Raw genomic sequence first — 144,179 nt, forward strand, 5'->3', positions numbered from 1 at the left:
CACTTGTCTTAGCATCCCAAGAATTAGCTTTGTAGGAGCCTGCAAGGACTTACTGACTTTCATGGACTCCTTGTCATTAAAGACACCCACACCCACACATGAAGTCCTCACTACCCTGACGACAACAGTAGCAGTCCTCTTCAATACTCCACCAGTGGTTCCAGACCCTTCGGTTTTTGAGTATCCTGAGTCTTCTGTTCCAGCTGTTGTTCCTGATTCCTCAGTTCCAGCTGTTGTTCCTGAGCTTCCAGCTCCAGCTGTTCCTGAGTTTCCAGATGTTCCTGACCCTGATTCTTCAGCCCCAGCTATTCCTGTGTTTTCAGATCCATCTGCTCATGTTTTTCCAGGTTCTTCAGTTCCTGAGTATCTTGTGAATCCAGTTCCCCTTGTTCCCGAAAAACTTTGGGTTCCAGTTTTTCTGTTCCAGATTTGGTTCCAGTTTCCTTTACAGGAAGAAGACCTTGTCTCACTGAAAGACAAGTATGCATACCACAACTATTGGCCCATGGGACTTATGCCCGGGCCCACCCACTTGATGAATTAGTTTGCCCAGCTGAGGTCCAGATCATGAAGCCACGTGAGTCAGGTCGTGACTCAAAAACACTTGTACCAGGCTGATCATTGATTTGTTCCTGTTGCTGATGAAAACTGAACCAGAAGATCAAACCTCAAATTATGTATTGTCTTGTGCATTGTTTGATGTAACACTTGCTTATTTTTTTGCATAATCGTGCATGTTTTATATTTACCAATAGTTAAGCATGTTGTATACCAAGTTTTTATCTATTTAGTCACAAGTTAGTTATCTTTGAGTATTGCATGCCTTAATGCTACATTCTTTGCTATTTCAGTTAGTTAGTAGTGGAAATATAAATTTCCAAGCAGGGAGTGTTCTGGACCTCGCATAGCTCTATGTAACCCTAACTAGAGAGCATGTATCAGTATGTAACCCTAACTAGAGAGCATGTATCAGTATGTTAGAATATCTGGCAGTTATTGGATTAAATGCTAGGTATGTTGATGGATCAGTGGGAGGAGTTTCAAAAGGTCATTGGTCATTGGGAGACTTCCTGGACACAAGCCAGATTGGAATCCTTTGTTCATCCAGTCTCATGTCTCCTAGCCACACGGCTTGGAGATCCTTTGCCAACATGTGATGCTTATCACAAGAAGAGGGGAAAATCCAATATCAATTTACCTATAGGAATGAACAGATATGACAAGGCCAGATGCATCTACAGCGTAGTAAGTCTCTGCTTAGGATTCCTGGACAATAAAATATTTGTTATAAAATCATTTCTATCGAGTTAACTGTCTGTTTTAGATTGAACTCAAAGCAATGTGTTCTGTCTGGAACAGAACAAACGGACATGAAGCAACTATAGTAAATAACTACGTTCTTTCTGAAATAGTACTGGTCCCAATTTATTATTCTGTCTATTAAAGAACTTTGGGAGATGAAGTGACAGAAGTAGGTGCCGGGTGTGTTGGTGGAGAAGACTAAAGGTGAACTTGATCAAGTATAGATATGAATTCAAGCTCATACCATGGTTAACATGGGGTTAAATGTTACCCATGTCTCAGGTACCGTTTTGGCTGATTATCAACTGGTGGCATTATTTAAGGTACCCATCTGTTAATTAAAAAGAACTTAACAAGTAGTTCTGTCTGGTTGTTGTGATCTGCTTGAACAGAATTTTGCCAAGGATGCTATAATTCAACAGAACAAAGCTGGAAAGGATCTTGGAGATCTTCTAATCCAACCCCCTGCCTCAGATAAGTGGTGGCCCAATCTCTTCTTTAAAACCTTCAGTGAAGTCAATTATTTCACCAAATATTTTAAATTGTTTGACTTTGTGCTAGATTTTGTAAGCCTCTCCGAATATGTTGGAGTGGATGGACAACCCGAGCCCCCCAAAAGGAGGGGGGACTCTATACTATGATCCCTATCTCCCTTGGCTTTTCTGTTTGTGTGTGTGCGCAGGGGTGTCTGGGTGGTGGTGGCTAGAACCAGAGAGTTATCAATACTGTTTTATGCAAGGAGTGATGTGTGTAGCCTTTTTTAAAATAAAAAATACTGCACTCTTTTCTTAAAAGATCCTCTCTACATCAATCCATTTCCAAACTTCTGTTTTGGGGGTAGGTTGCCAAAAGGACTCATCTACAAATTTTCCTAGAAGTGGATTATCTGTTTAGTTTCCAGTTGAGTTTTATGTACAATACTTCACAACAGAAGGAATATTATATGTAGCCATTATAACCTTTGAGGTCAGTGAGCACTATGAATACATATTCAGCTCCAACACAATCCTTTCCTGACCTATGTAGTTTTATTGTCCTGTTGTTTTGTTTCTCTTCCCAATAAATGAATTGTTACATCAAACTGTTCCTGTTTTTTACTGTGGAGGCTGTTCAAAGATCATAATAAAAGATATTTGATGACCAAAAAATTCATACACAAACAAAATGGAAGACAAAGACATCTTTAAATTTAAAGAAAAATGGAAGATAATATGCTGGTTTGCCTGGGGACCAAACAGGGGAGTTCCACACTAGAGGTGGTTGCAGGATTGACAGTAGACTTCATCTTCCCCCCTTGCTTTCTGCTCTCCACCCATCCTTCTTTTTGGTTATCATATTGATGTATTATCATTGTGTTCCTTTTTCAATGTTTATTTTGTAGTTCTATTATTTTACTTCTGTTTATACTCCTTTCACTTTTTTCCTTATTATTATTGTAAACTGCCTAGAGTATCTACAGGGCAAGATAGGCAGTAAATAAATTTAACAAATAATAAATAAATCTAAAACAAAAGCATTTTTCCAACATTTATCCCCATAATAATGTTTAAAGCCAACCTTTTTAGAGTCATATTTTTAAATCTGACCAATTTTGAATAGCATACTTATTTATTCATTTGTTTATGTAACAGCCAGCTCATTTATGTAACTCTGGGTAGCTTATACACACACACACACACACACACACACACACACACACACAATCAAAACTAACCAAACTCATAAAAGACCAACAACTCATAAAAGACCAACATAACCTGTGGAAGGGTGCAGTCAATCTCACTAACAGTATCACCCTTTTGCAGGCTTTATGCCAACATCCCTAGGCAGAGAATAAAGCTATATTCTCAGCTGTTTCTGCAAGGCCAGTAAAGGATGAAGGTGTTAGAAAGCACAAACTTTAAGAGATTCAATAAAAAAAAACTTTATTTGAAACAAACTAAAATACAAACAGGAATATTACAATAGCAATAATTAACAGATTAATCAGAATTGAATTAATCTCTATTGAAATACAGACCAAATATTCTCTTCAAATGAAACCAGTCTGTGGTTAGTTACCAAGTTCCTTTAAATCCAAATGGTTTTTTTCTTAATTTATTTTTGTCCAAGTCAGAAGGTGGAATGAAAGAATTCACTTTTTTTTGCAAGGTGTACAGAGTAGATTTCCTATTCAATTCATTGCCACAATGTCAGTCTTACTATTTACAACATTGTGGCAAAAATTGTTGGATGTTTCACTGTTTCAAATTCAGAGTTTCCTAGTGGTCTCCTGATTCAAACAAAAGATTGTTGCTTTATTTTTCCCTACAATTTTTTTTCATCTCCCTTCCCTGTTTTTTTGTGTCTTTCTCTAAATTTGATCTCTTTCCTTATTTTTCTTTTAAGTCTCCCTCCAAACCACTTTTCAGTTTGATTGTGACAAAACTCTGAATCTAGCTATTTTTAACTCTGAAATATCCTAATAAACTTTGTTTAGGTAGTTTGTGGCTTATGAACACCACTGGGACCAGAATTTCCATTACTAAGCAAGGCAATTTTTGAGTAAATCATGTGCGGTTTGCAATCATTTTTGCCATGATTGTTAAGCAAATCACTGATTTTGGCTTCCTGCTTATCAGAAGCCAACTTGGAAGGTCCTAAATGGCAATCATATGACCCTAGGAGACTGCAATCATCATAAATACATGTGCCTGAATTTTAGGTGACTGTGAGGATCTTGCAGTGATTCTAAGTGCAGGGAGCAATCACATCAGTTTTTTCAGTGCTGTTATAACTCTGAATAATTTCTAAATAAATGGTTGAAAATCGACGACTAAGTCCACCCTCAGAGCCCAAAATCCCGTCTTCTGTTTCAGGCTGTTATTTTAAATGCAAATCTCAGAATAATGTGCAGAACCAAAAAAACAGGTATATATTTATCCTAGCAAATCCATATATTGCTTTGGTATTTTTAACTTGACTTAAAAATACTATTTAAATCATTTATTTTATAATTTAAAAAATTAAAACTAATGGTGAGATATTGCAAGAAAGGAATTCCATTCATGCCGGTGTTATCTATTCCAAATATTTAGTAAAATAGAGTTTTAGTAATAGGATAACACACTGAAGAATATTTCTTCAGAACTGAAATACCAGGGTCCCAACCTAAGAATTTTCACACTCACAACTGTCTATGATGTAGAAATTCAGTAGCTATTTCTAAATTGAATCTAGAATGGAATCAGTGCTATTGCCCTCAAAAGCATCTTAAAAATATTTAAACACATACTTTTATGCATGTACATCAACTTTATGAAGCATTTTGAGGTTGATGTTTAGAAAAGGGTTCAAAAAACTGTTGTCTACTTGCCCAGTAAACAAACCTAAACAGCAGCAAATAACACTTAGACCTTGACTTTATTTCTATTTATTCCATTCTCCTTAAGTCTACTTGTAATTATAATTTTTTGTCGATAAAATGATAAGAGTATCCCAAGTATTTGATGTGTCCAGAAACATGTTATTATTGGAAAGCAATCTATAGTCACTGAGTAATTCTGGTGTTGGTAGCCACGGTGATCAAGGGATTTATGCAAGAAATTTCTGAAGGGACAACAGTTCAGTGTTGATTTGGTGGTTTATCTGACATTAATGTAGGGTGCACTTCTGAAAACAAAGTTTTATAATGTAGTATCAAATGTCTGTATTTTCCCTAATATTTTTTTTTATAAGATAAGCCAAGAATTGTAAAATAACTTATGGATCAGTGTATTTAGGAGATACTTTATTACCATATATTAAGCTTTACAAGTTTTACTAAAGCTCATTAAAAGCACTACAAAATTATTACTTTACATAGAAGAAATTAATTGTATAACATAAAACATAGACAAAGGGGAATGGGGAATGAAAGAGAGAAAGTCAAGACATAATCTACAAAAGGGTGCACTAATACTGATTAAAACTAGGCGATAATTTCTTTGGAATGAGGGGAAGACAAGTATGTTTTTAAGTTAGAATTTCATTGCTTTTAAGAGTATGATGTAGATCAAAAGTGCAACACCAATACACAGGTTTGTTGTATATAGGCACAACCTAACGAAGAAAAACAGCTGATATTATGCATAACATAAGCTAACTTACAATAAGGCAGCACATAGTTTGTATTGCAACCTTGGCACTTACGTGATTGGATAATATTTGGCATAGCAGTGAAATGATACACAGAAATTTTTTGTTGTGGCTGTTCCCACATTTTTCTTTTTATATAAAAAGTACGCTATCCCTTTGAACCTTGACTTTTTAAAGTAGGTTTTCTGATTGTTAACATTATCCTTGTAATAGTAATAATAATCATGTACTTTAAAAAAAAAGCAATAGAAATCATTTAGAAACAAGACCATATGAAATTTTCAGAAATAATTAAATTACTACGGAACTAATAAATGGGCAGAGCAAAGCTTCTAGTGCTTTACAGACAATATGGTTCTAAAATTATATTTATTTATGTATGTTACTTGATTTTACTTTGCAATCAAAAAGTACTTTTTAAAGCTCTTTAAAAGTTGTGCTAGTTGTTAAACTTAAAATTGTACAAATTACTTAATAATCTTTTCTAGAAGATCTGTATTATATAAATTTGGGATTTTTTTTTTAAATCTAGCTCATTTGAATCACTTGAAACCAACTCACCTACAGTCACGCACCTACAAAACATTCCATGCATTTTTTTCCCATTAAATTTGACTGAAACAGTTATTTCATCAAAAATCTGAACGTACTCCTGAGGCAGAATTTTCATTTAAAAAAAAAAATCCAACAACACTACTCTGTCATTTGCGGTATACAGTTATGCAATATATGTTATGTGCATTGGATAACAATTTAAAATTACCTTCTTTAAAGTATTTTATAATGTTATAAATGGAACTTATTGTATGTTAACTACACATCATATATTGGCATTTATTCGCCTGTACATGTATATTTCCTGCCCCCACTTAAACTATTACAAAACACCAAACATTGGTGCTTACATTACTAAAAAATCTTCAGGTTAAAAAAAATCCCTAATACTAGGGTTTGGTTTTTTTACACTTTAAAACAAAATTTAAAGTATCTTTTCTCTTGTAAGGATAATTTCTTTCTACATTTGAATTAAAATAAATTTTAAATTTTATCAGGTGAACAAAGACATTTAAAGTGAATTTGCAAAATAGAAAGAGCTTTTTCTTTCAGAGTGCAATCATCAGGGATATTTAATGTCAGTGGACTGTTCCCAATGAAACAGAAGGAAACAGCAGCCAATCAATATGTGACACGGTATAGAAATGTTAGCTAAAGTAAAAGTTAATAGTATTTACTTCTAAAACATTATTTATACTATTTTTAAAATTAACCATTCAGTAACAATTTCAATGGAATTATTTGCATAGAACAGGGTTATGCTTTTTTAAAAAAAAGACTTCTGAATAAGCATTGCAACACAAGATAAGGCACATGTTTTTTTATGTAATATATGAAATTCAGAAATAGTTTTTAGGAGGTGTATACTCCTACAAGATGCCTATTTTACCCTGTTCTACCTGAAGAATGCAAAAAAGCAGCTGAACATAAAATCAAAAATCTTAATCTCTTACAAGCAGCCTTACCTGAAGCCCTAAAAAAGCAAAATTATATTTAGTAGAAATAGAAAGCTAAAGTAATATCCTTCGCTTTCAAACAAACTACAGCAACAAAAGAACAGCCATAAAGTACGGACTATTGGTTTTCATAATGAGTATCTTCTCCTTTCCTACAAGTGCCTTTTGAAGATAATGAAGCTACATTGTGAGGCACTTAGGCTAACTGTAAAGAAGTAATGCAATGACATTTCTTGTACAAAACCTAAAACTGCATTTCATTTTTTTTATCTTTCTATTAAAGTGCTAGAACCTGAAGTGTAAAATAAAAGAAACAGAAAATCATAGGCAAGTACGCAATTAAACTATATGCTTTACTTGCTCTTCTGACTAGAACACCAGGTTCAAAAAAGCTTGAAGTAATGTATGAAATTTTTATGCTATTCCAAATAAGATTCTCAGACTATCCATTTTATTTTTAAAACAATAAAACCATTTGCCTTATCTTATGCTCTAAATGTGATGCAGCAATTATATTACAATGGTGCATACTCTCACTGACATTTTCACACTTTTAAGGCTATAATAATAGCTCCGACTTCCACATATAAACATTTAAGTTTTGAATGACATATTCTATATGCATGCATATTAAGTGCAATATCTGATTTTCATTCTCCACTTAGAGCCTTGATCAAATTCTTTGCAGGACTTTGTTATTGAACTATACAAAACCATTGGATGCTAAATCTGAGAATGATCTGGATTCTGTTGAATGATGAAGTGGCTGAAGATGTGTTCCAGGTTGAGAGCTAACAACATCTAATTGCTGTAGATATTCAGCATGCAAGGTTTCTTCAGCAAAAATATTCTGAAACTAGAAAACAAATAAAATTTTATTAAACAGAAATTATCCCATCCATCTTAATCTACAACTAGACAAAATATGTACATCTAGAAAAATAATTTTATTGCTTAAACAGAAAGAATTGGATTTAACTAATTATCCCCAGGTTGCATTGAAACCAATATGAATTTATTCATTATGAAAAGTTAAGTTTACCCAATTTCAAAATAGTTAATTTAGGAGTAATTAATTCTCTCTTGTCCCACTTTTCTATAGAACAATGCTTTTGTCTCATCTTCAGACCACTGTGGTGGCAGCCCACAGTTATATTTAGTGACATCTTAATGATGATGATGCTGTCTGGTCACTGGAACATTGCAGTGTGAACCTCAAGAGAGACTAGACTGGTCTCTGGCTCTGATGACAAAATAGACTTGCTGTTATATTCAGGTACAATGGCCCCTCTGCAGGCTGTTACACTGGCCTGTAGGGGGAAAAACAGCTACCTGTCCTAAACAGAGGAAAAGATCACTCACTGGTTACATCTCAGTTTAGTTTGTTATAGATTTTTTCTCAGGGCATGACAAATACATTTCAGAATTTTATTATTTACTGTTAGAGGCAGTGCCATTTGGAGTACTTCCATATCATTTTGACTATTTCATGTGCTATTTCTGAATCCTAATGGGTATCACTTGCTATTAACCATGCTATTTTCTTGGACTATGCCAAGATGTTAAATGAGTGAATATCTTACCTGATTGATTAACTGAATGTAGTATAGGGAAGAGTTAACAGGCACATCAATAGAGCCTTCTCTTTTATGCCTCCTAATTGGGTGCCTTTCTTTTCAAGCATTTCAGAAAGTAAATTTGAAGCACATTTTCAAAGCAATTTGAAATACTTAAATATGTACATTTTAAAAAAATCATTATCGTTTCAGACTAACCCCTAATCAAACAACCAGAAGCAGAACAAATCAAATGAAATCTCCAAGTACATTTTTTAAAGGATTATTTGTTAATTTTGTACAATACTATCCCCTTTAAGATTTAGAATGGTGGACTTCCGGTGGTGATTGCCACACTGATGGCGGCTTTCTTTAGCTATCCGACCTGGGAATGCGTTAAAGCCGGCAGAGACAGCACTCATCAGCTGTTCCGCGGCTTGAACCTGTCATCCCGGAAGAAGGTGAGCTTTTCCACATAGAGGTCAAGTTCCCCTAGTTCTTCATTAATTTCTTTTTTTTTTGGAAGACGAAGGGGGAGAACTCCCTTGGAGTCTGGATTGTCTCCACATCCCAGGATGCCTTTGTTCTTTGGAATGAAGCCAGACACTGCTTCCACATCTGCTGTTTAAAGTGATATCTGAGTAATTATAAGCAGACGGAGCTGACCAGGAGGATTAAGATTGTGAGAGTTTGGGACTTTAACTCAAAATAATTAAAGCATCTTCTCCTCTTATTACTTTAACAAAAGGAGAAAGGGAAAAAAATGGCGGAGGAATGCCATTTCTTTGCCTGAAAAGACATTGCTAAGAAAAACTTTCACTTTCATCCGGCAAAAAAGTTTAAACAATGTAACAGAGTTTGTTTATTTAAAGAGTAAGCTTCTTTTTTCTCATTTGGGGGGGATTTGGTTTTTTTAAAAACTATCCCCTCCTTTTATTCTTTTTTTAAAAAGTTTAAAAATGGCTTTGAAACGCCCTGGAATTTCTTCTCTTCCTAAAGGCTCAATTTCTTCTCTGGTAATTCAGACTGTGCAGGAATCTAAACCAAAATCTCCCCCACCCTCTCCTCCACCACCGGCACTCACAGTTAAAGATTTACAGGATGCTTTGTAAAAAACAGCACAACAGATTAGACGTGAGATGGCAGAGCTTTTTGAGGAGAAAAATAGGGAGATGAGAGAAGATATACTGCTGGCTCTTCAGGGCTAGCAGCCCATGTAGAACGACTTGATGAGCGTGTGGACAATGTGGTGGAAAGTGTTGAAGGATTAGAAGACAGAGTTGGAAGAGTTGAAAATAATGTTGATACAGCACAGAATGAAATTATTATGTCACAATATAGAGATATGGAATATGCTTTGCGAATAAGAGGGTTGAAGGAGAATTTGCAAGAGAATCTGAAAGAAGAAATTGCAGCAGAATTAGCCTCCATTTTGGGATGTGAATCTGAAGAAATGTTGAAAGAGATAGAAAAAATCTTCAGGGTTAACTCATGGATTGCCAAACAGAGAAATTTACCAAGAGATGTGGAGATTTATTTTTCTAGAAAATCACTTCGTAATGAAATTATACAAGTCTTTTATAATCAGAGATTTCAAACTGCAGCTCAAGATGTTATAATTTTAAAAGAAATACCTCCAAAAATTCTTAGAAAAAGAAAGGACTTTGCTTTTTTGGCTGAGGTGCTTAAAAAACAACAGATTCAGTTTAGATGGGAGGTACCTGTTGGAATAGTAGTGAATTATGTTAGGACACGTTATAGACTTAACACAATTTTAAAAGCAAGAGATTTCTATGTGTCAGTTCTGAAGGCAGGTGCACCTCCATCTCCATGATCTAAAAGAATTAAAGGGAAGCTTGAAGTACAGCTGGCTGAAGGTGCAATGTCATTAGTAGGAGGAGAATTGCAGTTGAATCCATGCAACAGTGTTTGGAGACAAGAGATGATCCAAGAAACAGAGAATGACTCGTGCAGCTCACAGACATAAAGAAAAAGAGCAGCAAATATTGGATGATGGATCTACAATACATTTGTCTACCTCAGAGCCAGTGGGAGGGACAAGACAAAGAGATCTTCGACTGCAGATTTGCATGCAGTGTTCCGGAGCCTTCAGGCCATTAAAGATGACAAAGTTTCTGACATGGAATGTTAATGGTTTGAATTCACCACAGAAAAGAACTTCACTATTTGAAACAACATAAGAATGATGTAGTAGGTTTGCAAGAGACTCATATTGCTTCCAAGGATCAAAAGTATTTGATTAACCCCAGGTTGGGATCACATTTTATAGCTTCTGCTCCGCAGAAAAAAGGAGTAGTAGTTATTTATGTGAGAAAAGATTTATCACTGAAATTAACTGACTCTGATCCGCAAGGAAGGTATCTTTTTATTGATTTATTATTAAATGGCAAGAGATGTCTTATCATTGGATTATATGTCCCTAATCAACAACAAAAACAGTTTTATAAATTGATACATCAGAAACTAATTCAATTTGATTATAAATCTGTTATTTTGATGGGTGATTGGAATGGTGTTTTAGATTCCAGCAAAGACAAGAAGGGTTCTTTTAAATCTTCTAATCATGCTAAATTACCCAAAGCTTTTTTTGATTTGAAGGATGATTTGGATCTTAGAGACATCTGGCGAGCATGAAATATTGAAGAAAGAGACTTCACTTTTTTTTCAGATAGGCATCAATTGTATTCTAGAATTGATTTTTTCTTAATTACTAATGATCTTTTTTCTAGGGTGAAGAATGCTAAGATACTCCCTAGAATATTGTCAGACCATAGTCCTGTATGAATGGAAATATCTACTGAAGATGGGAATAGAAGGACTTGGAGACTGAATGAAAATCTATTTAGATATGAATTTACAGAAATGTAGAGAATATTTGAAGGAATTTTTTCTTTGAATATGCATAAGGGTACTTCGATGCCAATGGTTTGGGATGCGAGTAAAGCATATATGAGGGTTTTTTTGATTCATATGAATAATGCATACAGGCGTAAACAAATGCAGGAATGTAAAGAGCTGTAAGAAGAGATTAAACTTAAAGAAAAGGCTCTTATTTTAAATCCATTGGATAATAGCTTAAAGGTTTCTATAACTATGCTTAGGGAGCAATTTAATGTTAATGGCTGATCAGATTGCAATTAATTTGTGGTACATGAAACATAATACATTTTGTAATGCAAATAAACCTGGTAGGTGGTTGGCTTATCAATTACGAAAGAAACATAAGTCTAGGATTATAGAGAAAATAAATTATAAAGGTAAAGAAGTATATCAACAAAATTTGATTAAAAGGAGTTTTTTTAGATTTTTATTCAAAGTTATATGCCAGTGAGAGTTTACAAGTTTTAGATATAGAAAAGTATTTACAAGTGGCACATTTTCCTAGACTCACAAATGATCAACGAGATGGGATGAATTGTTTAGTTACTTCTGAGGAGATCATTTGGGCAATTGAAGGTTGGTAAGGCTCCGGGTACAGATGGATTAACAGCAATTTATTACAAAATGTTATCGGAAGAAATGATAGAACCATTGAAGGAACTTTTTAACAGTATTTTGTTGGGAGCAGAGGTATCTCCATCTTGGAGAAGGGTTTTATAACGTTGATCCTAAAGGAGGATCAAGATTTGACTCAGCCTAAAAATTATAGACCAATATCTCTTTTGAATATAGATTATAAGATTTTTTTCAAAAATATTGGTAAATAGATTAATGCAAGTTTTGAGGCAATTGGTTCATAGTGATCAATTTGGATTTATAACTGGAAGATATATGAAACATAATGTAAGACAAATTGTAAACTTAATAGAGTATTTGGATAAGAACAATCAAATTCCTGCGGCTTTGATATTTTTGGATGCTGAAAAAGCTTCTGATCAGTTGGATTGACAATTTTTATTGAAAGTTGTAGAGAAAATGAATTTTGGGGAAAAAAATTTGTGTGCTTTTAAGCTATATATCAACAACAATCAGCACAAATTATAATCAATGGGGGATTAACAGAAGCATTTAAAATTGAAAAGGGAACAAGACAGGGATGTCCTTTATCTCCATTGTTATTTGTTTTAACAATGGAGATTTTATTTATTAAAATTAGAGAATCTTCTATAATAAAGGGAATAAAAATAAATAAGAATGATTATAGGTTGAGAGCTTTCGCAGATGATTTGGCTGCGACATTATCTCAACCGACAGAGTCGGTAAGAGATTTGGTGGAAATTATAACCCAGTATAAGAAGGTTTCTGGGTTTAAAGTAAATAAAAATAAGACTAAAATATTAACGAAAAATATGTCTATGAAAGAAAAGGAGATTTTAGTTAAACTAATAGGTTATGAAATAGTGAGAAAGGTTAAATATTTGGGAGTATATATTACAGCTTCTAATGTTAAATTGTATAAGAATAACTATGAGACATTATGGGTAAAACTGCAAAAGGATTTAAATGATTGGAAAAAATTACAGTTATCTTTACTGGGGAGAATCTTGGCAGTCAAAATGAATATTCTTCCAAAGTTTCTCTTTTTTGTTTCAAATGATACCTATTTTGAAAAAAGATGCTAATTTGGAGGAATGGCAGAAAGGGATTAACAAGTTTATTTGGGCAGGTAAAAAACCAAGAGTTAAGTTTAAGATTATACAAGATGCACAGGAAAGAGGAGGACTCAAGGTGCCTAATTTAAAATTGTATTATGATGCGGCGTCTTTAACATTGATTAGTGATTGGCTCAACTTAACAAACAAAAATATTCTTTCTCTTGAAGGATGGGATTTATTATATGGATGGCACGCATATTTAATTTATAATAAAAAAGTAGATCAGGCTTTTAAATCTCACATTTTAAAAAATGTTTTATTACGTGTTTGGAAGAAGTATTATTATAGGTTAAATTATAAAATTCCAATTCGGGGGATTCCTGGACACGTGATAGAGGGGGTAACTAGAGGAGTGAATTTGGATAGGATTTCTTATAAGGAATTACTTGATTTGGTAGAGAAGGATTGGCTATTAAAATCTTTAGCTGACTTGAAGCAAGAAAATATTGTACACTCTTGGTTTCAGTATAATCAATTGTTAGTTAGGTGGAGTTTAGATCAAAAGGTTGGCATTACTTTAGAGTGAGCAAATTTGATAAAACAGATTAAAGATCAAACTTTGAATTTATAATGTCTTAATAGAATTGGATTCTGAAACAGAATTAGTTAAAGATTGTATGGTAAAATGGGCACAAAATATTCAAGAGCCGATTCTATTGGATCCGTGGGAGACAATTTGGGTTAGAAATGTAAAATTTACTGAAGCTCAAAATTTGAGAGAAAATTTTTATAAAATGTTTTATAGGTGGCATTTGGATCCCCAAAAGTTGTCTTGTATGTATCCTAACTTACAGCCCAAATGTTTGAGATATGGGAGTTTGCATGCAACTTATTTTCATATTTGGTGGACTAGTAGAAATGTAAAAGCTTTTTGGATTAAAATTTGGTGGATCATTCAGAATATTTTTAAAAGAAAGATAAAGTTTACTCCTCAATTATTTTTGTTGGGTATTATTGTAGATTTTGATGTTAAGGAAACTAATTTGATGTTGAATTTAACAACAGCAGCAAGGCTGTTGGTAGGGCAATATTGGAAGAAGGATTGTTTGCCAACTATAGAAGAAGGGATGCTTAAAGTGTCAAATTTAGCAGAAATGGCTAAGATTTCTGCTTATTTGAAGGATTATTCACAAGAAAGATACATTTCGGTCTGGAGAAGATGGATAGATTATATTCAGAATAAATATGGGACTAAAAAGTTCCATTTATTTTATGAATAAATTATTGAATATTATTATTGTTATTATTATTATTAATAGTTTAGTGTAGTGGAATTTTTATTATATTGTATTGTTTATAAATTGGGATTTTAATTTGATTATATGATAAAGTTTATTTGTAAATTGTTTATTCTGTGTTAAAAGAGAGTTAAAGTGCATTATATTTGTTTATCTACATAGTTGGTTAATGTTAGTTAGATTATGATTATTATATTTGTTACCCTGTATTCAGCTCTGGGAAGTAGGGGAGGGGTGGGGGTGGGTTTGGGGTATATTTTGTAATTTTTGTAAAACTTTTCAATAAAAAAAAAGATTTAGAATGGTTAGGATTTTCAGAAATCTGACAGGATTGCTGACCTATTACTCCCACGTAGTCAGGAATCAGAAGAGAACCTTGATTGTTCAGGAGTCCTAGTTTGAATATATTTTATCCCTGTTAGTTTCTGGCCAAATAATAGAAGAAGAATATTCAAAAGATAAACTCGAATTCTCTATATTTTGGCTTACTATAGCAGTGAATACACGTACATGTCAAAAATTCTACAAGACTGTTTTAAAAGTATTAGTTCCATACCTTGTTTGATGGCTGTTGTTCCAATAATACAGGATCATACTGCATTTGATCTGAGCCGTTTGACTGGGTTTCAGACACACACTGATACATTGACAAAGCACCAGCATAGCATGTCTCCGAAGCTTCTGTAACTTGCTGAGAGTTCTGCTCACAAGACTGACTTTCAGGGACTTGAAAACAGTTGAGAAAATCTAAATCAGAAGAACTTGAAAAAGTAGATAGATTAAAGTTTTCAGTGAAAAAGTCTACCTCTGTAAAATCTGTGAATTGGGACATCGTGCTGGTAGGTTGCTTGTATGGAGTATATTCCTCTCTACAGGCATATGATGCTGTACTATCTTCAGATTTGTAAGGAAACTCCTGAGTTATTTCTTGTATGTCAGAAAAATTAAATGGTTGCATCTGCTGTTGTGAAGTGTTAAGACTTGTGCTGCTGAGAGAGTTCCAGTTTGTGAACATACCATTGACCTGCATGTGCTTCATCTTCTGGCACAGTTGCTGTTGCTGTGGCAGCTGCTGTTCCATCACTGTTGATACCTGCTGTTGATTTATTTGCTGCTGCATTAAACAAGCAGAATTCTGAAATATGGGCTCCTGCTGCTGGCAACTTGAATACAAGACATCTGTCTTATTTAAAGACTCCTGAACATAGGTCAAGATTTCATCAGTTACGTCAAAGTCTCTAATGTCATCCACACCAGCAAAATCATTCTTAAAAAACTCCTCGTCCTGCTGAAAACTAAAGTCTATATCATCAAAGTCAGCCTCAAGCATATTCATGATATTGAACAATTCACTATTTTTGTTATCCTGAAAAAGCCCTACATTTTCTTCGGGAACCATCAAGTTACTATCTTGAGGACAGTCAGTCAGCTCCTGTTTGAGGATGCTATTATTCCCTACTGATAAAAGAGCATCCTGCCAATTTCTGGCCATCATGCTGCTCAGTTCACCTCTACTATCTGCAAAAAAGTCCCTCTCAAGAGAGATTTTATTTGAAGCAGGTGGGCAAAGATAAACTGATTCATCCTGCTGTAACATTGCTCCTAAAAGTGAATTGGGATCAACAGATTCTTTACACAGTACAGCCTTGGAAGCAATTCCTTTTCCAACACCACTTCTAATCTTTGTCTGAGATGAATCCATTATACCAGGCTGAGGAAATGCTACTTCATACAACACAGCCTCACCTGTAGCAAACATGAAAGGCAGTTTCATATTGCGTTTTCGTAAATGCTCTGCTCCCTCTTCATCTCTGAATTGTAAAACACAAAGAGAAGAAAATTAATTGAATTTCAATTTGAAATATGCAGTGAAATATGCATAGAAATAATCTAATAGAAAATCTAGATTAATAGAATATAATCTATTATTTTTAGATTATTAAAATGAATTTTAACTATGTCTACATTGTATAGGAGCTTACAGAATTTTATGCAGAAGCTACAAATATGAATACATAAGAAATGTAAACTAGTAAAAATAACACTAGCAGGATAGGGGAGATGCATCATTAAATTGATCACTGTATAATTCTTTGCAATCATACAAGAATTGTATTCCCAAAGCAAGTTTATTTGCTTTTTTATTTTATAAATCAAGCTTACAATGTTTGGGGTTTTTTGTTTACTTGTTTGTTCTACATGATGATTCCTCTTCCTCCAATACTATCACAGAGATTTTTTAAAAAATCTATATAAGTGGATTAATATTCAAAAAGGGGAAATGACTGAGCATATTTATAATTTGTGCATATCCTGTTTTCTATTTTTACTATTTTATCAACATTTATTGTGGATGCTTCTATTAATATTTTTATTAAGTTTTATTCCAACCTCTTTATTATACAAAGGATTCCTTTAATGATTCATTCTAAAACATTTGGATTCTATGAGGCGTTTTTGTTTCAAATCTAAAAACATAAAATAGTAGTGGGGATTTTTTTGAAACAAACAGCCACAAATCATTATTTCATTTACTTAAAAGAGTATAAAAAAGATTGCAACCATAAGGAGTTATGTGAATAATAATAATAATAATAATAATGAAGATGCAGTGAAATTAGTATATCAGGAAGGCTTACTGACTACTGGAGAGACCAAACTGGCCTACAAGAAAGACCAAATGAAGAACAGAATAGAGGCATGGGAAGACAAAGCACTATATGGCCAGTATGTTAAAAAAAATACCGTAAATGCCGGCGTATAAGACGACTTCCGCGAGCGCTGAAATCGGCGCCAAAGACGGGGGTCGTCTTATACGCCAAGTCGTCTTATACGCCGGAAATACTGGTAGTTTCCGGCGTATAAGACGACGTTCTAGGAATGCGGCCCGGCTATAAAGACGGGGGTCGTCTTATACGCCAGGTCGCCTAATACGCCAGCATATACGGTTGCTGGGAAAGCAGATAATAATAAGACCTGGCAATGGCTAAGAGAAGGAAAATTGAAGAAAGAGACCGAGGGACTAATTCTGGCTACACAAGACCAAGCCTTAAGGACAAACGCATATAAAGTCAAAATTGAAAAGACAGCAACAGACAGTAAGTGCCACCTATGCAAAGAAGCTGAAGAAACAGTGGACCACCTGGTAAGCTGTTGCAAGAAGACTGACTACAAGCAGCGGCATGACAAAGTAGCAACAATGGTGCATTGGAAGAGCTGCAAAAAATATCATTTGCCTGTAAGTGAAAACCGGTGGGATCATAAAATAGAGAAAGTCATAGAAAATGATAAAATTAAACTGCTCTGGGACTTCAGAATTCAAACAGACAAGCACCTGCAACATAACTCCCCAGACCTAACAATTGTCGATAAGAAAGACAAAAAAGTCTGGATAGTGGACATGGCAGTGCCTGGAGACAGCAGAATAGACGAGAAAGAACTGGAGAAGATAACAAAATACAAAGACCTACAAATAGAAATAGAAAGACTGTGGCAAAAGCAAGCACGGGTAGTACCAATAGTCATAGGCTCCTTGGGTGCAATCCCAAAACAACTGGAGCACCACTTGAACACCATTGGCATTGACAAATTCGCTATTAGTCAATTGCAAAAGGCGACCTTACTAGGAACTGCTTCCATCCTGCGACGATATCTGTAATACCATCAAACATCCACATCTGCCTATCCCAGGTCCTGGGTAAGGAATCAATAGGTAGACAAAATGCCAAATCCAGTCTGAACATCTGGCTGACTGTGCGATGATCCATAATAATAATAATAATAATAAAGTTGGAAGGGACCTTGGAGGTCATCGAGTCCAACCCCCTGCTCAGGCAGGAAACCTTATACCATTTCAGACAAATGGCTGTCCACCCTCTTCTTAAAAACCTCCAGTGTTGGTGCATTCACAGCTTCTGGAGGCAGGTTGTTCCACTGATTAATTGTTCTAACTGTCAGGCAGTTTCTCCTTAGTTCTAGGTTGCTTCTCTCTTTGATTAGTTTCCACCTGTTGCTTCTTGTCTTGTCTTCAGGTGCTTTGGAGAATAGTTTGACTCCCTCTTCTTTGTGGCAACCCCAGATGTTAGAGTAAACTACCATGAATCAAGTTTAATAACCTTAAGGAGTTCACTTTCCTCAAAATATCACGGATCATTTAACATACTTTCTTCCATGACATACATTGTCGAATGACACAACTTACCTTGGGGTTCAGATATCATTGTAATACTAGTTATTTTATTTTTACCTTTTGTTAAGGACAACTGTAATTTGTAAATAGTAATTAATTAGTATTTATTTATTTTTTGTTATATAGCAAAGTTTATTCCAGTAAGATTGGTAACACTGACTCACATATAGCATTCCACCCCCCCACTCTGCAGTCCCCATAAAATTTTAAGCTCATATAATTAAAATTTAAAGGCGATACTATGATTTTTCAGCAGTACATATTTCAGATTATTTACTTTAAAACAAACCATATAAATTATATGAATTATAAACATTTTGGACTCTTCATCACCAAATACATCTTTTTGAAATAATAAGGAAAAGAAGTCAGCCCTGATATATTTTACTATATGCTGCTTTATTGATTTAGGAGTTGGTAGTTATAAACTTCTTTGGAGGCTACTTACGTAAGAGGTCTCTGTGTGGCAATGATATAATCTGGTCTTCCATTTTTATAAACTAGGCGAGCATTTGCTTGAACCCAGGCCCATCGATTTTCCTTGGTAAGAAGTCTAAACACTGTCATACCACTCTCTCCAGTTTTTATCACTAAAAATAAATACAGAAATATTTCAATTAATTTAATTAAATTTAACATTCAGATTTATTAGTATATTTTCATCAAATTCTTAAGCAGCTGAAATAAACCATAACTTGATGAAAACAAAGTAGTTGAAGCTCTTAACACTCTTAAAATATCCTAATAATTACCTACAACAGTTCTGGAACCCAACAGATCAACTAATGTAGATTGATTATCAATATTGTCCACCACTTATTAGAGGAGCAATATTTAAATAGGGTAAAGATGTATTTTACTTGCTGTTCTGTATTGGTGAAACAGAGAGCTGCTTCTCAGAACAAATATAACACCATGACACTACTTGCACTAAGGAAAAGGAAATAACATCTCTGATAAAACATTTTTAGTAGAAGTTCTATCAATCAACATAAAATGTTGATTTAAAAATATTTAAATAGAGCAAAATACAGCAAAACATTCTAAATTTTGCCTTTGGAAAAATGCTTTGAAATAATATTCTAGCTGAAAATCTTTCTAATAGCAGAAAGAAAGAGTGGGATGTGACCAGAACATGTAGGTTCAAGCAAAATGTAGGTTCAATAAAAATAATTCACATGGGCATATTAAAATATTGCTTCGTCCAATATAAATGTATATTTAGTTAAAAAAAGGAGAGGTCTAAAGGAAAGTTAGAAAATAAAATAAAATAAAATAAATGTATGTTAGGATATACTTAGAAACTTATTCTGGCACTTATTTCTCTCCTCATCAAGACTTCATCAAGATATATCTCTTACTTCTGACATGGTTCTCAGCACAATAAAGCATATCGGCTGCATGGATAAACTGGTATCCTGTTCCTCTCATGCAAAGTTCTGCCTCAGTGTAACCTAGCACAAGTCTTCCCCTGCAAGATATATTTGACACAATTTTTTTATCAGTCACTCAGAGAAAAAAAAATACTAACCACATCCTCAGTATCAGTATTCAATAGATCAATTGGAAAGATCAGCTACAAACAAGAACATTACTACAACTGTTCTTCACAACAGCACAAGTGGAAATGTCAGAGCATCTGTTTAAATAATGGGAAAAAGTAAAATGGTCTGTCTGTCTGCAGTTGCTATCTCAAGATATCAGTCCTTGAACTGTACAGAATTAGCAGGGGTTGTTCTGACCAGGATTTATGACTTCTCTGAACCTTGGGGGGAAAAGAAAAAATTGTTCTGGGGCAGGTCACCTTCTAAGCAGAGATTAAGACAACTGTTTTACTTACTCCCAGAAGCGGAACAGCTTCTTGGTGGGAGGATGTTACAAATAATGCTGTCCTCCCTTTTAGTAATGCTCAAGAGGCAATTCTAAAAGGGACGCACCTTTCAGAATCCCCAAGAAAAGCTTTAAGAATATAACTATCCTACTTTTGTGATTGATGTTGAAATTGTCTGGAAGTACTTTCTGGAGAAAAGTAAGGTGAATATTAAATAAATAAACAAACAAAATAGTAATGTGAAGCAGAAAACTGAATTTAACATAATTTAGAGGATTTTGTTAACGGTTGTTAGAAAAATAACCTATCTAAATACAGCTACCTTCCTAAATATATGGCTAAAATCTATTCTTTGAAAAGTATCAGTGAATTATGATTAGTCTTAGCAATTATTCTTTTAAATTATAGCATACACGCACAACAATATTCATTATTTTTTTTTAACTTACTTTGCATCACATCCGGTTGGTGTGAAGTCCAGCTTATGTTTGGTTCTGAAAATAAAATTCTTTGTACGAATTTCAAGAATGGAAGGTGGCTGAAGTGGAGTAGCCACTGCAAACAAAGCCAGCTGAGGTGATATAACAGTTCCATCTTTCCCTTTCTTGTTCTGACCATGGAGAAACTTTAATCTCCCTTGAAAATTCATAGCCTTTAGAAGAAAGAACAAAGCTATAATCATATTTTTAGTTTTAATCCATATTTAACTCTTCACAAAAGGCAACTAGAGTTAAAAAGAACATGAAAGAAAAATATGGAATTCACTTATTACAGGAAGTTCTGGACTTAACAGTCATCTGTTTAATCACGAAGTCACAATGGTGCTGAAAAAAGTGGCTTATAACTGTTTTTCACACTTACGACCACTGCAGAGTTATTATGGTCATGTGATCAAAATTTGGACGCTTGACAACTGGCGTATTATTTATGATGGCTGTACTGTCCTGAGGTCATGTGATCACCATTTGTAACCTTCCCAGCCATAAGCAAAGTCAATGGAGGAAGCCAGAGTCATTTAATAACTGCATGATTCACTTAACAATTGTGATTTGCTTAACGATATTTCTGTGGTCACATGATCAAAATTCAATCGCTTGGCAACTGGCATATATTTATTACAGTTTCAGTATTCCAGGGTGACGTGGTCACTTTTACGACCTTCTGACAAGGGAAATACAGAACTACCATGTTATTAATTTAATAACTGTTGTAATTCATTTAACAACTATTTTAAGAAAGGTTGTAAAATGGAGCAAAACTCACTTAACAACTGTCTTGTTTACCAATGGAAATTTTGGGCTCAGTTGTGGTCGTTAAATCCAGGACTATTTGTATCAATGTTAACATTTCTTGATACACTATTATTACTCAAAATTAAAATACTTTGTGATATTTTCTGACTGCAGGTCAAATACAAAAACTCAAGCAACCTGTTTGCTGAAATCTTTATTCAAGATAAGCAGGGTTTTCTTTTCTTTTCTTTTCAATGTTATGGTATAAAGCAGTGTTTCAAACGCAGTTTAAAATCTGACCATTTTCTTTTCTATTATATCAAGACAGAAATGATAGTAAAGACAGAGAAAGGACTTGGGTCCTTCAAACTCATGGAGTTACTTTTCAGTCATGTGACATTTAAAGGTTTGCCTCAGAATAATAACTAAGGAACTTTTATGGTTATCCCAAGCTTTCTTTTTCATTACGTGTGGCAATGAAATAGCCTTAAAAAATCCAAGATTATTAGGCATATGTGCAAGGGCTCCGAGGTGAACAAGTAGAAACATGTTTAACTACTGGAAGCTATTCAGTTGACAAAGGACTGCACTCCAATCTCCTACTGTGATCATTATGCATATTGAAGAAATGGCATTATTTGAAGGAGAGACATAAGCACACCATCTTTTTTTACTGGAACTCTGGTCTTCCTCATATTCTTATAGAATGTGTTATGATATCCATAAAATAAAGGGCTTCTTGTGAACTGCTAAGGGATATGTTTTAAGATAGATACCATGTAATTATCCTAAAGCCAAAAATTTAGATCCAGTGTGGTCTAGTGTTCAAGCACCAGGATAAACCAGGAAAGTGTAGTTCCAATCCTACTTTAGGCATGAAAGCCGGCTGGATGACTTTGGGACAATCACTCTCTCTCAGCCCAACCCACCTCATAGGGTTGTTGTTGTGGGGAAAATAGGAGGAGAAAGGAGTGTTATGTATGTTCATTACCTTAATTTACTTACAAAAGTAGTAAATTCAGGGTAGGAAATTAACAGTAATTAAAACTATTTTGATTTAAGAAAATTCATTCTTGCCTGCTTAATAAGTGGGATATTGCTACGTCTAAACATTTTACTATGGAAAAATATAAAGTTTAATTTATGAGTTAATGTAATGGTATTGTCTGTCTTCTGTTTATTCTTTTCCAGATATTGAAGATTCATTGCAATGTGTGCATTCTAGAACTTAGTAATGTTTTAGTAACCTTTGTAATGTTTTGGCTATTTTCCTTTGCTTTGCTATTCATTGCTTTGCTATGTAGAAGTGAATCTGATTAATTATTGCTCTTATTTCCTGGTAATACAGGCCAAATTAATAATGCAAAAGATCAAGGGAATCCTTCTTGCATTCAGAATGCATGTATATTTGATTTATATTATTTCCTACGCTATTTGGAAATATATTTTCAGAATTCTTTCAAAAATCTTCTTGCAAATTTTCTGTAGATTGCCTGCCCTCATCAGTTCCATTTACTTTTCTGGGAATAAGGGAAAATTGATAGAACAAGAACTTTTATGAGTTCTAATACCTCTCTATAATGGAATGTTTTTTTCAATTTCAAACCCTTATCAACATAACATTTCTGCTAGTAGAATGCCACAACTGCAGATTTCTTATGAAACACATCAAATTATACTTTACCCAAACTGCAGCATAATAACGTGAGGCATAATAACACCTACCAAATTTAGCTACTTTTAATCAGTATGGGATAAATTTTCACTTATTGTTTGTGGTCAACACAATCTTATTGCTTAATTAGCACAATATTACGTATTGTTTTTGTGGCAACAGGGTTTTATATGCATGGGATAAGGAAGGTGTGGTGCAGAGGATATAAGCCAAAGATTTGCCATAGAGCATAGCCATCATGAGAAATTAAATCATTCATTTAAATCACATATTTCTGTACCCACCAAAAATCCAGATGAATTATCCAAGAGACAGCGTAACCTACAAATGAAATTTCGCTCCATGAAGGACGAATTCTCTGGAGGTAGCTGTTCAGGGTTGTAATATGTTGCTGATTGTTGAAAGCCATTATCTCCTATAGGGGAAAATATAACCTTAGATCCTCTTTGAAGAAGATCTGAATTACAGAACTTGCAGTTTAAGGGAATCTTTGCCTAACCAGTCTTTGAATAGCATGCTAACGGATGAAATAGGGATGAAGCAAACAAAAAGGGATAAAACAACAAAAAGTGAGTGAAGAACAATTAAGTGAAATATTAATACTGTTGCATTCAATTAATTTATTATTATTTAACTGTGACATTTTATTTCTGTAACATGCATAGCTGTTACTAGTGATAATATTTCAAACTTCAGAAAATGAGATTAAGTTTTATGTGGCAAGGTATGTATTTTTAGACTTTTTTCCCTCAGATTTTCTTTCCTGAAAACACATGAAATCTTTTGTTCATAACAGAAAATTTCTATTGTTTTCCCACAGTTGGTTGTTTCTGTTTTCAACATTACTTACTTTTAAATATACAAACCAATCAATCAATCTATCTATCTATCTATCTATCTATCTATCTATCTATCTATCTATCTATCTATCTATCTACCTACCTACCTACCTACCTGCCTACCTGCCTACTTACCTACCCATCTCACATTAATCATATGGAAAATCAATTCTAATTTATAATTATTGTCTGAATAAATTAAATTTAATGTATCAAATATTTATCAGCAAAGTAAACTATATATTCTATACAATTGACATGTATTTAAAAAAATAAATGGTAGCTATTTCTTCTATTCATTCCAGATTATGCTTCTTCTTAAAGGGATTGCAATTTTTTAAATTTTCCTTTAAAAACTGACAGATGCATAAAATTAAGGGCATTGTTATATAGATGTAGTCCTCTAATGTAAAGTAGCAAATGCATTATGAAGTACTTCTTCAGTTATCTGCAAATTTTAAACTGATTATCTTTCATTGAAGCATATGTAATTACTTGCAACTATTAGATCCTCACCTTGCATTATCTGTCCAGAATCTGTGGACTGTAAAGGATTAAGAGCCCAGTGAATCTGACGCTGGAATTCTGGTCTATCTTCTGTGTGAATTAATTCAAATACACACTGGTGTATAATGTCAGACTACATCAAAGAAATAGTAATAAAAATATTTCAGGCATTTTATTCATCAAATCTGATTACTAGAATAAGTGCTACAGTTTATCTCAGTGTAACTGAAAAATTATTTGCATAAAAACCTACTGAATAAGTTAAAGATTTTTAAAAAATCATTTTGGAACAATACTACTAGCGAAGAAAGGGTAGACTAAGCATAGGATAGACTAAACATCTAGAATCTAGAAATATGGAGTCCTTGGTGCCTTCTCAGCTTGGTTGTTTTTTTGCAGACATTTCATTGTATGCAAGAAAACAACCAATCTCTGTAGCCAAAACAACCAAGCTCAAAGAACCCCAAGGATACCACAGTTCAAATATGAACTCCAGATATTCTCTTCAATTGATAACTAGAAGTATGTGGAACAGAAAGAAGTCTGGAATGTGTCTCTTTAGAACTAATGTGAACATGGGAAATGTATCTATTGCTAGCCCATTCATCTACAGAATGTGGATGAATCTGTAGTCTGAATAATCTAAATAAAGTTACATTTATTTGGTAGTTTAAGAACTTTAATATATATTTAAGCCACCATGTTGCCTTTTTAATAACATTTAATTATTAAGGACTCTTATATTCATTTGAATGCTTGTTATCTATGCAAGCAGTAGATAACCTTAGGGAGAGACATATACTGAGGACAAACCTTAACTTACTATGCTCTAAGAAGTTAACAGCTCTGGAAAAAAAACAGTTTGAATAGAGAGAAAAAATTAATAGTTTTCTTTAAATGAGACTTACAAGAACTTCCTAGATTGTTTATACACTGCACTATTCCTTCAATGAACCAAGAAAATAATATTTAAAAAGTTGCATTTCACTAAATAATGATAATATAGTAATAATATGGGTTTTTTTTAAAAAAATCTAGAATTAAAGTGCATACCTGCTGGAAGCCCAAATAATCCTGGATTGTAGAAGACACATAAAATATGTGGGCATCTGATGTGACCACTACCACAAAGCCATTTAATGCCTGAAGACAACAACAACATGGTTTAAAAAACAAAACAAAAAAACATTGGTTTTAAAAGGATTTTAAATAAGTCAAATAATTTACTAGTACACAAAATAGCCATAGTGTGATATACTAATCTTAACAACATTTTGTGAACACACCCACTGAATTTTTTATACACATACACACACACACACACACACACACAGAGAGAGAGAGAGAGAGAGAGAGAGAGAGAGAGAGAGAGAGAGAGAGAGAGAGAGAGAGATTGATTGATTGATTAAAAATACAGTTATAAGAACTGGTAATAAACATTTTAAACCCTAACATTAAGATTGGAATTCATATGAAAATCTAATAAATACTAAAATATTTCCACAAAGCAGTAGAATTTTCTTTCCAGTTCAAACCTTTTACTTTAAAGTAACACTTTAGAAAGCACACTGGTTTTTATGAATAGTTTTTTAAGGGACCTAGGGGATGAAATAGAAAAAATAATCTGAAAAGAAAAACTTTATGTTTTGAGAGGCATTTTTTAACACTGATACAAGAGTTAAATATAAAGGCAAAACCTGATAGGCAACCAGAAGGATTCAAATAGAGACTAATTTTTTAGCCACTGACATACAGTGGCTAAACTGCACTAAAGCAAGATTTTTCAATCATAGATTTTCAGAAAACCAGTGTGCTAGTTCATATATAAAACTTAACAGTGGGTGGATTCATACATTGCACAAAATAAGAATGTCCCTTAGTTTGAGCTATTAGGGAAAGAACTGTGATTTGTTGCCAGAAGAATTGCAACCAAGCTATTATCTAACATTTGTTTAATTGCCAGGCAAAATTTATTTATTTATAAATCATTTACTACTATAATCTGGGCTGGGAAAGAGAATGCTGTCCTGTTAAACCAGTGGAGAAATGATGGATGATTCCCAAAGGTACTTTTCCAAAAGGCAACTGGACTTTCTTGAGGTTTTTTCCCCCTTTGAAAACATTTTGCTTCTCATACAAGAAGTTTCTTCTGTTCTAAAGAACTGAAGAAGTTTCTTGAAAGAGAAGTGAAATGATTTCAAAGAAAAAAAAAGTGCAGTTGCTTTTTGGAAAAGCACATTGGACAACCAAGACCTGTGAAGAATCTCCACAATGGGTGATTCTATAACTCTACCTCAAATAGCAAGCAATTATGTTAAGAGATTAGCAACAGAGAAGTCCATGAAACTTGTGAAGTGAGTCCTTTTACTGAAGTAGGAAAACAAAAGAAAAAGGCAAGAAAAAGCAATAACAAAAAAAGAAGAAAACCTCCAAGGACACTCCAAAAAATATATTAATAAAATAACTGGGCAGACCTAAGGCATTTTACAATAAAAAAGTTTCTTTGTACCTTGCTATAAGGAATTCCTTTGAAATATTTAAAGTAATGATGATAATTACCTGCAGCAAAAGTTCACCTTCTAGCATATGCATTCTCCCTCTGGTCTGCATGGTGCTGTTGCTGTCCTGCATGCTATTTCTTTCAGGCTTTGCTGGACTCCTTGATTTCAATGCAACTGTAGGGGGGGAAAAATAAAATAAGTCAAATAATAAGTATTTGACTTAATATCTGTTTGGTGTATTCACAGATGCAAAATAGGATTATTCCATAGTTGAATAAAATGTTCAAAAATATGATAAGTTACTTCGCAAAAATTAATTAACTGTACCCAATCAACAATAGTTCTGACAATAATGTTTATAAAATGCATAATTTACCACAATGTATAGACAATATGAAATATAAAAGAAAATAAAAGCAATACAGCAATACAAAATTCTATCTAATTGTTCACCATAGGAAAACAATTATATTGGTGGAAAATGCACAAATTTTTCTCCTACCTCTATTCTGGTTTGCCAGCAAATGGTGGTATTCTGGTTCTGGGTGTGCAAGAAATACTAAGCAAACCCTCCGGCTTTGCTTTATCCTCCCCTTTATACCATCAGCCAATAGAGAAACAACTGCCCAACACAGTAATATTGCAATTGGCAGACTGCTTTCACTGATGGGTTTAGGCATCCTCCCTCTTCTCCATTTTGAAAAGAAAAAAAAAGTAAGTTCTCGATGATTGGATATCTACAAAGGCAGCCAAGCCTATCAAGCAGCAGTCCTTGAAATATTGTCAGCTATATTTTTAAGAAAGTTGTTATGTCTGTTTCAAAGACAGTCCCCAATTGTTTTTTCTAAGTACAGTGAAGCAGCTGTGCATCATCGCTAGGGGCAGCCTTCAAACAGCCTTGCACTTCTTCCAAATAGCGTATCTACTATGAAGTTTTGAGAAAACCTGGTTTTGTAGTATCTTTTGTAAAGCTTATTTTTTCAAATGTCTTGCATAGCCTTATTGAAAAAGATTAAACTGTTCCTTTGCTTCACCCAAACAATCCATCTCAAGCTATTAAATCTGTCCTATCGGCTCAAGTGCAGGTTTAAAGGCAACACTACCAATGATTGATCCCAAAGCTGATTTCATATATTTAACATCTCTGTTGGTCACTCTAACATAATATCTATTTTGGCCTGTTGTAATGATGCTACTAACAATATAATTTTGTCAGCTGTGTAATATTTGTCATTGCAGTATAATTACAATAATGATCTTGCAGCAGCACTTTCATTTTTATTACATTTTACAATAGAATTCAGCTTTTAATTATTGAACACATATAGTGTTAGAATTACAACGGTAGTAAAAAGTAAATTTCAGTTAGGATGAAAGACAATGTATATAAAATACATACTGAAAAAGTCACAGAACACTGAATGCAGTTTTTCTTATTAAGCAGCAGCTACAAATTATTCTCATCTAGGTTTGCAAAAAAAAAGTTAACTTTTTGACAGCTGTAAGTAATAAAAGGTGTGATTCCTAAAAGCTACAAGTCCTGTTATTTTTGTTATGGAAACTTAGCAGCATCTTGGCACATGGCAGCAATAGGGTAGCCTTGCCTGGGCCAGGAAATTAAGCTGGTCAGGTATGGTTAATACTTAAAGATCTCCAAAGAATATCAGAGCTAAAGGACTTACTGGAAATTAGAAAACCATTCTGAAAAAATGCAATGACAACCACTTCTGCAGTAGCAGAAAAAAAGTACATTGTTTTCTGAACTTTAATTTCTGAACTTTAAATACGATTTGCACTGTTTAGCTGCTTTTTCTCATATAGTTAGAGAGCTTCCTGCACTCTGTTCTGCAAGATCATGAGTAATATAAGTTAGTAATCAAAATACAATTGTTTTATTTGGTTTACTATGTAACTAATTAAGTTCCTTTTTCAGGATGAAAAAAATGAAACTCCTTCACTCTTTTGAATCAATTTTTTTATGGGCAAGTGAATAGATATGATGCAAAAATAAGCAACTATATCACTAATTAATATTAGTTTATGGTTTTATGTATATATTTTGTAAAATACAATAAAATTATTATAAACTAAAACAATTATTTCATGAAAACTGTTCCCAGACTGGTCAGATCAACATATGCTTAGAGAAAGAGAAACTGTTATGAGAGACACTGAACTTTTTCTTAATTATCAGGATGTACAAAACCTTTATCTTGCAGTCAGGAATGAGACAAGTCAGAAACTTGTAATATCATAGTCGGATGCTAAATTTCCAAACAATGACATCCTTGATTATCAAGATTATAAGGCCATGTTGACCGGATAGCTTATAGCAATAAAAATATAAAAACAACAAAACAAACAGAAAACAGATCAGAGACATGTTTACACTATAACTGAATAGAAAAAAAGCTACTACAGATAGTCCATAATGTTATGACGGGGCCAGAATTTCCATTGCTAAGCAAGACAGTTATAACCTTTTATAACCTATTTTTACCATGGTTGTTAAGCATATCACTGCAGTTATTAAGTGAATCATGCAGCTGTTAAGCAAATCTGGCTTTACCCATTGACTTTGTTTGTGGGAAGCATGGTTGGAAAGGTAGTAAATGGTGATCACATGATCATGGGATGCTGCAACCATCGTAAATATATGCTAATTGCTAAGCATGGGGATGCTGTGACAGTCTAAGTAAGTTTAAATCACCTTTTCCAGTGCCATTGCAATTTCAAATGGTTGAAAAATGAATGATTATAATTTGAAGACTATCTGTACCAGCTTGATACCCTTACCCAAGTAGTAAAGCAATGAGATATTTAACTACTTTTTACATAATGTGAGGATAGGAGCAATATGAGTCTCTGGAAGGCTGCTATGAAGATCTGAGTTTTACTAAAAATTACTGATCAAACCTGTCAATCTCTCTGCCCTTATTGCTCCATTTCTTTTTCACAAGCAGAGGTGAGCATTGATCTTCATTCTCCTTTAAGAAGCAAAAGTATGTATTTTTGAAGAGAGAATTCCAAAAATATGAGACTTAAAAGTTTGATTAAAGAGAAAACTGATAACCAATATCAAAGTGAGTTTGTTATAAAGAAATAGAAAGTCAGGAGAGGCCTGACAGCAAGAAGATGAACCTGGCCTAGCTCTAATGAATCAGCTTCCAAACATTTCTGCCCAACCCCATTTCTGTCGAATCTGCATCTAATTTTAACTAACTTAGACTGACTTGTGTAAATTTTTTAATAATGCTGACAGACATTTAAACAATAGCATTTTCAGAAAAATATGGAAGGGTTGCCTTTACTCTCAAAATATATCTAGCCTTATTTTAATGAGTTTTAGGTTGCCACAAAAACAGTTGATTAAAGACTGTAAATCTCTAAAAGAAAGCAAGCTAACTTTTTTTTTTAAAAAAAAACTTATTGGGAAAGATTTTAGATGCCCAGCTTTTCTTTAGTCCCTGAAAATGTTTCTCACATTCATCTTAGCCCAAAGAAATATAGCATTCTAGAAAGCTAATAAATATTATGTAGAAAACTTGGTATAACCAAGCAGGTTTTGTATTTGCTCCTAAGTATTGTGTATCAAGACATATTAGTCTTGTAAGATACAGATGAAAATTGGCACCATAGGAAAAAGTTCAACACTGTTATAATTGCAAGTGGATCTCAAATAATTATTAATCTTAAGAGAAAATAATGCTCATTTCCTCCATCCCATCATAAAATGAATAAAAATCCTGGCCAGGCCTATGTTAAGAACTGTAAAATTCCCTTTCATGCGCATTTAAGAACAAACATTTCTTAATCAAAAGTGTGTTGTAAATACACATTAACAGATTGATGATACCACATTTCTTAGCCTCTTAGTGGCTTCAGGTAAATAATGAAGAGGAAAGAAGGGAGTGCAAAACCCTGTGGAATCCCACAAAGAAGTGGCAGAGGACAGGATCTCTTCTCCCCAACCACCATTAACTCATATGAAGCTGAAAAAAGGAGGAGAACCAGTAAAACAAAGTTCACCTACCTTTAAGAACTGATTCCCCATCCATTTCCTACAGCTGGTCTGAAGGACACTGAACGGTACTGACAGCCAATGAGAAGTCAAGATGAACAAGAATGGATGCACACACTCTAACCCACCACCATCAGAAATCATTAAAAAAAAGATCAAAAACATTTCCATTCCAGGCCTAAATTCTAACTGAAATAATCTGCTTCATCCAGAGATCACTGAAGCCGCTGCCTAACTACATTCTCAATCAGCTTTCCCCACAAGGGAAGGTTAAATGCTAGGCAAAGAAAGTTCAGTATGGTAAGATTCAGAAATAGTTTCTTGACGAGTGGGATGCAGCAATGGAGGAACAAATCTCTCACTCAGGGACGAATTCATCATTGCCAGAACCTAACCACAAAACACCTTTCGGGCAACTATTATTCCAAATAGATAGCAAAGATCCAAAAAACATGTGGGCAACCTACAGGCCTAATGATCCTGTCCACGTCTTCAGGTTCAACATGTTCAAACCGATACCATTTAAAACAGCAATGCCCTGGGTATCTAAGACTTGTAGCAAGGCCAACATTCAACAGAGAACAAATCTGAGTGATTTTGTCTGAGAAATGCTGAGCAAACAGTTCTGCATGGCCTTGTAGAAGGATTTCTCGGTCCCACAATCCCATCAAGAAGGCATATGTAACCAGAACAAGATTGCAGGATAGCTATTGGTTGATACAGTAACAGCGAAGAACTCATCCAATTTGCAAGACACCAAGCTGGCAGGAATAGCCAACACTTCAAAAGATAGGCTTAAGATACAAGAAGGATCTTAACAGACTTGAACAGTGTGCCCTATCTATCGAAATGAAAGCCAATGGTGAGAAAAGCAAGGTTCTATATTTAGGCAACAAAAACCAATGCACAGATATAGAATAGATGGTATCTGGCTCAATTAGAGAAGGATCTCGGATTCCTAGTGGACAATCATATGAGCCAACAGTGTGCTGCAGCTGCCCAAAAAGCTAACACAGTCCTAGGCTGCATTAACAGAGGCATAAAATCATGTGATCATGTGAAGTGTCAGTACCATTTTTAAAATGCCCTTAGAACCAGATTTGGTCACCATAATATAAAAAAGATGCTGAGATTCTAGAAACAATGCAGAGAAGACAACAAAGATGATAAGGGGATCAGAGGCTAAAACATATGAAGAATGGTTGCAGGAACTGGATATATCTAATTTAATAAAGAGAAGGGCTAGGAGTGACAAGATAGCAGTGTTCCAATATCTAAAGGGCTGCAACAAAGAAAGTGGGTCAACTATTGGCCAAAGCACCTGAAGGAAGGACACCAAGCAAAGGATGGAAGCTAATCAAGGAGAAAAGCAACCTAGAACTAAAGGGGAAATTTCGTGACAGTTAGAACAATTAATCAGGAGGGTGACTTGCATCCAGAGGTTGTGGGTACTCCATCACTGGAGATTTGTAAGAAGAGATTGGACAACCATTTGTCTGATATGATATAGGGTTTTCTGCTTGAGCAAGGAGTTGGATTAGAAGAACAACTCTGTTATTGTATTAAAGTATTGTCTTCGCTGCCCTTACAGTCAGAAGGTAGGCTTGTTAATAGAAGATCTAATCCATGTTCACTCAAATTTGTTCTTCATCAAGTGACGTTCTCCTTTAAGTCTTAATTCTTTAATTCTTTCTTGCTTCGTTGATATAAAATTGATTATATAAATAATCCCCTCAAATGATATGAAACTGAATAAGACTGAACAATTTTGTAGTATACATTCACTTTAACACAAAAAAAGAGTGGCAGCAATTCTAAAATACATTTCAAGTAAAAGCTACTTTACAATGGTGACTCTTAAATATGTTCTTTCTAAAAGGAAGGTCACATGTAACATTTTGAATGCAAAATGTACATCTGAAAAGGATTTCTGTCTAAAAGGGGAAAACTAGTGAAACTCTGTATATGGATCACTAGTCCAACAACCTCTAATTCGGGAATGCTTAATAAAACAATTATCATAAAAGCACACTAGTTATATATGATCTTAAAAGATCATGGGAATTATTGCATTGTAATCCACATTCTTTAAGCAGAATGATTTCTTCTTTCTAATAGCAATCCTTTCAGTCTTTAGCAAAAGATTTTTTTAATTCAAAAACCTCTGCAATGAATGGAATGTGACTCAAGGGAAAAGTTACTCCAAAATTCAATAGGCTCAGCTCTTCGGAAGGGAAGGAGAATGTTTGGTTTCATCCTACTTGACTACTGTACATTTGAAAAATATTCAGAAGACGCAAGTGATAAAAAAAATGTAATAGCCATCCTGCAGAATGGTACAAAATACAGAGATTATATTATGTCTGTATGAAAGATCTACACTGATCGCTTATTGATTATCAGGCATATGTAGTGCATTCAATCAGGGGTCCTTAATTATAAAGCAAAATAAAATCATGAGAATCTGGACAGACTTGAACACTGGGCACTATCTAACAAAATAAAATTCAATGGTGAAAAAAGCAAGGTTCTACTTTCAGGCAAGAAAAACCAAATGCACAGATATAGTATAGGGGGGTACCTTGCTCAAAAGTAGTAACTGTGAGAGGGACCTCGGAGTCCTAGTGGACAATCTCCTAAATATGAGCCAGCAGTGTGCTGCAGCTGCCAAAAAGGCCAACACAGTGCTAGGCTGCATTAACAGAGGGATAGAATCAAGATCACATGAAGTATTAATACTACTTTACAATGTCTTTGTAAGACCATACTTGGAATACTGCATCCAGTTTTGGTCACCACGATGTAAAAAAGATGTTGAGACTCTAGCAAGAGTACAGAGAAGAGCAACAAAGATGATTAAGGGACTGGAGGCTAAAACATATGAGGATCGGTTGCTGGAATTGGGTATGTCTAGTTTAACAAAGAGAAGGATGAGGGGGGACATGATAGCAGTGTTCTAATATCTCAGGGGCTGCCACAAAGAAGAGGGAGTCAACTTATTCTCCAAAGCGCCTGAAGACAGGACAAGAAGCAATGGGTGGAAACTAAGCAAGGAGAGAAGCAACCTAGAACTAAGGAGAAACTTCCTGACAGTTAGAACAGTGGAACAAATAGAACCAGTGGAATAACCTGTCTCCAGAAGCGGTGAATGCTCCAACACTGGAAGTTTTTAAGAAGAGACTGGATAAACATTTGTCCATGAGCCGAGGTGGCGCAGCAGTTAGAGTGCAGTACTGCAGGCCACTTTAGCTGACTGTGTTCAGTAGGTCAGCGGTTCAAATCTCACCGGCTCAAGGTTGACTCAGCCTTCCATCCTTCCGGGGTAGGTAAAATGAGGACCCAGATTGTTGGGGGCAATGTAAATATATATATATATACATTGCTTACTGGTGTACACCGCTTAGAGAGTGCTTGTACTTAAAGTGGTATATAAGTCACATAAATAAATAAATAAATAATGGTATAGGGTTTCCTGCCTGAGCAGGGGGTTGGACTAGATGACCTCTAAGGTCCCTTCCAATTTTTATTATTATTCTGGATCATCGCACAGTCAGCCAGATTTCAGACTGGATTTGGCATTTTGTCTACCTATTGAGTCCTTACCCAGGACCTGGGATAGGCAGATGTGGATGTTTGATGGTATTACAGATATCGTCGCAGGATGGAAGCAGTTCCTAGTAAGGCAGCCTTTTGCAATTGACTAATAGCGAATTTGTCAATGCCAATGGTGTTCAAGTGGTGCTCCAGTTGTTTTGGGATTGCACCCAAGGCACCTATGACTATTGGTACTACCCTTGCTTGCTTTTGCCACAGTCTTTCTATTTCTATTTGTAGGTCTTTGTATTTTGTGATCTTCTCCAGTTCTTTCTCGTCTATTCTGCTGTCTCCAGGCACTGCCACGTCCACTATCCAGACTTTTTTGTCTTTCTTATCGACAACTGTTAAGTCTGGGGTGTTATGTTGCAGGTGCTTGTCTGTTGAATTATTATTATTATTATTATTAATAATAATAATAATAATAATGAAGATGCAGAAGTCCATATGTCTATAAATACATTCTCCTCCATATATTCTTTTTATACTACTTATGTCTTATTAGTTCTACTTCTCTACAGTTCTATAAATTTAACAGAATAACAGAGTTAGAAGGGACCTAGGAGGCCTTCTAGTTCAATTTCTTTCTGCCTTTAACATTATCTTATACTATGTCAAATCTGATTTACCATGTTCAATGTTTTTAATTTTTGTTATTCAATAAAAATATTTTTTTAAAAAACAGTATCTTATACTATATTGTGTGTGTTTAAACTCTTGGCAAATGCTTGAACTAGTCACTGCAGGTTTTTTGGTAAGATTTCCAAAGTGCTTTCCATTGCCTATCTCTTAGGGCTGAGAAACAATGTCTGGCCAAATATCACTCAGGTGGCTTTGTCCCTAAGGCGGAACTAGAACTCACACACTTTACCTTATTTTTATTTTAGTTCTACATTTTCTATTAATTGTTATATTAACTCTATCTTCCCTATCTCCCAATGTTATGGCAGCATCTAGCAGTTAGTTAGTGCTTCTTTATCAAGTATAATTTTTCACAATATTTGTAGCAAGATATACTAAGAGGAAAGGATGGAGCTATAAGAATTCTGGCAACTATTTTCTAATTTCCAAAAACTTTATTCCTAAAGGAACAGAGGACTTTTTCTTATTCGTTTTATGACATGGACTTCAACTCCCAGAATTCCTGAGCCAGCCATTCTGGCTCAGGAATTCTGGGAATTGAAGTGCACAAGTTATATAGGGCCATAATTCCCCACTTCTGCCTTATAATCACCTTTCTAGGAAATAGCAGGTCTCTTCAATGACAAGAAAGGAGCTTCTAAAACGCTATCTAATATACAGTATCCTGAATACTTATCAATACTCATCACTCTGGAACCATAAGATCAATCCTCCCTTTGAAGCCTGGAAAGTAGAGCAGCCTTTCTGGAGGAACTGGAACAATGGAGTGTCTAACAGCAGCTAACTTTAGATGGTTGTCTCTCTCCACCAGCTATGGTGGCGAAACTTTTAGAGACCAAGTGCCCAAACTACAACCCAAAACCCACTTATTTATCACTGGGTGCCAGGTGGGTGTGTCCCACTGGATGGGCATGGCTGTGGTGGTCATGGCAGATTGGATGGGTATGGCCAAGATGGACGTGATCACCTCAATGTTGCTCGTGGAGAGGGACGCCTGTGGGCTGGGCAGGGTTGGGGGAGGTCCAGGGGGTCTCTGGCAGGTGGAGTGATGGGCAGGATGCTCGTCCTGCGGGGTGAGGCAAGGCAAGATGAGGCAGGGTGGGGGTGCCATTGTCACAGGGGCAGGGGCTGGGGCAGCTGCTGCCTGACACCATCGGCCCCTGCACACAGAGGCCAGTGAGTGCCTGGGTGCTGGGATGCATCCAGCCATGTGGCACCTTGGCGAGTTAGCGGGCGGCTGGTTGAAGAGGGATGGTTGCCATCTCCAAAGCATAGTGCGCGTGCCCACAGAGAGGGCTCTGAGTGCCACCTCTGGCACGTGTGCCCTAGGTTCACCATCACTGAGATATGGTATCATCTGGATAATTGCCTGAGCCAACTAATATGTATTGTCTGGCACTGACCTCCTGATTTTGTACTGGTGTAAAGCAGTTCAACAATGATCCACAAGAGTTGATCACTAAAGTCTGTGTCTAAGAAGTCAAAGCAGAATTACCTCCTGTGTAGAGGGAATAAAAAGTTGCCAAAATAATGTCATATTCTTGGCCTGTGCTTGAAACTAAAAGTAGTTCCTATTCAAAGAATATCAGATTCTCCTAAGCATGATTAAGGGGAAAAAAGGGATGGGGCTAAAAGAATTCTGTCAATGAACTATTTCTCAACATAAAACTCGTTTGTTTAATTGATTAATAAATTAACTCACTCCAGAAGTTCTACGCATCTGTATTCCAACATACATTATATTCTCTTTTACAGTCTTTATTTAATGTTAGCTAACAAATATTGCAAATAAAAATTGTCAGACTGCCTGGGAAATTTAGATAAAGAGGGAATAATCAGCTGCTGACAAAATGTTCCTATAGAATTGATAGTAAAAAAAAAATGTGGCCTGTTCTTTTTATAGTACTATATCACAGGGGCATGTCGGGTTTCATAAGGAGTTTTCTTTTAATTTTCTTCCAAAACAGAGATCAGGAGAATATTAAATTGAACTAAATTTAAAGTTATCCAAAATGTTGCAAATGTGATGTGATATAAATATAAGGCTGGTATATTAACTGAAATTTGATTTGAAAATGTGTTGTGAGAAAAAAACAGCCACTTTTGTTTAGGCGTCTATGGCTAAAATCCTTTGCCTTAATATTGATTTAACTTGATCTAGCCCTAAAGCTATGTAGTATTAATAGCCCGCATTATATTAAATATATTTTTTCTAGTCTTTTCTGTCTCTTCCTTCCTGCTAATGTTCAAGACACCTCATCAGTGTTCTAGTCTAGGCATTTCTTGCTGCCAGCATGGGGAGCTTGTTTTCAGTCCAGCCAATGCAGTCCTCCTGTGGGTCTAACTCTATGTTGCTAGGGCTGTCAGTGGACCTTTTTCAGAAGGATTTCAGTCAATATCTGTCAAAATGTTTTACTACAGTCAAGTTACATCATTATGCTACAGGGTTAGCTATTCTTCCCTCCCCCACCTGATAAGCTCACTCTCTGAGGCCACCAGTTTATAAAATGATTCTTCAGGGCCAGGACAGGCACAGTAATCTTTGTTGTGCAATTCTGGTTCCATAACACAGCTGAATGACCTTTAAGTCAATTGAAGACTTGTCTAGACATTTGTGTCAGAAGCATCTACCAAGGCGCTTCCAGGTTGAAAGAATTAGCCAATGACATCATCATTTCCCAGGGGACACCTTTCATGTCCCTGTTATTTTCCCATTGAAGTGTTATCTATTTATTTACTTGCATTTGCATGCTTTCAAACTGCTAGGTTGATAGGAGCTCATTCCATCATATGGCTCATGCTTTTGGGTTTTGAACTGCCAAGCTGTTCTCAATGGTCTTATAACCATTTGAGTCACCTCAGCCATTACAATCTGCAGGAAAACCTCTACTCCAGATTATGAGTTTTTAGAAGTTATATTTCACTCCTATTCTCTCAGCATTTAGAAACCTTGAAATACAGATAGTCCTCATGACAATAACTGAGTCCAAAATTTATGTTGCCAAGTAAGACAATTAAGTGAGCTTTGCCCCATTTTATAACATTTCTTGCCATAAGTGAATCACTACAGTTGTTAAATTACAAAGGCAATTTGGAAATAAACCTCTGTTTGGTTATCAATGACAGACACTCGCAGATAAAGAACTTCTATTATACACATTAGAAAACTACATTACATTACTTTTCGACATAATCACCATTTAAATTGAGTCACTTGTCATAATATCTTACAAGGTTTGAAATTCCTTAATAGTCGCTTGGCGCCAATCTGGGCTATAGGGGGGTGATCAAAAACATCCCAATGGAACTGCTTCAAAAGATCTTGGGTGCATCTAGCACAGGGGTTTTCAACCTTTTCACCCATTGTACCACTTTTAGGATATGGCAATATCCGAGTACCACTAGTTGCTAGCAAGATGTCAAAAACTTGATGACCAAAAAAAAAAAAAAAAGGAAAAAAGTGATAAAGTACAGGTAGTGCTCGACTTATAACAGTTCGCTTAATGACTGTTCAAAGTTACAATGGCACTGAAAAAAGTGCCCCCCAAGCCACAGCCAAGCGAGACACCTGCCTGCCCACCCAGCGGCGCTCTTCTTCCTGATCGAGGTTTTCATTGTTGTGAGCATTTCTGTTGGGGATTGGCAGCGGAGGTGGGGTGCGGGATGTTTGGTTTTTATTTCACCCAACTGCTGGGTGATTGCAGCAGGTTTTGGACACTTCACATGATCCTGTGACACTGTGACCGTCATAAATATGAATCAGTTGCCAAGCATCTGAATGTAAATCACAAGACCCTGGAGATGCTGCAACATTCCAGCTGATCAGCACTTCTTCTGGGCTCAGCAGAAGTGCCAGGATCAGCGCCAAGCTGCAGCTGGAGCCTGGCGCTGATCTTGGTGCTTCCACTGAGCCCTGACAGTCCCAAAGGAAGCGTCAATCATCTGGAAACGGCACTGATCCTGATGCTTCCGCTGAGCCCTGACAGCCCTGCAGCTCCAGCCATCTCTCACTCAGGCTTGTGCGGTGGTGCCACCGGTTCAGCTCATTCTCCTCCCCTGCTACTTTTCTAGGATGGTCGCATACCACCTGCCAGGTGCCAATGTACCACAGGTAGTACCCGTATCACTGGTTGAAAAGCCCTGGTCTAGCAGTATGCGGGCGAACATTACTGTTAACCAACATCACACCAGAAGTGATGCCATAGAAAATCCCACCAAATGTGAAGATGCCAAAGGAATACTGCTAGTGAAGTTCATGGAGCGTGGTTCAATTATCAGTTCAGACGTCTATTGTAAAACGTTACAAAAACTCAGACGAACCACTTATAACAAGTGTCGGGGCATGCTGATTTCCGGTGTGGTGTTAGTTCACAATAATGCTTACCTGCACACTGCTAGAAGCACCCAAGAACTTTTGAATAGTTCCACTTTGGGATTTTTTTTTTGAAATTTTGCATATCTTTATCTTGCATGTGATCAGGATATTGAGTTTTGTTTGGTGTTTATTTCACCGAACAACCTACATGTAGTGTTCTAGTGTAAAAAAATAATGTAGCTCTCTTAGTTCTATTATTTTTAATTAATATTAAAACTAGGGAAGTTGTGTCAGCATTTCATTTAACAACCAAGCTTCTTACAAAAAAGTATTATATTATTACATTACAGATCTTAGAAGTGTGTCACATCTAATGAAAAGAAACATAATAAAAAGTATGAGTGCTTATGCTTTCTAACTCCCAGTAATTTTGAGAACTTTTTTATACCTCATAAAAAGTAATTAATGCCTCTCATTCTCAGTCTAGAAACAGTTACAAAACCATTCTTAACTCTTGACAGACACTCATAGATACAGAACTTTTATTTTACACCAGTGATGGCAAACCTTTTAGAGACCGAGTGCCAAAGTTTTCAAATAAGTTATTAATTATTCAAATTATTATTCAAATCATACCAATATCTGGCAGTAAGTAGTACTCTTTAGCAGCTGTAAACAGATGAGCTTATTTTGTATAGTTTGTGGCTATGGTGGCATGCCCTTGCCAACTACTAATATTAACTATAAGTAATAATTAGCTATATTAACAAATCATCACATAAAGTGAAATGTGCTACTTAGATTATTATAAAAGGGGAAGTATTTAAAAAGGAAAATATGTGAAATGAAACATGATACTCATTCTGCAATGTTCAATACAAAGATTCCTGAATAACCATATTTTTCCCATCTTTATTTTTGTTTAATACATCAACTGAACTAACAGGATAAGACAAGTTTATCCTCTGTTTTTAATACATTTTATAAGCCTATCCTTTGCTGTAGGAAATCTGATATAATTAGGCATCAAATTAAAATGTAACTGCACAGTTCACAAAAAGTATGTTTCTATTTGCTTAATATTTTAAATCCAAATGATATATCTCAAAAGCCCCATATAATTTGATGAAAAAGCTATAAGAAACTGGCATTTGTACACTATTATTTATTGCAAAGCATTATGGAATCATGACAAAGCAATCTATATTTCTGATCCTATTCCTACCTTTCACATGCAAATTTGTCTTGATCACTGCAGAGCAAAATCTCAATTTCAGACAGATTTTTCAAATAAAATATGCAATCTAGAAGCCCAATTCAAAATACTATTATATTAGTGAGAAGAGAAGTAGCTTTTACCACTGTTACAGTACTGAGATTATAATAGCACACCAAATTATGGTAGTATCACAAATCCAAGTTTATAAAATTGCACTCCAATTTTATAAGTACTGCAAACTTTATTGATAGAGACAAAGGAAATACCCTGCCCATTGTTCAAGTTCAGTGGAATATCTCAAGATTGTAGCTTACAATTTTTCCTGTTATAATATAATGAAAAATTACTACATTACTATTGAATTGGCCATGAAGCAACACTGAATTTTTCAGTGCATCATTAAAATATTTTTGTTAAATATTAAACAGTCATAATCAAAAGCCCACATGGATTTGTAGATTAGACAGCATCACTACCAAATGGATTCCTAACTGGCTAACCAACCATACTGAACTTTAGTCCTCAGTGCAACTGCATCTACCCAGAGGGAAGTATGCAGTGGGATACCCCAAGATTATATCTTCGACCTAGTCTCTTCAATACCTTCATCAATAATTTAGTGGAGAAGTTATATGGGGAATTCATCAAATTTGCTGACAAAAGCAAGCTGGCAGGAATAGCCAACAAACCCCAGAAGATAGTTTAAGATACAGAAGGATCTTGACAGACTTGAACACTGAGTACTAACAAAATGAAATTCAATGGTGACAAAAGTTCTACTTTTAGGCAATAAAAACCAAATGCACAGGTACAGTATAGGTAGTACCTGGCTCAATAGTAATTACTGCAAGAGGGATCTTGGAGTCCTAGTGGACAATCACTTTAATATGAACTAGCAATGTGCTAGTTCATTCAGCTGCCAAAAAAGCCAACACAGTGCTAGGCTGCATTAACAGAGGGATATAATCAAGATTATGTGAAGTGTTAATACCAATTTATAATCCCTTGGTAAGACCACACTTGGTATATTGCATCCAGTTTTAATTGCCACAATATAAAAAAATTGTTGAGAGAAGAGTAACAAAGATGATTAGGGACTGGAGATCAGTTGCACAAATTGGGTATGTCTACGTTAATAAAAAGGACTGGGGTGACACAACAGCAGTATTCAATATTTGAGGGGCTGCCACAAGGAAGAGGGGGACAATTTATTCTCCAAAGTAACAGAAGACAGGACAAGATGCAATGGACAGAAACTAATCAAGTAGGGAAGCAACCTAGAATGAAGGACAAATTTCTTGACAGTTAGAACAACTAATCAGTGGAACAACTTGCCTCCAGAGTTGTGGATTCTCCAATGCTGGAACCATTTATCTGAAATGGTACACGCTTTCCTCCCTGAGAAGGGGGTTGGACTACAAGATATCCAAGGTCCCTTCCAACTCTTTTATTCTATTATTTTATTAGAATAGCACAGAAAATCATCTGAAAATTTCCCTTCCAGATTAACTTCGTTTCTTTGTAATTTCTCCTTCGCTAGGCTTGTATTTTTCTGAGGTCTCTTTCATATTGAACAAACATTTCCTAAGTTCAATTTCTTCCAATTGATGCCAGTTCTACATCCTACAATTATTACAATATCCTCTGGAAGTCCCAACATAGCAATATGAAAGAAATCACAATCTTCTCTCAGCTATTTTTCTTACTTCCCTCCCACTTTTCATCCAAAGGCAAAAATCATTTCACATAGCATACCATTTCTTACATTAATCTATAGTGCTGCTTTTTTCATCTTTTAAGAAGGTTCCAAATTAGTTATTTAACTTGTATTTTGTAAGATTTGTTTGAATAAAATTCTGTTCCAAAAATATTTTAAATTAACTTCTACTATCTTGTATCTTCTAAGGGTATTTCCTTTTCTACACTAAGCATTTCCAATTAATAGTTGCTTGCTTTCTTTTTGTTTTACCAGGAAACATGCTAGTTTGTGTATGATCTGCTTATGGAACTAAACTAGGATTACATCAAAAAGGTGCTTCTGAAGCCCATATTTTCTTAAATTCCCTCAGGCGTTCATCTCCCAGAATGCCTGTTTTTTGAAGAAAGAGAAATATTTTGCAAATATTTTTAAAAATATGGGTCAAGTATTGTACCGTCGTAAATCTATTTTTCCTATGAATCTTAATGTATAGTCTATATTAATTTTTAGTTTTTTCCCAAATAGCAGAATATTGAAAAATATATAAAAGGTATCAAGATTCCATCTATCCTTCTGTCCATAAGTATAATAAGTTTCTGAAAATTGAAATGAATACAGTAGGACCAATAGGATCAGAAGTTTTTGAAAGTAAGATCAGGTTTGAAAACTGGCCAGATAAGGCAATGAATGACAGAGAAAAATGTATCTCCTGATGTATTCTTACAGGTAGGGCAGCTGGGTAATAACTTAGTATGCAGGTGAAAGCACTTTCAAATGGTTCTTTTTCTTCTTCTCTCTAGTCACATAACCCAAAAATGGAATGTATAAGACACATTACATACCTCCAAGTGCACACAAAGCTGCACAGATGTTTCATGAGGTAAGAGCACAAATAAATCCCCCAATGTGTAGATATTTTAGTTTGTTATACAACCCAAAGTAGGTATGTTTTTCATGGTCATTGTTGGTGAAAAAAGTGAAAAGAAGAATTCCAGAAACCAAGTTCAGCATGTCCTGTTTGGTTTAGCTTAAACATTGTGTATACAAAAGTAGAAAGAGAGATATAGAGTGAAAATGTAGGATGACCAGGTTGAGCCCAAGGGAGGGGTCAAGCACATCATTAGTCTCTGTCCTTTCATGCCCACAAGAAATCTATGTCTAGCTACCTTGAATATTATCTATCACCAATTTGCTTTGACTGTTAACAGTTTAGATTCTTATAGAGAATGTTTGAAGGCAATAAGCCTATGTTCATTTGAACCGCTCTGGCTCCTGATTCCTTATGCTTGACATAAAATTCAACATTACAGAATATCAGAGAATAGAGCATGCAAACTTGCTTCCTTCAATTGGAATAAAGCAGACCTTGCATTTTACTGCCCATGGGCCACATGGGGCCCTTTGGCTCTCCTTGTCTGGCCGGAAGGTCAGTGATATCAGTGGCGGGTGTCAGCAACATGGGAGAGGGGTATAAGTAAAGAATGGAGTGTTAGGAGGGGATAGGGTGGCATTGGTGGGAGGTACGGCAGCGGCATGGGTAGTGGCAGCGCTCCACAATAGTCTCAGTTCCTCATGTGGCCCTTTGGGAAAATTAATTGCTCACCCCTTGAATAAGTAGTGAAATAATACTTGAATGTCAAGAATAACAAATATTTCAACATTGCCATGTGACCACTTTAAAAACAAATATTGCTTAAAGTGTACTGTTTTATAAAGTATTCTCACAATAAGCCTGTTCTGGTCCTGGATTAACCAACTTCCTAACTAGATTGTTTAAATCTAGAAAAAGGCAAGCGTTTTCTTTGGGGAAGAAAAATCTATTGTTTCAGATAAAGCTTGGGTTTCCTTTTAAATGTGATCATATGATTGCAGGTTTATATTTTAACTTTCCTCAGGAATTCACACACCCCTCATTTGTATCCTGTTATTCATTTAGCATTTCCCTTTTACTTCAACAAACTGTTAACAAAAACCTATCAACTAAATCCACAAGCAAAAGATAACATTTTTACATTTACAAGACATTTTATAGTTCAACACTAATACTTATGTGTTAGAACTTGCTTCATTTGTAACACTGTATTTTTCCATTTTTCTACTAATTATGCTCTCTTTCATGCAACTCTATGATTAACTGTACTAATGAAGGCAACAAGCAAGAGAGGCATGTATATCATTGCCAGTTGACCAGAGCTTCCTAACTTTACTGGTTATTGCTTCCATAAAAAACTATTACTATACTGCAGGCTACATAAGCCTGGCATGCTACAAACAGATGAAGTCATATCTACATGGGGTGGAGATGTATTCAGAAGATGAACAGGCAACAATACATCATATACTTGTAGCTTTGTTCTGAAATCATCTTAAAGGTATTTCTAAATCTTTGTCCATTGCACTGAAGACTTTATATAGGAATGCAAAGTACATGTTGCTTAAGCAATTAATATAAGGCTATGCCTTGGGTCTAGACTACAGTATTTCTAGAACAGACTCACTGATATCAGTGATTCAAATAGAACTAGAGACATCCACTATTTTAATATGTTTTTTATTATTATTACTTCTGTTCAATCATGTCCAATTCTCAAAGACTGCCTGAAAAAGTTCCTGCAATTTTCTTGGCAAATTTTTTTTAGAAATGGTTTGCCATTGCCTCCTTCCTAGGGTGAAAGAAAATGATTGACCCAAGATCATTCAGTTGGCTTTGTGCATAAAATGGGACTAGTCTTCCAGTTTCTAGTATGATGTCTTAACCACTACATCAAATTGGTTTTCCTAACAACAATAGGAGCCGTGATGGTACAATGGTTAAAATGCAGTATTGCAGGCAAACTCTGCCGACTGTCAGGAGTTCAATCAGTTGACTCAGACTTCCATCCTTTTGAGGTCGGTAAAATGAGGACTCAGATTATTAGGGACAATATGCTGACTCTGTAAACCAGGGCTTTTCAACCTTTTCACCCATTGTACCACTTTTAGGATATGGCAATATCCGAGTACCACCAGTCGCCTAGCAAGGTGTCAAAAACTTGATGACCAAAAAAAAAAAAAAAAAGGAAAAAAGTGATAAAGTACAGGTAGTGCTCGACTTACAACAGTTCGCTTAATGACTGTTCAAAGTTACAATGGCACTGAAAAATGTGCCCCCCAAGCCACAGCCGAGCGAGACACCTGCCTGCCCACCCAGTGGCACTCTTCTTCCTGTTCAAGGTTTTCATTGTTGTGAGCATTTCTGTTGGGGATTGGCAGCAGAGGTGGGGTGGGAGGTGTTTGGTTTTTATTCCACCATCTGCTGGGTGATTGCAGCAGGTTTTGGACACTTCACATGATCCTGTGACACTGTGACCATCATAAATATGAATCAGTTGCCAAGCATCTGAATGTAAATCACAAGACCCTGGAGATGCTGCAACATTCCAGTTGACTGGCACTTCTTCTGGGCTCAGAAGTGCCAGGATCAGCGCCAAGCTGCAGCTGGAGCCTGGCGCTGATCCTGGTGCTTCCTCTGAGCCTTGACAGTCCCGAAGAAGCGCCGATCAGCTGAAAAGCGGCACTGATCCTGATGCTTTTGCTGAGCCCTGACAGCCCTTCAACTCCAGCCATCTCTCGCTCAGGCTTGTGCGGAGGTGCCACTGGTTCAGCTCATTCCCCTCCCCCGCTACTTTTCTAGGATGGTCACTTACTACCTGCCAGGTGCCAATTTACACAGGTGGTACCTGTACCACTGGTTGAAAAGCCCTGCTGTGAACTACTTAGAGAGTGCTATAAAGCACTATGAAGCGATATATAAGTCTAAATGCTATTGCTAGTATTATTGCTATATCCGTACACCTCTATATTCTCCCCCACATGCACACACATATACAAAACCCCTGGTATATGAGAACAGATATCCGAAATCCATACTTGGTGTCCTTATTAGCAACCCTTCCATTTATTTTACCATATTGTTTCAGGATGAAGGGATTGTACAATGTAGCTGAAATACAGTAGAATAAATCCTAATTTTTGTCTTCAATTTATAAGTACATCCAGACAGGTATATCCGTTTCTTCTTTGCTTCATAGACTCACAGAACAGGCTAGTAAATAGGCTTACTAAGAAAAGAAAAAGTGCAAACAGGCAAAAATAGACTCAATATGAAAAAGCACTAAGGCTTTATCTGCACAACCTCACCATTCTGCTGGTATCTAACTGTATTTTAAGGTTGAAAAGCCTACTTATGGGCTGGTTGGCACATTTTCAAGCACTCTTGAGACAAAAAGAAAAATGGGAATAGAGGACTTTGCCTGGGGCCCAGGTGGAGGCATTCTACGTGGCCAATAAATACTATACTGATCTGGCCATTGAGTAATCAACTATTCTGCTGGCATTTTAACTCACTCGGAATCTGCTCAAGGGAAGAAAAACAGCACTTTAGCATAAGAATAGCTAAGAATGATACATGTAGCCAGGGAGGAAGCATCATGTAGATATATAGAAACAAAAAAAGAGTATCTTGGGCATTTATATGCAGTGATGAGGTAAAAATACTGTATACCAATTTATAATGCCTTGGTAAGACATTCTTGGAATACTGCATCCAGTTTTGGTCATCACAATGTAAAAACATGTTGAGACTCTAGAAAAAATGCAGAGAAGAGCAACAAAGATCATTAGAGAACTGGAGGCTAAAACATATAAGGAACAGTTGCTGGAATTGGGTATGTCTAGTTTAATGAAGAGAAGGACGGGGGGGGGGGGACATGATAGCAGTGTTCCAATATCTCAGGGGCCGCCACAAAGAAGAGGGAGTCAAGCTATTCTCCAAGGCGCCTGAAGGCAGGACAAGAAGCAACAGATGGAAACTAATCAAGGAGAGAAGCAACCTAGAACTAAGAAGAAATTTCCTGACAGTTAGAACAATTAATCAGTGCAACAACTTGCCTTCCAAAGTTGTGAATGCTCCAACACGGGAAGTTTTTAGGAAGAGACTGGACAACCATTTGTCTGAAATGGTATAGGGTTTCCTGCCGTGGTCCGTTGGCCCTTGGCAGCGGTATGCAACTGTCTTAGACAAGTGTAGGCAGGGAAGGGGAATGAGTTGAAGCAGTGGCAACACTGCACAAGCCTGACGAAGAAAAAGCTGGAGCTGCAGTGCTATTGGGGCTTGGCAGAAGACTTAGTATCGGCGTGCATGGCTAAAAACTGATCTGTGCTTCTGCAGGGCTGAGGGGCTCAGCAGAAGCCCTAGGATTGGCATCGGTTTCCAGCTGATCGGCACTTCCGGAAGCAACACGTAGCTGGAGGTGCACCAAAGAGAAAAGGAGGAGGAGGAGGCAGAGAGGATATAAAAGAAGGTGATTTAGCGAGAGAGGGAATAAAAAGACAATAGGGGAAAGAGAGGGGGACAGAGAAAGAGAGGCGGAGAAGTGCAGCCTTGAGGAGAAGAATCAGCTGGAGTGCACTGAAGAGAAAAGGAAGATGGAGAAAGGGAGGAGAAGATATAAAAAAAGGTGGTATTGGCAGGAGAGAGAAAAAAAGACAACAGGAAAAGAGAAGGGGACAAAGAAGAGGCTGTGGAAGAAGAGCCCAGCAGGCAGGGAGGAAAAAGAGAGAGGAGAGGGAGAGAGGAAAAAGGGCCGACTAGCTACCTGAGCACCAAGACAGTGATGCATATTAATAAATATGGATAAATTTGTCATACATTTGTCAGTGAAAAGGGAAAGTGATTCAGCAAAGCAATCACCACCGAAGAAATTAAAACCGGTACTTTTTCCCTTTTTAAACAGTTTGTATTCTATATTAGAGTATAGAATAAAATACAAAAATATAAAAGCAAATAGCAGGACATAGTGGAGAGGAAAAAGGGCAGGAAAATGAGGGGGAAAAGGGAAAAAGAAAAGAAAATTGACTTCCAACTTCCTCTGTTGCAATAGAAGAGGCGTTGTCTTACCTGAACGCCTTTTCTCAGTACGGAGATGGAGAATCCACCAATGGGTTTTCTCTGTCTGCCTGCTCTTGAGACCAAGTAGCCAAACTTGACACACCCCCTCTTGCTAGGAGATCCAGTCTTGACAAGGGTGAAAGTGGCTGATGCAAGGACTAGGTATTGGCTCTCAAATCCCTAATAACGGCCTAATTGACCTAAGGGTGGGTGTGGATTCTCCATCTCCGTACTGAGAAAAGGTGTTCAGGTAAGACAATGCTCCTTCTCCAGTACAGGAGATGGAGAATCCACCAATGGAACATACCAAAGCCTCACTGTCCCTATGCGTGGGAAACAGATAAGTCTGGATCTATGTCCCCGGAGACCACTGCTGAAGGACCCTCCGACCAAAGGAGGCGTCCGCGGAAGCAAAGCGGTCAATCCTATAATGGTGTATGAATGTGGAGGGCGAGGGCCATGTCGCAGCCCTGCAAATCTCCTCGATGGATGCCTGAGTGGCTCATGCCGCAGATGTCGCAGCGCTGCGAGTGGAATGGGCTGTGATATGACTTGGAGTCGGCAGGGAAGAAGAAAGACTGGTACGCCTCTGCAATACAGGTCCTGATCCACCTGCCTATAGTGCCAGCGGACACCTTCTGTCCCAGAGAAGCTGGATGGAAGGAAATAAAGAAGGCCTCAGATCTGCGAAGAGGCTCCATACGTTTGATGTAACACTGCAGGGCCCTGCGGACGTCCAGAGTGTGCCACTGCCGCTCCAAGTCATGAGAAGGATTGGGACAAAAATTTGGTAAAATGATTTCCTGTGCCCTATTGAAAAGTGAGTTAACCTTGGGCATGAAAGCAGGATCCAACCGAAGGACCACCCGGTCTCGGTGGAAGATGCAAAGGTCATTCCTGACCGAGAGAGCAGCCAGTTTGGAGATACGCCTGGCTGACGTGATGGCGACTAAAAATGCGACCTTAAGGGACAAGGCCCGCAATGATATAGCAGCAATGGGCTCGAAGGGTGGCTTTGTTAAAGCGCAAAGCACACGAGGCAGCTCCCAAGAGGGGTAACTATGCACCACGGGAGGCCTGGTGTTGCATGCACCCTTGATGAAGGCTCGTATTTTAGGATGGAGAGCTAAAGGAACTGAATTTGCACAAGTGAGTAACGTGGATAGGGCTGCCTACGAATGGTCGCAGGAGCCAGGCCTCTGTCCAGACCGTCCAGAAGATAATCTACGATCTGGGGAATGGTTAATTTGTAGACATCCAGTTGTCGCCTTCTGCACCAATGGCAAAAATTCTTCCAAGAAGAATCATAAATGCGATTGGTCACCGGGTGACGAGAGGCCTGAATCATAGTGATTACCCTGATGAGAATAACTCCTGTGTCATGATGCTGCACTCAAGTGCCAAACGGTCAATTGCAACCACTGAGGGTCCGGGTGTTGGAGGACCCCTTGGTGCAAGGACACGCGATGCGGAGGAATCTTCCACGGGGGAGACCGGGAGAGATTCATCAGATCGACAAACCAGGGCCTCTGTGGCCAGTACGGGGCCACGAGAATCATTTCCGCCTGTTCCTGGAGCAGTTTGCGGATGGTTGCTGGAATGAGCGGGAGGGGAGGGAAGGCATAAAGGAACCCTGTGGCCACGGAGTCTGCAGGGCGTCCATCCCCTCCGCCCCTGGAAGGTAATAACGGGAGAAGTACCTGGGGAGTTGGGCATTGTTTGACGATGCAAACAGGTCGAGGATCGGATGGCCGAACCTGCGGGAGATCTCAGAAAAGAGATACGGATGCAATCCCCATTCTGAGGGGTCTACTGTAGAGCAACTCAGAAAGTCTGCCTGCTGGTTCTTGACCCCCAAGATGTGTTTGGCCCTGAGAGAGGCTAGGTTGGACTCTGCTCAGGAGCCATGCCTCAGACATAAGGGACTTGGACCTGGTGCCCCCCTGCCGGTTCATGTGGGTCTTGGACGCCACGTTGTTCATGAGGATCAATACATGGCGGTCCCTGATCCAGTGTCAGAATTGGCAAAGAGCCAAATGGATGGCCCTGGGCTCCAGCCAATTGATGTTGTGTCTCAGGTCTGCACGGGATCAATGGCCCTGCGCAAACTGAGACTGTAGATGGGCACCCCAACTGAATAGACTGGCGTCCGTCGTAATGGTGACGTGGTCCGGCTCCTTGAAAGGTGATCCCTTGGACATCGCTTGTCGTAGAAATCTGAGGGTGTGGACTGGGAGCCTGATCTGGCGGTTGGATGCGCTGGCATTCGCCCGTTGGAATGGCAGGAGGAACCATTGAAGCTCCCACAAGTGGAGTCTGGCCCAGGGAACTATGGCTATGCAGAAGACCATCTTTCCCAGAAGCTGGGAGAATAAGACCAGTGGAACGATGCGGTCATTGTATACCCAACGAGCCAGGTCCCTGATGCTGACCAACCGCTCCTGGGAGAGATAGACCATGCAGTTTGTGGTGTCTATGATGGCTCCCAGGTGCAGAAGCCTGGATGAGGGAACTGTTTGGCTTTTTTGGAAGTTGACCGAGAACCCGTGCTGTCGGAGGACCTGAATAGTTAGTTGCAGGTCTGACTGAGTTGCCCTGGATCAAGATGTCATCCAGGTAACACTGGACGCATACCGGATGCGTAAGTGGGCGGCCAGTACAGCTAGGATCTTGGTGAACACCCTGGGAGCTGAGGAGAGGCCAAAAGGAAGGGCCTTGTACTGGAAATGACTGCCCTTGTAAGAGAACCTGAGGAACCGCCGGTGAGCTGGATGGATGGGGATGTGGAGATACGCTTCTGTGAGGTCTATTGACGCCAGGAAGTCTCCTTGTCTGATGCCTCCCAGGATGGACTGGAGTGATTGCATCTTGAATTTCTTGTATGTGATGTAATAGTTCAGACCCTTGAGGTCCGGGAATTGCTCTCCATCCTCCTGAGGTCTTGGGAACCATAAAAAGGAAAGAGTAGAATCCCTCTCCCATGTGATCCGGCGGTACCAGTTCTATGGCCTGAATCTCTAGAAGATGTTGAATGGCCTCCTGCATAAGTCTCTGTTTGAGTGGATTCCGGGAAATGGGACAAGAGATGAAGCGGTCTGGGGGACTGGCTAGGAACTCCAGGGACAGACCAAGCTGGATGGTTTGTAGGATCCAGGCGTCCGTGGATGTGAGTTCCCACTGATGGAAGAAGTGGGCCAGCCTTCCCCCAATGGGAAGTGCAGTGTAAGAGTCACTTGGACCTCCTATAGGGGCGACCTGCCCCTCAAAATGGCCTCTTAGATTGGTTCTGTTGTCAAGGCCAAAAAGCCGGCCTGTCATACGGATGGTCATATGGCCTGTCCTGCCTGGGTGTGTATGAGCGGGAGGGCTGAGTGGCAATTGAACTTGCTGCTGGCTGAAAGGACTGCCATATGGACATATGGAGTGGGACGTTTGTCGGACTGTTTATTCAAGTGAGCCATGACCTTCCACTTGTCCTTGTTTTCCACAAGGTACGGGGCCAGGGCCTCCCCAAAAAGATTATTGCCCAGATATGGAGCAGTTGCCAGACGCCATTTTGCTTTGGCGTCAGCCTGACAGTGTTTCAGCCACAGCATACTTCTGGCTGTAATGTTGGCTGCAAGGGACCTAGATGCAAAGGTGGTCGACTGAAGCATTGCGTCTGCAGCATACTCAGTGCCGCCACCATTTTGCTTAGGTTCTGGTGAGTCCAAATGTCCTCATCAGGGACTCTGGCCTGAAGTTGATGAAGCCATAATAGGGTGGTCCGCACAAAAAAGGACACACAAGTGGCCGTTTTAATTGCCTATGCTGCAGATTGATGGGTCTTCTGGAAAGTTTGGTCCCATTTTCTGTCATCCATTTTAAGCGCCTCCGACATGTGCCCAGCAACTGCACTCTGGGATACCAGAGGGGTCCAGGCTTCGTCTACCTTGGGGACTTCCAGGGCCTCAGTGAGATCTATGGAGGTGCTAAAAATCTTTTTATCAGTCCCCCTTATAGAAAGAAAGGAGGAAGGAGAGGCCCATTGTTTTTTTTTATCCCTTTAAGAAAAATAGAGGGACATGGAACGTGATGTTGTGCTGCCACCGTTTCGAAAAATATCGGATTTGGACTGGAATCTGATGTTGTCTGTGGCAGAGGAAACTGATCGGACCCTATGTTTGCCGTTTATGTGGCCTTGCGAAGTACGGGAAGAAACAGAGTTGGATTGAACAGGCCTCCCGATGGGGAGGGCTCAGGGGGAAGTTCCTCCTCCTCTGATAGATTAAATTTTGGCTGCTCCTCACCCTGCAGGATGAGTATCCGCTCATGGAGGATTGTGCAGGAGATGTGGGTTCCTGAAGTATAGGAAACCCCGTAGGAGGCACATAAAGTGGCATGCCCGATGTAGAAGCCCCCTGCCCGGATGGATGGAAGGACCGTTCTGCTAGAGAGCAGTCCACAACCCTGGATAGCAAGGCCTCAAGGCGGCCATCAGAGAAAATGTCTGGTCCCCTGAGCCCTGCGGCCATTGGTGGGAAGGTGGCCTCTGGAGCTGAACCCGAGATGGTTGCTGTGTGTTGTGCCAATTCAGAAGGGGAACTAAGTGTGGCGGGTGAACCTGTGAGAGACCACACGCCCTGGGCCGAGGTTGAAAGACCTAAAGGAAGGTCAAATTCAGGGGCCACCATTTGATCTCTCTCTAATCCGGCCTATCTCTGTGCTCTGGAGAACTCCTTCTCCAGAGCCTGGCGCCTACGGCTGGCTTGCTTTTCTGCCAACTTGGAAGGCTTCTTGAGAGTGGCTTGGAAGGCTTCTTGAGAGTGGCCTTGGCCTTGGATTTGAGCTTGCCTGCCACCTTCTGTTCAGAGGATTTCTGCTGGCCATAACTGGAGGATGGGGAGGCAGTGCTCATGGGTTGAGGCATTGTGGAGTCCTCCATCCTGGTTGAGCAGTCTCAGGGAAACTGAGGTGAAGCTCGGGCAGGCAAGCAGTTGGTGGAAGCAAAATTGGAACAAGTAACAAGACTGCTTCTCTGACCACCTAACCAGACAAAATTCTCTCTGGGCTTTGGTCACAGCAATTGAGTCAGATGCCAAAGGCACGGTTGGGACCCGTTCTGGGCTCCGTCCGGAGGCCTTAGGTGGCCAGTCAAGATGCACCAGATGGCCCAATGAAAGGCGCAGAGGGCCTGAGATGAGGCCTGACAGAGGCAATGTGAATTCAAAATGGCAGCTCCAAAACAAGATGGTGGTCTGAGAAATTAGGCCTAGTCAGTTAATTATTGGCTGTAAATAATGATACAATTGATGAGGCCTAATGGCAGTTGCTGTGCAGGGCTAGAATGTCTCTCAGCTGTGCTGAAAATTAATGGCCTGGAGTTCTGATGGAAATGTCCTGTAACGTGCTGAGGCCTTCAGTTAATAATTTGGCTGATAACAATGCAAGGCCGACCGTGTGGCACGCCAAAAATGACAGCTGCAGCAAATTCTGGTAAGGCTTCCTGAGATCGATTAGGGGACTGCTGTGAAAGCCCCTGTCTCAAAAAGCAGGACTCCAATTAAATTCGCTTAGAAAAACTGATTGCAAAGGCAAAGGAAAACCTCCGTTTGAATTTTGGGCTCGTCAGCCGTCCAAAATTGTGGCCGCGACTTTCGGGCCATTGGAAACGGCCTCCAGAGGCTTGGAAAGGTAAGATTTAATCTGTGGGGATAAGCTGACTGCAGTGCAAAACGTTGTGCAAGGAAAGCAGGGCTCTAGTTAAATCTTGTCAGAAACTGATTGCAAAAGCAAAGGAAAATCTCCGTTTGAGTTCTGGGCTCATCAGACGTCCAAAATGGCGGCCGCGACTTTGGGGCCGTTGGAAAACAGCCTCCAGAGGCTTGGAAAGCAATATTTAAGCTGTGGGGGTGAGCTGACTGCAGCGCAAAGTGCTGTGCAGGGGAATTAACGGTGGAGCCAAGTTGAAGGGATTCCCCCCCCCCGAGCCCTGGGGATAGATAGGGAATTACTCTCCCCCACCTTCACCCTACAAGCCTCAAATCAGCCGATTTGAGGCAGAGCTGATCCCAGCGTTCCTGAGGGAAATTGGTTGGAAGATCTTTTAAGGTGTAATCCTAATTGGGGGGAGTACAAATACCTGAATCAATGCAAGGAGAATTCAACAATGGATCTCTGATCTGCTAACTGAATTGCAAAAACCTGAGAGCTAAACCTGACGTGTCTTCAAGAGCTGAGACCACGTCAAGACTGGATCTCCTAGCAAGAGAGGGCATGTCAAGTTTGGCTACTTGGTCTCAAGAGCAGGCAGACAGCGAAAACCCACTGGTGGATTCTCCATCTCCTGTACTGGAGAATGAAGCATTAACATCGAATCTCAACTTTTTACTTTTTTGTAATAATGTAAACTAGCCATTTCTATAATAACAAATAAAAATTAAACTTGATTACAGCCGCAAGACTGTTAGTAGGACAATACTGGAAGAAGGAATCTTTGCCTACTTTGCAGGAATGGTTTCTTAAAGTGTCTTATTTGGCGGAAATGGCAAAGATTTCGGCTTTTTTAAAAGAACAATCGCAAGAGAAATTTTTTGCTGTTTGGGATAAATGGATAAAGTTTATACAATTTAAATTGGATATAAAAAAATATTATTTAGCTTTTTTATAACTTTTATTTTTATATACATACATATATCTTAGTTATATTCTCTTTTTTCATATAACTTTTTTATTTTTTTTAATTAAGCCTATATTCTGCTCTGGGAAGCTCCGGGGGGGGGAGGGAGTGGGTGTTTTGGGGGGGTTAGGGAAAGGGTTGTTTTGTTTTGTTTTGTTTTGTTTCTTGTCTATGTTGTTGTTGTATTATTATTCTTCTGTTTTTTTGTTAAAATTTATAAAAATTTTCAATAAAAAAAATAAAAAAAGCAAATAAATTAATCAGTAAAACCCAAAATCCCCCCCTTTTTTTTAGTCATCAAGTTTTTGACACCTTGCTAAGTGGTGGTACTTCTATTCTGCTCTGCTCTGCTCTGCTCTGCTAGAGAAAGGTCCTTGGTATGAAATCATCCTAAGCACTGAGAAGAAATGAACAAGATGGGGAAAACTCTGTATTTTACAACTACCCAACATTCCTGTACTATAAAGCATATTCTACTGAATTAAATTTTACAGAATTACCAAAAATCAAACACTCTCACAAACACTAAAATTAATTTAGCATGTAACTTTTGCCTTGGACTTGTTTTCAAGAAACTATCTATTCTAACAAATTCCACTGGTAACACAACTCACAAGATCAAAATTTAACAAAGCTATAAATTCATTTATGTGGCTGTGTTTTTTGAGAGGTATTCATACTTACTTTCCTAAACATTTTGTAAAATTATGCACTGAGACTGTTCTCCTGGAAATGGGAAATGCAGAGGTGGAAAAGGACCAGAAACATCTTTTCCAGCCCAAACCTGCAGTGGATCTTGAAAAGGGGTCTCAAATCTAATCAGGTAATGAATTATTATTTCAGATTCTGAACACTGTTTCTACAGGGGTTATTGTGTTCTACTGTAACCGTTCTAATGGCCTATTATTACTAGATATTTAATTGATTGATAATTAGAGACAATATACAAATTGTGTAATCTCTTACACAATTTCATAGCACATTGATACAAAGTACAATTGCAATTGTACAAAGTACAATTACAAACATTATACACACAACTGTCAGAGTTTTCATTTACTTTCTAACTCTCAGAAAGAAAGATGTTCTTTTTAAAAATATATGCATATACATAAGGAAAATAAATGACATGAGATAGTAAGATGCTAGAAGCAGATCAACAAATTGCCAAAAGCTTATTAATATTGCTTAAAAGGTCAGCAACTTTTAAAAGGAGCACAACTTTAATTTTTTAAAAAAATTCACAGCCAAATTCTTTTCAATTTCAGCTTTAAAAAAGAGGACAACTTAAAGAGAATACTAACATTATGGTCAGTCAGGAAAACAAATTCAAATTTCTTACCATCAAAGAAACTTTTGGCTCTCAGGTAACTCACGCTCAGTCTAAGCACAGACAGTTTATCCAATTTGGCAATAACATCCTGAGGGAATGGCAGAAGACTAGCCAGACGATCCAGCTCAGCATTCAATCGATCTCTATGCCTTTTTGATGGATTTGACTTCGCTCCTTCAGGAGGGGAAGGTTTTACTCTGCCATAATAATAGGACATAGTGAGATTAAATTTTAAAACATACGTGTTTTCACCCACCACTCAAAAGTATCCCCAAATAATATATATATTTTCTTAGCGGTCCTATGAATTTCAGTGAAATATGTATGTCCCAAACATATTTTTGTTTCCAAAGATATCTCTTCCATTAAAATGAAAGCTGTTAAAAAGCGATGAAGCAGAGGGGGAGCAGGGGAAGAGTTTGAGGATATTCTGATCATACTACTGGTTTTAAAATGATAATATCTTGCAACTGTCTTATCAATAGATATCATGTATAATTATCAAAGAAACGTTATATTTAAGTTTTCTATTTTATTATTTTTTTAAAAAAATGGTATACATTATTATTACTGACAGTGATTGAGTATAACAGTGGTTCTCAAGCTTTTTAATGCTGCGATCCCCAACTGGTCGTAAGTTGAGGACTAAACAACCGGTCGTAAGTCGAGGACTACTCAACCGGTCGTAAGTTGAGGACTTTCCCTGCCCGGGAATGCCGCGCATGCGGGGTGCCACCCCCTGCGCCGGCCGAGGCGTAGCTGGCAAGCAACAGAGACGGCGCAGGCTGACCACCGGCTGGGCCACCAGCTGGCCCAGCCCAAGGGAGGTAAGGCACCCACCGGGCCCCATGCGCGCCAGCAACCCTCCCTGCACCTGCCGGCCTCCCACCTCCCACCCCTGGCCCTCTTTTACTTATATTTTTAGTAGTTGCTCAGCAGGGAGGGGTGGAAACTTCCAGACAGCTTGCCTTCACTGCAGACAACTTGCAGCACCGTTTGCAGAATGGGACTTTTGGCAGGCTCAGCAGGGCAGAGACAGCCTGGACAATTCCTATTGGCTTTTGAAAGCCAATAGAATTAGATTCTATTCAAGAGAGTCTATTCTATTGGCTTTCAAAATCCAATAGAATAAAAGGAAGTAGCACAGCTAAGGAAAAGGGGGGAAATGGTGGATTGCGTTGTTTGGTGACCCCCGTGAAATGGTCATTCGACCCCAAATGGGGTCCTGACCCACAGGTTGAGAACCACTGGACTATAATCAACTATGCTGACCCAGTGCAGTTAGATAAATTTATGTTTTTGAATTGCCAGCTAGACAGTGACTGGTCCAAAGTTACCTAGCTGACTGAGCCTAAAAAATGACTACAACCTGGGGTTCTCTCTTCCTAATCCAGCATCTTACCCACTATAACTTACCAGATCCCAAATAGTATATATATATTTATAAAATTGATATTTTATACTTCCAGAAATTTTCAGGATAGTTTATATACTCATATACACTATAAAACCTACACACCATAAAAACAAATGGTCATATACAATAGATATAAAAAACCTAATAGAGGTCTGTTAAAATGCCAAAGTTCTGAGATGTAAAAAAAATCAGACCAAGATAAATCACTTCAGAATTTCTCCACCTTTAATATAAAAGATAAATTATACAATTGAAAAACAAACTAAAATATTTTAGGACAAAAAAATAACAATAAAAAATGTACAACAACATGACTGTATAAGTGTGCACATCCTCTTATAAGTAGAGATGTGGCTGTGTTCAGAATTAATCAATCACATTCAAAGTGATGTTAAATAGTAGTCGGTATACACCTGCAATCAATTAAAGTGACTTTGATCAAGCCGATATAAAGTTCAGCTGTACTAGTTGGAGTTTTCTAACATTTACTCAGTGGCCTCTAACAGTAAAAGCCATGGTCTGCAAAGAGTTTTCAAAGCTTCAATGGGATCTCATTATTGGAAGGCATCAGTCAGGAGAAGGGTTCAAAAAAATCTCCAAGGTATTGGATACACCAGTGATAGCAAACCTTTTAGAGACCAAGTGCCCAAACTGCAACCCAAAACCCACTTATTTATTGCGAAGTGCCCGGGCTGCATCAGCACTGTGGTGCCCTAAGGGGGGCAGGGGGTGTAGCCCAATGGGTGGGCGTGGCTGCAATGGTCATGGCAGACTGGGTGAGCATGGCTGGGGCCAGGGTGGTGGGTGCCAGTCCCTCGCCATCTCTGGGGCACCCCCGGGGAGGCCAACACCACAATCGCTTGCTCGTTTCCAAACACCACGTGCTCACTACTCTGGCAAACTCTGCTGGGGCAACGGTGCGCGTGCCCACAGAGAGGGCTCTGAGTGCCCTCTGGCACGTGTGCCATAGGTTCGTCACCACTGGTCCGATATACTATGGAACACAGTGAAAATTGTCATCAACAAGTGGAGAAATTATGACACAGCAATGACATTACCAAAGAAAGGGATGTTCCTCCAAAACTGATAAAAAAGAAAAAAAGAAGAAGAAAACTGATCCGAGAGGCTACCAAGAGGCTTATAGCAACATCAAAAGAGCTGCAAGAATTTCTGGAAAGTATTGCCTGTTTACTACATATCATGACAATCTCCCATATTCATTATATGTCATGGCTGTGTAGTAGGGTGGCAAAGGGAAGCCTTTTCTTATAAAGAAAAGCATCCAAGCCCACCTACATTTTGCAAAATTCTACATCAAGTCTGACAGAATCTGTTATGATCAAACCTTTTGACTATAATTCCAAAAGATACTCGGCAGAAAACAACACTGCACATTACCAAAAGTACACTATATCCACAGTAAAGCATGGTAATGGCAGCATTATGTTTTGGGGCTGCTTTTCTTTAGCTGCCTTTGCTTAAATGCTGAAGAAGAGGAGGAATTACAAATTTCACATGACAATGATCCAAATCATACTTCCAAATCAACAAAAAAAAATGGCTTCCCCATAAAATCAATGTTTTGGGATGGCCCAGTCAAGCTCAGAACTGAATCCAAATGTAAATCTTTAGGGTGACCTGAAGAGAGTTGTGCACAGGAGATGATCTTGCAATCTAACAGATCTGAAGCACTTTTGCAAGGAATAGTGGGCAAAGATTCCTAAAGCAAGATGTGCCATGCTGATAGGCTCCTATCCCATAAGACTATAATGAAATCAAAAGGTTCTTTGACAAGGTATTAGTTTAAATGTGTGAACACTTATGCAACCAGATTATAATATGTTTCTTATTTATTTTTGTCATCCTAAAGGATTTTAGTTTGTTTTTCAATTGAATGGTACAGCTAATTTATTATATTAAAAGTAAAAATTTCTGAAGTGATTTATCCTGGTCTGATTTTTTTGTAGCTCAAAAATCTGGCATTTCAACATGGGTGTGTAGACTTTTTATATCTACTGTAACTACTATATCCAATCAGAGCCATAATATTTAAATCCAAGTACAGAATACAAATATATTCACCAAGAATTGAAAATATATTTACATAAGATGGTATAAACAAACAGACTCATTTGCTAATTTCCTCAGATAGCACTGTCATTAATCTTAAATCGCAGGCTTAGGTATGCATGTGTCTCTATGTTGTTGAAACATATTTTTCATTTGCAACTGCACAATTGAGTCCCCAAAGTTACACAGTTACATAAATAACTTATGAAACATATAATATGCACATAGTTGCTTTTCAAACGTCCACCCACACAACAAGGTTAATATGTGAATTGAGTCATGGAACCAGTAGTTGGCATTCTTCCTAATTTATATTGAAAATGTGTTTTGTTGGCACAAATAAATTTATATTATTGCAGAAACTTTTAATCCATCTAACTATTGAGTTCTAGATCAGTATGTTCTGTTCCAGATAAAATTTAAATATTTCATCATGACTGACTTCTATAATAACTACATGTCCTTATGCTTACAAAAACTTAATTGTGAAAGTAAATAAATGTCTAGATTTTTAAAAAGGCTTTTAAATGAGTGAATCATATAGTGGAAAAGGTCTCCTTGAATGTTCACTGTAAATTAAAGATTTCAGTCTGATCATTAAGCCAAAACCAAACTAGGCCCTGCTTTCAAATTTCTACACCATATTACCTTCAAAGTTTATTACCATTGATTCTACGAGTCATTGTCCTAATACATTTAAAAAATGTATAATTAGATAAGATGACACTAAAGATGGCATATCTTATTTTACATTTCATGGCTCATTTAGTATTTTTCCCATTATGTGTGAAAAAAGCTACTGTTTATTTATTTTACCATCCTTTATTATTTTTATAAATACCTCAAGGCAGTGAACATACCTAAAATTCTGTAAGATCTTTTATTATTATTATTATTAATAATAATAATAATAATAATAATAATAATAATAATAAAGTTGGAAGGGACCTTGGAGGTCATCGAGTCCAACCCCCTGCTCAGGCAGGAAACCCTACACCATTTCAGACAAATGGCTGTCCAGTCTCTTCTTAAAAACTTCCAGTGTTGGAGCATTCACCGCTTCTGGAGGCAGATTGTGCCATTGGTTAATTGTTCTAACTGTCAGGAAGTTTTTCCTTAGTTCTAGGTTGCTTCTCTCCTTGATTAGTTTCCATCCGTTGCTTCTTGTCTTGTCTTCAGGCACCTTGGAGAATAGCTTGACTCCCTCTTCTTTGTGGCAGCCCCTGAGATATTGGAACACTGCTATCATGTCCCCCCTCGTCCTTCTCTTCGTTAAACTAGACATACCCAATTCCAGCAACCGATCCTCATATGTTTTAGCCTCCAGTCCCCTAATCATCTTAGTTGCTCTTCTCTGTACTCTTTCTAGAGCAGTGTTTCTCAACCTTGACAATTTTAAGGCATGTGGACTTCAACTCCCAGAATTCCACAGCCAGCATTGTTCACTGTAAATTCCACAGCAATGCTGGCTGTGGAATTCTGGGAGTTGAAGTCCACATGCCTTAAAATTGTCAAGGTTGAGAAACATTGTTCTAGAGTCTCAGCATCTTTTTTATATCATGGTGACCAAAACTGGATGCAATATTCCAAGTGTGGCCTTACCAAGGTATTGTAAAGTGGTATTAATACTTCACGTGATCTTGATTCTATCCCTCTGTTAATGCAGCCCAGCATTAACAGCATTTAACTAGAATACAGCATTTAACTAGAAGAATATTTTTTTCTGAGCTATTGTTTTACACTGCTTCTTTTCTAGAATCTTTTAAAAGCAGCCTACGAGTTTACCAAATAGAAGCACCTTCTGCTTTATTCTCAATAATACCATGTTCTCAGTTTACTACTATTGCTACCAAATATAATCTCAAGCTATTGTACTACCAGAATTAACTCTCTCATACTTACATACTCTGCTTCTTGTATTTTCACGAACGGATGAAGTCCTATTAGGCTAGATTTACAAGTCAAAATAAAATATAGTTAAGATGCAAAGAGTCCTCTAGTCTTCTCCAAAAGATTTAACTTGCAAAACAGCTTACTCTCTGAATATCATTGAGTATTTTCAGAATCTTTAGAAGATGCAGACTGACAGTTAACTGCAGTTCCAAAAAGATTGCAACAATTGTCAGAAACAAAAACAAACTGGTAAAATGTGATAAATATTATAAGAATCAGATTAGCTCCTTACAGTAATAGCTGCAGGTTAACAAAATAATTTAAATACTGTAGAAGATTTAGTCAAGAATACTGTTGCAAACAATAATACATAAAAATAATACATAATACATGAAATATAATTTTCCAAGAAAATTATAGTCCAAGAAACAAATTCTGTCCTCTTATGTGGTAGTTGTGCGAAGATGAAATGTTGTACCAAATAGTTAAAAGAAAGTTGGGTGAAATTCATGGCCTTTTATACACAATGCCATATGTTGCATGAACAATCACAATTCCATTATTTCTGCCTGTTCCATTAACTTGGACAGCAGGAGCATGCTCCTGGTCCCATCTTTTAGGGATTGTCATTTAGTAGGATGTTTGCATTTACCATTGCTATGCCTATCCTCTAGAATACAATACTACCCAAGTCCAAATTCATATACATATATGCATGCATGTATGCATACATACATATATACTTACTTATTCGACACATACATACTCTGCAACTTGTACAAAAACTAGTCAGCTGGTGTAACTATAGAAGGATGTGAAGATTAAGGATAAAATTCAGTTATTGAAAAAAATACAATGGCCTAACTCCATCTGAAGCCCTAAAGCTCACTAAATGCCCTGTTTCCAAAGAACTATCCAAGGCATCCACAATATAATACAGTTATAACAGAACCACCAACAGTAAAAACTGAACAGGCCTGGAAAAATACAGGAGAAAAAGAAGACATATAACCCCAATGCAAAGCACTGCGAACCTGAGAGAATACTATAGCATTCTAGTCATCAGCACAGTAACAGACATCCAACAACAGGCTGAGAAATGAACAGCACCTGGCCCAGACATGATCCATATCTACTTGCTAAAGAATTAGCATGAATGCTAGAAGCACAGATGAACAGCTGTTAGTAGCAGGCTCCCAGAGTAGCACAAATGAACCAGATGCTCCCATCTTCCTGACTAACAAGAAAGGACAGTGATGATTATTTAAAAACCCACGCAAGGGAACAGCACCATCTAACTATAGGTCTATAACTTCTTTCCCCACAATAGAGAAAATTCTATCAAGCATCATAGCCACTGTGCTATAAAACCATATGGATAATTACACTAGCACAACTCAGAAGGGCATGGGGACATTCATAGGCTCAAACAACAGTTGCTTATAGGTAGAGCAATCCCCAAGACTCAAAAGTCTAGACAGACCAATCTGAGCATAGCATGAATTGAACTGTGGAAGACAGCAATGGAAATCAACTCAAGACAGTGGCTGCTGCTGCATATTGCTGGCTCATAATCAAATGATCATCTCGAAAGTCCCTCTCACAGTTACTGTTTTTGAATCAGGTCTTGCCTTTGATTTTTCCTGCCTAAATGTAAAACTTTAAAAAAACTGAAGTCAAATTAAACAACAAAAGCTATCTTTCTTTTTAAATGATTGTTTCCCAAAGTAAACATTGAAATATTCTGTTGTTATAGAATGTTGTCTTAAAATTACCATATTAAATATGTTCATGAATATCCATATGGAAATAAAGAAGGAACCACATAACATTTTCAAATCTACATCAAGGAAATATGAGCAAAACAACAGCTTGGGTAGAAAATAAAGGACTTGTTAGGAACAAAATTTCCAGATGTGGCTGCCTCAATTAGATTGATCAAATTAGAAAAGGAGAAAAATAAAAATACACTTCTAGATTCTCACGCATCATCCAATCATGTCTCAGGTCTTTGTCATCAGATACTAGGTTACTCCAGATAACAAATCTCCTAATAAGCCAATTATAGTTCTTTGATCACAGTATTATCAGCAAGTCCCACTGCTTTCTAAAAGATATATAGTTTATCAGAACTATAGAAGCTGGTACACTTAGGCAAAGTTCAAAGGACAAATACCAAATAGCTTTTCTTCTCATTCATAACATATACGGTAAAGATATAAAGTGATGCCTTATGCCCTAAAAGCATTTATATTCTACAGAACAAATTTGACCCATAATATCCATTTATAGTCTAAAAATGAAATATTCAAAGAAAAGATACAAAAGGAATTCATAGTAAATTCAAAGAGTACTTCACATACAGTTAACAGTAGCACATACATAAGATTTATGATTTTTCTCAGTGATTTCCTGGATCAATATACTAATGAAGAAACAAAACAGCATAGTTAAGATATGTATCATGAATTATTACACTATTATATTAAAGTATACAATGCTATTATACTATATTATATTATATTATATTATATTATATTATATTGTACTATATTGTACTATATTGTACTATACTATACTATACTATTACTATACTATACTAAACTGAACTGAACTGAACTATTATGACTTAGATGAGATGAGAAGGGGAACTCATGAAATTTGCAGATAACACTAAACTGGCAGATAACATCCTAGAAGACAAGCTCAGGATCCAAAAAGATCTTGACAAACTTGAACAATGGGCCCTATCCAACAAAATGAATTTTAATGTGGAGAAAAGCAAGGTTTTACATTTAGGTAGGAAAAATCAAAGGCAAGACCTGACTCAAAAATAGTAACTGTGAGAGGGACTCTGGAGATGATCGTTTGATTATGAGCCAGCAGTATGCAGCAGCAACCAAAAAAGCTAATAAAATCCTAGATTGTATAAACAGAGGCATAGAATCAAGATAACACGAAGTATTAGTACCACTTTATAAAATAGAGCTCTAGTAAGACCACACCTGGAATACTGCAACCAATTTTGGTCACCATACTACAAAAAAGATGTTGAGGCTTTGGAAAAAGTTCAGAGAAGAGCAACTAAAATAATCAAAAAATATGGAGACTAAAAAATATGAAGAACGCTGTAGGACTTGGGTTTGGCTAGTCTAAAGAGAAAAAAAATAGAGGAGACATGATAGCAGTATTCCAGTGTTTGAAGGGCTGCCACAAAGAAGAATTATAATTATTCAAATTATTCTCCAAAGTACCAGAAGGCAAGACAAGAAACAATGGCAAAAATTTCTGCCTATTTGAAGGATCATACACAAGAAAGATATATTTCGGTTTGGAGAAGATGGATAAATTATATTCAGAATAAATATGGGATTAAAAAGTTTCATCTAGTTTATGAGTAAATTTCAGATTAGTATTGATAATATAATAACTCATTTTAGATTTGGTATTACTATGGTTTAATTAATATTGACTTGTTTATATTATTCTTTTTGTTTTAATTTGCTTATATTTATCTTAAATGGGAGTTAAAGTATTTTATGGATTTGGTTACTTATATAGTTGGATAATGTTAATTAGAATTTGATTATTAATTTGTAACCCTGTACTCAGCTCTGGGAAGTGGGGGGAGGGTTAGGGGTGGGTGGGTTTGGGGATATTGTATACTGTATAAAACTTTTCAATAAAAAAAAGAAACAATATTTGGAAACTGAACAAAGAGAGAAGCAACCTGGAATTAAGGAGAAACTTCCTATCAGTGAAGACAATTAACCAGTGGAACAGCTTGTCTTCAGAAATCATGAGTGCTCCATCACTGGAGGTTTTTAAAAAGACACTAGACAGTCACTTGTTTGAAATGGTATAGCTCTTCTGCTTGAACAAGGGGCTGGACAAGAAGCAACATCCACACAGACAACCAGTTGTTCACATATTTGAATCCCACCACTAGGGCATAGATTGGGGTGCCAAACTGCCAGCCCATGGGCCGGATGCATCATCCCGAAGTTGTGCCCACCCCATTGTCGGCAATGGTAAAACCATCCTGATACGTTGCGCGACGTCATGTGACATTGTGAGTTTGATATGTCTGTTCTAGGTGCTTCAAAAACAATCCCATCATCAATTTTAGTAGCTTAAGAATGTGGTTTGCAGGAAAGGCAGAAAAATCATTTATCCCTTGTTTTGCATTGTTTGTATTTTTATATGGCATGGTGGCATCTATTGATCTATATGCAATAATAAAATCAGAAGATGTTCCTGTCAACTTTAATTCTATGTACAGAAAACAGTTGATGGAATGGCCTTCTTCTGTCAAAATCAGTTCTCTATTAAAATGTTGAAATACCTATTTGCTTGGCTTGGCTGTAAACATCCTATTCATTTCAGGACTGTATTGCAAATATATCCTGTTTGGAAGTTTTATATGAAAAACTGAATAGCCAGCAAAAAAAGACAGTTTTCTAGTAACTATTTAAAGATAATTATGTTATGCTAGAAAATAATTGAACAAGTTAACATTTTAAAATCTAGTTGCATACCAGTGAGTCCATTATTATTTACAGAACAAGCCATATTACTTAATAGTAAATATTGCATAACAAACAACTATCACCTCTAAAGTAAATTCTGGGAACATTTTATGGGTGTGTACTACTTTTGCATAAAGCCCAGAAACTAGTATATAATATGCCTCATCTCTTAAGGCAGCTTTATAAGCACAGACCTATCATACTGCAAAGTCAGATATGGAGTATACTGATCAAACTATTTTGAATGTGAAAAATAAATAGCATATGAATTTTTGCACTACAGAGGTCAATTAAACATTTGGTCTCAGTGTATTCATGTAACTACTTTAAGAATGTATTTATTTATTTATATTCCTTTTATTATTTTTATAAATAACCTAAAGCGATGAACATACTTAATATCATTTCTCCTCCATACTTAATATTTTTTTCCCCAGAACAGTAATCTTGTAAAGTGAGAGAGAATGACTTGTTTAAAGTCACCCAGCTGGCTTTCATGGCTAAGACAGGACTAGAACTCATGGGCTCCTTGTTTCTAGTCTGATGCCATAACCACTACCCCAAACTGACTTTAAAGAATAGCAGCAGATGAGAACAGAACTAAGCAAGAGAATGATGCTCAGCATCCTCTGAATGCACATGTGTCCCAAGCCCACAGATCTAGGAACAGCTTTATGGCAAGAACGAACAATACACAAGAACAAAATCTTATTAAAAGATGGAGAAAGAAGACCATTGAGCAAGGAATAATAAAGGAAGATATAGCTGAAGGATCTGACCTCATTCTAAGGGACCCTGAACCAGCTGAGAGTTGGAATGCCTAAATGTAAAACCAATACGCTCAAGCGGAGGCTCCTTAGTAGATAACAACACGCTATGTGATTGTGGAGAGACACAGAGCCTAGGTCAGGGGTAGGCAACCTTGGCTCTTTTATGACTCATGGACTTCAAGCTGGCTCAGGAATTTTGGGAGTTGAAGTCCATGAGTCATAAAAGAGCCAAGGTTGCCTACCTCTGGCCTAGGTCATCTGCTGATATGTCAGCTACTATGAGAAACATGTATAGGCCGTCCATGACTTACAACAATTCATTTAGTGACAGTTCAAAGTTACAACAGCAGTGAAAAAAAGTGACTTTTATGACCATGGTGGCACAGTGATTAGAATGCAGTATTGCAGGCTAATTCTATTTAGTCTCACTGGGTCAAGGTCTTTCCAAGATCAGCAAAACGAGGATCCAGATTGTTGGGGGCAATATGATGACTCTGTAACAGCTTAGGGAGGGCTGTAAAGCACTGTGAAGCGGTATATAAGTCTAAGCACTATTGCTATTTTTCACAGTTATGACCATTGCAGCATCTCCATTGTCACATAGTTTACATTCAGAAGCTTGACAATTGACTCACGTTTATGATGGTTGCAATGTGCTGGAGTCACATGATCTCCTTTTCCAACTTTCTGACAAAGTCAATGGGGAAACCAAATTCACTTAACAGTCACGTTACTAATTTAAGAACTGCAAGATTCACTTAACAAATGTGATGAGAAAAGTTGTAAAATGGGGCAAAACTCATTTAATAAATTTCTCACTCAATTGTGATCACATGTTGAGGACTACCTGTATTGATAATGATTTATTTTTGGCCAATGACACCACCAAGAAAGTGGTTTCATTCTGGCCAGCTAAAGTTTGATCGTGATATAGATGAAGAACTAGAAAGTATACAATTAGATTTTTGTCAATTATATTTGTCCAATTCTGATAGGAAAGCTTACAATTAAAACACATAAATCAGAATTCTGTAACAATAAGTATAAATTCACTATGAAACTGGAAAATTAGTATAGATCTCAAACTAGTGTACTTATGATCTTTGTCTTATGACCACAGTTGGCACTGTAACTTCCATTGTTAAGTAATGTGATTATTGAGTTATATAATAATAATAATAATAATAATAATAATAATAATAATAGTTAATCCACTATTAATAATAATAATAATAATAATAATAATAATATAATAATATAATAATAATATAATAATAATAATAATAATAATCCACGCAGTGACATTGATAGACTTTATCTACCAAGGCAAATAGGTGGGCGTGGAATGCTACAAGTACATCAGATGGTTGAAGAAGAAAAAATGGCTTTGGAAGAATATCTGAAGAACCATGATGAAGATGCACTGAAATTAGTATATCAGGAAGGCTTACTAACTACTGGAGAGACCAAACTGGCCTACAAGAAAGACCAAATGAAGAACAGAATAGAGGCATGGGAAGACAAAGCACTACATGGCCAATACATGAAAAAAATAGCTGGGAACGCAGATAATAATAAAACCTGGCAATGGCTAAGAGCAGGAAAATTGAAGAAAGAGACCGAGGGACTAATTCTGGCTGCACAAGACCAAGCCTTAAGGACAAATGCATACAAAGTCAAAATTGAGAAGACAGCAACAGACAGTAAGTGCCGCCTATGCAAAGAAGCTGAAGAAACAGTGGACCCCTTGGTAAGCTGTTGCAAGAAGATTGCACAAACTGATTACAAGCAGCGGCATGACAAAGTAGCAACAATGGTGCATTGGAAGATCTGCAAAAAATATCATTTGCCGGTAAGCAAAAACTGGTGGGATCATAAAATAGAGAAAGTCATAGAAAATGATAAATTAAACTGCTCTGGGACTTCAGAATTCAAACAGACAAGCACCTGCAACATAACACCCCAGACTTAACAATTGTCGATAAGAAAGACAAAAAAGTCTGGATAGTGGATGTTGCAGTGCCTGGAGACAGCAGAATAGACGAGAAAGAACTGGAGAAGATAACAAAATACAAAGACCTACAAATAGAAATAGAAAGACTGTGGCAAAAGCAAGCAAGGGTAATACCAATAGTCATAGGCTCCTTGGGTGCAATCCCAAAACAACTGGAGCGCCACTTGAACACCATTGGCATTGACAAATTCGCTATTAGTCAATTGCAAAAGGCAGCCTTATTAGGAACTGCTTCCATCCTGCGACGATATCTGTAATACCATCAAACATCCACATCTGCCTATCCCCGGTCCTGGGTAAGGACTCGATAGGTAGACAAAATGCCAAATCCAGTCTGAACATCTGGCTGACTGTGCGATGATCGATAATAATAATAGTTGGAAAGTACCTTGGAGGTCATCTATCATGTGACTGTACCAATATAAAATTTTCACTGCAGCTATTAAGTGAATTAGCAGTTGTTAAGTGAATCTGGCTTCCCCACTAACTCTGCTTGCCAGAAGTTCCTTAAGGAAGGTTGCAAATGGTGATTACAATGCTCTAGTATACTGCAATCATAAGTACATTCTAGTGGTCAAGTGCCCAGTTGTGATCATGTGACCATGGGGACACTGCTGTGGTCCAATGCAAGGACTGGTTTTGCCTTTTTTCAGTGCTCTTATAACTTCAAAATGTTACTAAATGAAAGGTTGTAAGACAAGAATTACCAATAATCTTTCGCTGTAATCTTTGGAAAATATCAGTAGACACAATGTAATTATGCTAATGAATATTTCATCATCAGTTCTACTTAGATAGTAAACACATTAGTAATTTAGTAACACCAAAAACAGTTGTCATATCTGACATTATCAGATTATCAAATTATCAAAATAAACTTCATGCGTTATTTGAATTAGATCTGAAGTTGAATGCTAAGATTATTTTAAATTAAATGAAAATAATTTTAGTACTCGATCTAAAATCCAAATCAAGTAATAATAAAGTTAATTTTACTAATTTCAGTGTATTTTTTTAAGAATTTACACTTATTAATTTTTTAAAAATCCCAATGCCATAATTTTTATATATATAATTGTACAGAAATTAATGTTATTTAATTATTTTTGCCTTAAGTGATTTTTCAATACACTTTCTGATATGAATACCTAGATCATCTACGATTTCATAAAATAAAGAACTTTCTTAAAACCTGATGTAAATATTGCAGAGACCCAGCATGTTGTAGTGGTTAATGCATCAAACTAGTACAGGTAGTCCCCAAGAGGATTTCCTCTACGATTAATGCTTATTGTGGCTTTGTAATACAGGTAGTCCTCAACTAAGGACCACAACTGAACCCAATGTTTCTGTTGTTAAGTGAGACATTTGTTGAGTTTTGCCCGATTTTATGACCTTTCTTGCCACAATTGTTAAGTGAATCACTGCAGTTGATAAGTTAGCAACCCAGTTGTTAAATGAATCTGGCTTCCCATTGACTTTGTCAGGTCACAAAAGGTGATCACATGACCCTGGGACCCAGCAATGGTAATAAATATGAACCAGTTGTCAAGCATCCAAATTTTGATCACGCGATAGGGATGCTGCAAAGGTCATAACTTTGAAAAACAGTCATAAGTCACATTTTTAGTGCCGTTGTAACTTTGGTTACTAAACAAATTGTTGTAAGTTGAGGACTACCTGTAATTAGAAAACTGAATTCTAATTCTGCCTAGATGACCTTGGGCCAGTCACTGGCCCAAGAAGCAGGCAATAACAGACCACTTTTGAAACCCTGTAAAGAAAACTACATGACTTATCCAAGCAATTGCTAGTTGTGAGCCCCCTCCAAATTTTGGAAATGTTAAAACAGCCAATTTTTAAAATAGATTTGTTGCATTACAGATAGTCCTCTGCGTATGAGCATAATTGAGCCCAAAATTTCTGTGTTTAGTGAGACTGTTTTTCCCCAGTTTCTTTCTTACAGTGAAGTGAATCACTGCAGTTGTTAAATTAATAACAGGGTTGTTAAGTGAATCTGGCTTCCCCATTGACCTTGCTTGTCAGAAAGTTGAAAAAGGTGATCACATGACCCCAGAAACAATGCAATTATCATAAGTCAATTAATATTTGATCACTTGATCATGGGGATGCTGCAACATTTGTTAAGTATGAAAAATGATCATTATTCACTTTTTTCCAGTGTCGTTGTAACTTTGAACTTTGTAATTCATGGACTACCTGTATTATTAGATCAAATAAAGAGAACTAGCTATTGCACGACTATGAATGTAGGGCTATATAGATCTCTTTGAATTTGAGGACAAAAATCATCCAGAGCTTTTGAAAAGGTTGAGGCAAGTGGCAAGAGCTTTAGGTCATCCATGTTTGTAGTAGAATAGCTGGTGAAATTCACTAAATGAATATTGTAAGCCAAGGACTACCCATATCACTCTTCTTTCATTCTGATTTCAATAGTTGACCATTTGCAGAAATAAAACATCCGTTGCTATAAAGGTAGCCCTCGACTTACAGCAGTTCATTTAGTGACTGTTTGAAGTTACAATGGCACTGATAAAAGTGACTTATGACCATTTTTCACACTAAGACCATTGCAGCATCTCCATGGTCACATTATTTACATTCAGATGCTTGACAACTGGTTCATATTTCTGATGGTTGCATTGTCCCAGGATCATGTGACCATCTTTTGCAGCCTTCCGACAAGCAATGTCAATGAAGAAGCCAGATTTACTTAAAACCCTGATACTAATTTTAACAACTGCAGTGATTCGCTTAACAAATGTGGCAAAAAGTCATAAAATGGGACAAAACTCCCTTAACCAATTTCTCACTTAGCAAGATAAATTCTGGGCTCAATTGTGGTCGTAAATTGAGGATTACCTGTAGTTGTTCTCCAATACTTTAAAAGGTAGAAGAATAACATCAAAACTGCATAAATGAAAACTTCAAATGCTCTGATGTAGAGTGAATATTAATCCTCAGACCAGAGAAAAACCCAGCAGTTTAGTTACAGTTTATAGCCTGCACATACACTGGCTTTTTGCACATGTATACTAAACTGTGGCCCAAGTGCACTCTGCATTAGTGCAATCAGATAACAACAATCAGGGCCCACAGTCAACTTTAGCAAAAAGCTGTATTAACAGCCACAGACTTTCAGTAATTATTTAAAGTTATTTAAAATTTCAGTAATTGTTTAAAATATCTCAAATTCTTGATTAGAAAACCCAGCCAAGAGATTTAAAAGACATAACTTCATCCTTTCTCACTTATCAGGTTTCTTCTGAGCTTAATCAGCCACCTGGCTTTTATAGAGCCACATAAAATCAGGGCCTTGAATTGAGGCTTGATTGTAATTATCCTCAGTCCAGCAACCTGTATCCAAGTCTAAGTCCATATACTTTTAAGAAACCTCTGGACATGATTAAAATGCTACCTTTTACATATAGATTTAAATAGCAATACCCGGCCTCAGTATTCCTTTCTTTAAAAAAAATAGTCATCAATGTTCCATGACTTAAAAGCAAACTTTTTATATAGCTCGAAAACAATCGCTTACTAATTATTTACAAACATCCCACGAGTTACTTGAAGCGACTGCGAAAGGGAGGGGCCGGAGGAGATGAGCAGAGATTGCGCAAAGCTCTTATTCAGGCCACCGAAAACCCTTGGCGGGGAGGGTCGCTTGCTTTTAGAAAGCACGGGCCGGGTTTCTGTTGCTTTTTAAAGATGTGAATAGGAGCGCACACCGGAATGAGGCCTGCAACCCTGAATGCTCCTGGGGTCCCCTTAAAAGCCCAAAGCGCTTAAAAGAGGCAGAGAAATCAAGTAAAATTCAAAGCTGCAAGAAAGGAAAGAACTGCTAATGAAGCAAGGAGGGCGACACCACACGTTTCAATAGACACGGCAGTGGGTCAGAGGTGTCACTTCGTAAAGGAGGGGAGAGGCCAGAGCCCAGATGCGCAGCGAAGACATGCCAGACATTGCGCCCGTCCACCTCCCCTTCCCCCTCCTTCTCCTCCCCTCCTCTCCCGAAGACTTCCTTCCTTCAGCGCCCAGACAAAACATTCCCCTTACATCTTCTGCACGGGTTTCCGCCGCTTGCGGCTGGCGTAGGTGACATTGGGATTCATCCTGCCGCCCACACTACGGCTCCTCTTCGGCCACCAGGGTTTTCGGCAGAGAGTTTGAGTTTTCACTCCTGGCTACAAACGGAAAGGCAAAGGAAAAGAAAGCTCCGGGCACTGTGCCAGACAGCGACGGCTTTGAGGGGGCTTTTTCGGCGAAGCGAGTCCCGGCTCCACCCGCTGCTTGGCCCGGCCCTGCGTGTGGTTCCTACTCGCCACGCAGAACCCCCCGCTCTTCCCGCCACACGGAGTCCCCTGAGGGGCGGCCGACTAAGGAAGGCGAGAAAGACTGGGGCGGGGGGGGGAGCAGAGCCAGGTGCTCGGCGCCGGCAGCACCCACTCCCCCGTTGTTGTCGTGGTCGCCCACCCCTCCTCCGGCGGGTAGGTGCCTCTGGGCAGCCGCAGGGCGGGGTCTCCGAAACAGGTGCGGAGGCGGCTGCCGACCGGCGGACCGATTGGCTCTCCCCTCCCCTTCTCGTCAGGAGCAAAGGGACCTAAGCGGCTGCCACGGCTGGAAGCGAAACCTCCCTTCCCCTCCGCAAAGCTCGCCTCGCCGCTGTCGTCAGCAGCGGCGTTCTTCGAGGAGCCAGAGGGCCTGGTTACGTTTCGTGTTTTCTCCTCCCATCGCCGATCCCTGCCTGTCTTCCTGGGCTGCGGCAGAAGTCTGCCGCGGGTTCCCGGTCAGCAGCGACCCGGCTAAGCCGCCAGTCCTTTCCCCTCCCGCGGGCCCGGCCCACAGCCCACCGAGGAGGCCTCAGTGTGGCTAAGGCAGCGGAAGGGAACCGAAGCCCCGCCATGATCGGAAGCCAGGCGGAAGAAAGCAGCCTTAAGCGACGGGAAAAAATAAAGGCGGGTAGCAGAGTTCACCCTCGGAGCCCCAGGACGATCTCCGGGCCGCCTTGGCACACGGCTGCCTACCTTCGGGGTAGCCCTTAAAGGACTTTCGAAGGCGATTTTGCCTCTTTGTAAATGAAGTGCTAGAAATATAGGCGCGGCGGAAATAGTTCGCAGGGGAATATTTGCTGTCCACCCCCCGCGGGTGGTATAACTTGATGTCTGCATAACATGGGCTATTCCCGCTGAACGCTGGCTCTACTTCAATTGGAACCTTTGCAGGAATTGCAGATCATCTGATCTCCCTCCGAGATAATGGGTGACAAAGCCTAGCAGATTTCAAGTTCAAGTGGAGAAAAGCCATGTGGGCTGCAAGCTTCTCCAATCTGGTACCCTACCCATAAATTGGAATGCGAGTGCAAACAGCACAATCAAAAATTCTTGGATCGGAAATGATTGTCATAAACAATTCACACCTGCTATACTTCTACATTTAAACTATAGTTTTTAAAAATTACTGAGAGTAAATATCTCTTTATGCCAGTCTTAAAAAGAATAGTATAATCTAGACCAGACATGTGAAACACAAGGCCCGGGGCCAGATGTGGCCCGCAAAGTGGTTTCATGTGGCCCGTGAAGCCATCTTGGAAACAGTGAGGGAACAGCCCCCATTGTCTTGGCCCTGGCGCAGGTTGGCTAGGAGCCAATGTACAATTTTGTGGTGGACATCTATGCTGAAACTCATTTGGTCTTAGCTCCACAAGGCCATCTGGAAACAAGGAACCCACCCCTACTGCGTTGGCCCTGTCCCCTGGGTGCATGCTGGGGAGATGTCACCCTTTGTGAGGAATGAAGAAATGCACCATCGCCTGGAAGTAGCCAGCAAATGGCCCTTGCCTACTTCACATATATGGCTTGATGGGTTCCAGTGGAGGGGTTTCAGCAGGCAGTAAGGCTCTTCCAGTGGACCATCCTTGGCACTTGCCTTGGTCCACCCCCTTCTGCCAGAGACCCTCAGATCTGTCACACTCCTGCCCAGGGCCCTACAGGCACCCTTGAACCGAATGATATAGAGCTGGCCATGCCCACCCAAAAGGCCACCCTGACCACACACCCCCAGCCCCCCCCAAGGGCAACCGCAATGCTGATGTGGCCCACAATGAAATTGAGTTTGACACCCCTGATCTAGAACTGTATGATCTTAAAACTACTGGATCCAAATAAATTTAGAAATCTCAGGTGTGTGAAGATATTCTTAAGTAAGAGACATGGTTTATTTTTAGAATGTAGATGTGTTCTAGAACAGGGCTTTTCAACCTTTTCACCCATTGTACCACTTTTAGGATATGGTGACATCCGAGTACCACCAGTTGCCTAGCAAGGTGTTAAAAACTTAATGACCAAAAGAAAAAAAAAGGAAAAAAGTGATAAAGGTAGACCTTGACTTACAATAGTTCGCTTAGTGATTGTTCGAAGTTACAATGGTACTGAAAAAAGTGCCCCCAGCCACAGCCGAACAAGACACCTGCCTGCCCACCTGGTGGCGCTCTTCCTCCTGTCCGAGGTTTTCATTGTTGTGAGCATTTCTTTTGAGGATTGGCAGCGGGGGTGGGGTGGGGGGGTGTTTGGTTTTTATTCCCCCAATCTGCTGGGTGATTGCAGCAGGTTTTGGTCACTTCACATGACCCTGGGACACTGTGACCATCATAAATATGAATCAGTTGCCAAGCATCTGAATGTAAATCACAAGACCCTGGAGATGCTGCAACGTTCCAGCTGATTGGCGCTTCTTCTGGACTCACCAGAAGCACCAGGATCAGCACCGAGCTCCAGCTGAAGCCTGGCACTGATCCTGGTGCTTCCACTGAGCCCTGACAGTCCCAAAGAAGCGCTGATCCTGGCATTTCCGCTGAGCCCTGACAGCCCTGCAGCTCCAGCCATCTCTCAGGCTTGTGCGGTGCTGCCACCGGTTCAATTCATTTTCCTCCGCCGCTACTTTTCTAGGATGGTCACGTACTACTTGCCAGGTGCCAATGTACCACAGGTGGTAATCGTACCACTGGTTGAAAAGCCCTGTTCTAAGTCTTCCCAAAAATGTCATAGTAAAGAAAATTATATATTAATGGTTTTACCTATGAATCCACACCAAACAATTATATAACTTTTATGCAATTCTTCTTTAGGAGAACAATTGTATATATTACCATGTTTGCATGCAAATTTAATAAAAATAAGATTTCTGTTCAAGTTCCAACATTTTTTAGAACTTGCTGCCCAGTGGAGTAAGCTTGAAAGAGTATTGCCTAATGTAAATGCAAGAATAAAAGACAGAGGTACGTGCAATGTCCAGAAACACTATCTAGTGTTAATATTTCATGACTACAAGTGATTACCTAACTATAGCTATAATTGACCTATACAGATGAAAGAATGAAATCAAAAATAATAAATTATTATCTGCCCATTTAAACCTTATTCATCAGTTAGAAGACTTAAGTGTGATGAACAGTTGAGAATAAGATTGAACGTACAAAATTAGGAGTTTTAGTTCTATGTTCATTTGGTGGAACAGGTACTAGCTACAACATAATGCAGCTAATTTTTCTCTTCCAAAACCCCTGCAACTTTAGAAGCTAGATAGAAAATAGATACATTTAAAAACAATTGGTCTCATTAAAGACCACTTTTTTTAGAATAGGACAGAAAATTAGCCAGATTGCATAGATAGTCCTAAAAACTGGAAATAAAACAATACAGCTTTATTCTAATTCATTAACCTCAATTAGGTAAAACCAGACTAACCATGAGTAATCTTTTTATATTTTATTAATTTTCTATTAATAAAGATTAGTAAAACAGCATGTTGTCAGAGTCCATTTTTTTACTTAATAATACATATTAAATTCCTAATCTCTACCCCTTTTTTCCAACCAATGATAAACCACATCTCATATTTAAAATTATTCTATATCTTCTTTTTCTTTACTCTTCAATATTGATCTGTCCATTTCTATTTAGTTCAGTGTTTTCTTGATCATTTCTTCTTTAGGTAGTGTTTCTTCATTTTTGCAGCACTAAGCAAATACAATTCTTACTACTATCAATACATGCAACATTAAGTATATATTTCCTCATCAATTTTTTCTAATATTATACCTAATAAAAATATTTCCAGTTTATAACATCTTTTCTAGCCAACTTATATCTCAATTGTATTTGCAATTGAGGCCATCTTATTAAATCAATACCTTGTTCTTTCCAGTCTTATTTCAATTTTGATTTTGGTATTCAAAATATCTTTATAGGTAGATATTCTGAAAAGCTAAACAAATTCAGATCTAATTAATTCTGGTTGGAAATATCAGAGGTATAGACTAGTTTCACAGATGAAACTAAAAAGAAATCTGCTCACCCCAGATGCTGCCCACCTAGCATGCAAATGTGAGTAGATAAATAGGTACCATTTTGGTAGGAAGGTAACAGAGTTCCATGAACCTCAGTGTATGACTACAGAAATATCTTTAGACAATGCTGGCTCCCTCGATTAAGAAACAGAAATGAGCACCATTGCCTAAAGTCAGACGTGACTGGGCAAGAGAAACCTTTACCTACAAGAGTAATGAGAGGTCCTGAATGTTTTTGGAGGCATCAAAAGTGTGTGGAGGGGAATGGACATGGAAGAAAAGAAACTACAGCAGAACAACCACAGGAGAAGCAGTAACGTTTTCATGAGAAAGTGTTAGAACAAAAAATTCATCTCCTAACAGATGAATGGAAAGTAGACATAAGGAAAAATTATTTGAATATTGCTTGGAATAGTATAAAAAGAATTCTGTTTCAAAGTACCATTGAAATGTGTAGTTATATCCGTGAGAAACATGATTAAGACTGCTTGATGGAATGAATTGAAAGAGCCTGTAAATGAAGATAAAAATCTATATAAGGAAATGATCACTGCAAAAAAAAAAAAAGACAAAAGAAAGTTATTACTAGGTGGAAATGATTAAACAAGGAACCTTCAGCAAAATAAACAAAAAATAAAAATGAAAGTGATGAAATGAATATGATGAAACTGAAATGATGGAATCTGGAAGAAATATTCTAGAAATGTGTGTAGAAATTATAGTGATATGTTGGAGATTAAAATTGGAATGAATGTTTTATAAATGTTTGTACAAGAAAAAAATGCATGACAAGAAAGTCATGAATGTGAAAACATTAAAAAAACACAGTTAGTTAAGCTGCAGGTACAGATGGTGCTAATAGCATGATGGAATTATAGAAATTATACAAATGTTGCAATTATTTCCCTACATCAGGACATCTAATGCAGTAATAAGTCACAGCATTTGCATGAATATAGTGACTGTACATGTTATTTCTTCTCTCTCTGCAGATACCCAAGAACAGTATAACTGGAAGAATGTTAGGGTGGGGTTGAGTTTGCAACTTGTTTAATATGTATATAAAAACTGCTAGAGGATTGGAAGAATGCCATTATTGTTTCTTTATGTAAAGGGAATCATAACAAGAGTGAATGAAAAAAGTTATTACAGAACTAATGTATTAAGCCCCAAAAGGTATTTGCAAATTCTGATTCAAATGATACAGTAAAGTGACAATGAGAAAAAAAAAGGTAGTGTTTCTATATAGTTGTCATAGAGACTGCAGATCAGAGTTTTGTTCTTCAGTTGGTCACTGTGAGAAAGTGAGAAAGAAATATTATTGTATATTTGCTGATTTAGACCAAGCGTAGAATTGAAGGTTAGTTGCTAAATGCATTAAAAGTATATGTGTTAGAGTTAGGGTGCCTGCATATATGGATTGATTGAAGTTATGACAGTCACAGAATGGGTGCTTTACATCCTCTTCACCACCCTTATCTGCTCCCATTGCAGTTATGTGACCACATTAGGCAGGTCAGCTTTATGACCCATTGTGGTATTCTGCAATCACATGACCACATTTAGCAACAATAACTGGCAAAAAACACTCATTAAAATAAATGGGTTTGCTTAACAATCATGGCATTTGCTTAACAACCGCTGCCTAAAAGGTTGAAAAATTACTTCAGGTTGCATAGCTTTTTATCTTCTTCAAGAAATAGGTCAAGTGGTAGTGATGTCCAAAGCCCCGTCTCTCCATTCACTATACTAGTGTTCAGAGGAAGCAGTCTATCTGACTCTTGTTGCCATAGTGCTATTACCCACATTATAGGTGGAAAATATTGCTGGTCCAGCCAGTTCAAATAATCAGCCAGTGTTGTGGTTCTGATTGGTGTTGATCTTTAATTATCTTTATCTGTAATATTTCGTATAGCTACAAATGACTGGATGGTATTCCTGAAATCTAATATCATTTGAAACTAACCATCTGGAGTCCTAGTTTCTCATCATTATGCTTTGGCGATATAAAACAACTACGGCTTAGAACAAGCAAGAATGAATTAAGAAAGAAGTAAGTTAAAGAAATTCAAAGCCTAGATAAACTATATTCTAGGACACTGAAGGAAGTAATAGAAATGGTTACAAAAATGCTTTTAGTAACTCTAGAATAAAAGAATAACAAAGTTGGAAGGGACCTTGGAGGTCTTCTATTTCAAACACCTACTCAAGCAAGAAATCCTATGCCATTTCCCAAAGGTGCTTTTTCAAGAATAATTGGACTTTCTTGTTTTTCTTTGAAGACATATTGCTTCTCATCCAAGAAGCTCCTACAGCATCACTCAGGTGACCTCAACGATTCTCTAAAAGAATGCAAATGACCAGCTGGCTACAAGGAATATAAATCCTTCCATTCCCCAACAGTCAGAGCTAAAGAAGCTTCTTGGATGTCTTGAAATGTCTTCAAAGAAAAAGTCCAATTGCTTCTTGAAAAAACACCTTTGGGACAACCATGACCTGGATGACTGAGAATCTCCATAGATACCTATATGATTTCAAACAAATGATTGTCCAATCTCTTTCTTAAAACCTCCCACAACTTCTGAAAGCAAATGGTTCCACTGATTAATTGTTCTAACTGCAGGAAATTTCCTCTTAATTCTAAGTTGGTTCTCTCCTTGATTACTTTCCTTTTTTTTAAACAAACTTTATTTTTAATAAAGCTACATAATATCATTTTCCTTTATACAGTACACATTCAGCAGACTGTGTCATTTTTATATACTTTGGATCAACATTCTGTACAATATATATACTATGTACATTCAACATTAACCCACAATAGCATTATGTATATTTCCAATTTTTGTTTCTATTGTCTATCCAAATATACCATTTTTACCAAACTGCATAAAATTCCAAATCATCTTTTTCTTTTAATTCTAAAGTGAGTTTGTCCATTTCGGCACATTCATATATTTTCTGAATAATCAATCCCTCTGGTGGTATATTGCATTCCTTCCAGTATTGCGCAAATGCAATTCCTGCTGCAGTTAAAATATGTAAAATCAGATATCTTATTTTCTTATCAAATTTCTTTTTTAAGTAATCCCAGGAGAAATGTTTCCAGGTTTAATTCGATTTGACATTTTGTTAAGTCTTGTAGCCACCCTTGTATCTTGGTCCAATATTTTTTTGCTTCAGGGCACAACCACCAAGCATGAAAGAAGTACCTCGACGATAGTTACATTTCCAACATTTTGGGCTTTGGTTTGGATACATTTTGGCCAATCTTGCAGGGGCTATTGATTTTCCTTATATGTAGCGGATTTTGTTATTTTGTAGTTTTTATTCCAAATTCTTTCCCAATCTTCTAATTCTATATTGTGCCCTATGTTTTTTGCCCATGCAATCATCGGTTCTTTCACTATCTCCTCTAATCTATCAAATTCTAATAAATTTTTATATATTTTGGATATTAATTTTCCCTCAGGGCCTATCAATAGTTTGTCTAATTGTTTTAGTTCCGTGTCAATTCCTCATTCTTCCACATTTTTCTTATATCTAGATTGCAATTATAAATATGACCACCAATCAATAGTTATTCCCTGTTCTTTTAATAACTGACTGTTTTTGGGCTTCCCCTCTTTATCTAAAGTTTCTGAGTATGTGGGCATTTTGCTTATATCCAACGTTAGGGTGGATCATTGTCTCCATGGTAGATAGCCAGCAAGGAATTTTCCTATAGTGTTTTTTCCTTATATCCTCCCAGGTTCATAACAGTGCATCTCTTATTTTATGTCTATAGAAATATGAGTGTATCCTATTTCCTTTATCCCACATGAAGGCATGCCACCCCTTCTGTAAATCGTGCCCTTCCAGTGTTAAAATTCTTCTTTTATTTAAGTTAGCCCAATCTCTTATCCAGACCAGAATTGCTGCTTTGTAATAAATTTCCCATGCCAGGAGTCCAAAGCCACCTCTACTTCTGTTGTCTTGGAGAGAGAGTAATTTTATCTTCTCCTTCTTTCTTAACCAAACATATTTTGTAATAATTTTATTAAGTTCTCCAAAAAATTTCTTATCTAATGATATGGGAATTGTCTGAAATAAGTATAATAATTTAAGTAGGATATTCATTTTAGTAGTTGCAATCCTACCTAAAAGCGATAGTTGTAACCTCCCCCACTTTTCCAAATCCTTCTTTATTTGTTGGACTAATACCATATAATTATCCTCCTTTAAGGACGAACATCTCGCAGTCAACCATAGCCCTAAATATTTAATTTTTTTTACAATTTGTAAATCCATTTCCTTTTCTAATTCTTTTTTTCTTATTTGTTGTTAAGTTTTTAACTATCATTTTGGTTTTCCTTTTGTTAATTTTAAGTCCAGATATTTCCCCATATTTTTCTATTTCTCGTATTAGACTGGAACCGGATTCCAAAGATTCTTCAGTGGTAAATATCATATCATCCACAAAGGCTGTGCTTTGAATTCTTCTCTTTTCATTCCCTTTATTTCTCAGTTTTCTCTAATTCTATTTAAGAGTATTTCTAGAGTTAGGATAAAGAGAAGTGGCGACAGTGGCCATCCCTGACCTACCCCCTTGGTTATTTGAAATGTGTTGGTGGTGTCCCCATTTACTATAACCTTAGCCTTCTGCTTCTTATATATTGCCACTATCATATTTTCAAATTTACTTGATTACTTTCTATTCGTTGCTTCCCATTCTGCCCTCAGGTACTTTAGAGAATAAATTGACGCCCTCTTCTTTATGGCAACCCCTGAGATATTGGAAGTTTCAGAAGACTTGAGGAAAGCAAATGTCATCTTCATATCATTGACATCTATAGTGGACAAGATTTTCAAACAGATTATCAAGCAGCGTACCGTGAGCATTTGGATAGGTTTGCTATAACTACGAGAAACTAAATTTGGGGGGGGGGAAATCATGTCAGACTAACTATCAAAGTAATTTTGTCAAAGTTATTATCATACTATATCATAGGAATACTGTGATTTGGCATATCTGGACATTGAAAAAAAGCACCATTAGAATTGCTCATGATATTCTTCTTATTATTAATAATAAAATATGGGCTAGATTAAACTAATTTTAAATGAGCTGATGATTGGCTGAATGACCACATCCAAACAATGCTCATTAATGGCTCTATTTAATCGTGGAAAGAAATACCAATTGGAGTAGCAAGTGCTATTTCTTGGGACTTTGTTGTCAAATGTTGACTTGGATGATGGAATTCAAGGATACCAAGTTTGTAGGAATGGGAAAAAACAGAAAAAAATAAAGATTAGCCAGTACTGTGGTGCACCTGTGAAAAAGGAAAAGAATATTATAAATGTTCCTTTTAATGTTGAGGATCTACAAATACATGTTTTGGGTTATATTAACAAGAATACAGAACCCAGATTCCTGACCACACTCATTTAGACTCCTGTATCCAAATCTGAACAGTACAGATCAAAGAAGACACACCCAAATTAGAGATCAGAGGAGGATTACCAAGATAGATACAAAGCTCTATGATTAAAAGTTAAAGGAGCTGGATAAATTTAGCAATCAGAAAAGCCTAAAGAAGATAGGATATTGCTCTTCAGACCCTTGAGAGTGGTGAGTTCTCTTCATTGGAGGTTTTCAAGCAGAGGCTGGATCATCATTTGTCAGAGATGGTGCAACTGCCCAAAAAGCCAATGCAATCCTAAGCTGCATTAATAGAGGGATAGAATCAAGATCAAGTGAAATATTAGTACCACTTTATAAGACCACACTTGCAATATTGCATCCAGTTTGGGTTGACAAACTATAAAAAAGATGTTGAGACTCTAGAAAAAGTGCAGAGAAGAGTAATAAAGATGATTAGGAGATTGGAAGTTAAAATATATGAAGAACAGTTGCAAGAACTGGGTAGGCATCGTGCCTAGTTTAATGAAAAGAAGGACTAGTGGTAACATGATTGTAATGTTACAATATCAGTGTTGCCACAAAGAAGAAAAGGTCAAGCTGTTCTCCAAAACAGCTGAAGGCAAAACCAAAAACAATGGATGGAAACTAATCAAAGAGAGAACCAACCTAGAACTAAGGGGAAATTTCCTGATAGTTAGAACAATCAATAGTAGAACAACATGCCTCCAGACATTGTGGGTGCTGCAACACTTCTTTAGGAAGAGATCAGAAAATTATTTGTCTGAAATGGTATAGGGTTTCCTCCCTGAGCAGAGGTTGGACTAGAAGACCGCTAAGGCCACTTCCAACTCTTTTATTCTGTTATTCTGATATTTGATAAATATTGTTTCCATAAATGATATATATAATACCAGTGCTTTTTTTTTAAAGGAAAAAGGTGCGGGAACTCACATCTTGTTAATCAGTTGTGTGTAATGAAACATAAAAGTCGCCACCCGCAGTAAGCACTCAGCATGCAACCACACGACCAGTCACAAGCTGAGCAGTGCCACAAGCCAAGCAGCACCATCACAACCAGTGCGGACCAAGTATGCTCAACACTCAACACACAAACAGCCCACATGCACCGTTTTAATGATTTTACCACCAACCTGCTACGCTTGACAGGGCAATTCAAGTCCACATGGACCAAACATCAAATTTTCAAAAGTTACTTTTAAAACTTGGAAAATCCATTGAAAAAAAGGTGTCAGAACTCTGTTCCTGTGTGTTCTATGACAAAAAAAGCACTGTATAATATATATCTAGTAATAAACAACCCTAATTACAAACAACAGTTAAAATTCTAATCTTGCTAATAAATAATATTTTGGCTAATATTTGAAAAGCAATTAGGAGGATAGTAATAGCTTTCATTCTGCATTTTATAGTATTATTAACTGGGTAGCATAAGAAAATATTGTCAAATGTTTTGCTGAAATTCAGATATGCTATACCAACACCATTATAATGATCCACCAAATTAATGATTTCCCAAAAGAGTTCTTAAAAGTTAATCCCCCTCCCTCATTTTGATGAATTAATATCTAGATTGCCATAATCATTGTAGGGTGGGTTTTTTTTTAGAAGTGGTTGATCTAAATCTTCTCCACTGGTAACAGGATAACTGGTTTCTATTTTCCTGAAACTTCCTCTCACCCATAATTCAAAGTTAACCCATCTATCTTAAATGTATCGCTTCAAACTAGCATAGGTCAAAAATCTATTCTTTGTTTGCAGAAGATTGCAGTGTAATCTCTGGTATCACTATAAGCTGAAAATGATTGCATGAAGGCCATCAGAAAGCAGTCCATAATATAGACAATGATAAGCTAGATAGATCAGTATTGCAGCAATTTATGTTTCCTTAAATGAAAATTAGTTTTTTTAAAAATCAATCCTATCACTGGAAAAAATGAGTTTAGACTAACAGTTCATCAGGAATACCAATATTATATCTCTAAAATTTAGAAATATATTTTCTTTAATCAGATATAATTAAATCATTTATTTCCATATAGCCATAAATATATATGATTTTTAATTTATGGGGTTATAGGCATGCAAGCCAAAACAAATCCAATCCACTTTGCCATCTGTGGAAGATACTGTTACAATTAATTTTGTATTATAGGGTATTGTATAAACCTTAAAAGATTCATATGAAGAACTTAGCATGCAATTTTCCTTGATGTAGAAACTTTATTAATTATCCTAGATATCATTTATGCAAAGGCTGCTACAGCAATCATGTAACATGAGTGAAAACCAGCTTGTTAATGACATTACCAATACAGCTTAGAAAGGGTAAGGATTTTTACAATTCACATATGTTGTATTGCTGGCAAATGAAGATATTATCAAAACAGGCCTTATTTTTATAAATAAGGGACATATCACTCATATATATTTATATTCTTAAATATAAGCATTCAAGAATTGGAAAGCTATTTTCAAGTTTTTAATAATCTTGGAATGCTCTTTCTAATGTCAGTGTCTTATAGGCAGGTATAGATGGGTAAAAATCAGAGATATGATTAATTTCCTTTTTTAACAAGGTATAGAGGATACATATTCATAATTCTATGTGGAACCACCAGACACAGTGATGAATATACCAAGAGAAAGAGAAACTATCTGTCCAGTTACAGTCACTCCATGCTTATTATTGATGACTAAATAAGTTTAATTTCTTCTGTGTAATTGCTGAACATGAAAGCAAATGTTATAGTATAAGAAAATGATGAGGAAAAAAATTGGAGGAAGGAGAATGGTGCCAGCTACTGTACATGTGAAAAGTATCAATTAAAATATTTATTTTTTGTTAAGAGTTTACTGTGCTGATGTAGGTATTATAAATGTTGTTTTTAATATTGATAAACTACTAATACATATTCATGTTGATAGAATAACAGATTTTTAAAAAATTCTTGATGGGTCGCTGTTCTTGAGTTGACTAATGGGTTTTGGAGTTATGGAAGTTCCAATCATTTCCATTACTGAATAGAGATGAGTGCCATTATCAACATCAGAAACTATTTGAAGTTTTTATTATAATTAAGACTGCTTTTTTCCACAAAGCCAAACATACTTGCAATGTATTTTTATTCAGGATCAAGTTACAAGTTATTAAATATTCATTACATAGCACAAAAATACTTATAGTGATTCTGTTTACTCCAAATGAATATAGCACAGGGTCTTTTAATTAGTTAGGCCCACTGCATAGTCATTTTCCATTGAAAGAGTAGCAATAGCAATATACCACCGCATAGTGCTTTAGGGTAGTCTCTGAGCAGTTTGCAGAGTCAGCATATTGTCCCCAACAATCTAGGTCCTTATTTTATCAACCTTAAAAGGATGGAAAGCTGTGTTAAACTTGAGCCTATCAAGAGTGAACTCCAGACTACGGCAGAGTTAGCCTGCAATACTGTTATGTCCTGAGCCTTGCAAGCAGGCTCGGGGCATTGCAGGCGGTCCCGGGCAGGTGCAAGCTGCCCGGGACCAGACAGGCTGTCGCCAGTACGTGTGCGCATGCGCAGGTGCTGGCGTGCCAAAAGTAGCAGATTGACCCGGGAAAGGCCTATAAAAGGAGGCCGAGAGTTTTAGGCGTTGCCTCCATATTCCAATGTAAACTGAACTGAAGAATAAAGGGTTCCTGAGAACTACAACTGCTTCTCGTGTCTTACCATTTCGCGACGGACTCAACACTGGCGATGAAGGTGGGATCGCCTTACATCAAAGAAGAAAAGGTGTAAAGCTTACCCGAGTGAGTCCGTAGCGGCAGGAACGGCGTTGACTTGGCAGCTACCCACCAATCCAGTGCGCATTCGGGGGTAGGCTGGCTGATAGACCCTTCCTGATTCGAAATGGCAAAGATTGGAAGGCTTTCGGAATTCGACGTCTCACAGCCAGAGAGGTGGGAGTCCTACGTAGCCAGGGTGGAAAACTATCTCAAAGTGAACCAGGTGAGGGAAGAGAGCTTGAAGGCTGCCACCCTGCTGTGCGTTTGCGGTCAAGACGCATTCGAAATCGCTGAGAACCTCACAGCACCTGTTCCTTTAGAGTCTGTCAGCTACGCAGATCTAAAGAAGTTATTGAAGGAGCACTTCCAGCCTAAGATGTCCGTCATTGCGTGGCGCCACACCTTCGAGCAGAGGGATCAATGACCCAGAGAATCGGCCAAGGAGTACATCGCCGCACTGAGTAAAGCCGCCAAACATTGCGAGTTCAAGGACCTCGAGGAATGACTGAGGGACTGGTTTGTATGTGGGCTAAGGCAGCGAGAGTTGCAACAGAGACTTTTTGCCAAGGAGGACTTGTCTTTCCAAGATGCCTTGAGAGAGGTCACCGCAGAAGAAGCAGCAGGCGGCGCCATCATGAACATGCGGCTGATCAGAAACAGTCCAGATGCTGCGTCTGTGCACCAGGAAGAAGTCCAAAGAAACTCCGAGGAGGATCCGGATGAGGAAGTGAACCGTCTCCACCCCACAAAGGAAGGAAAACCAAGAGGAAGCTCTTCAGCTCTCCCCAAGTGCATCGGTTGTGGAGGTCACCACAAGAGAGCCGACTGCAAGTTCCGCTCCGCTATCTGCCGGGTGTGCGGAAAACAAGGACACATTGCAGCTGTGTGCCTGGGCCATCAGAAGGTACAACCTCAGGAAGAATTGCACCTGAAAGGTACCAGGGTACCCAGCCAGAATAGGGTGGGGTTTTGCGCTTCACGAAGAAGCATCTACAGGACAGGCACACACAAGCCCATTAAGAAAAAGCTGTCACTTAAGGTAAAGCTACAAGGGGTTCCATTAATTATGGAACTGGACTCGGGGTCTGCACTTTCGATCATTTCTATGCACACATTTAGGAAGATTTGTTCCGGCAGCGGAACCCAGGCCAAGTTGAGGCCTTCTGACATTGTGCTAACGGATTTTCAAAACTCCAGAGTGTGTGTTAAGGGGGAGGCCACCCTTAACGTATAGTATAAGGATTTTGAGGGTCCACTAGACCTACTAGTAGTAGAGGGTGAACGAACGAGTCTCATAGGACTCGAGTGGTTTGAGGCCTTGGGGATACACGTCACAGGGCTCAACAGCCTACAAACACTCGACCTACAGGAAGTCTGCAAAGAATTTGCAGACATATTCAGCCCCCAGCTGGGTACATTCAAAGGACCCCCTGTGTCGTTAAAGCTAGACCCCACGGTCACTCCCATTAGAATTAAAGCAAGAAGGGTCCCTTTTGCTTTAAAGAGTAAAATTGACACTGAATTGGATAAACTGATCCAACAAGGAATTCTAGAACCTGTTGACTCCAGTCCATGGGAGACCCCCATTGTCACGCCTCTTAAGGCAAATGGGGACATTCGCATCTGTGCTGATTACAAATGCACTCTAAATAAGGCATTGCAGCAACATGCCTATCCTGTTCCTGTGGTCAGTCATATCCTGGCCTCCCTCAAGGGGGGGCGCGTTTTTGCAAAGTTTGACCTAGCTCAAGCATATCAACAGCTGCCTGTTGATGATGACGCTGCTATAGGTCAGACTATTGTGACCCACAGAGGGGCTTTCAAGGTAAAGAGACTTCAATTTGGAGTAAATGTCGCTCCTGGGATTTTCCAAAGCGTAATGGAAAACACACTACGGGGTATACCAGGGGTTTGCCCCTATTTTGATGATGTCTTAATTGCAGGAGACTCCACACACATTCTAGCTGAAAGGCTAAGGGCTGTCCTATTAAGGTTCAGGAAAACGGGACTCAAACTCAAGAAGGACAAATGTAAAATTGGGGTGCCTTCTACTGAGTTTCTGGGTTTCAAAATTGATGCTGCTGGGATTCATCCTGCTGAATCCAAACTAAAAGCCATTATGCAAGCCCCTAGGCCAAAGTCTAAGGCCGAACTACAGGCTTTTCTGGGCCTTCTGAATTTCTACAATTCCTTTCTTCCACACAAGGCTAGTGTAGCTGAGCCTCTTCACAGGCTATTAGATAAACAGGCAGTGTGGCAGTGGTCACAAACACATGAGGCTAGTTTCAATGAGGTCAAGGCCTTGCTCACTTCTAACAGTGTACTTGCTCACTTCAATGAGTCCCTTCCTGTGTGCATCGCTTGTGATGCTTCCCCTTATGGGGTGGGTGCTGTATTGAGCCACCTCAGGGCTGATGGAACTCAGGTTCCTGTTGCATATTACTCCAGAACATTGTCTTCAGCTGAGCGCAACTATGCACAAATAGACAGGGAGGCCTTAGCTGTTGTTGCTGGAATTAAAAAATTCCATGATTTTTTATATGGTAGGCATTTCACGGTCTTCACTGACCATAAGCCTTTGTTGGGACTGTTTACCACACGTAAACAAACACCCCAAATCATCTTCCCCAGGATGCTCAGGTGGTCTATCTTTTTGTCTGCATATGATTTTTCCCTACTTCACAAGCCTGGGAAGGAAATGGGCCATGCTGATGGCCTCAGTAGATTACCCCTGCCGGTAATAGAGGCTGACCCCGCGCCAGCCATCAATATTCTCTCCATTCAAGCCTTGCCCGAGTCCCCCCTGAATGCCAGGGATGTAGCCGCTGAATCAGGCACAGATCACACACTTTCACGTGTCCTTTCTTGGGTTTTGTCTGGATGGCCTGAGCACTGTCCTAGTCCTGAGTTTCAGAGTTTCTGGTCTAAACGGAACGAGTTGTCCACCGCTCAGGTGGGGAAGCAGAGTTGTCATTCCTACCTCAATGAGGACTAGAGTCTTAGATTCCCTCCACGAGGGTCATCCTGGCATTGTACGAATGAAGGCTCTTGCACGCAGCCACTTGTGGTGGCCAGGTGTAGACAAAGACATAGAAGCTAAGGTGCATGCTTGCCACCTTTGTCAACGCTCACGCCCTGAAATGCCCCAAGCTCCTGTGCATAGATGGGAGGAAACACAGTCTCCATGGTCTAGGGTGCACATTGACTACGCTGGGCCCTTTCAGGGTCAATTCTTCTTGGTCCTCGTTGACAGCCATTCAAAATGGCTTGAGGTTGTACCTGTCTCTTCCACCACCACTGCAAAGATTATTCAGGTACTGAGGGGGATTTTTGCTGCACACGGGCTCCCAGACGTCATTGTGTCTGACAACGGCCCTCAATTCACTTCCTCCGAATTCCAAGCTTTCTTGCAGGTTAACATGATTCGTCATGCCACTTCTGCACCTTTCCACCTGTCCACCAACGGTATGGCTGAACACATGGTTCGCATCACCAAGGATGCCTTGAAGAGGCTCACCTACGGGGACTGGCATCACAGGTTGGCTGACTTCCTCCTTTCTTATCGCACCACACCATCCACTTCTATAGGGAGGAGCCCAGCTGAACTTCGTTGGGGGCGCAAACTGACTACCAAACTTGACCGGTTGCATCCGGACAGACTGCCTCCTTCTGTCTCACACCCCAGGGCACCTAGGCAACTACTTGTGGGTGCCCCGGTTTGGACTCGTAATTACGGGCCTGGTCATACATGGGTCCCCGAATCTATATCCAGGGTCACAGGTCCTCTATCCTACGAGGTATCCCTGGACAACGGTCGTGTCCTGTGTCGGCACATTGACCAACTTCGCCCTAGACGGGACCTTCCCGCTGAGACTCCTGGGTCTTTTCCAGGGGGAGGGGGAGCCCTTTGAGCAAAGGGAGGGACATGGAATGCTGCCCTTTACCAATGAGGGAGCCACAAACGGCCCATCCCAAAATTCCGCGAGTGCTCCAAACAGGAATTCTAGGAGCTTAACCAGTTATCAGGCATTCACGCCTACTCCAGCCAGGGAGTCACCCCGGGGGCATGATCACTTCTCACCTGTATCACTCAGTACTCCAGTCAGAGAGAATACCCGGGAGCATCCCAACAATCCATTCCCTGCAAGAGAGCTGGCACACACTCCTCCTAGTTGGCCTGACTTCAACCCTGTCCCTAGAAGGGGGCAAACACACAGGGAGGTGGTCGAGGAACCAAATCCCGACTACAACACCTCTGACTACACTCAGGGGACAACTGAGTTTTGGGACAGTATTGAAACCCACACAAGCCCGGACACAGAATGGGATTCAGGGGATAGACAGCCTCCTGACAGGTCTTGGACAGACCTAGGAGGTTCTACAGAAATGCCCAACAGTGACAGTCACTTAAAAGGGCCAGAGAGCCTACAGCTAGGTGGGACAACCAGGTCATACACTGGAAGAAGCCCTGGCCTGATGAGCCCGGTGGGCAAGCAAGCAGGCCAGGCATTGGAGCACAGTCCTTGGGAGTCACCAAGGCATAACAAGGGAAACAGGCACACATCACCCCTCAGTCAGGGGTACCTGTCAGACACCCAGAGCTTAGGAGGTCACAGAGAGCAAGGAAATCTCCTAAGTACTTAGAGGATTACATAACACTATTGGCTAAACAGAGCCAGTAGGAAGGTAGAAACATTAATGCAATGGAAACGGGGGGAACTCCGAACATTGGGGGAGCAGAGCATTGTACTAAGAGTGGGTTGTGTATTATTATGGCATTGGTCGTAGTTTTAGTCCGGGGGAAAGGGGTGTTATGTCCTGAGCCTTGCAAGCAGGCTCGGGGCATTGCAGGCAGTCCCGGGCAGGTGCAAGCTGCCCGGGACCAGACAGGCTGTTGCCAGTACGTGTGCGCATGCTCAGGTGCTGGCACGCCAAAAGTAGCAGATTGACACGGGAAAGGCCTATAAAAGGAGGCCGAGAGTTTTAGGCGTTGCCGCCATATTCCAATGTAAGCTGAACTGAAGAATAAAGGGTTCCTGAGAACTACAACTGCTTCTCGTGTCTTACCATTTCGCAACGGACTCAACAAATACTGTATTCTAATCTCTGCACCACCACTTTTAATAGTCTTTAAAGGCAAAATTTTGGAGATTTTTGGTATTTTTCTAAGGGACCTAAAGAATTTAATTCTCAAACCACTGCTTAATTCTTGAGAATTAAATTGAACAGAAGTGGAAACTCTTGTGGGGGGGGGAGAGGGAGAGAGAGCGGGAGAGAGAGAGATGCAGTCAACGGCCTTTAAAAGACTTTCCAACTGATCTGCAGTACTCCCTTTTGATCATTATGGTACACCCTGGAAAGTAATAAAGCTGAAGCTAATAGCTCCTTCTCCCCAAAAAGGGCCCACATGATGTATACAGTAATTTGCTGAGTTCTAGATGAGTTCCCTGGGATTTACATCTGTTTTACATTTTGGAAATTCAGCAAGTACTTTCTGCTTCCCACAATGCACAATTCAATAGAGTAGGGAAACATTCCTGTGAAGGAGATTGTTTTTTCTAGAATCCCTAAAGTAAAAAATTTTAATTGCAAGATGGACTTTACAGGTAGTCCTCAACTTACAACAGTTTATTTAGTCATAATTCAAAGTTACAATGGCACTGAAAAAGTGACTTATGACCATTTTTCATACTTATAATTTTTTGTAACATACCCATGATAATGTGATCTAAATTCAGATGCTTGGCAACTGATTCATATTTATGACTGTTGCTGTGTCCCAAGGTCATGTAGTCACTTTTGCAACCTTTTGATAGCAAAATCAATAGGGAAGCCAGATTCACTTTAACAACCTTGTTACTAACATCAACTGCAGTGATTCAGTTAACAGCTCTAGCAAGAAAGGGGGCAAAACTCACTTAACAATGTCTTACACAATAACAGATGTTTTGGGCTCAATTGTGGTCGTAAGTAGAGGACTATCTTTATAACATCACTATTCTTGTTTCATCCAAACTGGGTCCTCTTCATTCTCTCATCCAAGGACCTTAGCTAGATTCCATTGTGAACTAACAGACTAAACAACTACATAGGAAGCTGCTTCCTAGCAAGCAAAGGAAAAAAGCAATCTAGGGACACTTTTTAAAGATCCAAGGCACTCATTTCCCAATGATATGCAGAGGATTATAGTTCATTATGTACTCTGTCAATATAACATGTTTGTGGCGAAGCAGTGAAACAGATAACATTCAGACTTTATCCATTTTATAAAGGCAAATTCAAACCATACTGGAATGTTAAAGAGGATTTTTTTCTGAATATTTAAAAAAAATTAAGGCTGCCTTGCTGGATAAAGAATATGAAAATTGAAAACAGGCAGAATTATCATTAGACTTAATAGCTGCCTGCACTATTCCTTTTTCTCCTGACAGTGAGAGTGTAATTCCTACAACTTTAAACAAGGCATAAATGTGTGCATGTAAATAAACGTCTGGCAATAAGCCATCCCTGCCAGAAACATAACTATCTTCTTCCTCCTTTTCCATTCTTAGTTGATGGAAAGAGTAGACATCCTTTCTCCAGTCCTCCTTCTTCCAGCTCTATTTGCATACATACCTAGATACAAATATATCTATTATAATCAGGATTTTATATATTTAAAGTGTATGTGCTTCAGGGGAAAAAATGGCAAAATGAAGACAATTCCACTAAAAGTGAAACTGGCAATATCAAATCCTTTCTCTCTTGCTCTTATAATTGTTCACACCATCAACCGTACAATCTATATGCACACATTCAAAGTACATTCGTTTATTTTTAGTGAATATTTTACATCCCTTGCCATAAGGTATCAACATCATTTTCAGCCTGTTTTTAACAGAACAAAGGCTTTTTTAAAATATCAGGGGCAATGTAATGCTGGCCCAGAGAGTGCATTCATTGCTAACGTATTTGTACTGCAGACTGGCTGTCTGTAGGTCAAAAGAGAAATGATCAGATATTTCCAAGTATTTTTTTTTCAAGGTAGTTATAGAGAGAGGAGCCGCTAATCTGGATCAGCGCCATGGCCAGTTTAATTCTTTTTCCTTATACAAGCTAGTACATGCCAAATATTTTAGACTGCATCTCCTACTGTGCCTCAATAGTGGCCTTGTTGGCAAAGACTGATAGAAGCTGAAGCCTAAACACTGGGTGGCCGTGAGATTGTCTTTTCCAGCCTTACTTCATTTTCCATCTTTCAATTAAATTGCTATTACAGATGGGTGAAAGGGGAAGGATCGGTACTTGCTTTATGACGTCCATATTTGACAGAACGTTTGACAAGATTTAGGAAAGCAGTATCAGGGAAGACAATTAACCCTTCTCTTCCGGCATTATGGGACTGATGTAATTAAACATATACAAACACGAATATTGGTTTTAAGCAAAGATGGAGTTCTTAGTTCTCCATCTTGTTGTTATCTGATATCAGTCACTGCTTCAATATGTTTTTAGCCTGGGAAAGAGTCTATAACTACAAAGATAAGAATTACAGAGGTAATAGATCTCTCTGTGATTCTCTATGGAAGGATCACATGTAGAAGCATGTTAGAAAGAATACTGAACTTTGAACTTCATTGTTGGAGAAGATTCCCAAGTGTACCATGAGCAGCAAATGGATCCTAGAACAAATCAAACCGCAATACAGATAGTCCTCCACTTATGACCACAATTAAACCCAAAATTTTCATTGCTATGTGAGACATTTGTTCAGTGAGTTTTATTCCATTTTACAATTTTTCTTGCCACAATTGTTAAATGAATCACTACAGTTGTTAATTTAGTAACACGGTTTAAGTGAATCTGGCTTCCCATTGACTTTGCTTGTCAGAAGGTCACAAAAGGTAATCATATGACTGAAGGATACTGCAACCATCCGAAATATGAGCCAGTTGCCAGGGATCTGAATTTTGATTATGTGACTATGGGGATGCTGCAATGGTCATAAGTGTGAAAAATGATCATGTCACTTTTTTTTAGTGCTGTTGTATCTTGGAAGGATCACTAAATGAAGTGTTGTAAGTTGAGGACTACCTATACTTATTTAAGGCACAGAAGATCAGGGTGAGATATCATACTTCCGACATTATTATCCTTAGCACAGGTGAAGAGCTAGCTCCCTTCAGAAGTCCATAATTCTGAGACAGGTAAAAAGAAAGAGAAGAAGACGACAAGAGGATGGATGAATTGATTACAATGACGATCAGTCCAGTTTTGGGATATCTGAAGGGCTAAGCTGGAGACAGGATATCCTAGGGAAGGTCTATCTATGTGGTTCTTAATGTTCATTTCTATATGAATCTTTGGCTCATTTGTAACAAACTTATCATTTTTAAAATTTTGCTTTAATTCCACTAATTGGGGAAATAAATTGCCGTCTTTGTAGGTCCTGAATATGGGGGCTGTTATGTCCCGAGCCTTGCAAACGGGCTCGGGGCATTTGCAGGCAGTCCCGGGCAGGTGCAAGCTGCCCGGGACCAGACAGGCTGTCGCCAGCGCCTGTGCGCATGCGCGGGTGCTGGCGCGGGAAAAGTAACACATTGACCCGGGAATTGCCTATATAAGAGGCTGGGAGCTTTTGGGCGTTGCTGAAGCCTTCACCTGTAAGCTGAACACAGAATAAAAGAAAACCTGAGAACTACAACTGCTTCTCGTGTCTGCTTTTCGCCAAGGACTCAACACTGGCGACGAAGGTGGGATGCCTTACATCGCCTGGAAAGGAAGAGGTGTAAGCTTACCCAAGTGAGTCCTGAGCGGCGGAACGGCGTTGACTCGGCAGCTACCCACCAATCCAGTGCGCATTCAGGGGTAGGCTGGCTGATAGACCCGTCTCCTGAAAATGGCAAAAGTTGGAAGGCTTTCGGAATTCGACGTCTCACATCCAGAGAGGTGGGGGTCCTACGTAGCCAGGGTGGAAAATTACCTCAAGGTAAACCAAGTGAGGGAAGATAGCTTGAAGGCTGCCGCCCTGCTTTGTGTCTGCGGTCAAGACGCCTTCGAAATCTCAGAGAACCTTGAAGCACCTGTACCATTAGAGTCTGTCAGCTACGCAGATCTAAGGAAGCTATTGAAGGAGCACTTCCAGCCCAAGATGTCCGTCATCGCATGGCGCCACACCTTCGAGCAGAGGGATCAACGATCCGGAGAGTCAGCCAAAGAATACATCGCCGCATTGAGGAAGGCCGCCAAGCACTGCGAGTTCAAGGACCTCGAAGAACGACTGAGGGACCGATTCGTGTGCGGCTTAAGGCATCGAGATCTACAACAGAGGCTTTTCACCAAAGAAGACTTGTCCTTCCAAGATGCCTTAAGAGAGGTCACCGCAGAAGAAGCAGCAGGCGGCGCCGTCAAAAACATGCGGCCGATCAGGAACAGTCCAGATGTTGCATCTGTGCACCAAGAGGACGTCCAAGGGAACTCCGAGGAGGATCCGGATGAGGAAGCCGACCGTCTCCACCCCACGAAGGAAGGGAATCAGAAAGGAAGCTCTGCAGCTCCCCTCAAGTGCATCGGCTGTGGAGGTCGCCACAGGAGAACCAACTGCAAGTTCCGCTCCGCTATCTGCCGGGCGTGCGGGAAACAAGGACATATTGCAGCTGTGTGTCTGGGCCGACGAAAGGTACAACCTCAGGAAGAACTGCGCCTGAAAGTTACCAGGGTCCCCAGCCAGAATAGGGTAGGTTTTTGCGCTTCGCGAAGAAGCATCTTCAGGACAGGCACACACAAGCCCATCAAGAAAAAGCTGTCACTCAAGGTGAAGCTACAAGGGGTTCCATTAACTATGGAACTAGACACGGGTCTGCCCTTTCAATCATATCCTTACATACATGTAGGAAGATTTGTTCCGGCAGTGGAACTCAGGCTAAATTAAGGCCTTCTGACATTGTGTTAACAGACTTTCAAAATTCGAGAGTGTGTGTTAAGGGGGAGGCCACCCTTAACGTACAGTATAAGAATTTTGAAGGTCCACTAGATCTATTAGTAGTAGGGGGTGAATGAATGAGTCTCATAGGACTCGATTGGTTTGAAGCCTTGGGGATACACGTCACGGGGCTCAACAGCTTACAAACACTCGACCTACAGGAAGTCTGCAAAGAATTTGCAGATGTCTTCAGCCCCCAGCTGGGCACATTCAAGGGACCCCCTGTGTCCTTAAAACTAGACCCCACGGTCACTCTCATTAGAATTAAAGCAAGAAGGGTCCCTTTTGCTTTAAAGAGTAAAATTGACACTGAGTTAGACAAACTGATCCAACAGGGAATCCTAGAACCTGTTGATTCCAGCCCTTGGGAGACCCCCATTGTCACGCCTCTAAAGGCAAATGGGGACATTCGCATTTGTGCTGACTACAAATGCACTCTTAATAAGGCATTGCAGCAACATGCCTATCCTGTTCCTGTGGTCAGTCATATCCTGGCCTCCCTCAAGGGGGGGGGTGCGTTTTTGCAAAGCTTGACCTAGCTCAAGCGTATCAACAGCTGCCTGTTGATGATGATGCTGCTATAGCTCAGACTATTGTGACCCACAGGGGAACCTTTAAGGTAAAAAGGCTACAGTTTGGAGTGAATGTCGCTCCTGGGATTTTCCAAAGCGTAATGGAAAACACACTACGGGGCATACTGGGGGTTTGCCCCTACTTTGATGATGTCTTAATTGCAGGAGACTCCACACACGTTCTAGCTGAAAGGCTAAGGGCTGTTCTGTTAAGGTTCAGGAAAACAGGCCTCAAGCTCAAAAAAGACAAATGCAAAATTGGGGTCCCTTCCTTCTACTGAATTTCTGGAATTCAAAATTGATGCTGCTGGGATTCACCCTGCTGAATCCAAACTAACTGCCATTTTAGAAGCACCTAGGCCAAAGTCTAAGGCCGAACTTCAAGCCTTTCTGGGCCTCCTGAATTTCTACAATTCCTTTCTTCCACATAAAGCTAGTGTAGCTGAGCCTCTTCACAGGCTATTAGACAAACAAGCAGTGTGGCAGTGGTCACAAACACATGAGGCTAGCTTCAATGAGGTCAAGGCCTTACTCACTTCTAACAGTGTACTTGCACACTTCAATGAGTCCCTTTCTGTGTGCATCGCTTGTGATGCTTCCCCTTACGGGGTAGGAGCCGTCCTGAGCCACCTCAGGTCTGATGGAACTCAGGTTCCTGTTGCATATTACTCCAGAACACTGTCTTCTGCTGAGCGCAACTACGCTCAGATAGACAGGAAGGCTCTGGCTTGTTGCTGGAATTAAAAAATTCAATGATTTCTTGTATGGCAGGCATTTCACGGTCTTCACTGACCATAAGCCTCTGCTGGGACTGTTTACCACACGTAAACAAACTCCCCAAATCATTTCCCCTAGAATGCTTAGGTGGTCTATTTTTCTGTCTGCATATGATTTTTCCTTACTCCACCAGCCTGGGAAAGAAATGGGCCATGCTGATGGCCTCAGTAGATTGCCCCTGCCAGTAGTAGAAGCTGACCCTGCGTCAGCTGTCAACATTCTATCCATCCATGTCTTGCCCGAGTCCCCTCTGAATGCCAGGGATGTCGCCGCTGAAACAGGCACAGATCACACACTTTCACATGTCCTTTCTTGGGTTTTGTCTGGATGGCCTGAACACTGCCCTAGTCCTGAGTTTCAGAGTTTCTGGTCCAAAAGGAACGAGTTGTCCACTTCTCAGGGTTGTCTGCTTTGGGGAAACAGTTGTCATTCCCACCTCAATGAGGACTAGGATCTTAGAGTCCCTCCACGAGGGTCATCCTGGCATTGTTCGCATGAAGGCCCTTGCGTGCAGCCACTTGTGGTGGCCTGGTTTAGATAAGGACATTGAGGCTAAGGTGCATGCATGCCACCTGTGCCAGCGCTCTCGCCCAGAGATGCCCCCAGCTCCTGTGCATAGATGGGAGGATACACAGTCCCCATGGTCTAGGGTGCACATTGACTACGCTGGGCCCTTTCAGGGCCAGTTCTTCTTGGTCCTTGTTGACAGTCATTCAAAATGGCTTGAGGTTGTACCTGTCTCATCCACCACCACTGCAAAGACTATTCAGGTACTGAGGGGGATTTTTGCTGCACACGGTCTCCCAGATGTCATCGTGTCTGACAACGGCCCTCAATTTACTTCCTCCGAATTCCAAGCTTTCTTACAGGCTAACATGATTCGTCATGCCACGTCTGCACCCTTCCACCCGTCCACCAACGGTATGGCTGAACACATGGTCCGCATCACAAAGGACGCCTTGAAAAGACTCACCTCTGGGGACTGGCATCACAGGTTGGCTGACTTTCTCCTTTCTTACCACACCACACCGTCCACTTCTACAGGGAGAAGCCCAGCTGAACTTCGCTGGGGGCGCAAACTGACTATGAAGCTTGACCGGTTGCATCCGGACAGACTGCCTTCATCTACCTCACATCCTAGGGCACCTAGACAACTACTTGTGGGTGCCCCAGTTTGGACTCGCAATTACGGGCCTGGTCATACATGGGTCCCCGCTTCTATTTCCAGGGTCACAGGTCCTCTCTCCTACGAGGTAGCCCTGGACAACGGTCGTGTCCTGCGTCCGCACATCGACCAACTCCGCCCTAGGTGGGATCTTCCAGATGAGACTCCTGGGTCTTTTCCAGGGGGGGGAGGGGGACCCTTTAGAGCAAAGGGAGGGGCACGAGCTGCTGCCCACCTCCAATGATGGAGCCACAAACGGCCCATTCCAAGATTCCGCGAGTGCCCCAAACAGGAATTCTAAGAGCCTATCCAACTACCAGGCATTCACGCCTACTCCAGCTAGGGAGTCACCCCGGGGGTACAATCACTATTCACCTGCACAGCACAGTACTCCAGTCAGGGAGGATACCCGGGAGCATCCCAATAAATCATACCCCGCAAGAGAGCTGGCACATAATCCCCAGAGTTGGCCTGACCTTACCCCAAGTCCTACAGGGGGTCAAACATACAGGGAGGTGGTCGAGGAACCAAGTCCCGACCGCAACACCTCTAGCCCAAATCAGGGAGTAACTGAGTTTTGGGAAGGTACAGAAACCCACACGAGCCCGGACACAGAACGGGGTTTAGGGAATGGACAGCCTCCTGACAGGTCTTGGACGGACCTAGGAGATTCTACAGAGACACCCAGCAGTGGCTATCACTTTAAGGGGCCCGAGGGCCTACAGCTAGGCAGGTCAACCAGGTCACAAAGTGACAGAAACCCTGGCCTGACGAGCCCGGTGGGCGAGCGAGCAGGCCAGGCATTGGGGCACAGTCCTTGGAAGGCACCAAGGCATGATAAGGAGAACAGGCTCACGTCTCCCCTCAGTCAGGGAACACCTGTCAGAAACCCAGAACTGAGAAGGTCACAGAGAGCAAGGAAATCTCCTAAATACTTAGAGGATTACATAACATTGCTGGCCAAACAAAAGCCAGTAAACAGTAGAAGCACTGGGGAGTAGAACTTTGCATCAAGAAATAATTGTATGTTGGTAGTAGTCTTAGCCCAGAGGAAAGGGGTGTTATGTCCCGAGCCTTGCAAACGGGCTCGGGGCGTTTGCAGGCAGTCCCGGGCAGGTGCAAGCTGCCCGGGACCAGATAGGCTGTCGCCAGCGCCTGTGCGCATGCGCGGGTGCTGGCGCAGGAAAAGTAACACATTGACCCGGGAATTGCCTATATAAGAGGCTGGGAGCTTTTGGGCGTTGCTGAAGCCTTCACCTGTAAGCTGAACACAGAATAAAAGAAAACCTGAGAACTACAACTGCTTCTCGTGTCTGCTTTTCGCCAAGGACTCAACAGGGGCAATCTACTAACCCTGGATGTAAATGTCAGGATATTTTACCATCCATAAAGGCAGGCAGAGGTTCTTCATAACAAGTACAGTAAAACAGAAGATAGGCATACAATAGATAAGTGTATGACTGCGTAACATCAGTTATCTATTTGCTTGGAGCGAAGTGTCAATGATAAGAGGTAACTCTTGATTCATTAATATTTTTGTAAATATGTCTCAAAGATAAATAGTTCTGGTCTTGTCTCAAACTGATATCCGAAGTGGTAGTAAGAAGGAATGTGCAGGGAAACAAAGACTGCACTAAATATCCTTTACAATATTATGACTGATTGCAAGACTTCTGATTTCCAAGAAAAAAATAGCCTGAAGAAAATGTACAATTGTGACTAGGAAGCCCATGAAATTAGGAATGAATCTGGCACTGGAATTAATCATTTTAAGGGAAAAAGTGAACTGGGAGCTATTCTGAAGACCTGAAAATGATGAATAACCCTATGTGCAGGAAGGACTTTACTTTTGGCAAAGAGATAAAACAAATTGTATGAGAATCTTTTAAATTAAATGATTTGATGACAGAGCACAGAATAGAAATAGAACTGGATCTATGAAAAGGTTTAATGTGATTATCTGACTATGCTGACATAGCATAGGAAATTGGTCCATATTTTGTAGAAAAAGCCAGAGAAAGGGAAGAAAAATATGAATGCCAATTAGCAAAACCATTAAATATTCCAACAGACAAATTTGCAGAAGCAACATAGTGTAGAGATTGGCTTAAATATATGATCATTCTTCATTTATCCTGTTTCTCTAACCATGGATACAACCTATATTTATTAATCCATCCTCCCAAACTGAGTGCAATCCAAATACATTAGGAGTACAATTTCCAGTCTAAACAAAGGAATTCTAAGGCTGTAATTCTAAAGCTCCAGTGTTCCCCTGCTTAGCTCTTCCTCCCATCCTACCCCTCAGGGTCCCCATTCCCTTCTTTAAAATGTAGTCTTCTTTAAAAAATGGAGCTTTCTAAACATTATTCAGAGTAGCACCTGCTTGCATAGTGGTATAAGGCTCCCTCTTTAGGAAAACTGAGCCTTTCAGAAGCTGTAGAAAACAGAAAGGCAATTTGGCTGCTGCTGGTCCTGAGGTTGACTGAGGAGCAGGCTGAGTCCTACAAGCTGCAAAGGCTTTATATGCATCAGTAGCATCTGAGCCAACCTGAGGTTCCCTTGGGTGGCTAAGTGGCTCGGTTGGGAACAGATCCAATGCTTACAGGGACTCAATGGGGTGAAAGTAGGCAAAATTGATCTGCCTATATCTGTGGAAGCTTTGATCCCAAAGCAGTCAGTAAAGGGTAATGATTACAGTATCCAGCTAACCATGTTGGGACATCAGTTTATGCTTGACCTTTGTCCAGTTTGTCATCTTCACTACAGATTAAAGGAAAAATGTAAGCAGCATTTGGAGAGAAACAGCTTTTTAAATCATATAATACAGTCTACAGAAGAGAGTACAGATTGTCCTCAATTTACAACAGTTCATTTAAATGACAACACTAAAAAAATGACTTATGACTGTTTTTCACACTTACAACCATTGCAGCATCACCATGGTCACATGATCAAAATTCAGATGCTTGGCAACTGACTCATATTTATGATGATTGCAGTGTCCTAGGATCATGTGATCACTTTTTATGATCTTCAGTCTGAGAATATTTGTTTGATAGCTGGTCCTGACCAGTAGTGCTTACACTTCTTCCATTAGCCTATCTCTTCCTCCCCCATCTATGTCCTGCACCCTGTCTTGCTCCAGAACCATGTAACTCTGGGGAACCTCAGCCACCCCAGTCTGCGCCACCTAGTACCAGTAAGCATTCATTTGCCCAACTGCCTTCTTTGCTGGTTTTCTACACTGAACTTTCACTTTTTCTTCCCAGCCATTGCAGCCAAAGCACAGGTGCCTTGCTGCTTTTTCTGCCTCTTTTTTAGTGCCTTGGCTGACTGCAACTCTTTCAAGAAAGTGTACTTTTTCCTAATAACTTGTAAAATATCTGTCCTAAGAAATAATATTTTAACCACTTTAAGGAACCGCATACAGATATTACATTTTGGAAATTGCACAGTTCAACTATATACAAATATTAAGTGACATATATGGTTTATTTACTATCCTTGCATTCATTCTCAACGTTGAGCAAAAGGAAAATAACTTAATTGTAAGCTGACCAAAGGAAGTTTGTGATTGTTTTTTCATCATCATGGCTTTTACTCATATGGAAGATTGTCTTGTAATAATGCATTTCTTTGTTTCTTGGAATTCCTGGTAATTCAAAGTTTGCAGTTGAAATATGGCAGCCTATGACACAAGGCCATGATTTTTTTATTCAAGAGTATCTACTGGATCTTTCAAGATTACAAGAGTACTAAAAGCTAAAAACCCATATTAAATTGAAAACAAAGGAATATTAAACTGAATTCAGATAAATATTATATAGTTTCTGCCAAACTGTAGGTTAATTGCAAATAACTTTATAAATACATTACCCTTTACTATTGTAAAAATCCCAAAAATTCTAAATCTATTTTAACCATACCTATTCCAACCAGTTAACTATCTTGCTGTGTGATTCTTCAGCAGAGGGGCTTAAGAAATTCACTTGCATACTTTGGGCCTATACTGGCATTGCCAGATTCCTGACCTTCATTGCTTGGAAAAAAACAAATCAGACCAACACATTCTCAGTGCAGCTGCAAAATAAATAAATAAAATATATATTTTTTAAAATGGAACAGCTGAGTTCTGATTTAGATGAATAAAATATTATAAAAGGAATAGCATAGTGCTAAGGCATCTTTATTTGTTTGATTGCATCATATGGAAGCATTATTAGAAAGAAAATAAAAACATTAATAAAACTCTCACAAGACTTATTTTTAGATCTCAGGATCTCCAAGATTACTGTCAATTAGAATCTTTGATTTTGAATGCAACAGTTATATGAGATGTCACAACAGCTGCAAGGCACTCACATAAAAAGTAGTTAGATTATTTCATTGACATGTATGCTAAATACATTTCAGTGAAAAAAAAAGAATCCAACTGCTTAGTACGCGTATTTGCTTCATTTTAGCACAATGACTCATACATAGTAGCACAGCATTCAGCTATTCAGACTACCAAAAAGCTATGACTTCATCACGGTCTACTGAAAGACTTCTTTAGAAGGAAAAATGTTTTATGGTTAAAAGTATTTTGTCGTTGCTGTTGTTTAAATATATTATATCCTTTCTTATATTTCACCATTCCCATAATAACTGTGAGTATTAAAGACAATTTGCCAATGATACCACAGTCTATGCATTCACTCCTTAGGGCAATGTTTCTTAATCTGAACAATTTCAAGATGTGTAGACTTCAATTTCCAGAATTCCTTGGCCAGTATGGTTGCTGGGGAATTATGGGAATTGAAGTCCATATATCTTAAAGTTGCTGGAGTTGAGCAACACTCTTTTAGGGCAATAACTATAAAATAAGGATTGGGAAGTTGTTGCTTCTCAGATGTGGATGAATGAACTCAGCAATACAGTCACCATGAATATAATGGTGTGCCACTTGTAAAATGGGAAAAAAACTTCCAACAATGCCACAGCAAATATTGTGAGGAAAGTACCAGAAAGATTGTGAATTAGACAGAAAAAAACTATTCTGTATTTTTCTTTCTTTATATATTGGAAGCTAATCATGTTTCCGTATATAACATTTGTTGGACTAACACAATCATTCTGTCTTCAGCTTAATAAAAATTAAGTTCCTTCTCATTACTGATTTAGATTTGCACCATTACACATAAAATATGCATTGCTCTGATTAGCAATTAAACATTCAGTCTAGTATAATCAAATACAGTTATTATTAGTGGAGAATAAAATGACTCATCTATTCCTTTTCATATGCAAAAAAATTATTGAAATCATCAAAGATTATCATCAATATGTGTTGTGTGTGTGTATGTGTATGCATCTCTATCTCTCTATCATCTCTCTCTCTTTCTGTCTCTGTGTGTGTGTGTGTGTGTGTGTGTGTCTGTCTATATCTATCTAACTTTATCTATCTCAAAACATTTAAAAATAATATTTCAGTCTGTAGCCTAAACACCTCAATTTGTAGTAATACAATCATAGCATTGAAGGGTATCTTAAATGTTCTACTTCAACCTCCTACAAAAGGGCAGAAATCGTCAGCACATCCCAGGCAAATGACTATTCAATCTTTGTTTGAAAACCTCCAAAGGTAGACCACCCATGATTCCAAGAGACAGAGTGTTCCACTCCTTAAAAGCTCTGTCTTGTCCTACTCTAAGGACTATGGAGAATAAATCAACATCTTCTTTCTATGACAGCTCATCATTGGAAAACTGCTATCATTTCTCCCTTTAGCTTTCTTTTATTTAGGCTAAGCATGTCCAATTCTTTTAACTATTCATAAGATTTAGGCTCATTTTTGTTACTCTTCTCAGCCCATATCAGTGGTTCAAAAACACTGCATCACTCCAAAATATTTACTCTGTAATATTCTTTCCATAATATTTATTTTAAATCAGAGAACAATTGCTAGCTCTAAGAGTAACTAGGAATTGGGAAGTATATAAATTGTATTATATCTGTGTTATAATTGTTATTATACATTATTGTGAACCATATGTGATAAAGATGGAAGACATCCACAACGCAGGTACTAAATATTAGAGCAGCCTACTTTATCTAATAGTGAGCTGGAATGTAATACAGTATTGGATTGTGTTGAAATTCAAGTGTAGCCATCATGGACACAGATTGTGATAGCAAAGTTAATTAATATGAAAGTACAATACATTTTGAAATAATAATATAGAAATAGAGGAGCTATTTTCGGTAGTGCTGTCAATAGCATTTGTTCACGATAGTTCCCAGTAGAAGTTATTGTCCTAGCCTCCTTGAGAATATGCATTAAAAAAATCTTCTAATCAATACACCATTTTAGCAACCAAAAGTTTCCCGCTAAACAACTACGTTATCAGTTGTGTCCTGTTGTTTAAAATAAGCAAAATTTCTTCTATGTGTTACAATCAATTGTGAGAAAGAAGTGCATATTTCTGAGAAAAAGAGGATCCTTTTCAGTATACCATTTTAAATCCTTCATTCATTTTGTTCCACTGAGAAATAAGCAGAAGCTCTTAAAATATTTTGTGAAATACATAAAGGAACTTGTATGAAGCAATGTTTCATAAGTGTATGGGAATGTTTCCATTAAAAGAGGAACCTGAAATCTGAGAAACCAAAATTCTGTTTTGGGAGAATACTTTAAAATGGATGATAACTTGTACAAAAAAAGAGAACAACTTGCCAAATAACACTCATTTATTACAAATATGATTGGTTTGTGCACAGCTTATTATTTTATGCCAATCCAACTAATTGCAGTTTATTCTAAACTAAGCATAAACATGTTTTTCCATTCAAGTGGACAGTTTTGAATAGAATTGAAGTATGCTGCACTAAAATATTTTCAGCTAGAGCCGGACATAACTTTTGCTTGGAGGGCTCTCTTGTAGATGGTACAATCTGAAGTCTTAAGGGACATACTTCAAATTATGTGATGTGGCTGCCTCCCCCATTTTAATTTATTATTTTGTTTCATCTTGAAATAAGATATTGCAAGAGAACTTGTAATAGGGTATTGCATATAATGCAATTCTGATGAAGGGACATGATTGCTGCAGCCCTTCAATAATATTCCATGGATCCGGAAAACCAATTACATATTTGGCTTCAGATCTCAGCTCTTAAATTGTCAAGTTGTATAGTATGTATCATTCCTGTAAACACAAGATTAAAGATCGGTCTGTGAACCTTACATGGAAATGTATATACAATCCATACTATCTATTTATAGCACTAAACCAGTCATCAGTTTACTGATGTATCACTGACTAGGACAGGCTATAGTGATATATCAATAATGAAGGTAGGGGTTCATATCAATGATGGCTAGATAGATAGCCTTATAATGAAAAGTCTAATAATTTTCACTAAACTAATTATTAAAGTATTTTTCTATGTGGGATCCACATTCCTTCAGTATTAATCAGTGGACAGAGACACAAGGCAAAGTATAAAGTTGAATATGACAGCACTGGAAAAAGACCCCAAAATGGAGGGGTTTTTTTTCTCCTTTCTCTTTTTCCTACCCAATGGGCTGACAAGATAGCCACTTTTTTCCCTCAGAGATTGAAATTAATCACTTGCAAAGCATAAGTAAAAAAACAAGTAGATTAAATTTTCCCATTCTGTACGTATTTACTTGTGAGTAAATGCTGCTACTTAAAAGTGTATGTATATCTGTGTGTGCATGTGCACACATGCACCCATGCATGCATCTGTATACATACACAAAGAAAGACTAAAAGACAGAAGGGATTGGATTGAAAATAATTTTTATGTGTTCTGTGCTACTCTAGAGGGAAGCCAACGTCCAACATATCTTCAAGGAACTTAAAAAGTAAGAGGATAAGTAAAATTCTTTCTTTCATTACCTGCTGCACTAATCTTTTGACATCAAGGCAGCCATTTTGTGCATTTTGTAGGCAAAACATTAGGGATCTAGGGACAGCGATGAAAAGAACTGCAGTTAGCACCTCTATGCCAATCAATACTCTACCCGATAAGAGGAAAAATGTGCCATGCAACAGGTTAACAATCATATTATGTGTTCATCATGAATGTTACAGTCATTACAGGAATGGCATATAGCACTCTGGTTTTTCCCTTTTTCTACAATACTAGGCTGCATTTAGATTACAAAACACGAGATCATTGAATGAGCATTCTCAGAAGAACTATTTGAATACAAAAACAAAAGGGAGGGATTTGCTTATTGACATCCTATTCCTATTCTATTCCCATTTTTCATTTCAGCTTTTAGGGTGCAGGACTCTTAACCTCATCAGCATTGTAGGAAACCTACCATTGTAATTAACTATGGAGATTCTCAGTCATCCAGGTCATAGTTCTTCCTCAAAGAAAAATAAACAATCCAGTTGCCTTTTGAAAAAGCACCTTACTATCATTGTAACATTTAATGTTAACAGATAAGAAGATCTCACATTGTTCTTGTTCTGGTTCAGTCACTACGTTCTGTCTGACTCTTTGTGAGTCCATGGACCATGCATGCCCCCCCCCCCGTCCTTCACTGTCTCCTAGAGTCTGACCAAATTCTTATGCATTGCCTCAAGAACACTATCGATGCATCTCATCCTCTGCCATCCCCATCTCCTTTTGCCTTCAATCTTTCCCAATATTAAGGTCTTTTTTCTTCTTCTATTAACTCATATGTCATTTGGTGGCCAAAGTGTTTGAGTTTCAGCTTCAGTATCTGTCCTTCCAAAGGACAGTCAGGATTGATTTCCTTTAGGATTGATTTGATCTCCTTGCAGTCCAAGGGAATCTTAAAATCCTTCTCCAGGACTACAATTCGAAAACACCCTTTGGCACTCAGCCTTCCTTACCATAGCTTTGACTATACAGACCTTTATTGGCAAGGTGATGTCTCTGCTTTTTAATATGCTACCTAGATTTATCATAACTTTCCTCCTAAGGAGCAAGTGTCTTTTAATTTCATGGCTGTAGTCACTATCTATGGTGATCTTGGAGCCCCCCAGAATAAAATCTGTCACTGCTTCCATTTGTCTGTCTTCTATTTGCCAGAAATTGATAGGACCAGATGCCATGATCTTAGGTTTTTTAATGTTGAATTTCAAGCCAATTTTTGCACTCTCCTCTTTCACACTAATTAAGAGACTCTTTGTTCCTTTTCACTTTCTGCCATTAAAGTGGTATCATCTGCATATCTGAGGTTGTTGATATTTTTCCTGGCAATCTTAATTCTGGGTTGTGATTTATCCAGCCTGGCATATGTACCCTGCATCTAAGTTAAATAAGCAGGTGACAACATACAATTTGTTATACTCTTTCCCCTATTTTGGGGCAGTGGTGCAGTGATTAGAATGCAGTATTGCAGGCTAACTCCATCCACTGCTAGGAGTTTGATCCTGATCACCTCAATGATGTCTCAGCCTTCCCTCCTTCCAAGGCTGGGAAAATAAGGACACAGATTGTTGAGGGAAATATGCTGATTCTGTAAACCACTTAAAGAGTGATATAAAGCACTATAAGTCTAAGTGCTATTGCTCTTTTGAAGCAATCATTTATTCCATGTCTGGTTCTAACTGTTGCTTCTTGACTCACATACAGGTTTCTCAGTAGTCAGGTAAGGTGGTCTAGTATTTCCATCTCTTTAAGAATTTGCCTCAGTTTGTTATGATCAACTACTCAACCAAAGGCTTTCACATAGTCAATGAAGCAGAAATAATTGTTTTTCTTGAATTGCATTTTCTCAATAATTCAGTGAATGTTGGCTTGATCTCAAGTTTCTCTGCTTCTTTGAAACCCAGCTTGTACTTCTGGTAGTTTTTGGTTTGCATATTGCTGAAGCCTAGCTTGTAGGATTTCTGAACACGAGCTTGCTAGTTTATGAAATGAGTTTTCAATTATATGATAGTTTGAACATTCTTTGGCATTGCCCTTCTTTGGGATTGGAACATAAACTGACCTTTTCCATTCCTGTGGCTGTTGTTGAGTTTTCCAAAGTTGCTGGCACATAAAGTGCAGCACTTTAACAACATCATCTTTTAGGATTTTAGATAGATCAACTGGAATACCATCATCTCCATTAGCTTTGTTGTTGGCAAAAGACCACTTGACTTTGCACTCCAAGATGTCTGGCTTGAGGTCAGCAATCATATCATCATGGTTGTCAGGGATATTAAGATCTTTCTTGTACAGTTCTTCTGTGTATTCTTGCCACTCATCTTAATCTCTTCTTGTTAGGCCCCTACCATTTTTGCCCTTTATTATACCCATTTTGCATGAAATGTTGCCTTGATATCTCCAATTTTCTTGAAGAAATCTCTTGTCTTTCCCATTCTATTGTTTTTATTTGTTTCTTTTCATTGTTCATTTAAGAAGGCCTTCTTATCTCTTCTGGCTATTCCTGCAATTCTGCATTCAGTTAAATGTGTCTTTTCCATTCTCCTTTGCCTACTGTTTTTCTTCTTTCCTCAGATATTTGTAATGCTCATCAAGCAGCCACTTTGCTTTCCTGCAATTCTTTTTCTTGGACTGTGTAGTGGGCAGAGAGTGCAGCGACGAGCACAGCACCAAGCACAGCGCCAAGCATGTGATTGGTCCAGTCAGTGTGATCAGCTGGGCACTGTGGGCATCCCAGGGCTCCCAATCACTGCACAGCACTCCATGAATGTCCCAGGCCCTCAGGACCTGGAGAATGTCAGAGAGCACCTAGCTGCTTGGCATGGAGTGGCAGTCAGCTGGACAGCAGGCCCAATTGCTGAGGTACATTTGGGCAATGGATTGGCTCGGTTGCGGGTATCCCAGAGTTTGATCAGCAACTCGGGATCAACTGCAGCTGGCTGGGGACATCCTAGGATGTAGCTTTAAGTGACCAGGGTTCTCAGATGGTTGCACAGGCAGTGCTCATCTAGCGAGTGACAACTGGACAATCACCTGTTATGAAATGGACATCTTTTTTGGTGTTAGTTCTAGAAGGTGTTGTAGATCTTCATCAAACTGGTCAACTTCAGCCTCTTCAGCATCAGTGGTTGGACTTGGATTACTGTGATGTTGGATCTAAAAGCAAGTAATAGATTATAACTTGGCATCCAGCCCCTGTTAAGCTACACAACTTCTGTGTCTTATGGAAAATACAAGAGAAGCAATGGACCAAATATCACTATAAATTATCCTAGTCCCTCACATCCTTAGATGTTCGAAAGTAATAAAAACAATAACAAAATTAATGATCTGTACTTGTCATACTGTCACATTTAGAACTCAAATTACAAATAGTATAAATCTGATGAACTACCGTATTTAAATATATGTGTGTTTCACTTGGCTGTAACCAAGTATTTTGAATCTCTTAGTACATAAAAAATTGTTGACTTTTGAAGCATAGTGTCCTATTGAAAATAAATATTGCATAATGCTAAAAAAAGAAGTCTACCCTTGATCATTAGCAATATGTATGCTTTTTATTTATCAATAACATAAATAATTATTTTTCGGCACCAAGAAGTAAGTTAAAATAAAGACACACATTTGAAAACTACAACATTCAATAAATTATCCTTCTAAAACATTTTCTAGTAAATAATAATAATATGAATACTAATAATACAGATACTAATAATACGAATACAAATACTAATAGAGTTGAAGGGACCTTGGACATCTTCTAGTCCAACTCCCTGCTCAGACAGGAAACCCTATACCATTTCAGACAAATGGCTGTCCAATCTTTTCTTAGAAACTTCCAGTGTTGGAGCATTCACAGCTTCTGGAGGCAGGTTGTTCCATTGATTAATCGTTCTAATGGTCAGGAAATTTCTCCTTAGTTCTAGGTTCTTTGCTCTTTAATTAGTTTCCATCTGTTGCTTCTTGTCCTACTTTCAGGTGCTTTGGAGAATAGAAAGTGACCATTTCAAGGAGAGAGCAAGATACATTCAGTGATAATGGAGGATGTGTAGTATGAAAAAAAGCAAAGCGTTCCCAGCATTAAAAAGAGTAGGTGTCCTATACTGCATAGGTGTACAAAAGAAGAAGGTTCAGCAAATTATGATTGTTCTGAATAGCTTGCTTCTTTTTCAACTGATCATTGGGTCAGGAAACCTTTTTTTTTTTTTTTTTGCATAAAAGGAAGCCTGTGGCTAATTTTACTTTCAATCAGAAACTATTTAAAAAATCTAAAGCAAGTAACCTATTAATATTTCCTCCTTTCACCAGTAATGTTACCCAGGTGCAGCAGCAGAGTATCTGATTATCTTCTCATCTAGTAGAGTAGGATTACTGGATAGATGCTCCATAAAAATAAATTGAGAAATGCATAATATTCCTATACTAGATAGTACAAATTAGTACTTATAAAACCAGAGCTCTTGAAGCATACCCAGCTCTAGTTATGGGCTATCAAGAAAACACTTGCAGAGAGATGTTTCTCTGTTCACTATTTAATGTCTCTCTTTGGTCACCTACAGGGTAGGTATGCACATATATACTTATTTAATTGATTTTTGTGGCCACTCAATTTAAATATATGGCTTTGGGTAGCTCACAAATTATGTTAAAAATACATATATGTATATAAAAGAATCCATAACAGCCAAAGATGTCATAAAAATAGTCATAAATACACTTGGGAGATGGACTCCATTAGGACTGTAAGTCTTCAAGGTTCTATGGAAGGCCAATAGGGTTGGGGCCAACCAAATGATGTTTGGGTTAAGCAGATAATGTTGCAGTGGGTGGGAACCATAGCAAAAAAGGCTCTCCTTCTGGTCCTAACCATCTTATATTCCTTAGCTGAATACTACCAACATGACTCTCCTGACAGTCTGGATAGATACATAATAATCAGAAAGAGAAAGTTCCATGAGTCACATGTGCTGAAACTGGCACCATTAACTGCCTCCTTTGCCATATTCTATGCCAGCAGAAGCTTTTAGTCCTAGGACCTTTCCTTATTAATCTGGTCCTCCACTATATAAAAAATATGGGCATAGAAAGAAATTTAACAGGATACTGATAAAAAATTAGGATTCTCCTTGCAAGTTTTGCAAGAAATATTTTATAAAAATGGTAATAGAAGTAAAATGACAGAAGCTGGTTGGAAGAAAAAAGAACAATATGGCATTAAAGTTATCAGCATAAAAGAATCTGTAGTAGGATTAGGAATTAACTTAAAGAATCATGGATAATTAAAATGCTTTGACATTTCCCCCATATCATTTTACTGAAAGAAAGAGTTAGTTTTCTATCTCCTTTGTTCTTAGCTACAAAGATAAGCAACAAAATGAATATCCCGTGGTTGATGTCTTTTAGATGACGTTTTCTATGAAGATGGTCATATTATCTCAGAACATTTTGTTTGTTCAGCATTACATCTGCGCTTAAAATTTTGAAGGACAAAATAGCTAACCCTCTTTATGTAAAACAATAATCAGTTTTCAAGGCTTAACCATGTAGACAAAATTTCTAGTGCTGTGACCTACCAATACGTCTATACATTAATCTAACATAGATTAAAAAAATTAAAAAATAAAGTTTCACTTGCAAGTTTTTTTCTTTTATTAATGTAATTAATGTTATTAAAAAGAAATTGAGCCTGCTTTGTTATAGTTCAAATGATAACAACTGTCTTCAATTATTTGTCCTGCTTCCACTATAAAGTTCTGACAATATTTTTCAGTCTGGATTCTTAATAACTGTTCCATCATTTGCTATTGTTTTTGAAACAACTGTTTAAAATGATACAGACAAAATATATGGACAAACCAAAATTAATTTTGTATGGTAAACCCTTGTGAAACTGCTTGTCACTTTTAAATTACTGTTCATCTCTTGTTATTTAAATAGCTTCAATTATTTAAATCATAACATCTTTATTTTTAACCTGGAAACCAAGTGTCTGTGTATTGTGTGCATGTGCAGATGTATTCAACAAATTTGAAAGTAAAAATCAAAATATCAGTTTAATACTAGAAAAGAAGCATCACACAAATAACAAACCAGTAATGCCAGGAATAAAGTCAGCTGAAAATTGTATTAACAAGCTGTCAGCTTAGTAATAAGAATCAAGGCTAGATGAAGTCAACATTTGCTGCAATCACAGTATGACCTCTACCTGCAGAAAGTTGGAAAGGGGATTAAACTGAGCTCAAGGTATGAATACAGAAGAACAAAGAATGTTCCACAGATCTTCCTGTACTGTACAGGATTTAAGTGTTCTTGTGTTCCTTTTGTGCACACCAGAATGTGCCAATGAGTGCATCAATCAAGTATATCCACTTATTTTGGCTGTCTCATACCTTTTTTCCCATCAAATGGGTGATTGATAGTTGATGGTTACATTTGCAAATTTAGTTATCAACCAATATTAATAAGGATGTTGTACCAATTAATTACATTTTCTTATTTTGGCAATCTCTTTTTGATAGGGAAATTTTCTGGACATTGCATTTACCCTTTAGTATTGGTGGGGGGGAAATAACAACAAAACTCTTTAAATTTATAGGAATATATTGGAATAGATCTATGTTTCTTTCCAACATTCATATTGCATACATTTATGGTTCATTGCACAGTCAGTCAGACTCAATTTAGCATCTTTCCAAGGACCTGGAGTAGGCAGGATATTTGATGATAGATAGATAGATAGATAGATAGATAGATAGATAGATAGGTGGGTGGGTCGATGGATATAGATGTAGATAGCAATAGATAGAGATGAGAGAGAGAGAGGGGGGGTGTAAACTGTTTCAAGTAAAGCCACCTTTTGCAATTGACTGGCAGTGAACAATGGTGTTCAAGTGGTGCTCCAGTTGTTTTGGGATTCCATCCGAGGAACCTATTACTATTGATACTACATTTGCTTTCTTTTGCCACAGTCATCCTATTTTAATTTGCAGCCCTTTGAATTTTGTTATCTTCTCCAGGTTTTTCTCTTTGATTCTGCTGCCTCCAGGTACTGCCATGTCCACTATCCAGACTTCTTTGCCTTTCTTATTGACAATTGTTAGTCTGGGATTTTATGTAGCAGATGCCTGACTGTTTGAATACTAAAGTCCAGGAGAACTTAAACTTCTTCATTTTCTATGACTTTCTATATTTTATGGTCCCACCAGTTCTTGCTTACAAGCAAATGATATTTCTTGCAGATATTCCAATACACCACTGCACCATTTTCTTCATTATTCGGACCCGTGGGTTTTTTGACTAGTCAAAGAGACAAAATAAACCATGTTATCATTGAAGTGAGAAGACCATAGTTTTGGAACAGAGTTTAAGGGCATTCTTAACACAACTCCCCTGAAAGGCAAAATGATAATGAAGCTACTTTTTTTGTATGTTTGAAATAATTATTATACTTTGTATAATGTTCTGTAATATAAAAAACCATTTAATATACATACAATGGTTATTTTTTAAATGTTTCACAAACAACATGTAATGTGGAGATTAACTATGCTAAGACCTATGGGTATTTCAAATCGTGAAAGCAAATAATTGGGGGTCAAGCCTGCACCTATATAGAGACCAGGGGCCTATTGCCTATTATGCCTGGACTGCTAAACTCCAGAGTACCATTCTATATCAGCAAAATTCCCATCAAGTTTTTTTCTGGATTTCTGCAACTCATAATTTTAGTAAGGCTTTACAATACTTCTAACCAGTATTTGAAGGGAAAAACTGCAACTCTTTCAGCATCACTCAAGGACAACTTCTCTACCTCTTTGCTGGACACTTTGGAAACTGTACTAACCTTTCTTCATTTCTGCTACCTCTGCCTTAAACAGGGTCATAAAAAATATTTCAGCCATGAAAATTTATGAAACCATCTGCAGGAATCTTTGCGAGGTTAACATCCTTGAAAAGTTCTAGTAAAGCAGCTGTAAGCATATCCATTATAATCTGTATTTTCTATAGTAGCTGTGGTTTCATATATTATGAATGAGAACTTATTTGCTTTTGTATCTGAATTTTAAGCCACAAACTTGAATCAAATCATATCGCCTATGCATAATGATTTTGAATCAGAGCTTGTTTTTTTTAAAGTTTGGCTACTAAGGTCTTCTAAGGTCTTCTAAATAATAAACAAGCTAAATTACAGTTGCCAATTCAAAAATACATCTGTATATACAATATGTATAGGTTCCTTACAGTAATGTCTATTTTGTCCATCTAAAAACATTATAGGGATGCCAAATTGGACTAATAATAATAATAATAATAACAACAACAACAATAACAATAATAATGTTGGAAGGGACCTTGGAGGTCATCGAGTCCAACCCCCTGCTCAGGCAGAAAACCCTACACCATTTCGGACAGATGGCTGTCCAGTCTCTTCTTAAAAACTTCCAGTGTTGCAGCATTCATCACTTCTGGAGGCAGGTTGTTCCACTGGTTAATTGTTCTAACTGTCAGGAAATTTCTCCTTAGTTCCAGGTTGCTTCTTTCCTTGATTAGTTTCCATCCATTGCTTCTTGTCCTGCCTTCAGGCACTTTGGAAAATAGCTTGACTCCCTCTTCTTTGTGGCAGCCCCTGAGATATTGGAACACTGCTATCATGTCCCCCCTCGTCCTTCTCTTCATTAAACTAGACATACCCAATTCCAGGAGCCTTTCCTTATATGCTTTAGCCTCCAGTCCCCTAATCATCTTTTTTGCTCTACTCTGTACTCTTTCTAGAATCTCAACATCTTTTTTATATCATGGTGACCAAAACTGGATGCAGTATTCCAAGTGTGGCTTTACCAAGGCATTGTAAAGTAGTATTAATACCATATATGCCGGCGTATAAGATGACTACCAGAAGCGCTAAACTCGGCGCCAAAGACGAGGGTTGTCTTATACGCCGAGTCATCTTATACGCCGGAAATACTGGTAGTTTCCGGCGTATAAGACGACGTTCTAGGAATGCGCTCGGCGATAAAGACAGGGGTCGTCTTATACGCCGGGTCGCCTAATACGCCGGCATATGCGGTACTTCACGTGATCTTGATTCTATCCCTCTGTTAATGCAACCAAGCACTGTGTTGGCTTTTTTGGCAGCTGCAGCACACTTTTAACTTGTTATATGTGGAACTAAGATGGGCTTAAATCATATCCCAAGTCCTCCAATAGTGAATGATGTGGGAGAAGATTGGAAATCAGACTTGAAGATGTACCATTCTTCATATGTATGGCCTATGAATATCCAATCACTCTTGATGTGCCAGCATAGAAATATAAAATGTACAAACTCTTGCTTTTATCTTGGACTAGATAGATATTTTCATAAATGTTCAATCTTCTTTAATTTTTTTTATTATGGTTTATTATATTGGACATTGATAAACAAATCTCAGATTGCCTAATAGATAAATCTGATTGAAATTCCAAAGCAGCTTTCAAGATGTGATGCTTTAGAATTGTTTACTGCACAAAATTATTTGACACATGCCACGTAAATAAAATGATTAACATATTTCAAAGCTCAATATTTTTATTATATTGTCAATCCCTCATGGAAGCCATTGTATGTGAGTGGTTCCAACATACTTTTAAGTTTGCATGAACTGTCCACAAGCTTAGGGACCTCTGAAGAACATTAGAGCAATATTTTTCAAATTTGGTAACTCTTAAGATGTGAGGGTTTCAACTTCCAGAATTCCCCAACCAGCAGTTGTGAGGTTTGACAAAGTCTGCATTAGTGCAAGCTTTTACAAAAAAAATGTTTACACAAAATATTAATTTGAAGATAATATAAATTAATCATTTGCATTATAAAACAAGCCTACAGTCCAAATTAGTTATAGATGACAACTCATGATTTCAAATGGCATGAAATACTAAGCAAGATTTCAAGATATATGACACTGCAGATGTAATAAAATATTGTTTCCCAGCAACAGTTAAGCAGAAGTAGATTATATCTGATTTTGAAAGTAAAGCTTGATCCTTGCGAACAGTAGGTTTTATAGAGAGACCAAGGGTTTCTCTAATAATGTTCTAAAGCCTTTAAATTAGTGGTGAACACCATAGAATATTAACCTAGAACAACATAAAACTTCTGAAGGCAAATCATTCCACTATTTAATTGTTCTCACTGTCAGGAAATTTCTCCTCAGTTCTAGATTGCTCCTTGCCTTCTTTAGTTTTCATCCGTTGCTGGTCCCCATCTTGCTTTCCAGTGCTTTGAAAAATAGGTTGTTTCCCTCTTCTTTGTGGCAGTTCATCAAATATTGAGATATTGCTATCATGTCATTCATAGTCCTTCTTTTTACTAGCCATTCCCAATTTCTGCAGCCATTCTTCATATGATTTAGTCTCCAGTCCCCTAATCATCTTTCTTGCTCTTCTCATTAGAGAATTCTACACTTTATCATTTGAGTAAAGCTAATTTAAGTATTTTTTGCCCCACATCAATATAAAAATCACCTATCATAGGACATCATTTTCTGAATTATAAAGAGCTCATTTTAATTTATTTCTTAATATACTTCTGCCCAGTGAAGCGGCATAATTTTTCAATGACTAACCCATTAGCAGAATATTTTCTTTCTACATAGTTGGCATAATGCCAAGACATTCAGGTCAAGGAATATTTTCTTCCCAACAGCTGTTGCTTGCTGTTGTGCTGGTTCATATTTTGATATTCCCATCTTTGCTTCTAATCATTTGCCAGTATTTCACATCAACACATCAGCTTCCATGCACATTCATCATATGACAGCAGTTATCCATCAGTAATACCACCCAGCTGTGAAAGATTTTATTACCATCACTGTCTGTGATATGCATTAATATGAACTGGCATTCCAAATATCTTGGATGTAATTTCATTTGGTCAAGAGGGGTAGAGTGAAAGACACTGTTCCCAAAGTGATATACTGCATAGCTTTTATGCACTGGTGGCAGTTACCAGAACTAATCCACTTCTCTATTCTCAAGAAATGGAATCCAATATTTATTTATCATAATTATTTCCATCCTATTTTGTAGAATAACAATTCTTGTGCATAAAATATAAATATTAAATAAACAATTCTTTAAGCAAATTGGGTGACAATGACACCAGGGTGGCAATGAATGGTGGTGCCTTCCTTCCTTTTCCTTCTATCTTCAGGAACTTTAGTATGGAAAAGTTGGTGATAATAGCCCTGTGGGAGGCAAGAGTGAAGAAAAAAAAATGTTTAGGATTGAGTTAACTTGTATTCTGCCCCACTCTTCCCATTGCCTTTGGACAAGTGGTGGGATTCAGCCAGTTCGCACCATTTTGGCAGAACTGGTAGCTACTTTTTTGTTGCCCAGGCCCATAACAGATTTCCAGAAGTGGCATCCACACAGAGAACTGGTTGTTCACAATTTGAATTGCATTGATTTGGACCAAAATGCATTTTTAAGGAACACTAGATCACGGTTTAAATCAGTTAAGAAAGCAATGGTCTATTATTTATTCAAAATATATTTCAATATTTCCAGACAAAGATTCACAAGGTACAGTATATTTTGGTTAAATATGATTTACTATGATGTGTGAAGCCAAATACTTATACCGTAATGTCAATCTATAAACGAGGCCTAGAGTTCTTCAAGAATTTATGGTTAAAATTAACTAAAATTTAATATGCTGTTAGAAAACAGCTACAGAATTTTTTAAAATGAAGAAAAATGGTAGAAATAGTTTGACAGTCTTTATTTTGCAATTTATCAGTTCAGGTCGAGATAGAAGATAGGGGTTACATTAGTGAAAATATTTTAAATATTTCAGAGACTTGATAACAATTTGAAAATGTAGCTTTATTAAAATTCCTTCATATAAATTATTTTTCAAACTTCTGATTTAAATTTGTGGATAAATTGGATAGATCAGTATTCTGAATTTCTCCTGGGTGCAGGATTTATTCAACAGATGAGTAGGAGAAGCATACACAAAGCATCCCCAGATATTGAACTGAGATATGTTTTTACTTTCCAGCTATTATATCCTTATAAAACACACACACACACACACACACACACACACACACACGGGGGGGAGGGAGAATATTTTCCAGATAGAAAAACCTTGGTCGTGAGAGTAAAACCAATTACATTTTTATTTGGAATAGCCTTTGATTATAAAGAACAAAAGAGGACAGACTTCATAGTTCAAGTACTATACACCAGTGTTTCTCAGTCTTGGCAATTTTAACGTGTGGGCTTCAACTCCCAGTATGCTGGCTGGATAATTTGGTTGGATAATTCTGTGAGTTGAACTCCATATGTTAAAATTGCTCATATTGAGAAATGGTGCTCTACCCCACACAGAATTTATGTTAGAATTCATAAACAAATGCATTACATTTTACTAGGAAGAATGGGAAAATTAAGAAAAAAACCTTCGGCACTGAAAGGACATCCAACTAGATCCTGATAGCTGAACTGAGCTCCTTGAAAATAGCCTCAAGAACAACAGAGGCCTTACCTATTACCCCTTCTGGCTTCTGTAGGTCAGACAAAGGGATAACGATTTCCGGTAAAATTTTGAGCATACAAAGAAGGAAATGTGGAGACAGCTGATCTTTTTCACCTTTGCTTAATAACTCATAGGATTGAGCAAGAAACATTTTTTCATAAATGAGCAATAGTCTCAGTTTCTAATTCTTTTTAAGAAATATAGCAATTTCCTCATTCTTGTTTAAATCTAAAAATGCAGGCAGTGTAGTTATAATAATGTCTTTTTCTTATGGATCTGCAGCAGTGTGAAAATAATCTGAACTGATTGCTGAAGATCTTTCACAAGAGGAACTGTAGATAGTTAGGAAAAAGTGTCCCCACCCCCCCACCCAACTTCTCCCTAATTCCAACCTGATGACTCTGTTGCTGAAATGAGTGATTTACCCTTCTAAAATATCAAAATGCCTTTCTTACTCAATATCCTCAAAGGGAAAGAATTTGGTTAAATGATTCCAGTTAAGTATTATCAAATAAGCATAATCTGGAAATAAAAAAATGGGAAAATAGTTTGATTAAATGGATGAGTCAACATAAAGTAAAAAAAAATAACAGCTAGTTGCATATAAAATCTACAAATTTTCCATTTTTGCTAAACTAAAATTCAGTTAATTAAATAACTTTTACCATTAAACTAGACTTTGGTCAAATAAGAGAAAATTGCTATGGTTAGGAAAAAAATACTACTTTTGAATATCAATATTCAATAAAAATTGAATAAAAATATAATTTGCCTTTCTCTTTCTCTCTCTGTCTCTCTGTTCTTCTCTCTCTCTCTCTCTCTCTCTCTCTCTCTCTCTCTCTCTCTCTCTGTGTGTGTGTGTGTGTGTGTGTGTGTGTGTGTGTGTGAGACAGAGAGAGAGAGAGAGAGAGAAAGTGAGAAAGAGCTCATGAAGAGTAGAGAAAGGACATGTCCGTGTCAATCACAAAGCTGAAAAGCAATATTTAATCAACAAACATATGGATAAAACTTATGACTTATAAGATGCAAAAGGGAGACAAATCTAATATTATAATTTCAAAACTTCAAGACTACCAGAAATGATAAACAATAATACTGAGGATTTTTCAATCAGATTTTGCCATGATTTGTTTAAATTCTCTGTAAAATATTTACATGCCTAGATTCTGTTGACTTTTAGTTTCATTTGATATATATCAGTTAAGTCCAGATTCTAATAAAAAAGTATCATTGCAATTTTGATGGTCCTGAAAGTTGTTAAAAAAAAATCCAATAACTATTGAGTCAACTATATTTTCCCTTAACTGACGTAGATTCCAATTTCTTAAAAGACTAAATTAACTAATGTTGCAAGTATATCAACCAACCAACCAATCAATCAGAATAGAGCTGGAAGGGACTTTGGGGGTCTTATGGTCTAACCCCCTGCTCAAGCAGGAGACCCTATACCAGAGATGCCCAACCTTTTGGACACCAGGGACCGGTTCCATGGAGAGAGGTTTTTCTGTGGACCTGAGAGTGCATGGTTTTGTGTGCTGCCTGCATCCCATGAGTGGGGCATTGCTTGTTTGTGTGGCATGCTGTGGCCTGCTACAGATCCATAAAATGGGGGTGGGGACACCTGCCCTATATCATTTCAGACAAGTGACTGTCCAATCTCTTCCTAAAAACTTCAGTAATGAAGCATGCATGACTTCTAATGGCAAGCTGTTTCACTGATTAATTGTCCTCACTGTTAGAAAGTTTCTTCTTAATTCCAGGTTGGTTATTGTGAATAATAAAACATATAGAATCATCCTGAAGAAATATTGGATAGCAGTTTCTAATACTTTATAGAATGGAATAACTGGTTGATATTTTTAAATTATGCATGCATGTCTAATTCTGCTAAGTCATAATATGATTACTTTGTTTTAGATTAGAACAGGCATGCCAAACTCACGACGTCATGTGACATCGTGCAACATATCAGGACTTTTCCCCCATTGCTGGCAATGGGGTGGGCGTGGTTTTGGCATGACGCATCTGGCCTGTGGGCTGGCAGTTTGACATGCCTGGATTAGAGTATTGTGTGAAATCAACTTCTATGATTTTTTAAAACATAGCCAATTGTGTAAGTATAATGTGTGAATCCAGGTAACTATAACGTATTTAGTGAGTCACAATTAAGCAAGTTATAGTTTGGAGACATATGTGAAGGAAGTCAGCAACGCTTTATAGGAGAGAAAAATTTTGCTGGAATGGTTCATATTCTCCTAATACCACCAGTAAACTGTAAATCAGCCTAAAGAAAAGTTTTTTTAAATATTTGTAAAAAAAAAAAAACAATTTAGATTTACCTGAATAATATTAGTTTATCACCATCAATATTTATTATTGAATCTCTTTAGCCACATGCTATTCTGCTTTCATAGTTTCACAACAGCTGAAGATTTCAGAAGAATTAATTGTAATTCCTATATCCATAACTTATTACGGGAAGCTGAAGAACTCTATTTAAATTACATTAGTTACTTTGTGATAGTAATTTGTATTTCCTACCCTAATAAAACAGTGGAGGATTAAATCAAATAATATGTAATTAGTTTGCATGATGTTTAAGTAAGATTAATAAAAATGGTGGATATACTGGAACCTTTAAACAATGTTTATTAAGAACTGATTGAGGTTGGAAATGCAATTCAGGAATTGGAACTTTAATCAATGCTCTGTACTTATACTGCCATTTAGAACTCAAATTGCAAATAGTATAAGTCTGATAAACTGCTGTATTTAAATATATATGTGTTTCACTTGGCTATAACCAAGTATTTTGAATCTCTTAGTACATAAAAATTGTTGACTTTTGAAGCGTAGTGTCCTATTGAAAATAAATATTGCATAATGCTAAAAAAAGAAATCTACCCTTGATCAATAGCAATATGTATGCTTTTTATTTATCAATAGCATAAATATTTATTTTTCTGGCACCAAGAAATAAATTAGAATAAACACACACATTTGAAAATTATAAATTATTCTTCTGAAACTTTTTTCTAGTAAATAATAATAATAATAATAATTATTGTTATTATCATTGATAATAATTGATAATAAATAATGATGCACTGAAATTAGTATATCAGGAAGGCTTACTGACTACTGGAGAAACCAAACTGGCCTACAAGAAAGACCAAATAAAGAACAGAATAGAGGCATGGGAAGACAAAGCATTACATGGCCAATACATTAAAAAAATAGCTGGGAAAGCAGATAATAACAAGACCTGGCAATGGCTAAGAGAAGGAAAATTGAAAAAAGAGACCGAGGGACTAATTCTGGCTGCACAAGACCAAGCCTTAAGGACAAATGCATATAAAGTCAAAATTGAGAAGACAGCAACAGACAGTAAGTGCCGCCTATGCAAAGAAGCTGAAGAAACAGTGAACCACTTGGTAAGTTGTTGCAAGAAGATTGCACAGACTGACTATAAGCAGCGGCATGACAAAGTAGCAACAATGGTGCATTGGAAGAGCTGCAAAAAATATCATTTGCCTGTAAGCAAAAACTGGTGGGATCATAAAATAGAGAAAGTCATAGAAAATGATAAAATTAAACTGCTCTGGGACTTCAGAATTCAAACAGAGAAGCACCTGCAACATAACACCCCAGACTTAACAATTGTCGATAAGAAAGACAAAAAAGTCTGGATAGTGGACGTGGCAGTGCCTGGAGATAGCAGAATAGAAGAGAAAGAACTGGAGAAGATAACAAAATACAAAGACCTACAAATAGAAATAGAAAGACTGTGGCAAAAGCAAGCAAGGATAGTACCAATAGTAATAGGCTCCTTGGATGCAATCTCAAAACAATTGGAGCACCACTTGAACACCATTGGCATTGACAAATTCGCTATTAGTCAATTGCAAAAGGCAGCCTTACTAGGAACTACTTCAATCCTGCGACGATACCTGTAATACCATCAAACATCCACATCTGCCTATCCCAGGTCCTGGGTAAGGACTCGATAGGTAGACAAAATGCCAACATCTGAACATCTGGCTGACTGTGCAATAATCAATCATCATCATCATCATCATCATCATCATCATCATCATCTTCTCCCAGCCACAGCACCAGTGGAAAAGCTAAGCTCCCTCCTCTCTTAGGAATGCTTGGTATTTCAGCCAATGTTAATGGAATCTAAATGCTGAGTTACAACAACTGACAATTAATTCAGCACATAGCAGGCTCATGCAAAGTCGAGCTAAGAACACCCCCCAGAAGGGAAGAAGGTACTTCACTGCTCACAGCACTAACTACACAGAGTGAATCTGTTAGTTAAAGAGCAAGTTGCTTGAATTTATCCCAGGCTACCAACACCCCCTAGAGGGCACAGAGTGAATTTTGCCAAAGTACTCACTCACTCACTCAAGCTAAAGACCAAGTGGTTCCAGTTCGAGAGAATTTAGGTAGAAGAAAGCAAGCCAAGTGTCTTTGCTTATTATCACAGCTGATGACCCAGAGTTCCAGCCTACAGCTTAACGGTCGCCAGGTGGGAGTTTGCACCTCTATACTCTCTCAGTGGCCACTAGCAGTAACGTGGTAATAGGAAGAATTTGGCTAGCCTTTCTTCAGACGCCCCCTAGTGGTTAAAGGAGGAACTACACACAAGCCTTTAACCGCACCCAGAGAAGGCCCTCTAGTGGACAAAGGGTGAACCTCGAAGGAAGAGCATCCTGGTAGCTGACCCACAGCAAGCAACCCTTAGTGGTGAAGGGGTGAACTGCACTGAAGTACCCACAAACGCAGGAGAACGCACCCAGTGGCATCTCCACCCACAAACAGCATCTCTGAAGCTGATCTAAAAGTAGCGACTCCTAGTGGTCAAAGAGAGAAGTTCTTCAAATTTGCTTTAAAATAGCTAGGAAGTGTACTGAACCCATCCTAGCCATGGCAGAGTGTCTTAGTGATTTAGATGAAGAGGTTCAACCAACCAGCCTAGTTCATATACACCAACCAGCCAGCCAAGGAGAAATGCTGCCAACAGCCAACCTTGACCTGCACAAAGAGGCTGAAGCTCAAGCCTCAACAAAGCCAAAAACGTCTCAGGGTCAGTATGATCTGAGACAACGAAGAAAGCCCACAGAAGCCATGCACTCACATCTGATGGAGAAATGGGACACCATCCACAGGCACCACGAAAGAGGCTGGGAGAGATTGTACAAACTCTACCACGAACAGAAGGAGGAACTCTCCCCAGAACGTGCACACGCAGTGGAAGGAGATAAGGAAGACGCCTATGTGCAATGGACGGACTCTGAATGGCAACTCAAGGACATTCAGGAACAATTAAGAAGACTGAACCAGAAGATTAAACCTCAAAGTATGTATTATCTTGTGCATTGTTTGATGTAACACTTGCTTATTTTTTCTGCATAATCGTGCATGTTTCATATTTATTTTATAGTTATGCATGTTTCATACCAAGTTTTTACATGTTTAGTCACAAGTTAGTTACCTTTGAGTATTGCATGCCTTAATGCTATGTTCTTTGCTATTTCAGTTAGTTAGTAGTGGAAATATAAATTTCCAAGCAGGGAGTGTTCTGGACTTAGCATAGCTTTATGTAACGTTAGAATATCTGGCAGTTATTGGGTTAAATGCTAGGTATGTTGATGAGTCAGTGGGAGGAGCCTAAAAGGGTCATTGGTCATTGAGAGACTTCCTGGACACTAGCCAGATGAGAATCCTTTGTCCAGCCAGCCTCATGTCTTTTGCCAATGTGATGATCAGCAGAAGGAGAGGGGAAAATTCAATGTCAATTTACCTATAGGAATGAACAAATATGAAAATCCAGACGCATCTACAACATAGTAAGTCTCTACTTAGAATTCCTGAACAATAAATGTTTGTTTAAATCATTTCTATCGAGTCATCTGTCTGTTTTAGATTGAACTCAAAGCCATGTGTTCTGTCTGGAACAAAACAGTAAACAATCTCTTTCCACCTGGGCAGAAAGGAAACCACCCCAATAGCAGAGGAACAAAACATCAACTCCTAATAGACAAAATTATCTTGGAAAACTGCAAGAAAAGGAAGACCAACCTGAATGTGGCATGGATTGACTACAAAAAGGCATTTGACTTTTTGACATCCAAACAAAAAAGTCTGGATAGTGGACGTGGCAGTGCCTGGACACAGCAGAATAGAAGAGAAAGAACTGGAGAAGATAACAAAATACAAAGACCTACAAATAGAAATAGAAAGACTGTGGCAAAAGCAAGCAAGGGTAGTACCAATAGTAATAGGCTTCCTTGGGTGCAATCCCAAAACAACTGGAGCACCACTTGAACACCATTGGCATTGACAAATTCGCTATTAGTCAATTGCAAAAGGCGGCCTTACTAGGAACTGCTTCCATCCTGCGACGATATCTGTAATACCATCAAACATCCACATCTGCCTATCCCAGGTCCTGGGTAAGGATTCGATAGGTAGACAAAATGCCAAATCCAGTCTGAACATCTGGCTGACTGTGATGCGATGATAAATAATAATAATAATAATAATAATAATAATAATAATAATAATAATAATAATAATAATAATAATGTTGGAAAGTACTTTGGAGGTCATCGAGTCCAACCCCCTGTTCAGGCAGTAAGTCTATACCATTTCAAACAAATGGTTGTTCAGTCTCTTCTTAGAAACTTCCAGTGTTGGAGCATTCACAACTTCTGGAGGCAGGTTGTTCCACTAATTAATTGTTCTAATGGTCAGGAAATTTCTCCTTAGTTCTAGGTTGCTTTTCTCTTTGATTAGTATCCATCATTTGCTTCTTGTCCTGCCTTCAGCTGCTTTAGAGAATAGCTTGACACTCTCATCTTTGTGGCAGCCCCTGAGATATTGGAACATTGCTATCATGTCACTCCTAGTCCTTCTTTACATTAAACTAGACATACCCAATTCCAGCAACCATTCCTTATATGTTTTAGCCTCCATTCCCCTAATCATCTTTTTTGCTTTTCTCGGCACTCTTTCTAGAGTCTTTTTTTAAATTGTGGTGACCAAAACTGGATGCAGTATTCCAAGCATGGCCTTACCAAGGCATATAAAGTGGTATTTTCACTTCATGTGATCTTGATTCTATCCCTCTGTTAATGCAGCCTAGTACTGTGTTGGCTTTTTGGGCAGCTGCAGCATACTGCTGGCTTATATTTAAATGATTATCCACTAAGACTCTGAGATCCCTTTCACAGTTACTATTATAGAGCAAGGTACCACCTATACCATACCTGTGCATTTGGTTTTTCTTGCCTAAATGTAGAACAGTGGTTCTCAACCTTTTTAATGCCACGACCCCCAACCGGTCGTAAGTTGAGGACTACCCAACCGGTCATAAGTCAAGGACTACCCAACTGGTTGTAAGTCGAGGACTTTCCCTGCCCGGGAGCGCTGCACATGCGTGGTACTGCCTCCTGTGCCAGCCGAGGCGTAGCTGGCAAGCGGTAGAGATGGTGCAGGGCAATCACTGGCTGGGCCACCAGCTGGCCCAGCCCAAGGGAGGTAAGGCACCCGCCTGGCCCCATACGCTCCAGCAACCCTCTCTGCGCCCGCCGGCCTCCCACCTCTCACCCCTGGCCCTCTTTTACTTACATTTTTAGTAGTTGCTCAGCAGGGAGGGGTGGAAACTTCCAGACAGCTCGCCTTCACTGCAGACAACTTGCAGTACCATTTGCAGAATGGGACTTTTGGCGGGCTCAGCAGGGCAGAGACAGCCTGGACAATTCCTATTGGCTTTTGAAAGCCAATAGAATTAGACTCTATTTAAGAGAGTCTATTCTATTGGCTTTCAAAAGCCAATAGAATAAAAGGGAGTTGCACAACTAAGGAAAAGGGGGGAAAAATGGCAGACTGCGTTGTTTGGCGACCCCCGTGAAATGGTCGTTTGACCCCAAATGGGGTCCCGATGCACAGGTTGAGAACCATTGATGTAGAACTTTACTTTTTTCATCATTGAATTTCATTTTGTTACGTAGCACCCAATGTTCAAGTCTGTCAAGATCCTTCTGTAGAATCAGGAATGGTTTTCTTGAATCTTCTCCTTGTTCTAGAAAATGAAGGCTTCATATCACCCGGCTGTATGAAAGTGATAGTAATAATATTCGAGCTCTTTCAGAATGAGTCTGTAGTGTTGTTCTGAATATCCTGTCACTACAAAGGTTTATCTGAAAGAATACTGCAAATATTTTTTAAATGTAAAAGATATCTATTTTACATTTTTAAAGGACAGAGAAAGAATAAAATATACTGCACAACAAAGATTTTCTTTTTGAACACTTTTGAGTGTATCTAATAGATATTGGCGATGTTAATCACAAAAATGACCTGTAATTAAATGATACCATTTTATAGAAATTTTCTGCTTTTACACAGTGGCAATGTATAGCCTTCAGTATCTATTAGCCATGTTGCACACATGAAAGAAACATGCAAAAACATGGAACTGTTACCAAAACAGATCCATACAATTGGAATACCTATGAAGATCTAAAAGTAGTGACTTGTTGCTTGCAATGTAGCTCAGATATATCAAGTACTGTTACATATGCGAATGGGACAGCCATGCAAGAGAGTTGCATTACATTAAAAAGAAATAGCTTTTTAAGCTAATTCTTGAAAAGAATTGGTTCCAGAAAAGAAAAATGTGACACGCAAACCACTTGTTGATTCAACAAAGATACATTTGTCCCCCTTCACATAAAATGCCGGGTGATGAAAAATTTTATGAAAGTGATAAACAAGGAGGGTGAAGATTTTCATTATATGAGAGAGTTGTTTTCAAAATACCAAGATTAAGGAAGGTAGTTTTGTTGGAATCAGAAATGTCATCAATGACAAGTGATTCAAAGATCTGTTTATACGGCCATAAATAATCTAGAAAGAATCCGAGGAGCACCAAACTACATTAAGCTAGTTGGCAAACTTCTTATAACATGAAGACCATGAACTGCAACAAGTCACTGAAGATTCATTTTTTGCATTCACACTTGGACTTCTCCCCTCCCTCTCCCAAAAAATCTAGGTGCAATCAGTGATGAACATGATGAAAGTTTTCACCAGGATATTGCCACAACGAAAAAACTGTAGCAGGGCAACTGGAATCCATCAGTGCTGACTGACTATTGTTGGCCACTATCAGACACTGAGCACAAATGAGCAGCAAAATACTTTTAACCTTGTTGAACTCATGCAGCATGTCAGAAACATCATGTGATTAAATACATTATAGTCATTAAAAGTTTATTTCGTATTTCTCAGGATTCTTACATAGTCATTCTGAAATTATCTTTGCCTTCATTTTGAAATAATCTATGATAATCACCAAAAGTTTTTCAAAAAGCAAAATTTTTGAAAAACATTATTGTCCAGTGATATTAACAATGCTCATGATATGTTATCATGAATATGCACTTAGAGTCAACATATCAAAATCAATGAAAAATTTGGAATGAAAAATACAGTACAAGCAATTTAATTCAGTTCAGCAGAACAAGTAATCTTGGCCTAAGGTCATATGTCTTGGCATGGCATAACTTAGCAAATGACTTGGCATATAGATTTACTGCTGTGAAAAAGAAGAGTGCAATATTGTTTATCAATTATCCAGTGACAGTGCAATTTATATATAACTCTTCAATAGTAACTTTTATTGTTTCTCTGGTTTATTTCCAATTCTGCATTGAACTATAGATCAAATAGAACTTTCTTTTCAGATAAATATGCAAAGAATTGCACTGTTAATTTAAAAGGATTTTACATTTCATCTTTTATACAGTAAATAAAAAATTAAGGATAGAATTATTCCTATATTTCTGTGGATAATTAAGCATAAAATACATATTATTCAAATATTTATTCAATTCAGTAGTCTTAAATAAACTTTGGTTTATGCTCTCTTTTTACTTACTGGCCTCTGAATCAGGGATTAATTACATATATTTTTTTCTCCAAAAAAGAGCAATTATTGGAAACAATGAGCTGTTTCCTAATGACAAACCTGGGAGTTTTCTTTTCAGAGGAAAGAAAACCCTGGGTCAACTGTGACTAATTAATGCAGTCCATTTTGCGGAAAAGGTGTATCATGTAATTTTCAAAGCAGGATTTCAATAATTAAACATTTAGTACAACTCTGCAATAACATTTGATATGACATGAGTTGGGGTTGGGGGTAGTTTTCCACTGCTTGAAACACCACTAGATGGCACCTAAAAGTAAAGGTATAACTCCAAGTAAATATCATTTTCTTGACAACAAATGTCAGCAATTTAAAATTGTCATGAAATCACTAGTAATCTCCAATATAGCTAGCTTACTTTCTTTGAAAGCTAACAAAGATTAGCTAGCTGCTTATATTTGCTATGACAAATGGTACCTAACAGCCACATTTTAAAAAGAGTACAATATTTGAAGACATGAAATCTCAGAATCTCTGTGTTCTCACATGAAAGCTTTAGGACATTCAAATGTAAAACTTCTTAAATTATTCATTTATTATTTTTATAAATTTGAAGGCATGGCTGGCTGAGGAATTCTGGGAGTTGAAGCCCACAAATCACAAAGTTGCCAAGGTTGGAGACCCCTGGTCTACCAAATGGCAGAAAGGCAATTTGATATAGTGGTTAATGTGCTGGCCTAGAAACCAAGAGACCCTGAGTACCAGTCCTACCTAAGGCATGAACGTCCACAGGATGATTTTGGGCCAATCACTATCTTACAGCCCAAGTTACCTCACAGGGTTGTTGTTGTGGGGAAAATAGAGAACAAGAAGTATTATGTATGCTTGTTGACTTGAATTATTTATAAAGTAATAAAGAAAGAGTAAAAATGTAATAAATAGATAAATAATGTACACCTATATCTCAACAATAATATCAACAATAGTATCAGCTAGGCTAGGCAAAGAACTCTTGATTGTGAATCTGGAACTCCATAGAGAAAATTTGTCGTTAAATCCTCTTCAACTATTTTGGAACTTTAAAGTACATGATTGTGTATTTAAGCAGTTTCCTCAAAATCCACCCACAAGAAAAATGCACACTGTTGTGCAGGAAATCTGGCAATTACAGGTTCTCAATGTCATAAATATGTATACCCCACTGAAGCAATCAAATGACTGAATGCTGTTTGGGAAGTAAAGACTATCCTGACCTATGTTATAAAAACTAGTCTTCAGGTTTGCTGAAGTTTCCTCTCCAGTCAAAGGAACACAAACAAATAATTGCTTTAACATTTGAAAGGCTAAGTTTCTTCACAGCTTCAAAGCTATACTGAATGAAGAAGTGATTGTTGTAAAAACTAATGAATTTTAGAGAATGGGAAAGGAAAAGGGTTAAAAATCGAGACTTTATGTTAGCTATTCCAAACAGCAAGATATATTTCAGGCATTTATAGCTGCAAGGCAATCCTGCAGAATTCATCCTTTTGCTTTCATGTCTAATATGGCCTACATGGATGTCTGCACTATGGCAAGGTGACAAATATTCAATCTTCAAGAGATATTACTGAAAATATATCTCCCACCCATAAGAAAAGTACACATAGTTGTGCAGCAATAACTAATTTCAGAACCCAAAAAATGCGTTTTCAAGATGAGCTGGAACTTTAAGAAGGGAAACAAACAACATTAGGAATGAATAAAAATTACTTTTTTAAAATGGGGAGTAAGAAAAAGAGATCCATTGATCTTCCTGAGTGACATCCCTGTCATCTCATGCCAAAGGAAAGTCTCAAAAACCATAACAAAAATGAGTAAGTATTTAGAGCAAAAAACATAAAAGCATTTTCCATATTTGCATCACTCTTTCAGTTAAAGCTTCAGGATGTTATGACCTTTTGACTGGGATCAGACATTTCCCAAAGTTAAGCTACTTGGGGTTATGTGGTTAATGTTTCCCCTGAAGACAAAAATCTGCATCTTTTAAAAGCTATTGGGAGTGCTGTTCTGAATAAACTTGCCACTTCTGAGTGCCAAAAAAGAATACCTAACATTTGCTTCTCAATCTGACAACCACAGTACCATGAAGGAACTAAGAGATTATGCCCCTAAAGAATCTGAGACTGAGCTGAACTTTAGAAATGACTGAATTGATGCCATAAAAAAGGCAAATATGTGAAAGTTGAAAAGATATTTTAACAAGACTATGTATCTCATACAATAACTTGAAACACAATCTTATATGAAATACCTAAGGCTGTACTATTTCTGTTATGATATTAATCACCCAATCATGCCATATATATTTTGTTTTTGATAGTATTTTAAAATTATTATTAGGCTCATACCTGAGCAACAAATTGCTATGATTGTCTGTGATTATCCTGGATTATCCTGGATAACTTTACAGCTGGACTACCGCAACAAACTGCAAATTGAACTGGCCGAAACATTAGTTAGCTATTAGATGTTAACTGGGTCAGGTAAAAGTTATATATTGTATAAGTACATGAAGCTAGGATGGGTAAGTTTTAATTCCAGATCATGATAAACTACAATTCCTAGCATGCTACCATCAATAGTTAGAAATGAAATGTCCAGATCTCTTTCTAAACACAATTTAAGTGCTTTATTTAAAAACAAAATCTATGTCCAGATATTAACCTGTGTTATACCAAAATCTTTTTTTATTAAAATCAATGTTATTTCAATGAATGGGAGTCTACATGGCACCTACCAAGTTATTTCAAACTTGGCCATGCAATCACCTTTATTCCTGCTACCTAGAATGCTGAGATTAGCTAGAAAATTACATAATCAAGATCTCCTCCAGACTACAGGAAGGTAAAGCTTTCTCCTGCCCAGTCATGTCTGGCTATAGTGCTCATCTCTGTTTCTTAGCTGAGGGAGCCAGCATTGTCCAAAGACACTTCCATGTTCATCTAAGCATGATTATACATGGAATGCAGTTAACTACTTATCTACTTGCACTTGCATGCTTTTGGACAATGCAAATATTGTGATAGTGCTCCAACATGTAAACTACATCAGTTTAACCTGCCTACCTGCATCTAATACATACTGAAATGGATTATTGGTAACCCTCCTTCCCCTCTGCTTTCAGTACATGTTATGTGCAGTTGTTCCACTGTTTTCCATAAACTTTGAGTTTCCATCTACAAAATTCAAGCAGTTTGGCCAGCCACCAAGAATGTGTTATTTCTACATCTCCTGTAAATTCCCTTGGAAAGCTATACTGGCATGACATTTTGCATCCAGGCACTCTTTTTTTTTTCTTCCAGAAGCTGTATCAAGCAAGTTGCAAGTTATATAGAATATAGTGCAGGGTTTCTAAATATGTAGGTGAATAATAGAATACTTAAATGAAGCTGGAATAAGGCAAACGTTTATAACACGCTGCTTATATAAACAGGGGAAATAAAGTTTGATAGTTTCTTATAGGGTTTGTGAAAGGGATGAAAAGGTTAACATTAAATTTACTGACAAGGGTATGAAAATCTTATAAAAAGCTTTGAGTTTAGGCAAGGGAGATGACGTTCCCATGAAAAAGACCTGTTACCAAAACCAATCTAGCTTCAGAATCACAAATCATAAAGTAAGTTTGGACATTTGAGTACTTTGCTAGAAAGCAGTAAGAAAAGAAGTTTAGCTGGTCATGGACAATATGAATGTAAGAAAGCAGCGATAGTAAACTCTGGCTGAAGATATGATAATTAAATGTCTCCAGAAGAGAAAGGAATCTTCTACCATTTCATGTGCTAGTGAAAGTAGTGAAATAATAGCAAGTTGGTAAAAATGATGTAGAGCACATTTCAAAAGATTGGATAGTCATTCTAAAGCCCAAAATTACTTTCTGCTGTAATAGCATTATACAGTTAGAAATAATAAGCACTAAACTCTTCTGTACAGAAATGAAGAAGTCTTCAAGAAATGAAAACTTCAGAGTGTTTATATGCTGTCTTTCAGATATAAAACATATAAACAGTATATTACTTCCCCGCAGAAACTTCTCCAGTTGTTGAACAAAGCTGACACTACTGTTAAGCAGAATGAAGCAACTGCTTTTGGCAATTCAGCTTCCAGGCCCTTCCTCCTGAACTCCCCAGACATTCCCTTCTGCTGAGGAAGAGACTCATTGGGCCAAGCAGCCTTTCTTCTGCCTTCTGATCAAATTGGCTTCCTTGGTTGTGATGGAGTGCACCCACTGCTATCTAAAAATAAGATTCGATTGCTAGTGAGTTGGATTTTAAACACAAATTGCCTCTGTGTTCTTCTTATCAAGCACCAAATATCTTCATAACCCAGGCTTGACAATTCTACATAGAGCTCCTGCTGAATCACATAGTCCCCTGGCTGAGCAAGGCTGTTTATATGTCTTTCTGATGTCAGAGATCAACCTTTCTCAAGGCTTAAGACTGCATGTTTAATACAATTTCTAATGTTTGCATATCGCTTTAGTGGAAGAAAAAGAATTGTTATACTGTGCTGAGCAGCAGATTGGATTTGGTGGGCCAAATACCTTTTCCACTTTTGGTATTCTATAACAAGCCTGGAGAAATCTATTTAATCACCCAATCCTAACTATTTTTATTTGGATCCAGTCTTTTGATATATGGTTCTATGAGAAGTTTCCCAAACACATCACAGTAGTTTGGTTCATATGGACTAAGTTTAGAAGCTTTGAATCTGGTTCAATTACTGGTGACTATATGGACAAATCTCATCATGTCTACTTTTCTTTGTAATAAGTTAGTCCCTTTGTGACTAATTTGTGAGAATTATAATGCCTGGTAACTTTTGTAACAATATATTTTCTTTGAGTTAGATATTTAATTTTAGTTCAGATTCTTTGAATATTCCATGTTGAATGTATAGTATTAACATCTCACTTTGTAGGAATCTATCTGCATTGTTAATCTAAGGCTGGTATTGCACTGAGTCCCAAATTTATTAAACTGCCAGATTTTCCAGTAATCTCTTTAATTCAAGCTCTTCACTTTATGTATTGTTTTGTCCTTATTCTATTTTTTTCAACCTTGTCAAATTACTATATTTTCTTCCATTGTCCACTCAAATAATATGGCTGAAGAATTTCTACTTGCTGCTCATCTTTTTAAGGAAGCAATTAGACAATATTTTAATCCAGAATTAGCTTTTTCTGCCTTTGTATCTTTGTCAGTATCTAGATTTCACATAATATTCCAGTTATCAATGAATACTATTGTTTTAACTTTTATTTTGTTATCACTGAAATATTATTATTTTTCATGATCTTAATTAGGTTTGGTATTGCTTTTCTAATACTCTCTCTTGATTTGTTCTTAAACCTAAAATATACAACAGTATTTACCATCTTTTTCTTTTTCATTGCCAACAATAAATTCATAAGTATATTCATTGACATTTTTGTTTTATTTTTAACATTAGTATTTTTACCTTTTTATTTGCTTTTTAATAGGTTGTTTTGTCTCCTTTATTTTCAGTTAACAAAATGGTTTTATCTGCATGTCGCAAATTGTTGCTTCAGCTTTCAAGTTTGATTCTAGTTGTTATCATCCTCAATAATACCCTTAGATTTATATAAAAAAGTTTCCTATTATTATATTATAATGTTGACATTGAACTTATTTAAAACTCAGCACTTTCTACAATGCCCATATTGTGAATTCAAGAATCTACTCATCAGTACTTACTGGTATTTTGTGAAAATTGGTTAAAATAGATTTTTTTTATTTCCCACTTTTCTCCATTTTGCATTGAAATTAACTGGGTAATACACTGGAGTTGAAGTACCTTGGTGTTAACAAAGATCTGTTTCCTTTTCCAGAAAATGCAGCAGAACAAAATACCATTACTTCAGACCACACACAGTGGTCTGAATTTCTCAGTTGCATATCTGGTATTGAATGTAGCTCCACTCTTTGCTGAAACCATTCACTCAGCATTTGAAGTTTGTTTTAAAAAGTAATTAAAGCAATTGGACTGAAAAACCATACTATACATGGTTTTCATCTCTTTTGGAAAAAAAGAAAAGAAAAGCAATCCATGCACCCAGGACATCTGGGTACACAGACATAAATATCTGTTTAATTCTGCTACACATTTCTAGCCCCACTATGGATCAGTGGAATGTTCCCACCACAATATAATACATGAAAAGAACAACAAGCATAACATCAGAGACAAAAACTGTCAGTATAAATGAAAAGAAGCAACTCAAAAAATTGCCAAAGACAAGGTAGAAATCTTCCCTTCTAAGTCCAGATTTAAGAGGAAGAAAGTTAGCCTTTCTCATTTTTTGTTCTTCTCTTCTTCCAATTCATGGCATCTCTTTTTCAAGAAATGGTTTATGATAGCTGGCATCTTAGAAGTATGACATCAGAAAAATGGAAATCTGCCAGTCAGTAAGATAAACTTGCGTAACAAGTTGGAACCACACATTTCATAACATATTAACTAGATATTCTGGATTTTTTTAAAATACCAAATCATCTGGAAAATATCAGGTATACTACACATCTAATGTAGGCAATATTGAATCAGATGGAATTTTGAGTTTTTGCATTTTCTAAATATAGCACAGCAATCTATACATAGGTACTAACAGTTCCCAGAATACTTTCTTTTATCTAAGAAAGAACATCATATCTCCACTATTCAATGAATCTGAAATCTCACTTATTCTGACTGATTTTTATAAAGTGTTTGCTAATTTAGCCCTTAGATTTATTTTTCCTGTTCTTTCACTATACATTGAAGTACATGGGAGGTAGAGAATGGAGAATTAATCTCATTTTTGGATGCTGTCTGGATAGATAGGTACTAAAATGTTATATTTTGTTTATTTTTTTATTCCTGAAGAGCACATTAATTGAGAAATGGGTGATTACTGGTTGTATATTACGTGGCAAGACTGGAGGTAGTGGTGAGTGGACCTTAGGTTAGAAGATTTCTATTGCATACATATTCATAGCTATTCAGTTTTAAATACACTCAGACACACAGTGGCAGCTTTCTTTAATATTGTGCATTCTAGATATTTTAGGGCATTCTTTCTTCTGCCAATACTCAGGGCAATTTTAAAGTGTTAGGAAGGTCACTTTGGAGCTATCAGCATATATCCAAAATGGCATAGAATATAGAAATGTAGTTATAGGCATGCCACAGACCCCGTCAGTCAGAAAATTCTGATTAGCGGGGTCAAGGAAGACCTTTTCTGCCTCTGCCTCTGCCCCTGCTTTGTGGAACATCTTGCCATCAGAGGTGAGGAAAGGCCCCCAGTTTTTGGTCTTCTGCAAATGGGTCAAAACTTGGCTGCATAGCCTTGCCTGGGGGATACCATGGGGCTAGTTGTCCCATGAGACTCACACTATCTGTATTAACAACTCTTAGTTTCCCCATCTTGGATCGTTCCATTTCTTAGAATTATATGTTGTTTTACATTTTTTAATTGTTAATATTAAATTATTTTTAAATGGTTTATTGCATTGATTAAATTGTACCTCACCCAGAGCCCCTCTGTGGGGGAGATGGGTGGATAAATAATGTTGATATATAAATAAATAAATAAATAGAGAAAAGTATTTGATGCTACAGGTTCAGGTTGTTTTCACATTTTAATCAGTTCAAACCACACTTAATTATTTATTTCAAAATTAATACAACACTCTGACATTTTATATAATAGTGATCAATATAATAAAAGTCAGCTGAAGTAAAGTGAATGTCCCTTGCTTTTTAAATAATGTTCAGATAAAGTGAATGTTTCATACCAGCAATATCTCAGAAATTGGTGTTCTCATTTGTTTTTGAAACCATGGACATAAATTAACTTCATTAGGGCAAAACTTGTCCTTAACATTTACAAGAATTCATTTATATAATTTAAAAATACAAAGATATTTTGCCCTTCAGTTGTTCCTTTGAGGAAACAAATTGAATTTCCTGAGTGCAAATGACAAACTCTGCCATTACAGACGCTGTGATTTCAAAAAGCATCTGTCATCACACAAAGACAAATACATTTCTCAAAGAAACATCTGGTGCTTTTTTAAATAACCCTAAGGGAAGGCCTACATAATGCATGGATGAAATATGTATTAGAGTGTTATTTAGCACTGTCTTTCATTTACTCAACTGTGCATGGAATGTTTGTATTGAATTAACTATCTCTAAAATATTGGCTCTCAAAGCATACTTGCTTGATTATTTTTTTTTAAGAAAAGACTGTATTTCCAGGGTTATGGCAAAGAGCAGCCAATAAGTTCCACCTCATTTCTCAAATCTCTAAAAGAGGTTTCAGCTAAGGGCTACAGAAGCACTTTCACTTTTGTGCCGCAGTGGGAATCAGAAGGCAATCCAGTTAAGCATTTAAAATCCACCTAATTCAATATACTTAATGTCAGATCTGAAATCCAAACCCATTAGCCCTATCTGGAAGATGATGTGACCATCCTATCACTACAGCTGTCTTCCTGTTCATCACTGGATGAACAAGAGTTGATCTAACATGGTTTTTCTCACTCTGTCATAACCATGGGAAACCAGCTTCCGAAGCACTTTCACAGATGCATTTATGGCTTTGCATATTCCATGACCATATGACTGCATTTTGAACAGTTTTGCCAAAAACTAGAAGTTACTTCCAGTTCTCAGCAAATATGCAAATGTGCATCAAAGTGAACTTAATGAGGCAGTGTTCACTTAATGATGCAGCATTCATTTAACAACCAGGTTGTTTGCTTAACAAAAATATCATAAAATTTGGCTCAGTTACATGACTGAACCATTTTACAACAGTCACAAAATATGACCATAATGGCAAGTCAAATACTATCTGTACAAATAATCTTTTGTAGAGTCTCAGCATCTTTTTTACATCGTGATGACTAAAACTGGATGCAGTATTCCAAATGTGGCCTTATTATGGGAGTATTTCAACACTTCTAGAATGGCTACCCAAAATAGATCTAGAAATATTTATATCTTTATTTATTTACTTCACTGGTATGCCATCCAATCTGGGATAGTCAAGGTGGTAACAATATTATCATAAAAAGAAAAGAAAGAAAGAAAAATATCCCCAATCAAAAAAGGGAAAGAACTAAGATAGCTAAGTCGAGCATTTGCAAACACCATCTTCAACCATAATTTACCCCTTTCTGTACGAGATGGAACAGATAAGTCTTTTCAGCTTTTCTAAAGCCTAGGAGGGACACGCCTGATTATGTGCAGGGAAGAACGGCAAACAGTGGGGAAATCTATCAATAAATCCAACTGCCAATCAGAGCAGCTCCCGAAGCAGTTAGTCACTTGGATATACTACAATACTGTACACCTTCAGCTGCCCGGATAGCTTCATTTTGTGACGGTTGTAGTTTCCAAATATTCTTCAAGGACAGACTTTTGTAGATTGCATTACAATCCAACTAGGGGTGACCAGAACATGAGAAAGTAAGAGCAGGACTTCTTGATCCAACTCCTCCCAGCCTCATTAGGTCCACAAACTCCATCTTGGAAGGATTCAGTCTGTTCTTCTGCGTTGGTCTCCAATAGCCTTCAGGCACTAGGTTCAGTAACTCTACCTAACCTGAATGCCAAAATGTACAATTAAGTATCATTGATATTATTGATTATATTTAACATTTATTGATAGATTACCAACCCTAACAGTATATTTTAAAGAAGGGTGTTTGTAGAAAAAAAGAATTTTTGTGAAAACATTCTGCAAAATAGATATCTCCCTATAAAAATCTTTCTTCCTGTCTTAAACGGAACTGCACCTACAGGAAGGAAGAGCGCCATTGCAAAAAAATGTCCCTGTTCCAGTCTCTTGGTAATGATCCAAAAGGGTACTATAGTTGTTAGTATGAAAAACCTTGAGCAGTAAAGTAGGATCAAGAGGGTACACATTCCCTCAGTACTGGATTCTCTGAAGATCATCACAACATGATCAATACAGTCTCTCTACTAAATCCTGGTTGAAATCCTGACTACTATGAGTGTAAATAAGTTGTTTCACTATGTCTCTTTAGATTCACAGGATCACTTCTTTCTGCAATTTTTTCTAGAAAGAAAAATGTTGAGACATGTTTAAAATTATTGAAATCAATTAAACTGAATGAAAACTTTTGAGCAGTGAATAGATCACAAGACAAAATAAACAAAAGACAATTTTTTTCAAGATAAACATGGACATAAACTTTGGCAAAGAAACAGAATTATGTTTGCATGATTCTGAAACACCAACATGGTATAGTTTGTTGTTTATTATTGCCACTGCGCCGAGAAATATAAAATTACTATCAATCTTATTATGCTTTTCTTTTCTAAGTATCAACATTTCTACCTGCAGAAATTCTGGCACTTGGAAATGAATACGGTCTTATGAAGTGCTTCTTTGCTTACCACTTCAATTATGTTTTGCTTGAGAAAAGCCAGGTGGCTCATAAAAGAGAGAGTAAAATCATACAAGAATGAATGAAAAGGCTTCTTTCTATTCCAACTGGTGTCCCAATCAAACTTGAGATGCTATGAATTGAAATCAAGTATATCTGATGAATGCCAGGAAGATTGCAGTTCTTTTAATTTCTGGGTATTTTTCCTTTGATATGATACCCTGCAAATACCATGAATTCACACTGCTGTGTTTATACAACACATGAAATCATAACTATATAGGAGAGAGTATGCATGTTGCATTCAGTAAATAAACACTAAAAATCAGGCTTAGAAGAAAGGGAAAGGAAAGTATTCATGTACCCCATTATCCTGGGCATTTTTGGTGGGAATATTAGACCCCCTTTACTTGACTGAAAAAAAACTGAGTTTCTGTTTGGCTTTCATTTATCTTCAGAATATAACTCCCCTCTCCCATTCCTAGTAGGTGCTTCATCTTTTCCTGCATAAGAGGCTTCCTGGAAATTAAAAGAACTGCAATACTCCTTGCATTCATAAAATATATCTGATTTCAATCTCAAGTTTGATTGGGACACCAGTAGGGATATAAAGAATACTTTTCATTCATTCTCCCTTTTATGATCTATCTGACCTTTCTCAATTGTTCAGTGGGAATCAACTCTTTATCATCTTCATCCATTAGAATATGTTGACATGACATTATCCTCAATTATGATGTATTGAAAGGATGACATTTGCTTGTAAAAGTCATAATTTAACCACAGATTAAAAAATTATTCAGAGTTTGATTCTGTCATAGTCATAAAAGCTGCTGTTTTTCTCATTCCCCCTCACCAGGTAATATTCCAACTCCATGAGGCTAAATGGTGTTGGCCTATCAGAAGTGAAATGGGAGAGGCTAATACCACTTCGGGACACATTTGCTTTTAAAATAGCAGCTTATGGGAGTGATTATCTTTTGTTACTACTCAACATGCAGTTTCATTTTTAGGGAGGACAAATTGATGCTTAAATCACAAACAAGCAATTTGTTTGGGTTTGGAAAACAACAGAGCCAAGATTAGACAAGGCAAGGCTACAAGAAACTGTGGATATAGTTAATGGTAAATATTCTTTGTTTTATTCATAGCTTACATTCTAACAACTGTGGCTTCATGTATCATGCTAAACCATATTTTATTGAGTAAACCATTGATGGTTTAATATACACCAGTAAGCCATAAACTGGTACTAGGCACTTCTAGAGAGTAAAAACTATATTGAATCCTTTTACAGGAAATGACTCAGTGTTAGACTTTGTGGCTTTTTTCTACCTCACAGCAATCTTGAAATCTGAAAGAATGGCTTGCAGAATCACTTCAAGCTCAGCTTTATTCTTTTGTTAATTGTGTGAGTGGAAATCTGTTGTCTCAGTAGTATTTTTGAGACATATATTTCTGTGGTTAAATATACTGAACATTGCATGAAGAAATGATATGGCAGAAGGGAAAAGCACTGTGATGCTTTTCAGTTCTCAATCTCTGCATATCATCAAACCATTTCTGTTTGCTCCTAGTTTGTTTGTTTGTTTTATTGCTTTTAACTTCATAAAAAGTAAATAATTATCTGTCAATATTTGCAAGGAATCTTGAAATAGAAGATTAGAGGATACTTCCTTCTGATATACACATACGTATAAATATACGTATAAATATACGTATATGCATATACATATAGATATACCCAGATTTCTAAAATTTAAAGCAAGTAAAGAGGCTGCATTTTTAAACAAAATGCCAAGAAACTGAACTCCTACACATGAAATTTATACTTTATTCACCAAGCTATAGGTCATCTGCTAATTCTTAGAACTAACTCAGTGAGATGGACATGTTAAAATAGACACTATTTGCCTTTTTTCAAATTTAGCCTCCTGTGTTTTTTAGCAAACCAGCCAACTTCAGTAGCAGTTGACGTAGATGATTATCACTGCTGTAAACCATTCTCCATGCTTATTTATAATATTTTAATTATGTTTAATGCAGGGGTTTCTAACAGCTGGAGTAGGATTTCAGAAACCAGTATATGCTCACAGCTATGAATTTCATCAAGAAAAAAAATCCATTCCAATCCTTTTCACGTTAAAAGTGACACTGTTATAAATAGCTATGTATGCATGGGCCTTTCCAGGGGGAAACTTAGAAAGCTATTTTTGTTGGGTACATATGCCACTTTAGATGTTTTCACTGTAGAGCAGACATGTCAAACTCACAACGACACATGACATCACGCAATGTATCGGGATGGTTTTGCCATTGCCGGCAATGGGGTGGGTGTAGCTTCCACATGACATGTCCAGACCACGGGCTGGCAGTTTGACACCCGTGCTGTAGAGAAAAAAATGGTTTAGACTATCTATTTCATGAATAAATAGGGCTGCATATCTTCCAGAAAGCTATATATGAACTGCTTGTTTTAGAATTTTGGATAACATAGCTGAGAAGCCAATACAACACTCTCTAATAGGTAAAGGTACAGGGATCTATGTACTGAACAAAATATCACAAACAACATCTTCTCAGGCACTCTGAAAAGAAAGAAGAAAAAGTTATTTATACAACTACCCAGACATTGCATTAGAAAATCCAAACAAGTCTCACTTTGTCAAATCCAGACCTAAACCTATAATGAATTGTTTATCACATTGTGCATCGTATTTGGACTGTGAGATTTAACTCTGCTGGAAAATAATGTACAAGAACCTAAGAACGAATGAATGCATGAGTTAAAAGCTGTTTTAGTTCCTATTACTAACTTGCTTTAAGTAATTACACGTTTACAAATCTTGCCTTTCAAATTGTGAATTAAAACCAGTTTTACTTGACTGTTGAGCAATCCCATTTTTTCTGCTTTTTATTTTTTACTTTCTTGAGTTTGTGCTGAAATAATCAGATACAGGCATACCATCTGATCCTTGGTTGCAGTCAATCTGTTAAAGAAGCAAATGGATGACTGGGCTAAGAAAGCAGAGATCCAGAGTTTCCAAGTGAATATAACAGAATGCAAAGTACATGCATCACACATAAAAAGAAGTGGACTCTCAACCACACCATCATGACCACCATCTTAATATTCTTTATCATGTCTTAAGGACATCCTTGCATTAAACCTTGAATGGTCCTTCCCTTTTTGCAAATACTGGCAGCTTCATGATTGAACAGCCATATAAACTCTTCTTTGTTACCTATATTCTTGCCATACTCAATCCTTCTCTTTTAACATGAAAAGATTAAAAGATGAAGGGATATTCTAGCTATGTGTATTCTCCTGCTCCTTTCACATCTATATCTTGTGAGCACTAGAATAGTGAACTGCCTTGGTCCATAAATAAATGGATAACACTAAATTCTGAGCTACATAAACAAGTTTTCATAACAGAAGGAATAGCTCATAATCTCTCTTCCGCTCCTTGTAGTTCCTGTGGAATATCCTTGACTACAGCTTGTTTATTTTGATTTAATCCTTTTAGAGCTGTAAATCTGTACTCCCAGCTCATATGACTGTTTTCAAAGATTACTTACTCCCAGAGATAGCTCTTACTATCTTGTTCCTTTTTCAAATAGCAACACTTCTCCATCTGCTTAAATCCCAGATTTCCTAAGGGGCTACCTTCCAGTCACATCAGCAATTGACTCCAAGAGTAGTCCTTGATTCACGCCTACATTTCAGGCTTTCTTATGATTTTTAACACATAAAAAGGCAACCTATACTGGTGAGACTGTTTGAAGGGGGGGGGGACAAGAATTACAAAGTAATATGTTTTCAAGTTTCACTAATTCTCATTTCCAATAAAGATGGTAAAACTATTTACTCAAAGGATCACCATCATTTTTATCCAACTTCTAATCTTCGTTGTGAATGTAAACATTGATGTTCTTCCAGAGTGAGAACTGATCCCAAGTTCAATTCTTTAAACTGTTAGAAAATTATTATGGAATATTCTTCACTGTCTCTTTTCTACAATTCTCGTCCTAAATGCCTAAATACTGTATTCTTTTAAGTACATAAAATACACAAGCCAAACT

At 37.9% G+C, this 144,179-nt stretch overlaps 1 protein-coding gene and 1 pseudogene across 3 annotated transcripts; both read right to left on the reverse strand.

Moving 5' to 3' along the window:
* Positions 1–3,210: 3,210 nt before the first annotated feature.
* AHR (aryl hydrocarbon receptor) lies at positions 3,211–75,222 on the reverse strand. Of its 3 annotated transcripts, none has more exons than XM_039332697.1 (12): positions 74,265–75,222; positions 73,297–73,424; positions 56,533–56,720; positions 27,172–27,287; positions 25,666–25,755; positions 24,622–24,745; positions 23,551–23,681; positions 20,809–21,011; positions 19,890–19,999; positions 18,977–19,118; positions 14,896–16,150; positions 3,211–7,785 (listed from the first exon to the last, which is right to left on the reverse strand). In XM_039332697.1, exons 1-12 carry the CDS (start codon positions 74,406–74,408, stop codon positions 7,633–7,635), a joined length of 2,784 nt encoding a protein of 927 aa, XP_039188631.1. In that variant the 5' UTR covers positions 74,409–75,222; the 3' UTR covers positions 3,211–7,632. The 3 variants fall into 3 exon arrangements, with proteins under 3 accessions (XP_039188631.1, XP_039188650.1, XP_039188641.1); XM_039332716.1 differs by lacking the exon at positions 74,265–75,222 and adding an exon at positions 73,950–74,234; XM_039332707.1 differs by lacking the exon at positions 74,265–75,222 and adding an exon at positions 73,714–74,234.
* Positions 75,223–108,886: 33,664 nt separating this feature from the next.
* On the reverse strand, positions 108,887–109,605 carry LOC120303121 (annotated as a pseudogene).
* Positions 109,606–144,179: the final 34,574 nt, after the last annotated feature.

This window comes from Crotalus tigris, unplaced genomic scaffold, assembly GCF_016545835.1.
Source record: "Crotalus tigris isolate CLP2741 ecotype Arizona unplaced genomic scaffold, ASM1654583v1 scf7180000017624.2573661763:2888555, whole genome shotgun sequence".
Classification (NCBI taxonomy): domain Eukaryota; kingdom Metazoa; phylum Chordata; class Lepidosauria; order Squamata; family Viperidae; genus Crotalus; species Crotalus tigris.

Excerpts from the sequence above, each read along its gene's own strand:
- AHR (XM_039332697.1), bottom strand. The coding sequence starts at position 74,408 with ATGCAGACATCAAGTTATACCACCCGCGGGGGGTGGACAGCAAATATT. Across the intron at positions 25,756-27,171 it reads AAGGTGAACTTTTGCTGCAG|GCATTAAATGGCTTTGTGGT; the intron begins GTAATTATCATC and ends TGTTGTCTTCAG. Across the intron at positions 7,786-14,895 it reads AACAACAGCCATCAAACAAG|TTTCAGAATATTTTTGCTGA; the intron begins GTATGGAACTAA and ends TTTGTTTTCTAG.